Source organism: Brachypodium distachyon, chromosome 5 (genome assembly GCF_000005505.3).
Source record: "Brachypodium distachyon strain Bd21 chromosome 5, Brachypodium_distachyon_v3.0, whole genome shotgun sequence".
Classification (NCBI taxonomy): domain Eukaryota; kingdom Viridiplantae; phylum Streptophyta; class Magnoliopsida; order Poales; family Poaceae; genus Brachypodium; species Brachypodium distachyon.
The window spans coordinates 22,816,926-22,952,185 of NC_016135.3; the positions used below are offsets into that span (position 1 = coordinate 22,816,926).

The 135,260-nt window shown below is 46.9% G+C and overlaps 19 protein-coding genes, 1 long non-coding RNA gene, 1 other non-coding gene and 2 pseudogenes across 27 annotated transcripts in view; 16 read left to right on the plus strand and 7 right to left on the minus strand.

Moving 5' to 3' along the window:
- The first annotated feature begins 371 nt into the window (after positions 1 to 371).
- Positions 372 to 2,279, plus strand: LOC100831804 (probable purine permease 11). Its single transcript, XM_003580394.3, has 2 exons — positions 372 to 504; positions 1,010 to 2,279. Exons 1-2 carry the CDS (start codon positions 426 to 428, stop codon positions 2,071 to 2,073), a joined length of 1,143 nt encoding a protein of 380 aa, XP_003580442.1. The 5' UTR covers positions 372 to 425; the 3' UTR covers positions 2,074 to 2,279.
- Positions 2,280 to 3,989: 1,710 nt separating this feature from the next.
- LOC100826946 (probable purine permease 11) lies at positions 3,990 to 5,819 on the plus strand. The gene is made up of 2 exons (XM_010242023.3): positions 3,990 to 4,395; positions 4,525 to 5,819. The coding sequence occupies exons 1-2, from the start codon at positions 4,359 to 4,361 to the stop codon at positions 5,658 to 5,660; spliced, it is 1,173 nt and encodes a 390-aa protein (XP_010240325.1). The 5' UTR covers positions 3,990 to 4,358; the 3' UTR covers positions 5,661 to 5,819.
- A 2,527-nt stretch (positions 5,820 to 8,346) lies between these two features.
- On the plus strand, positions 8,347 to 10,795 carry LOC100827250 (probable purine permease 11). Of its 2 annotated transcripts, none has more exons than XM_010242024.3 (2): positions 8,347 to 8,743; positions 9,448 to 10,795. In XM_010242024.3, the coding sequence occupies exons 1-2, from the start codon at positions 8,602 to 8,604 to the stop codon at positions 10,626 to 10,628; spliced, it is 1,323 nt and encodes a 440-aa protein (XP_010240326.1). In that variant the 5' UTR covers positions 8,347 to 8,601; the 3' UTR covers positions 10,629 to 10,795. The 2 variants fall into 2 exon arrangements, with proteins under 2 accessions (XP_010240326.1, XP_003581578.2); XM_003581530.4 differs by having other exon boundaries at positions 8,348 to 8,737.
- A 5,538-nt stretch (positions 10,796 to 16,333) lies between these two features.
- On the minus strand, positions 16,334 to 17,705 carry LOC100846061. Its single transcript, XM_003580437.4, has one exon. It carries the CDS (start codon positions 17,484 to 17,486, stop codon positions 16,638 to 16,640), a length of 849 nt encoding a protein of 282 aa, XP_003580485.1. The 5' UTR covers positions 17,487 to 17,705; the 3' UTR covers positions 16,334 to 16,637.
- Positions 17,706 to 20,250: 2,545 nt separating this feature from the next.
- On the plus strand, positions 20,251 to 32,609 carry LOC100823226 (DNA replication ATP-dependent helicase/nuclease DNA2). 2 transcript variants are annotated; one of them, XM_014895596.2, is made up of 34 exons: positions 20,251 to 20,688; positions 20,781 to 20,915; positions 21,130 to 21,309; positions 21,417 to 21,482; positions 21,614 to 21,814; positions 21,907 to 21,960; positions 22,041 to 22,102; positions 22,339 to 22,471; positions 22,619 to 22,729; positions 22,845 to 22,941; positions 24,127 to 24,203; positions 24,948 to 25,013; positions 25,281 to 25,433; positions 26,566 to 26,621; positions 26,718 to 26,778; positions 26,847 to 26,957; positions 27,035 to 27,091; positions 27,237 to 27,371; positions 27,442 to 27,672; positions 28,187 to 28,261; positions 28,356 to 28,477; positions 28,585 to 28,657; positions 28,746 to 28,850; positions 28,930 to 29,097; positions 29,250 to 29,319; positions 29,397 to 29,548; positions 29,762 to 29,839; positions 29,922 to 30,014; positions 30,132 to 30,269; positions 30,416 to 30,455; positions 30,534 to 30,607; positions 31,152 to 31,286; positions 31,668 to 31,787; positions 32,136 to 32,609. In XM_014895596.2, the coding sequence occupies exons 1-34, from the start codon at positions 20,413 to 20,415 to the stop codon at positions 32,295 to 32,297; spliced, it is 3,867 nt and encodes a 1,288-aa protein (XP_014751082.1). In that variant the 5' UTR covers positions 20,251 to 20,412; the 3' UTR covers positions 32,298 to 32,609. The 2 variants fall into 2 exon arrangements, with proteins under 2 accessions (XP_014751082.1, XP_014751083.1); XM_014895597.2 differs by having other exon boundaries at positions 21,420 to 21,482.
- A 797-nt stretch (positions 32,610 to 33,406) lies between these two features.
- Positions 33,407 to 34,855, plus strand: LOC100827554 (nuclear poly(A) polymerase 2). The gene has a single exon (XM_003581531.2). It carries the CDS (start codon positions 33,422 to 33,424, stop codon positions 34,853 to 34,855), a length of 1,434 nt encoding a protein of 477 aa, XP_003581579.2. The 5' UTR covers positions 33,407 to 33,421.
- Positions 34,856 to 35,488: 633 nt separating this feature from the next.
- Positions 35,489 to 37,577, plus strand: LOC100824559 (chaperone protein DnaJ). Its single transcript, XM_003580451.4, has 4 exons — positions 35,489 to 35,698; positions 36,943 to 37,039; positions 37,137 to 37,191; positions 37,285 to 37,577. Exons 1-4 carry the CDS (start codon positions 35,564 to 35,566, stop codon positions 37,388 to 37,390), a joined length of 393 nt encoding a protein of 130 aa, XP_003580499.1. The 5' UTR covers positions 35,489 to 35,563; the 3' UTR covers positions 37,391 to 37,577.
- An 8,361-nt stretch (positions 37,578 to 45,938) lies between these two features.
- On the minus strand, positions 45,939 to 55,325 carry LOC104585413. 3 transcript variants are annotated; one of them, XM_024456248.1, is made up of 14 exons: positions 55,000 to 55,325; positions 54,780 to 54,866; positions 54,586 to 54,690; positions 54,334 to 54,490; positions 54,012 to 54,127; positions 53,748 to 53,918; positions 53,448 to 53,549; positions 49,721 to 49,885; positions 49,142 to 49,312; positions 48,783 to 48,971; positions 48,228 to 48,329; positions 47,872 to 48,060; positions 46,539 to 47,419; positions 45,939 to 46,439 (listed from the first exon to the last, which is right to left on the minus strand). In XM_024456248.1, exons 5-13 carry the CDS (start codon positions 54,102 to 54,104, stop codon positions 46,865 to 46,867), a joined length of 1,737 nt encoding a protein of 578 aa, XP_024312016.1. In that variant the 5' UTR covers positions 54,105 to 54,127; positions 54,334 to 54,490; positions 54,586 to 54,690; positions 54,780 to 54,866; positions 55,000 to 55,325; the 3' UTR covers positions 45,939 to 46,439; positions 46,539 to 46,864. The 3 variants fall into 3 exon arrangements, with proteins under 3 accessions (XP_024312016.1, XP_024312015.1, XP_010240334.1); XM_024456247.1 differs by having other exon boundaries at positions 53,991 to 54,127; XM_010242032.3 differs by lacking the exons at positions 53,448 to 53,549; positions 53,748 to 53,918; positions 54,012 to 54,127; ... (2 more) ...; positions 54,780 to 54,866; positions 55,000 to 55,325 and adding an exon at positions 50,082 to 50,818.
- Positions 54,148 to 54,254, minus strand: MIR9480B (microRNA MIR9480b). The gene has a single exon (NR_127081.1). It is a non-coding gene; the product is annotated as a microRNA MIR9480b (primary transcript).
- Positions 55,326 to 57,551: 2,226 nt separating the features above from the next.
- On the minus strand, positions 57,552 to 65,375 carry LOC100825682 (putative ABC transporter C family member 15). Its single transcript, XM_010242033.3, has 11 exons — positions 65,057 to 65,375; positions 61,830 to 64,192; positions 61,530 to 61,616; positions 60,768 to 61,433; positions 60,515 to 60,679; positions 60,037 to 60,331; positions 59,717 to 59,931; positions 58,848 to 59,153; positions 58,431 to 58,494; positions 58,102 to 58,341; positions 57,552 to 58,005 (listed from the first exon to the last, which is right to left on the minus strand). The coding sequence occupies exons 1-11, from the start codon at positions 65,334 to 65,336 to the stop codon at positions 57,902 to 57,904; spliced, it is 4,785 nt and encodes a 1,594-aa protein (XP_010240335.2). The 5' UTR covers positions 65,337 to 65,375; the 3' UTR covers positions 57,552 to 57,901.
- On the plus strand, positions 60,961 to 65,678 carry LOC106865612. The gene is made up of 3 exons (XR_001404789.2): positions 60,961 to 61,097; positions 64,028 to 64,172; positions 64,940 to 65,678. It is a non-coding gene; the product is annotated as an uncharacterized LOC106865612 (long non-coding RNA).
- A 6,120-nt stretch (positions 65,679 to 71,798) lies between these two features.
- Positions 71,799 to 77,130, minus strand: LOC100827858 (annotated as a pseudogene).
- A 6,865-nt stretch (positions 77,131 to 83,995) lies between these two features.
- On the minus strand, positions 83,996 to 86,365 carry LOC100828165 (annotated as a pseudogene).
- Positions 86,366 to 87,815: 1,450 nt separating this feature from the next.
- On the plus strand, positions 87,816 to 90,104 carry LOC100824255. The gene is made up of 2 exons (XM_003580450.4): positions 87,816 to 87,963; positions 89,669 to 90,104. Exon 2 carries the CDS (start codon positions 89,683 to 89,685, stop codon positions 89,953 to 89,955), a length of 273 nt encoding a protein of 90 aa, XP_003580498.1. The 5' UTR covers positions 87,816 to 87,963; positions 89,669 to 89,682; the 3' UTR covers positions 89,956 to 90,104.
- A 154-nt stretch (positions 90,105 to 90,258) lies between these two features.
- On the plus strand, positions 90,259 to 95,588 carry LOC106865635. The gene is made up of 8 exons (XM_014896137.2): positions 90,259 to 91,791; positions 91,889 to 91,964; positions 92,079 to 92,931; positions 93,031 to 94,610; positions 94,691 to 94,831; positions 94,912 to 94,992; positions 95,073 to 95,153; positions 95,232 to 95,588. Exons 4-8 carry the CDS (start codon positions 93,076 to 93,078, stop codon positions 95,344 to 95,346), a joined length of 1,953 nt encoding a protein of 650 aa, XP_014751623.2. The 5' UTR covers positions 90,259 to 91,791; positions 91,889 to 91,964; positions 92,079 to 92,931; positions 93,031 to 93,075; the 3' UTR covers positions 95,347 to 95,588.
- Positions 95,589 to 96,709: 1,121 nt separating this feature from the next.
- LOC100838439 (alpha-1,3/1,6-mannosyltransferase ALG2) lies at positions 96,710 to 99,896 on the plus strand. Its single transcript, XM_010242034.3, has 8 exons — positions 96,710 to 96,868; positions 97,530 to 97,646; positions 97,934 to 98,127; positions 98,202 to 98,307; positions 98,444 to 98,591; positions 98,840 to 98,976; positions 99,110 to 99,276; positions 99,359 to 99,896. Exons 1-8 carry the CDS (start codon positions 96,778 to 96,780, stop codon positions 99,650 to 99,652), a joined length of 1,254 nt encoding a protein of 417 aa, XP_010240336.2. The 5' UTR covers positions 96,710 to 96,777; the 3' UTR covers positions 99,653 to 99,896.
- Positions 99,897 to 104,002: 4,106 nt separating this feature from the next.
- Positions 104,003 to 105,639, plus strand: LOC100829060 (E3 ubiquitin-protein ligase PUB23). Its single transcript, XM_003580385.3, has one exon. It carries the CDS (start codon positions 104,148 to 104,150, stop codon positions 105,429 to 105,431), a length of 1,284 nt encoding a protein of 427 aa, XP_003580433.1. The 5' UTR covers positions 104,003 to 104,147; the 3' UTR covers positions 105,432 to 105,639.
- A 1,264-nt stretch (positions 105,640 to 106,903) lies between these two features.
- On the plus strand, positions 106,904 to 111,855 carry LOC104581319 (peroxidase 70). Of its 2 annotated transcripts, XM_024455465.1 has the most exons (8): positions 106,904 to 107,502; positions 107,624 to 107,663; positions 107,766 to 107,846; positions 107,954 to 108,069; positions 108,180 to 110,232; positions 110,361 to 110,498; positions 110,597 to 110,788; positions 110,948 to 111,855. In XM_024455465.1, exons 6-8 carry the CDS (start codon positions 110,451 to 110,453, stop codon positions 111,509 to 111,511), a joined length of 804 nt encoding a protein of 267 aa, XP_024311233.1. In that variant the 5' UTR covers positions 106,904 to 107,502; positions 107,624 to 107,663; positions 107,766 to 107,846; positions 107,954 to 108,069; positions 108,180 to 110,232; positions 110,361 to 110,450; the 3' UTR covers positions 111,512 to 111,855. The 2 variants fall into 2 exon arrangements, with proteins under 2 accessions (XP_024311233.1, XP_014751040.1); XM_014895554.2 differs by lacking the exons at positions 110,361 to 110,498; positions 110,597 to 110,788; positions 110,948 to 111,855 and having other exon boundaries at positions 106,920 to 107,502; positions 108,180 to 109,455.
- A 6,883-nt stretch (positions 111,856 to 118,738) lies between these two features.
- On the plus strand, positions 118,739 to 119,540 carry LOC100823024. Its single transcript, XM_003580446.3, has one exon. It carries the CDS (start codon positions 118,744 to 118,746, stop codon positions 119,341 to 119,343), a length of 600 nt encoding a protein of 199 aa, XP_003580494.2. The 5' UTR covers positions 118,739 to 118,743; the 3' UTR covers positions 119,344 to 119,540.
- Positions 119,541 to 122,369: 2,829 nt separating this feature from the next.
- LOC100829368 (late embryogenesis abundant protein 18) lies at positions 122,370 to 123,306 on the plus strand. The gene has a single exon (XM_003581535.3). It carries the CDS (start codon positions 122,696 to 122,698, stop codon positions 123,023 to 123,025), a length of 330 nt encoding a protein of 109 aa, XP_003581583.1. The 5' UTR covers positions 122,370 to 122,695; the 3' UTR covers positions 123,026 to 123,306.
- A 1,055-nt stretch (positions 123,307 to 124,361) lies between these two features.
- LOC100829678 lies at positions 124,362 to 125,303 on the plus strand. Its single transcript, XM_003581536.4, has 2 exons — positions 124,362 to 124,978; positions 125,076 to 125,303. Exons 1-2 carry the CDS (start codon positions 124,399 to 124,401, stop codon positions 125,123 to 125,125), a joined length of 630 nt encoding a protein of 209 aa, XP_003581584.2. The 5' UTR covers positions 124,362 to 124,398; the 3' UTR covers positions 125,126 to 125,303.
- Positions 125,304 to 125,399: 96 nt separating this feature from the next.
- On the minus strand, positions 125,400 to 129,323 carry LOC100838752 (AT-hook motif nuclear-localized protein 10). 2 transcript variants are annotated; one of them, XM_003580415.4, is made up of 6 exons: positions 129,233 to 129,323; positions 128,523 to 129,095; positions 127,817 to 127,869; positions 126,911 to 127,042; positions 126,172 to 126,333; positions 125,400 to 126,085 (listed from the first exon to the last, which is right to left on the minus strand). In XM_003580415.4, exons 2-6 carry the CDS (start codon positions 128,998 to 129,000, stop codon positions 125,789 to 125,791), a joined length of 1,122 nt encoding a protein of 373 aa, XP_003580463.1. In that variant the 5' UTR covers positions 129,001 to 129,095; positions 129,233 to 129,323; the 3' UTR covers positions 125,400 to 125,788. The 2 variants fall into 2 exon arrangements, with proteins under 2 accessions (XP_003580463.1, XP_014758897.1); XM_014903411.2 differs by lacking the exon at positions 129,233 to 129,323 and having other exon boundaries at positions 128,523 to 129,226.
- A 4,528-nt stretch (positions 129,324 to 133,851) lies between these two features.
- LOC100829987 (heavy metal-associated isoprenylated plant protein 4) overlaps positions 133,852 to 135,260 on the plus strand; it is a 1,481-nt gene continuing 72 nt past the window's right edge. The window contains exons 1-4 of the mRNA XM_014895799.2: positions 133,852 to 134,119; positions 134,223 to 134,389; positions 134,538 to 134,622; positions 134,712 to 135,260. The exon at positions 134,712 to 135,260 is cut by the window's right edge and continues 72 nt beyond it. Of these exons, the coding sequence (XP_014751285.1) occupies positions 134,005 to 134,119; positions 134,223 to 134,389; positions 134,538 to 134,622; positions 134,712 to 135,220 (876 nt within the window). The 5' untranslated portion in view covers positions 133,852 to 134,004 and the 3' untranslated portion in view covers positions 135,221 to 135,260. The remainder of the gene's footprint in view (positions 134,120 to 134,222; positions 134,390 to 134,537; positions 134,623 to 134,711) is intronic.

A 135,260-nucleotide genomic window follows, 5' to 3' on the forward strand; every position in this document is an offset into this window, starting at 1 on the left:
TTAGCGGCTTGCTCTTTCGGTCTCGTCTTGTGTATGCTCTTTGTCAAGGTTTTTCACACGGCTTTTCTGCAATAAGCCGTGCATTGTATCGGTTTTCCTTATAAACGGGACCAACTCTCTCTTCTAATCGAATCGCGGGGATCGACCGTTTGTGTCCTTAAAAAAAACAAGTACTCTTGGAACCCGTAAAACTCTGCATCCACATCTCACATCTGCATGCTCCTAGTCCTAGCAGCGAGACGACGAAAGCGGCAGAGAAATTAACGGGCGGACTCGGGCTCTTGTTGTTCCACTCCAGCTCACCACTGCATGCCCTCTTCTTCTCCCCACCGCGGAACCTCTTCACTCTCTTGTCCCCCCCGGCCATCGCACCCTCCTTCTCCTGCTGTCTTGGATCTCAACGGGGTCACGGTTTCTCGGATGAAATGGCCGACGCCAGCAGCGGCAACAACAATGCTGCGGGCAGCACGAGCAACGCCGAGGTCCAGATACAGATCCCTGCAGGTCAGCTTGCGAGTAGTACTAATTTGATCGCTGTTCAATCGTCGAATTTATGTTTGTTTTGGTCCATCAGTTACTTCATTGAAACTTGTTGGATAGATGGTTTGGGCAAATTGAATGTTCGCATTAATTCAGAAAGGTTGCGGCCCGATTAGGTGTTCTAAGGAGCAGATCAACATATGGACAATTGCACATTGTCACATTGATATGCGTATTCTTGGTCGCGTCGTGCATTCTGAACCTGAATCGTGTGTGCATTCTGAACCTGAATCGTGTCGTGCTTGGGACCAATGAGTTACAGGTCCACTGCACGTACATGGTAGTATTACCTAGTGTTGATGGAAGATCTCGTAGGAGTACTTTGTTATCCTAGAATAGAGTAGGAGAAGGAAATACCGTAGTGTTTACTGATCCACCTCTTTGTTGTTATTTCTTCAGAGAGCAGAGCAGAGCACTTCTCTGTTTATTGACATTACTGAATTTTACAGTTGTTCACTATAAACCACAGGGCCAGCCAAAGCCGAAGGTTCAGCAGCGCCGTCACAGAAATCGGGAACCAAGAACTGGCGATGGTGGCTGATGGTGTCAGTGGACGCGTTCTTCCTCGTCGCCGGCCAGACCTCGGCCACACTCCTCGGGAGGTACTACTACCACCAGGGCGGCAGCAGCAAGTGGGTGTCAGCATTCGTGCAGACGGCAGGCTTCCCCATCCTCTACCTCGCCCTCTTCTGCTTCCCTTCCAAGTCGCCCTCTTCCGGCGCCGGCCGCGGCGACGCCCCCGTGGCCAAGATCGGCGTGATATACGTCGTCCTGGGGCTCATCATCGCCGCCGACGACATGATGTACGCCAGCGGGCTCAAGTATCTCCCCGTCTCGACTTACTCGCTCGTCTGCGCCAGCCAGCTCGCCTTCAACGTCGTCTTCTCCTACGTGCTCAACTCCCAGAAGCTCACGGGCCTGATCATGAACTCAGTGGTGCTGCTCACGCTCTCCGACGCGCTCCTGGGAGTCAACCACGAGGAAACCGAGGATGTTAACGGGTTCTCGAGAGGGAAGTACCTGATGGGGTTCCTGCTGACGCTGGGGGCGTCGGGGACATACTCCCTGATCCTGTCCCTGATGCAGCTCACCTTCGAGAACGTGATCAAGAAGCACACATACTCGGCGGTGCTCAACATGCAGATCTACACGGCGCTGGTGGCCACCGTGGCGACGGTCTTCGGGCTGTTCGCCAGCGGCGAGTGGAGGAGCCTGAGAGGGGAGATGGACGCGTTCGAGTCGGGGCAGTTCTCCTACTTCATGACGCTGGTGTGGACGGCCGTGTCGTGGCAGGTGGCCTCCGTCGGGGTGGTCGGGCTCGTCTTCGAGGTCTCCTCGCTCTTCTCCAACGTCATCAGCACCGTGGCTCTCCCCGTGATCCCTCTCTTCGCAGTGCTCATCTTCCACGACAAGATGGACGGGATCAAGATCGTGTCCATGCTGCTCGCCCTCTGGGGCTTCGTTTCGTATCTGATGCAACACTTCATTGATGACAGGAAAGCTAGGAAGGCGGCAGCTAGTGGGGATTCATAGGTGACCAGATTTTTTTTTTTTTTTGCCTTTCTTGTGATAGGATATATATCTGCTCAGCTGCGAGGAACTAGGACTTCTATTTTGCAGGATTTTCTTCATAGGGTTTCCTTTAACCTCTTGTGAATTATGAAAGCATTTATGCTGTTGAATAAAACTAGAATATATACTTTCACATGTCTACTTTTAACCTCTAATTTGCGTTCAGAGTTGTCAGAAATCACATTTTCTTGCTCTTTTTTTACTTATTCATATGTCATCTCATATTTACACATTTACCTACACATTGGCCCACTTTTCAGTTGATTCAAAAACCATGTTGATTAGAAAAATGAAAAATAATTACATGGATTTTCTTTCAATCTTACATGAGTTATATCTCATCTCACTGGGTTTAATTAACTTCAAATGAGTGTCACTTGTTACAAAATATTGCAGAATGTAATGCAATATATGCCGCACTTTCTTGACATTTTAAATTTCCAGAACTGCATGTTTAGTTAAATTGAATATAATTTAAGGTAGTTTAAAATATTTAATAATTTGTGAGATCTTTAAAATTTCTAAGAATTAAATATTGTCTATAATTGGGTTCCAATTATAATTTAGAGTGTTTTTTCACCGATCTTATGGATGATAAAGGATCATAGTTTCAATTATAATGGATTTAAAATCAATTTAAACTCTCTTCGTTGTTCATACAGACCATACATTTAGATTATAAGCCTACACATCTTTGGCAAGTATTGCTCAATTTGATTTGCAATTGGTTATATGTCTATGATTTTAACAAATTCTTGCAATTTGTTGCTAATATCTATGACTTCTCAATGTGGCACTCGATTCAGCTGCCAGATGGGCCTAACAAGTGGGCCCGAATTATCTGAGGAAATTTCACAGAACCACACTTTTTGTGGCAGTGGTCTCACAAAACCACAGTTGTTGCTAACAGTCTCACAAAATCACAACTATTGGGGCAGAGAGTCTCAAAAAACCCTAATCTCGATGATTAGGTGGCTTGATGGTGTTTCTGACAACCCAGGACCACAACATGGCATTGGAGACAGGTCGGGGAGGCTGACGCGGCAACTGACTTGTGGGCCGTGGCATTGGAGACGGGTCGGGGAGGCTGACGCGGCAACTGACTTGTGGGCCGTGGCATTGGAGACGGGTCGGGGAGGCTGACGTGGCAACTGACTTGTGGACCCGGGTCGTCAGAAACACCATCAAACCGCCTAATCATCGAGATTAGGGTTTTTTGAGACTCACTGCCCCAAGAGTTGTGGTTTTGTAAGACTGTTTAGTAACAACTGTGGTTTTGTGAGACCACTGCCACAAAAAGTATGGTTCGGTGAAATTTACTCAAATTATCTAAACGAGATAAGATGTGAAATAATGCAACTTGGTGTAAAAGGAGAAAGAAAAAATTAATTCGGATAATGTATCAGTCAGCACAGTTAAGGAGTAAAAATTAGTGTTCTGGTATTGAAGTACCCTGTTGCTCTCATCTTGAGTTACTAATGTTATGGTAGTATTTATTTTCGTGAATATTCAGACTTCAAAATTACCCGGACAGACTACTGCTTCTCTAGGAGGGAACACTAAGGCGTCATTACTACTTATGCAATCACACTGGAGTACTTATGATGTGGAGCGTGCATATATTCAGCTTCACAAATAAAAATTTGGCCATTCATTTATTTCGTGTACGCAAGTCCTTGTCTTATGTCATGATCAGAGTCCTTGGATGCATACTGTTGTACACAGAGATCTTAACTAGATACCATATCTCCTAAACAAGCTTATAGGCAAAACATACCTTGATTTAAATTTGAGATGAAACAGACATCTCCTCCGAATCTTTGGTCCTGCTAAACAGACATACATATCCTACAACCGGGATTCCACCAAACAAACAACAGCCTCGTTGATCCCTTGGATTTATTATTATTTCTTGGTAACATGCACTGGTTTTTTTTTTCTCTCGAGAGGCCGGGAAAATTGACTCATGGGAGAAGTGTTGCTCAACGGTGTTTAGTCAAGGTAATGTTGGCAGCGAGTTCAGACCCTAGCGGCCGTTGTTGTTCACCTTATTATTTGATCGACGGCGACTCCGTTTTTCCACTGGAGGCGGACACGGCGAGAACGATACGGACAACGTATCCGTACTTCCGTCGGCAATAGGACCAGCTTGCTCTCGGTCTGCGCATCCTTTTTAGGTCCGCGGATTTTGCAGGACACAGAGATCGATCTCATTGCGTACCCTTCTTCTTGGAACATCGATCGATATGGGTGAAGCCGGTGAAATCCACCTGCAGATCGAAGGTCTTTCTCTCTCGCCTTCTCTGTATGCATCTTGATTCTGGAACTATTCGAGCAAACCGGAGGCGGGCAAATACAGTAGTAGAACAGTTGAATCTATCGATTAACGGAGCCAATTGGCGATCGATGCAGGTACCCGAAGCGAAGAAGCGGATAATCACAATGGCACGTCTCCTGCAACCGCGGCGCCGGCGTCACCGTCGATGTCAGAGCGCCTCCGATGGTGGGCGGTGGTGATCGTGAACATCGTGTTCGTCCTGGGCGGGCAGAGCGTGGCCACGCTCCTGGGACGGATCTACTACGACCAGGGCGGCAACAGCCTGTGGATGGCCACGCTGGTGCAGTCCTGCGGCACGCCGCTGGCCGTCCCGCTGCTGCTCTACCTCCGGCGCAAGTCAAAGCCCTCCGCCCGGACACGGCCGCCGGTGCTCAAGATGGCGGCCATCTACGCCGGCCTGGGCGTGCTCCTCGCGGGCGACAACCTCATGTACTCCTACGCGCTCCTCTACCTGCCGCTCTCCACATACTCGCTCATCTGCGCCACGCAGCTCTCCTTCAACGCCGTCTTCTCCTACTTCATCAACAAGGAGAAGTTCACCGCGCTGATTTTCAACTCCGTCGTGCTGCTCACCTTCTCGGCGGCCCTCGTCGGCGTGAGCCACGGTTCCGACAGCACCAACAGCACCGTGCCCGTGGGCAAGTTCCCCCTGGGGTTCGTGCTGACGCTATCGGCTTCGGCCGTCTTCTCCCTGATCCTGTCCCTGAACCAGCTGACGTTCGACAAGGTGCTCAAGAGCGACACCTTCTACGACGTCATGGAGATGCAGTTCTGGAGTAACACTGCGGCCGCGGCCGTGTCCGTGGCCGGGCTGTTCATCTCCGGGGAGTGGAGCACCCTGGGCGGGGAGATGGCCGCGTACAAGGCCGGCAAGGTGGCCTACGGGATGACGCTGGCCTGGACGGCCGTGTCGTGGCAGCTCACCACCATGGGCATGATGGGGCTCGTCGCCGCCGTGTCGTCGCTCTTCACCAATGTGATCAGCACCGTCGGGATGCCGCTGTCGCCCGTCGTCGCCGTCATCTTCCTCGGCGACTCCATGGACGGTGTCAAGGTGCTGGCCATGCTCATTGGCCTCTGGGGATTCTTCTCCTACATTTACCAGCACTACCTTGACGACGCCAAGGTTAAGAAGATACGTGCTGAGGGATTAAGCGTATCATCGGCCGACGACGACGAAAAACAGAGTGTAAAAGTCAGCACAGAATGAGTAGAGAAACTCTGCTCACTTGTGTTGGGCGTTTGTTTTACTGTACCGTGATCGGTTCCCACTGTCACGGTTTGGGATACTGTACATACTTCATACTTCCAGGTTTGCTATTTCGTAATCGCCTGGTATCTGATGAAATCAGAGTCGATGTTCACAGTTGCTTCTTCTATGCGTAGGCCCTCAAACAAGGAACTTTGCCAATAAGCTGTGCACAAACTGAAACATCCTATTAGATACTCCTGAAAAAAAGAGATGGCACAATAAACAGTTTTCCTGTCAATGACCACGGTAGAATAGATGGAAAACAAAATCCGTTAGTTTAAAGCTGCTTTGAATATAATACTAGTAGATTGCATCTTCCTCTTTTCCGGTTGTGAAGTGACACTTCCGGCACGTTGATTTTCAACGCAAGAGGCCATCGATCACATGCAGAACCTCTGCGTGTCCGTCTGTGCAATGCCATCAATGATAGATGCAGATTTGCTTACGGAGCCTCCGAGAAGATCTCATCTCAGCCACCAAGCTAAATATCTGGCCGCCTCCGTTGTTTTCTGCTGTCATATTAGTACCAGTCACTGACCAGACCAGTCTAGTCAAAACGCTCGCATGATTGGTCCAAGGTGCCCAGAATTCTGCATAAATCGCGGTGTGCCAGATAGCACCGCCCGGCTTGGAAACACCCTCACAGGCAGAAGCTTAACATACTTTTGGATCTTAGCTGAAATCTAATGAGAGAGAGAGAGAGAGAGAGAGTATACATGAATATGGAAAGCGCTGCAATCGATGGCTACTGCTATGAGAACAATTCGATGGACTTGCTGTGCAAAATCACGCTAGTCTTTGATTCCATCGTCACCACCATGCATGCTAGTGCTATGTGTCTAACTCAAGGAGGACTACTCTTTTTTGACTCATCGGGATTCTAGATTACGGAGTTTGTATCTATCCGCACATGCTGATGATCGAAGTGTATCTAGATGGGTACATAAAGAATTCATGATCTTAGCCTTCCAAACATGCTATCCAACCATGTTTTCCTTTCAATAAACATGGCCAGGAGCGCCTTGATTATATGATTGGAAATGAATCATGTGCGATACAGTTGAAACTGCAGTGTTAATGCCTCATCACAGGAATGCAATACTTTATAAGTACTGACTATTCCGGTTCGAAAAAACAATAAGTACTGACTACAGAATGGGCAGAGCTTAAAAAACTTCTACGTAATGGGCAGGATCGGGGACGGTGACCATACCCCGGAAGGGCGCAATGTCCTTTCTGCTTCCCCGCTCTGTAGTCTTCCTCCTCTTTCATGCTTCCACTACCGACCCCCCCCCCCCCCCCTTCCCCGTCCCCCCTCGATTCTTTTGGTACAACCTCTGTCACATATTAAGTGGCGAAATATTACACTAGACATATTTTAATATATAGATACGTCCGTTTTTAGACAAATTTGAATCACTTAATATGGCACGGAGAGAGTACTAAATTTAAACTTTGTACTAAGTCAAACTTAAGTTTTGATTGAGTCTATAGAAAAAAAATATCAACATTTAGAATATCAAGTAATTGTATTATAAAAATATATTCATGATGGATTTACAAAAAAACTAATTTAGGGTCTTGAATGTTGGTAGATTTTTCTATAAACTTGATCAACTTTCAAAAGTTTGACTTAGGAAAAATCTAGGATGTCTTACATTTAGGAACGGAAAGAGCATCTCGTAAATGATGCAAACTGGCAAGCCACAAGGCTTGTATAATACTACCTTTGTTCATGACTACAAAATGTTCTACTTCCTCCATCCAACAAAGTATGTCTCAACTTTGACTAAATTTGAATGCATCTATACACCAAGTCATGTCTATATACATCGAAATTTTGACAAACTTGAGTTATCTTTTGTTGGACGGAGGGAGTATGTTTGTACTAAGTCAGAATCATAAAGTTTGATCAGATTTATAGAAAATTCTATTAACATCTACAATATTAAATAAACATACTATGAAGGTATATATCGTGACGGAATTTAGTAAAACTAATTTAGAGTTCTAGATGTCGATAGATTTTTCTATAAGTTTAGTAAATTTGACTTAGAACAAAGTTATAACAACTTATACTTAGAAATTGAGGAATTATGTTAATACAAAGTGAGAATGCATGAGGTCCTTCACCGAAATGATGTTACTACATGTCACCTCATCAAGTCAAGCATTCTTTTTCTTAAATCCATGCATGCACTCATTTACATTCTTACATTAATCTATCAGTTGAAACAATGCCACCTCATCAATTCAATCATGTTTTCTGAAAAGTTTTTCTCTTTGTAAATCATTTTGTTACATACTTCTTGGATTTTATTGTTTTAAATGTCAAACAAGAACACTTTTAGACTTTCTCTTAGTTTTAACTAATTTATGTATTTCCTTTAACATGGTTCCGAAGCAGCACGCGGATCATCATCCAGTTTCTTTGTAAGGATTTAAACTCGCTAAAATAATACTCCATCCATCACATATTAAGTGTCGAAATATTACATGTATCTAGACGTATTTTAGTATATAGATATGTCAATATTTGAACAAATTTGAATCAATTAATATGGGACGGAGTGAGTACCATGCTGAATAAAACAGGAGCAAAACAATATTTTATTTTCTGTTATCTCAAAACATGGTACACATTTTAGCTCGTCAGTCTATTTAGATGTGCGATATTACAGGAGTTTTTGTATCCCACCAGACACGGTCTACATCATGTAGACTACATGGTGCATGAATGCATGACATGACAGGTTTGAGTGCAATGTGGGCCCATTAGTTCACAAACATGTAGACCAAAGTAGTTTATCCTGTTTGGGGTGGGGTCCTCGGCCAAGGAAAAAATTCACCCAATCATACTGAAAACAGATGTGTTCAAGTGGCGATCTGGTCAATATATATGCTGCTCGGCTGCGAAGAACAACAGGAGGAACTCCGAGTACAACCAGCCATCCTCACATTCTGCACTAAGAATTTTCAGTCAGACCTACACAGCAACATGGCACATGCTCAAGAACTTCAGCTCCAGATCAGAGGTACAGGTACCTCCACATCCTCTTTCTCCTTTTGTGTATGAACTGTTCAGATCAGTCTTGGTTGCGCAAACATTTTTTGTTTCCTTGATGTTTACCTCCTTCTGATCTTGGAAAGTTGGACCGTTATCGGTTTCTCTAAGATCATGTTACGGTGGCCGATAATCTCCATGCGTCTGCAAGTCCAGCTTGGACTGTTTTCTTGCTCTGGACCAGCAAACAAGCATCGAGATCATCTTTTCTTTCGATGTCAACTAGCTCTTCTTACGCCATAATTCCGCCGCCAGCCGCCTGGAGCGTTTAGTGAAAACTTCGCTACATCATGCATGTAGCTTTCTTGTTGAAGAAAAACGAATCATTGGGTAAAGAAATCAAATACAGAGTGTTGTGCAGTAATTGAATTCAGCAGGTGGAGTGAAAGCAAGGCAGGAACGGACAGGCTCGTGCATGTTTTTTTGTTTTGTTTTTGAGATGTCGTGCATGATGGTTGGTTAAGTATAGAACGAAAAAGAATCATGGCCTTAAAGAACTGCTGAAAAGGTGAAACTAAAGATCTCCACAAAGTAGTCTGAACTCTGAAGGGGGAAGGTCTGATGTTGCTGTTCTGCACCTCAACACACACGTACCTAACTGAAAAGAAAACGTCTTTTCTTCTGTTTTTGACTGAACATGATTGACGCACTTGCGAAATGATGACGGTACCTTTCCTGCAGGCATCCCGGAGCACGAACCCGGGCACGGTGAGAACGGCGCGGCAGCGCCGAAAGCCGCCGCCGCCGCCGAGGCCGAGCACCGACGGTCGGCGCGATGCAGCGTCCGGTGGTGGCTGACGGTGGCGGTGGACATGCTGGTGGTGCTGACGGCGCAGACCGTGGCCACCCTCCTGAACCGCCTCTACTACACCTCGGGCGGCAACAGCAAGTGGCTCTCCACGCTGACGCAGTCCGGCGGCTCGCCACTGCTCGCCATCCTCCTCTTCCTCACGCCTCCTAGTCCTTCTTCCCCCTCCGCCGAGCTCCATGAGCCGGAGCCGGCAGCGGCCAAGATGGCGGCCATCTACCTGGGCCTGGGCGTCCTCATCGGCTTCGACAACCTCATGTACTCCTACGCGCTGCAGTACCTCCCGGTCTCCACCTTCGCGCTCCTGGCCGCCACGCAGCTCGCCTTCAACGCCATCACCTCGCGCCTCATCAACGCGCAGCGCTTCACGGCGCTCATCGCCAACTCCGTCGTCGTGCTCACCTTCTCCGCCACGCTGCTCGGCGTCGGCTCCTCCTCCGACGGCACCGGCACCGGCTCCAGCAACAACAACCTCCCACGGGACAAGTACACGGCCGGATTCATCCTCACGCTGACGGCATCGGCCACGTTCGCGCTCATCCTGTCGCTCTTCGAGGCGACCTTCGAGAAGGTGGTGAAGCGCAGGACGTTCCGGTGGGTGCTCAAGGTGCAGCTGTGCACGAACCTGGTGGCGACCGCGGTGTCGTTGTGCGGGCTGTTGGCGTCCGGTGAGTGGCGGACGGTGCCGGGGGAGATGGCGGCGTTCCGGGACGGGAGGGCGCGGTACGTGGCCACGCTGGTCGGCACGGCTGTGTCCTGGCAGGCCATGTCGGTGGGCTCGCTCAGGCTGATCACCAGGGTGTCGTCGCTGTTCGCCAACGTGACGGGAACCGTGGCGCTGCCGCTCGTGCCGGTGTTCGCCGTGGTTCTGTTCGGGGACAGGATGACGGGGATCAAGGCCGTGGCCATGCTCATGGCCGTCTGGGGGTTCCTCTCGTACGTGTACCAGCACTACCTGGATGGCCGGCGCGCGGCCGAGGGGAGGAAGACGGGAGCGGCGGAGTGCGGCGTCTGCGCGGCGCGCGGCCGAGGCGAGGCCGTTTTGCACGCTTGAGAATTGCTCCCTAGACGAGCGAATATGAAATAGGAGTAGTACTAGGATGGATGCGTGTATGGAGGCCTCTGCGTTATGCATCGCTGCTCATGGACGCGCGTGCGGCAGGATGGGTTTATTACACTTCCAAGTTGCGAAACATTGCAAACAAATTCGTACGCGTGCAACTTCTCTATATACTTTTTGCGATGAAGTCGTGCGTATACATCGACGAATTGAAATTGCATGCGTTTTGTCTATGCCCAGCTTTCGCAAGCATAGGCTGGCCAATGGAAACTGTCACGCAGAACAACAAAATAAAGAGCGATCGCGTCTTTCATTTTAAGCCTTTTAGGTACGCGCAATGCAACACACAAGAATACCCTTCTCAGAAAGAAAATCACAGGAATACAGAGTACTATTGTCTTTTGTCACATTTTCAGATTTTCTTAATCGTGATATAAGAGACTTTCTCGATACCAATGTCCAATACCAGGTCCCAATACATACATCCAAACACAGTGCAAGAGTCACGTTCGTGCCAAAGGCTTAAAACCAGCTCCAAGGCCTGAATATTCTGGCCTGTCGCTTACTCCTTTATGGCCCATAAACTGGCTTCTTCATTTACTTTTGTCCTAGTGGACCGCTTTCGCTAAAAAAGAACTTGTCCCAGTGGGCCTAAACTTAGCAAGCAGCCGACCAGGCCCCTATGTTTGGACCCTTGCTCAGTCCCAGAGAGGCCCAGAACACACTTTCCTACAGTCAAGTCTATCAGCCATTCAGCCCTCATCCATGCAAGTATGCTGCAACCAAATAAGCAAATTGTTCTTTTGCGGAAACCAAGTAAGCAATCTGAATTGCTGGCCAAAAAAAAAAAATCTGAATCGTCTCTCAAATAACAAAGAAAGAAAGTCAATCTGAATGGGAGAAAGAAAGTAAGCAGTATGAATCCTCGCTAAAAAAAAGCAATCTGAATGCAGAAAAAGTAACCAAACTGAATATGCTCACAAGGTGATAAAAAATCGCACAAAAACTAACAAACGAGCAAAGAGATCTCGTTATATCTTCTGAAATCTGACCAAACAAGCACCGCCATATATGATATATGATTGTTAAAACCTGCGTCCAAATGCAGAAGGTGCCAATGCCGCATGCGGTCAGGGTCAGTCACCTTCCTACTCCTTGCCTAGTGGCTTTGAAAATGAGCAACGTGATCTTAACCTGCCGACAGGCCACAGAGCAACAGCTGACTGACACGCAACTCCTTCATCCAGTATGTAATCTTATCTTAACCCTGAGAAATCATTATTTATTGCCTGTTGCAGTCTGAACTAGATCAAGAACTAAACCGGGCACGCTGCAACACAATCTATTGTTGGGCCCACTGGCCAGAGAGACGTTAGGGAGGGGATCTGTTATAAACTGTAGTATTCCGTACAAGAGATTATGCCTGGGTTTGTAATGCAACCACGGCATGCGGACGGCGGACAGATACAACGCGATCAGCACCCCGTGCATCCACCACTCCCACCCATAATCAAGCCGCGACGGCCTTTCACAACTCATCACGATTCACAGGACCGCAACCTCCGCGGAGATCGAAGGACTACCGGCACCACCCCCGCACTAGCGGACCAGCTTTAAAATTAACCGAAAAGCCGGCGATCTTTTCCGGCCAAAGCGAAACCACCTGTCATGATCCGAGGCCTTTTTGCGACCCCGGGATTAATATAGCGCGCGAGCGAGTGCGCAGCGAACCTGTCAATTTCTGTCGAGACGCTCGGGCTACAGCAGAGCTCAGCTCAACTGCCCACCCGGGTGCAGGTACTGGTGGGTTCTAGCTAAGCAAAGCCCCATAATTGGGAGCTCTCGATCGAGCTTGTTCTTCAGATTCCCCAGTTATCTGCGGGGTTCGGAGGTTGACCTGTGAAAGCGCGAGTGAGGGAGGAGAGGGGGGTAGGAGTACACAGGTTGTCCGGTTGTTGACCTTTGCGCAGGTGCGCACCGGCCACCGATTTGCAAAGGACCCGCCATCTACTGCGTGAGAGATTGGAACGCCGTACTTTGTTAACTTTTTTTTTCCTACAATACACCGAAGCGGGTGTATAATCCATTAAAGAAGAAGACCGCGGACCAGTTTAGTACAGCCCTAAACGGGCAAATAACCGACAAGAATTAACCCACACTGGTCCACTCCACACCTACGCTATCCGGGTCCGGGAAAAAGCTAAATCTATCAAACAAGAGCCCCGCACTTTTCCAGGCAGCCCCTTCCACTTGAATCGCTCTCAGGATCTTATCAACGCTTGGAGTCTCCCCATCGAACACTATCACATTCCGGTGTTTCCAAATCATCCAAAAGACCAAAGTCGCTGCGGTGGCAAGGTTTTTCCTTGATCTACCTTGAAGACGAACGTTCTCCCACCACTCCGTCAAGGAAGATCTCTCATCCGGCAGCCACTGAATCGCGCTCCAAGCACACAGGATCTTCCACCAAACCTGCCTCGTGACCATGCATCCAATGAGCAGGTGATCAATTGTTTTTCGGCTCTTGATCACAGAGAGGGCAATTGTCCGGATGATCCAAACCACGCCGTTCAAGACGGTCCGTTGTCCGGCACCTTTTCCGACACGCTAGCCACAAGAAGAATTGGCAACGGGTTGGAGCGCGTGAGTCCCAGATTGATATGGACATGCTAACCATGGATACGACCATTAGAATTCTAATTGTTGGTGTATCTAATAGCAATTATAATCAAGTGAATTCAATTACAAAATGTTTTCAATATGTTACTTGCAAAGAGGCGGAGCTACTATCTTGTGTAATCTTATTATGTAGGCATCTTATTGAACTTTACAAGTCCAAAGTGAAAATGAAGTGTGATAGCCTGCAAAGGGAGATTCAAAGTGAAGCCTATCAAGTTTACTTTCCAACAAATCAAACGGCACATGATTCGGAGCTTGCTAGAGAAAGATATCACGAATTAAAGTTGAATTCGATTCGGATCCGAGCTGTCAGGAGACCCAAATTTATTTTAATCACCCAGGACGCATCCGGAGTCCAAATCAAGCAAACAAGTACTTGTTGAAAAGGTAATTACAAGATCTTTCCAACGGATCTGGCCCCATCAAGAGATTCGACTCGTGCTGACCGTGGCGGACAAATAAGCTGACGTATCTGTTTTTCTGTTTCCTAAAGAGTTGTAGTTTGTTAGGAAAGTTAGAGATAGAGTTGGATTTCGGCCTCCTTACTCAAGGTGGACGAAAATATCTCTCCCTCCTCTTTTATATACCCCATGAGCCCCCCTAAGCAGCCTGGGGTTTTGATTAGATAAAGTTTAGCCATCTTTGCTACTTTCGTGTAATCGCGTGTGTCGGTTAGACCACCTGTTTTACCGTCGTGAAGACTCCAACTTATCGTCTCGTTGAGACATTGGTTTGATATAGTATACTCGCAATTTTAGATTGCATCCGCTATTTATCTTGTTCTTACTTGTTCTTCGATTGCTTGCAGAAACAAAGACCTTCGTGGTCAGGTTGATCGTGCCCCCGCGTGATCAATAACCTTCTGGAGTTGGTGTATCGATTGCTAAGGCGTTGCCTCCCAGACCGTAGTCGGATCGTCAACGTCACCTCCCACAAATCAAGAGTTACCAATCTCATCGAAAGATCGGGCCAGATCCGTTGGAAAGGTCTTATAATTACCTTTCCAACAAGTACTTGTTTGCTTGATTTGGACTCCGGATGCGGCCTGAGTGATTAAAACAAATTCGGGTCTCCTGACAGCTCGGACCCGAATCGGATTCAACTTTAATTCGTGATATCTTTCTCTAGCAAGCTCCGAACCATGTGCCGTTTGATTTGTTGGAAAGTAGACTTGATAGGCTTCACTTTGAATCTCCCTTTGCAGGCTATCACACTTCATCTTCACTTTGGACTTATAAAGTTTAATAAGATGCCTACATAATAAGATTACACAAAATAGTAGCTCCGCCTCTTTGCAAGTAACATATTGAAAACATTTTGTAATTGAATTCACCTGATTATAATTGTTATTAGATACACCAACAATTAGGGTTCTAATGGTCGTATCCATGGTTAGCATGTCCATATCACAGATTAAATCCGAACCAGCCATCTCCACACTTCCTTCAAACAATGCCATATATGCCGATCTCACTGTGTATTCGCCGGTTCCGGACCACGACCAACGGAAACGATCTTCCTCCTCCCCTAGGATCACCGAGCGTATGGCATCACAAAGATGAAGGAATTCTTGAATACCCTCGTTGCTCAGATTAGGATTGATCCCATGTATCCACTCAGCGCCGTTCAGCCCCTCGGCCACACTCAACTGCCTTCTAGTGGCCTCAAAGACCCGTGGAGCAATATCCCTTGGCCGGCAACCATTAAGCCAAGGGTCAGTCTAGAAATCCGTGTCCTCGCCATTTCCCAAGACCACCTTGGTGGCTGCTTCAAATAGCTCCCAAGAGTCCTTTGAAACATGAATCCCCAAATCATGCCACGGTGATCCGAGATCAGTTTTTTGTAGCCAACACCAGCGAGCCCTAAGAGCTGTATTCATTAACCTCAAATTCGGGATCCCCAGGTCACCAAGTCTCTTTGGCAAGCAAACCGAATTCCAAGCGACGAGGCAATGTCCCCCATTCACCTCCTTCCTGCCCTTCCAAAGGAATCCACGGCAAATCTTCTCAATGGCGTCCACCGTCTTGGCCGGCAGATCCAGCGAAGTCATGGCATATATAGGAAGGGCACACAAAGTGGATTTCACCAAGATTAGCCTCCCTCCCGAGGATAAAAGTGGCGCCCTCCATCCCTGAAGTTTATTCCCGACCTTGTCCACCACCGGCTTCAGTTGAGTCGTGGACGGCTTCCTAATACATGCACGGAAAGCCCGAGATCGGACAATGCAGCCCATTCGCCACCACCTTTAGTTGATCATCAGTGCACCGGATGGGATGGGCTGAACTCTTGGACAAATTGGCATGTAATCCGGTCGCCACTCCAAAATCATGCAGAAGAGAGGTGCAAGCCTGTAGGTTAGTTTGAACCGGATTCAAAAACATCCCCACATCATCTGCAAATAAGGAGGTCCGACACCTCACTCCACAGTCCGAGAGAATTCCCACATCCGTCGCCTTGCTCAACACATCGTTGAGGATGTCAATAGCGATCACGAAGAGCATTGGGGAGAGAGGATCTCCTTGGTGAAGGCCTCGTGTGCTCTGAATTAATTGTCCCGGGCACCCATTCATTAATATCATGGTGGCAGCTGAGCTCAAAAGACCACAAATCCAAGATAGCCACCTGTCACCGAAACCTCTCTTCTTAAGCACTTCCACAAGGAAACTTTGTTAACTTAATCAGCGCCATTTGCTCGCTGTTTATGTACTGAATTTGTGCAAGCACACAAGTCAGGGGTTTGTGGTTCAGATGTCACGCGAGCCGTGCTAATTTGTAAGAATCAATCCCGCCACTGGAACCATGGGATATCCAGATAGAATCTACCATAAGCTATGCCTAGAACTTAATGGAGGCGTAATATCAAACATGATCATGTGAGTTCCCGCGTAGACATTGCCACTGATATTCTGCTCAGGAAGTTCAGATCTCCCGTCCATAACGGCTACATTAAATTCCACCCACATGACCTCTGCCCCCAACCAAACGCATCAGACAGCACCTGTTCGATTGATCGCAGAAGCTAAAACACATAAAGTTCTGACACATAAATAAATTATCCACAACACAATAAGCTTTTTTACAGTGCTGAAACATGTTCAGCTGACAGAGAGACACCTATACACGTGGAGATGGAAAATGTCGGTGCCCATATGTCAGTGCAACAGCTAGCCGCCCCTCGTGGGCACTCACTAATTCGTTTTCCAGTTTACACGTAAAGCTAAAGGGGAAAAGGGCGAATTCCCAAACAAAAAATGGCCGTCAGAAAATTTGGGAGAAATAACTGGAACGCGGGAAAAGAGAAGAAAATGAAGAGGAGGACGATGTTCACCGGAAGCGGCCGCCGTCGGCGAGCTTCCAGGAGCGGCAGTGGTGGAGCGAGGAGAGCCGGTGGTGGGGCGACGGCCGGAGCTCTCCGGACACGGCGGGGACGTCTGGCGGATTCACCCCCCGGTGGTGCCGGGCCGAGCTGGGCCGCACGAGCGGGCTGATGCACACCGAGACACCGGGCCCGGCGCCTCCGTGGAAGCGGCGGCAGGGAGCTTTCCGCATCGGCGACGGGGAAGGCCGCCACGGCGAATCCGCCGCCAGGGAGCTGCTCTCCCCGCTGCCTTCTTCGTCGGTGACAGAGCACCTCGCTGGCGAGAGCCCCCGGTAGTCGCTGACCGCGCGGGGCGGAGAGCGCCGATGCGGCGATGCGGTGCGTACCGGCGCCTTCTTCCGGCGACCACGTGGCATGATCCCCGCGAGCCAAGATCCGTGCCTCCGTTCCTCCCTGGCACCGCCCTTCGACCCTGGGCGGTGGCCGAAGAGCGCGGCGAGGGCGGAGAGCTTGCTACGGCGTGGCCGCGGCGGCTTGATCTGGAATCCTCCTATGTCGCCTTCCTCGAAGCCGGTTCCGACGCCATAGGAAGGCCCCACCTGGGGCGTCCGGAAGAAGAGGCGGCTCGGGTGCCTCTTCCACGACCCCGGGACCGAGGCGTCAGACTTCCGGCGGGACACGTACGGCGACACGGAGCGCGGGAAGAGCTGGACTGCAGGCTGATCCGGCGTTGGCGGCGCCGGCGGCAGGGAGGAAGCTTCGTTCTGCGCGGCGGCGAGCGCGAGGAGGCGGTCGCGGAGGCAGGACGCGCACACGCCGACCCCGCACTCGTACGGGTGCCTCTTGCACCTCATGGCCCTATAGCTGCTATCTCCTCGCTGCCGTCGCCATTTGCGCCACGCAGTTCTTTGGACCCCGTAGTGCGAGTGCGTGATCCGAAGACTAGGGAGAGCTCGGGGAGGAGCAGGGAGTTCTCGTTTATAGGCTGGCGCGGGGCTTCCCCTTCTTTTCTTTTCGTGGTTTCCATTTTCGTATTTTATTGACTGTAGAGTGTAGACAGATGCCTTCGCTTTGAATAATCACTCCGGTTTGTTAACTTGAACGAGCGTATCCAGTCCCGCAGCTTAGGTTTCTCCCCCTGAATATACTCCGTTTGATATAGGAGTACTCCGTATTAGAGTCGACTCTGGGCACAACAGCCCCGACGCATACAATAAAATCAAGCAGTCAATTCATGAATGAAGATTATAGTTTAACAGAAAACAACTATTAGATGATGGAGTGATATTTGCGTAGTACAGTTGAAGTTTGCAGACATGTAACAGACGTACTCTAGTGTTGCTATACTCATTGCATCCACATAGTTATCCCATATCTTTCCAAGTGCTCTTGTGTTTTGCGATTCCGGCTTTATCATAAGTGTGCGTGGTGATAAAACCCTTTCGGGAACCTTTTTTTGTACCTTGAACACCCACCCTCAAAATCATGTGCTCTACCCACTGTTGTTGGAGAAGTTCACTACGAGTAACGGTAAACTGACTTGAGGAGAAAAATGAAGCGAGACTCGTCCACAAAAATTGGAGTGTTACGGACTGATATTAGTTGTAACGTCCCAAGAATCCGAATAGTGTTCGGTTGTTGTTGTTGGTTTTCACCAAAAAAAATCTTCGACGCATCGATCGAAGTACTACGATATTTCCATATCCTTTCCAGATTCATTAATGTGCTCAACAGAGTGCGAGCAGCATTGGATTGGGAGGGTTTTCTGACGGTCCCGTGAGCCGATGTGACACACTTGTGCTGAAGTTTCTTTGCTTTTTGACAGGGCACACTTGCGCTGAAGTTAAAAGTGCTCTCGAAGGCCAGTCAGCCAATGTGTGAGCGTCCGAGTGACAACGGGGAGGCTCTAGGATTGGATAAAGGCTAGAGCTATAACACGTGAATCTCTTCAGTTATCGGATAGCCCCATTCCCCTTCCTCTGTAACGGGCGAGCGTGACAGTTGACGAAGAACAGCCAGCCAGGTCTTCTTCCAGTTCACGTGTCCTCTCGGGTTCCTGAAGCCGCTGCTCTGTTCGAGCTTCGAAGTGGCGCGTGCAGCGACGGCAGCGAGTAGATCGAGCTCGATGATCCACAGTGTCCTCAAGTCACGGGCACACGGGCACGCACCAAAAAAAAATTCACGTAACCGAGGGAAAATATTTTGCCGCCGTGGCGGTGTGGGCGAGGAGGACAGGAAGAAGCTGCAGTGGATTCCCGTTGCGCGTGTCAACAAACTGTCGGAGTATGCTCCTTTAAGCCCATCGAGGCATTGATCCTCGTCCTCCCCAACAACCAGTAGGAAATGTGGAGCCCGACAACACGTTGGTCTTCTCGACCGGCCGTTCTTGATCCCGCTGCAGGAACTTTGCTATTGCCGCTGCCCCGGCCCCCCTGGTTCAACGAAGCTTTGAAACGAGCAGCAACCTTGGACATGGACGTGCAGACATGCCCGGATCGAGCCCCGTACCGTCAGTGCACGCAGGCGATGAAATGGAAATGGTCCACTGGATTATTACATCAGTTGGTCGGTCATTCCATCGAGGTCAGCCTGACGCTGCAAATGCAGCGCTTCCTCCAAGTCCAACCCGGCTGTCTTTTTAATCGGCTCGATTTCTCGTGCTCTGGGCTGGCTACTTTTTTTTCGAACTCGATGATGTCTGTCTTCGAAACTGTAATGCGAGGTACCACTGGTCACTTCGCCTGCTTCCTGAATAAATACGGAGTAGAAGCTTACACTATACTTGATGAACAGAGAGAACAAACCTACCAAACGGTATTCTCTTATACAGAGGACTAGTTACATGCTCATGAGTTGCTACAAACTAACGAACGAACCATTGATATTTCTGTGAACGTACCTGTGGATCATGAAAAGACGACCTCATATGTCACTGATTTACCGGCAAGTACTCCATCTGTCCTGAGATGTCAATTTTTTTTTTAACGGAGAAAGTAGTAATTTTTTTTAAAGGGTCAAATGAACTATTCACTCCGTCCATGATGTACAAGAGACGTTTTAATTTTCTCACGGGTACAAAAAGCTGTCAGCAGACATGCAGCCATATAAATATTTTTTCTACCCCTGGCTGCACATCCATCTTGCAGATAGCACTACATGCAACCTTTGGGCCAACCATAGGTGCTGCCGGATAGGATAGAAAAATATTTGATATAGGCATATAGCCATGCATGGGGGGTTGATGGGAAAGAGCATGGCAAAAAATGCACGTGCCTGATATATGAGGACACCAGACTTTGAATAGTACGCCCAAAAAACTGGACGGAGAGAGTACTCCACTCTTTCCATTCCAAAATGTAAGGCCCAATGTTGGCAAAGGTCTTTACTTTGAAGGTCCAATCTTAGCCCACTCACAATTTGTCGATCAATTAAGAAATATTCTGCTATTTGGGCCTACCGCAACTACAATTCGGCCTGTACAAACTGCAGAGCGCCAACCCTTTCGCTTGCCCCAGACCCAACGGTTAATGGGCCGAAATAGCGCATTTACTCCGCCAAAATCTCTACGCGCGGGAATCCCAAATCCCAATTTCCCCGTCCCTCCAATCTCCGCAGACCGCAGCCCCCAATCCCAATTCCGCCCACTTCCCCTCTCAGGCCTCGATCCTCCTTCCCATTCCCGACCTTCCTTCCCCAAATCCGATTTCCCCATTTGGCCGCCGCCCGCCGCCTCCGAGCTCCGGCCTTCCTGCCTCGAACACCAAACCCGCACAACTCGCCATGGCTCCGCGGAAGCGCACGGCGGCGGCCTCCTCGAAGAAGCCGCCGCCCTCGCAGCCGTCGCAGCCCGCCAAGTTCGGCATCCTCCAGTTCTTTGAGCGCCAGTCTCAGGCCCCCTCTCAGGACGCCAAGCGTCAGAAGCCCGACGCTAAGCCCGAACCCATGCCGCCTCCGCCCCCGCCGCCTCCGCTGCCGGAGGAGGAGGAGCTGTCGGAGGTCTCGCCGGAGGCCACCAAGACTCTGGCGCCAAAGCGGGTCAAGTTTTCTCCCGGAATGGTGAGTCGTCGTCTTGTGATTCTATTTGATCTGTTCTAGTTGCAGTATGGACTGACTATTAGGACTTGTCATGGGTTCTTTGCGCGGTTCAGTTGATCCAGCAGAGCCAGGACGATGGGGGCGGGGAGGTCGTAAGTTGGAAGTTCTCGCCGGTGAACGATCGCCTGCGCACTATCACATCAAGGCAGATGCCTGGGATGGCACTTCGCCCGTGCTCAAATAGCGAGGTACAATGACCCTGAAGTTCCTTTCTGCACATGCGAGTTCATATATGCTTGCACACATGTGTCGGTTCAGCGCACCTACGAGCAAATATCTAGTCATGTGCACAATGAAGTTCCAACCTCTGGGATTGGTGCTAGTCACCTCTGGGTGTACACAATGAAGTTCATCGTTTGTGGGTTTCTAATCCATGGTCCTGGTGTGTTATTGTGGTAATAGAAACATTCATCACTCGAAGCTATGAAGAAGTGGCATTCATCTCCATTGGGCATGTCGAGGTGTACTGCTTCCGCACGCGATCCTAATCTGTGTGGTATTGGCCCAAGTGGTTGCGATGGCAAGCAGGATTTCCAGAGCCCATTTCGGACTCCACCATCACTGCCTTATAGCTGCTCTGAGGTATGTATGATTCTATGCTGAATTATTGTCTGTGTGGGTATGGGTAGCTAAACGTAATTGTCAGTTCTCAGTTGTTTTGTCGTGTAATCTTGTCATGCATCAAACAGCAGCTGAGTGCTGGTGTTACTTCCAATGGAGGACCTGACCAGCTGGGAGTAGGGCAGCACAAAAAGGTGAATTAAATGACTACACCAGGTTCTTTTGAGTTTTCACACAGCAATTGTTTTGTGTTCTCGGTACTTATAAGAGTTAATAAGTCGTCACTGAGTTGAACCGTAATCACGTCAACACATTCTCTTTCCAGGCACTACTGGATCTTCTAGATCAAGTCGAAGATGCAATTGCGGAAGAAGAATTGCCAGTAGATGCTGTGAACAAAGGAGATCAAGTCACAGGTGGGGATAGCACAGACAGAAATTTTTCCCCTATCATTAATAGCGATCCAAATCTCCAATCGAACAAGCCCCTTGATGCCCCATCTTTTGATAGTTATCTTGTGTTGGAGGTTTGCCTTTTTCACTTTCACCTGTTTGTTTCTGGTCGATGTCAAAGAGCTCTTCCAGTGACAAAAGATTTGGTTTTAACTTAATGTTTTAGGTGTCAGAAAATCACAAAGGTGATAGTTCATCATGTGATCGCTATCCTGTTAAGGTTTGTCCCTGTACCTGTATGGATGATTTATATGTGCAATGAACTTTAGTTATCCTGTGAAGTCACCTTTTTTTTGGCAGGTTCTGCGTCTGCTGAATGAGCACTGCGGGAAAGAATACACAGTGCATTTGCGCGATGAATGGTGAGTATACAGTATTACTCTGCCAAACTGGTTTTCTCTAACCTAGTTGGAGATTAGATCATCTATTTCTGTAATGTCTATGACATTTTGGGGGGTAGCTTTAATTCCACAACCTTTGGGCTTCTTCAACGTAGCATACATGCACCTATAGATAGGCCATCCACCTGCGTTTAGTTGTGTACGATACAGTATTCAACTAACCAATATTTTTATATCCACCTTTCATACTACTGCAGGTTCCGTACTACTGTTGGGCCAGGCGACACAGTAAGTGTCATTGGAGAATTCGGTGACCAAGGAAAATGTATCATTGATCATGATAGCAATCTTGTTATTATCCATCCAGAGTTGCTCATTTCTGGAACACGGGTGAGTACTACTTGTTATTAAATGACATCATAGATTCATCTGAACAGCTTACTACCACATCCTATTAGAAATTCTTAAAACTTATATGTAATTGTAAGTATGCCTCTTATTTTCCTACAACATATTTTGACAACTAGTTAATTTTAGGTTGCTTCCAGTTTCCATTGTCCAAGAAGATCTGTTCTTGATGACAGAATAAAAAGCACAGAACATTCAACAAGTGCTTTGATGGGTACTCTGCTTCATCAAATCTTTCAGGTTCCCTAATGCAAGACTACTTGGCAGCTTTGGTTACTGCCCACTGCTGTGTTTGGTCAGCTGATACACAATTGAGACAGCTAAGTTTTTTTTTGTTTTTTGGCTTGTGCCTTAGGCTGGGTTACTTGAGGATGTTCCTTCAAGGCAGTTTTTGGAACAACAGGCAAAAGAAGTCCTTTTGAAAAACATGGAGAGCTTATATGCATGTGGAGGTAATATCCAAGACAAAATTCCAACTTTATCAGAAAACACACTAGACAGAATATCGTGGGACTGTTTATGTGAGTAGATTACAGTTTTACCGGTTTCTGATTAGCAGGGGTGAAAATGGAACAGTTTTTTTTTCTGTTTGAAGCAAAAATGGGAACATGCAACAAAGTTTTTTCAAAACAGAACAATAGGGAAGTAGGGAATATAAATGGAAACATTACTTAATATCATAACAAATTGGAAATTTTACCCAGAAATGGAAATGAAACAGCAGTTTCTGGCAAAAATGCAAGTGGAAACAGAATTTCCGTATAGGTAGTACGGAAAGTTTTCCATTTTCCATATGCGTTGGCCCATAGACATCTATTGTCGTCCAAGTCCTATCCACCATAGTCCTTAGTGCTTTTTTTTTTGTCTATCTCGGTATCTTACAACCCCCTACTCAGACCACCACATCATCCTGGTCTCATGACTCAGCGCCAGGGTCAACCAGAGTGCCGCCTTACTGGTACTGGTGCTGGCAGTGTCCGTTCTCTGCCAGTCATTTGCGATTCTTTCCTCTGCCAGTTGGTTTGATTAAGTTTTCCGTGGCAGCTCACAGGGGTTTTGTGGCCTGGAAAAAATTCGCTTTAATATCCATGTTTTTCTCATATTCACTCTGAATTTTGCTTTCAGCACTACCCACTTCTGTATTCGTTTCCATATAAAAAAATGATAGCAATAATTTTGTCTGTTTTCGTCCCAGTTTCACCCCTACTGATCAGCGATGCACTGATGTTTCCTTATTTTATATTTATTATATATTAATTACTATATAACTGACTGTTTGATGAAATTTCATTAATATTCTTTGTATGTGGTATTGAACTTGATTAATTTATACCAATCTTTTTTGTCGCTTATAGTAAATCTTTCCGATTAAAATCTCTATTATACTAATGTATGCACTGGAAAACATTGAAGGAAGTCCTAAAAAACCTGCAAGTCCATGGCACTCTCTTGACAAATGTCAGCAATTTCGATTGCAAGCATAAAATTGCTATGTGGATAAGCTATATCTGGATTAAGTCATGCTTGATCCGAGTGTTGCCCTTGAGAGTGAAAGCGATAGAGAGGGTGTGAGGTTCTACCTACTGTTACTTGTGCTGTGCATTCATGTTACTAACTTTTAACAATATTTTATGCAGCTAGTGAAAGCAACACATATTCGATTCTTATTGAAGGAATCCCTAAAATGTTGAATTGGTTCAAGTGCTTTATGAAGGTATATAAACACGCGTACTTGCTTTCAGATATTTATTTTTGGTGTACCCTACATAGTCACAAAATATCTGAACTCTATAGCATTGCCATGATCTTAAATAAAGGCAAGTGAACATGGACCGAGTTTAGAGTTCATCACTTCAGTCTAATGCCGGTTTTAGTTGTATTTTTCTTTGATTTTATTATATTGAATTCTGCACCAATATGGAAAGCCAAGTAGGCAACTCAGCTTCACAGCCAAGTTTATCCACGTGGAAGATACACGAGAGCAAAACCAACCTGGTTTGCTCAGGGGGATAAGTTAGACTGTTTCGGAAGTTAAGGGGGTCTATTCCTACCTGTTTTAGACCAAAGGGTTGAATTTTCAATTTCGCCCTTAGTTCAGGCCTTCAGGGGGGCAATATGCACCTGTCTTTCTTAAATACTCGTGCTTAATTTTTGTTAATATTAAACCTGCTGCCATATTCCATTCGTTCGGAAGTTCCAGACAAAGGCGTAGCTTTATCTCTAAGCCATTTAGTGTTAATACGTGTGGGAATTGAATGAGTTTTTCATAGAAGTATGGAATTAGTATTTTCTGTATTTAGTATGTATAGTTCATCGAATGTGCTGTCTTTTCTCTTTGCCTCTTTGGCTTGCTTCATAATTGTCTAACGAAAAATTATGTGCTGCATTTTCAGGTTTCAAAATTCTGTTTGGCTTGGTTCATAATTGTCTAACAAGAAATTACGTGCCGCATTTTCAGGGTTCAAAATGTACCAATGTTGATTTTGGACATACTGAAGGACGGAAGACTGTTGGAGTAGCTGAGGTAGGCAAAACACTGAGCTCTTGACAATTTGTAATAGGTCCTTCTTATTTTATATAGGGTATACATAATACTTATTTGATCTTTGAAGGGACCAATTGCAAGTCCAATTTCATGGTGGCACACTCTTGTATTCCTTAGGTTCCTAATCTTGAAATTATGCTAACACAAAATTTGCATCCCCCCTATATTTGTTCTTTAAAAAAAAACTGAGCACTTCATATGTTCATTATAAGCAGCTTTATTGAAATGAAACTTTCATGGCCTTAGGTGATGGATATTGAGGAGATGGCATGGGCCCCAAGATATGGTTTGAAAGGGATTGTTGATGCTTCTGTTAGATCAAGGGTTACATGCAGTGGTGATTCATATGACAGAGTAATGCCATTGGAGTTTAAAACTGGTAAAGGGACTAGTGGTCAGGTAAGCATAGCATATATTTACTGGATTATGAATATCAAATGAAGAGGCACAAAGTATATCTTTCCTTGGCATGATGTGGTGTTTGAATGTTTGTACTAGAGTTGTGGAAATTACAGTCATAGCAAATGATTGCAATAAGCCGTACTGGTTTGGGGCTGGTACCCAGCAATACTGACCTGAATTTATAACTTTGATTTAGCCAAATAAGTTTTCTTGTAGAAAAGTTAGACTGACTTTTTATTTCACATCATTTCTTACTAATCATATTTCTGTATATTCTTAAGAACTGATACTGGACGAGTATAATGTGATTTGTATGGAGGACTCCAGCAATGGTTGGTCCATTTTTGAATGCTTTCCAGCCGATCCTGTTGCTTGTAGTATAAGTGTTTACATGCACATCTTCTTTCATAGTACATGCCAGTACCACACTGGCTCACTGGCTGTCATCAGTACTTGGTTGTGAATCTCTGCAAGACATTGTTGCACAAGTCTCTTGGAACGACCTATAACCAAATACTCCATTCTTTCCAAAATATAAGACATATTTTGTTTCCTTTCACCAAGGTTTTGACCAAGAATTTTGACTGAAAACTGTACGAAAGATTCTGACAGTACATATTGCCAAAAAACGTAGTTACAAGAGCCAGTGTGGTACTAAGTGCTTTTGAATACTACTACAATGATATCAATTTTATATCACATAAGTTATATATTAATGGACTAATTATTGGTCAAAGGAAACAAAACATGCCTTATGTTTTGGAACAGAGGGAGTAAAACAGAACCAAACAACAATTCCATTGGGTGAAAAACAAACCCACCAATAATTCCAGGCTTAGCCTTGCTTCTAGATTTCTACTTTCCCAAGGTCAATATTTATCCATAGCGTCTGTTTGCCAAATCTTTTACATTGTAATATTTTTTATACGTGTTCTGAGGTGTTAGCTTTATTCTTCGTTTCTTAAACATGATATTTTGTTATATATATGTTACCTTTGCCATATGTTCTAACTTATACGTAACAATCTGTTTGCAAACAGCAGTTTGGTCCCCCTCCTGTAATTAAAAAATGGATTCAATACTTCCTCCTAGTCCTATGTTGCCTCTCATAGAGTTTGTATATTTACAGACAGCTATGGAACACTCTGCCCAGGTGATACTGTACACACTATTGATGACTGAGAGGTATAGTCTATTTATTCCTTTTGACGCACTATCCTGTCACCCTTGTTTGTTCACTAGTCTTTACATTAGTCACATGTCTTTTCATGTATTTTTCAGATACTTGAACAAGGATATTGACTCAGGTCTTCTGTATTATCTTCACACGGACCAGACATTGGTAATCTTGCAAGATACTCAAAATGTATCATGTGCCCTGCTCTTACACATTTTCATTAATTTCTTAAGGGTATCAAAGTTAAGAGGTCTGATTTAATTGGGCTAATAATGCGTCGGAACGATCTTGCCTCCGAGATCCTGAAGGCATCAATTTCACAGAGTTTTCCTCCAATGATACAGGTAGAACTAGAAACTTGTATATCATGATTCCTTTGTGAAATAACTGAGAACTCAACTGAATTCCTGTTCTTTTTCAGATCCCATCATCATGTAATGGATGCAGACACCTGACTTCATGCACAATATATCACAAGGTTTGCTAACTAAGCTTTTTTCTTTCGTTTTTCTCAGTACTTGTCCTCGTCAAGGGAAAAAAAATATTTTTTTTATCTAGTGCAAAACATGCATGTGAGTATGTGACGGCTAATCTTTATGAGTACTTCCATTTTGATGCAACAGGCGCATGGAGGCACCGCTGCAACTAGTGGGCTGGGGGATCTATTTGATAACCTTGTGAATCACTTAACAGTTGCCCATCACAACTTTCTTAAACATTGGGATAGATTGATTGATCTTGAAGCTAGAATTTCTCAGGTATCTCTTTAGTTTTTGAAATTACTCGAGAACTTGTTTTTCTCTTAATCTCAGTTTATGCAAAATTCAGGTCAAGAAAAAGGAAATTTTCCTTCCTCATCATTCAAATACCGAGAGCAAGAATTCTGCCCCATGCTATTTCGTTCTTGATGTAAAAAATGAACACTCAATAGATTCATCTGGAAAAAGTAAAAGATACATATATAATTTTGTGCGTCAGAAGATGCAGCCTGAAACAGCTGGCCAGCCAGAACCGCAAGTTGAGAGCCTAGATTTCACCCTGAAATCCGGGGATTGTGTGGTAAGCCTTGTAGACTTTCTGTATTTGATGATATTAGTCACTTCAAGTTTCTTCAAAATGTTCGCTCATGGTGTCATTGTTTTTATGCTTATACCTGTGTACACTGTACACTGTGCAGTATACATGCTACCGTCCCAATCATTTTGAATTGTAGGATGATTTTTCTGCACCATTCAGTAGGTTGACAGGTTACAGGTGTATGTTCTATAGAACAAGTTCAGCCAATGTATGTATAAGCAACAACAAATACAATACCTGTCGGGAACTTCTGCAGCTATTGCAAATAATTAATTAGGCAACTGGACAGATGAATACCGGATTGGTGGAGTGTCATTTTGCTACGTTTTAGTTCAGGTCAAATTTTGTTTGCTTGCTTTAATGCTATAGGTATAGCTATGAAGATGCAATATCTTGTCTTAAATACTAACACTGGTAGATTGGTGCATGAATGTTTTCTGTTGGTTTATTTGTCTCGTCATGAAATTTTCTCATGTCTTCTGCCACTCTGCATTAGGTACTTAGCACTCAATCTGGGCGGATAGCAGTTGCAACTGGATCTATAAGAGACATCAGCCGTTCCCATATAACGGTATTACTTGACCATTACGGAGCTGCTAATCTGTCGATCTTTTGGGTTAAATCACAGAGCCGCTAATCTGTCCATCAAATGAAATGTACTGTAGGTCTCTTTGTCACGTCGTCTGAGACTTCCAGGTAGTAGTTCCTTGTTAGAGCAAGGAGATCTCCAACGAGAGCTTTGGCGGATAGACAAGGATGAGTTTAGTTCTTCATTTGCAACCATGAGGTTGCCATTTCTTTTCATTTATTGATATTCATGTTGTGACTTTGGATGGGTACTTCAGAAATGTCCTTTTCTTTTCTAACTGATGTTTGTATTTGATCTATTGCCAGACTCAACCTTATCCAACTATTTGCTCAGAATCCACAGAACTCTAAAATACGGAAGTTAGTTGTTGATCTCGAGGTTTGTTCGCACACTAGCACGTTTTTGTTATAGTATGTTTACGATACCGTATTTGTTGTCCGGAAGTTCCTAATTTGAACGATGATAGGCTCCCAGGTTTGACAGTGGAGGATTGCTTAGCCAAGATCCGGCATTATCATACTTAAGATCACTGACGAGTTTGAACGACGACCAACAGAGATCACTGCAGAAAGTAAATCTTTGTTCTTTTAGTTTATGATTTCTTTCTGGACAAGGTTACGGTATAAAACTAACTCATATGCTGCTCTCAGATTCTAGCAGCAAAAGATTATGCTCTTATTCTAGGAATGCCTGGAACGGGCAAAACATACACAATGGTGCATGCTGTGAAGTCCTTTTTGAGGAGAGGAGAATCTATTTTGCTTACTTCATATACTAATTCAGCTATTGATAATTTGCTTATGAAGTTGAAGTCCGAGGTTTGTGTTCAGAAGCTTCATTAGTGTAGCACTATTCCATTATGACTCCCTCATTTGTTCCAGTGCGCAAAGTTTTTGTTGCTGCCTTGAGCATTTGGGTTTAAATAAGCGAAACATGAGCATGCTTTACTCTGATTAATGTATTGTTGCAGGGTGTAGATTTTATTAGAATCGGGAGGCATGAAGCTGTACATCCCGATGTCAGAGCCCACTGCTTATCAAGTCAGAACCTATCATTTATTAATGTATTTACATTTCTTTTAGAAAGTATGTTCTGATATTTTTTTTGTGTAGCACAGCAACAGAGGTACATTCAGTAGATGCCATTAAAACAAGAATGGAGCAAGTGCAGGTTGTTGGAGTTACTTGTTTGGGAGTATATCATCCCTTACTAGCACATAAGAAGTTCGACACATGTATCATGGATGAAGCTGGGCAAATCACATTACCGGTAGGTCCAAAACTAGGGATGCTTGGTAATTTAATCTTCAACGAAACCACACAAAAGCACTCAACAATGATCATGTAACTTCATTACTGTATTGTAAACTATATATTGGTCAGTCAAGCTGCTAAACCAGAATGTTCTGTAAAAATAATTACCAAAGAGTTTTTTATCCTTCTCGATTTATAATCTTTCTCTCTATTTTATGTTACTTGCTAGGTATCATTGGGACCTCTGATGCTGGCAACAAAGTTTGTTCTAGTAGGAGACCATTATCAACTCCCTCCACTTGTTCAGGTTACTAGTCCTTCAGTGTTCCTTTTTTCGTAATGCTTTTTTTATAGCATTCTTTCTTTCTGTTAACTACTTGTGTATACAGAGCTTGGAAGCTCGAGAGAATGGGATGGGTGTTAGCTTATTTTGGAGGTTGTCAGAAGCACATCCTCAAGCAATTTCAGCACTACGATGCCAGGTTGGTCTGTTCAAACTCCTGCCTTTTATTATCATCTCACCAGGTCCCCTATTTTGCATTTAGTCGTAAGTCCCCTTTGACCAGTAAAACTCATGATCAGAAATTACCTTCCTGCAGTACCGAATGTCATCTGGTATTATGGAGCTCTCGAATTCGTTGATTTATGGCAATAGGTTATCCTGTGGTTCACTGGAAATTGCAAATTCCAAGCTCAAGTTTTCTGGCAAAGGACCAGTTCACTTAAAGTTGAAGGAGGTAGCACTGCCGTTTTGGTTTAACTTTCCCATCCTTCTCAATGTAGAAATATCTTGGATCTACTTACCCTAGTACATTTTACTGCCATGCATTTTGTCTTTCAGCAACCTCCTTTTAATTGGTTTGCTCAATTCGTTTTATTGCAGATCTTGAACCCTGACAGGGCTGTCATCTTTGCCAACACAGGTTTTTTTATTAATGTAATTAGTTGTATCCTGCTGATAGTCTGCCCTTCAATGCTAACTTTGTGACCAAATCACTCAGATCAAGTACCAGCGCTTGAGGCCAAGGAACATAGAATCGTGAACAACCCTACAGAAGCATACATTGTTTCATGGGTATGTGTTCATTTGTCTGTGGTTCCTACGGACCATATTTCATGCCTTTCTATGATGTTTTAGGCTTATAGCAACCATTTAACATCTCTGGCTCCTGATTAAGATGTTGGCCCTCTATGTACATCTGCAGACATACTAACACTCCTGCTGTCTGGCTGTGTGCTTCTGCACTTATCATAGCATGTGCTACGTTGTATAGTTAGTAATACCCACTTCTTTACCTTGCGCAAGTGCTCGACTTTTCAAAATGGATCTGCAAGCTCGTATATATTTAGTTAAGAATATTTTAAGCTAGGAGATATGTACAGATGCAATTGCTCTGGTCCAACAAACTTCAGCTTTTGGCTTAGTGCCGTAGATGGCCCAACAATCGAGTTCAACATGGTTGACTACCGATACATTTGGTGGCATCAAGCTATGTTCATGTAACTGTTGGCCATAGATACATTACTAGCCAGTTATCCAGCCTGCTGATACAGAAGTCACTACTTCAGTTTTTTACTCACAATTTGGTCCAGTGAATATTTACTCTCTTTTTTTGCAGATCACTAAACAATTGCTAAAGAGAGGTGTCTCACAAGATGAAATTGGTATAATAACCCCATATAATGCCCAAGCAAATCTCATTCGGCAACACGTAGACTCTCTGGTTGAGGTTCATACCATCGACAAATACCAGGTACAATTAATGTTTTACTTAATAAGCGGAGAATGATTTCCTTGCTCTTCTGTCAAATCACCGACTCATGCAGCCATGCTGATCTTTCAATGATCAATTTTCTTACGGTGGCAATGTCCTCTGTGTGCCTTTTTAGCTCTTTCTTTCGTATAGCATTTCCAAGTAATCAGCTGGATACTTACTGATATAGTGTTAAAGATCCTTATTTATGTCCTGGACAATGGTTTCTTCATTGCAGTTTGCTTTATCTTCACTAATGCAAAACTGCTGAGAGTTGGCACCAACCATATATTGTTTCTGCTGTGTTAGTTCTGTTTGGGACTTGTTCTGGCAGCGTCTATATGGAAGTCGTTTAATGGTGAACAAATCTACCTTTTTCAGGGGAGGGATAAAGAATGTATCATCGTATCTTTTGTGCGATCTAGTGGGGATTCAAGGGCGAGTGGTTCTTCTTTGCTTGGTGATTGGCACAGGATCAATGTTGTCTTGACACGTGCAAAGGTTAGCCACAGTGAATGAACTTCTGCTTTCGACCATACCTCAGAATAAAGTATTTTTAGAACTATTATTTTGGGACTTCAGTGATTGTCGACATTATTACCTGGGCTATAATGATCTTGAATGACCATTCAAAAAATGTAATGATCTTAAATGGACTTTTGTAGAGATGATACAGAGAAACATGTGGGCATACCTTGTTATAATCTACCTAGATGATTGCCATTAGCAAAAACAGATCAATTGAAAATGTAACGCCAACTGCCTTTTTGATAAACCCAGATATCATGTTTCTAGGATTCCATTTCTGCTTGTTATATTTATGAACTTGTTCTGGTGATCATAATGCAGAAAAAACTCATTATGGTTGGATCAGCTGGAACTCTTTCGTCAATCCCTTTGCTGAGGCTTCTAGTTGAACAGGTAGCCAAGTGTGGCGGTCTATTAGATCTGACAAATAAGGATGTACATTCTATCCCAGAGCTGAGGAGTTCCCGACTGAATGTACAGTAATAGGTTATGTCATGGATGTAGTTTCTGAGTTTTGATCCCAAAGCCGTATATATGTTGTATATATTAGCTTTGGAATGTTCGCGGCCAAGCTGTAATTAGGGTGCTCTAGAGCCTATTAGTGTTCGCGGCCAACTTGGGAACATCTGAACCTGGTATATTCCAGATTCTATTGATCCAAGATGAGGTGAATGGAGTTTCTCACCTTTTCTTGTTACGATAAGAAATGCCGAGTGCTATAGTTAGTACATGTATATCTGGGTCCGCGATCTGGCAGAGATGAAAACTTAGGCTAATGTTTGGTTTGAGCCCGAATTTGTTCTTCCAAATATTTAACTAGCCGTAGCAATTGGTTATGGTTTTGCTGACTCACCAGTTGGTCAATTTTGGACAAAAAGTTACAGTTACTTAAGGGACATTGGCTTGCCTAATACAGACTACGCAGTAGTTAGCAACCATCTAAACAAATACTACCGTACATTAGTGGATGACTGAAAAATTGGCACGGTACATTTTGGGATCAAACCAAACACACCCGTAAGGCAGACGCTTCGGGCCGCAGGCTCCTCGTTCGCCTCGTGCGTCCGATGCGATTGGTGCAAAACTGCAAACCCGTACGTGACGGGCAGGCCTAATGACGGGCTGGCCCATGAGGCTTCCATCCCTCATGGGCCAGCCCGTCATTAGGCCTGCTTCCATCCCACGCCGCAGTCGTTCCACTCGTTCCCGCCCACCTCCGCATTTCCGACTTCGAGTACAACTCGGTCGGTTCTTTTGGAAATTCTTTTGTCCGAGTACGAGTTCGACTCTGAGTCTGATATCTGAATCTGATCATAAATAGGCAGCATCGGCAGGGAATATGGCAGTACAATTCAATTCGCTAATCGCCGGCGCAATTCGCGATGGAGTCCTCCCGGCCGCTGCAGCAGCAACAACCCATCTCCCTGCTTGGCCCGACGCCGGCCGATCTCGAGAGCACTTCCCGGCTGGAGAAGCATCTGCGCGACGCCGGCCTGTATGAGTCCCCGGAGGAACTTGCCGCGCGCGAGGACGTGCTGTGCGAGCTCCGGGCGATCGTGGACCGCTGGGTGAAGCGTCTCACCGCGCAGCGCGGGTACCCCGACGGCATGGTCTCCCAGGCCACGGCCCCGGTGCTCCCCTTCGGCTCGTACCGCCTCGGCGTCCACGGCCGCGGCTCCGACATCGACGCCCTCGTCGTCGGCCCTTCCTACGTCGACCGCGACCACGACTTCTTCGGCGTCCTGGGCGGCGTGCTGTCCGAGATGACTGACGACGCCGTGACGGAGCTGCAGCCGGTCCCCGGCGCGCACGTGCCCGTCATCAAGATGCGGTTCCGCGGCGTGCAGGTGGACCTCCTCTTCGCCAGCGTGTGCCTGGCCGTGGTGCCCGAGGACCTGGACCTGCGCGACCGCTCCGTGCTCCGTGGCATGGACCTGGCCACGGTGCGCAGCGTCAACGGCGTGCGCGTGGCCGACGAGATCCTGCGGCTCGTCCCGGACGCGGGCGCCTTCCGCACCACGCTGCGCTGCGTCAAGCTCTGGGCCAAGGCGCGAGGCGTCTACTCCAACGTCATGGGGTTCCCCGGCGGCGTGGCGTGGGCGATCCTCGTGGCGTTCGTCTGCCAGCTCTACCCCAACGCCGCGCCCAGCGTGCTGGTGTCTCGCTTCTTCAAGGTCCTGGCTCCGTGGAAGTGGCCCAACCCCGTCAAGCTCCGGGACATCGAGCACGACGACGACGATCTCCGGCTCCTGGTGTGGGACCCGCGGAGGAACCCACGCGACCGGACCCACCTGATGCCCGTCGTCACCCCAGCCTACCCCTGCATGAACTCGTGTTACAACGTCTCGCACGCCACGCTGCGCACCATCACGCAGCAGCTCCAGATCGGCAATGCCGTCTGCCAGAAGATCGTCGCGTCCGGCGCCGGGTGGGGCGCGCTGTTCGAGCCGTTCCACTTCTTCAAGGAGTACAAGAGCTACCTGCGCGTGGACGTGAAGGTCGCCGGGGGCGGCGGGGAGGGCGATCTACGGGAGTGGAAGGGGTGGGTGGAGTCGCGGCTCAGGCAGCTGGTGATGAGGGTCGAGACGGCCACGGCCGGCATGCTGCTCTGTCATCCCAACCCGCAAGCCTACGCCGCCAAGCCAACTGATCTTCAGCGCACGACCTCCTTCTTCGTCGGCCTGTCCAAGCCACAGCCACAGCCACAGGAGAAGGAGCAGCAGCAGCCCCAGGTACCGTTCGACCTACGAGAGACGGCGGAGGAGTTCAAGCGCAAGGTGTACATGTACGTGTCCTGGAGGCCCGGCATGGAGGTGGAAGTCTCGCACAACAGAAGGAAGGACCTGCCGTCCTACGTGCTGGAGCAGATCCTCCCAGCCGGCCATCTCAAGAGGAAACGACCACAAGACGATGATCCTTCTCCGTCGTCGTCGCCTGCTTCCGATGACTCCGAGTCGAGCAGCCGGCACACCAAGAGGGTGGAGGCAGCAAGCACAACCGGATCGCTCTCTGATGGCACTATTGAACAGCGCCTTGTCTGACAAAACATGATCATTCTGACTTCTTATCCTATGGAGAGATGCAGACCATAGCTATGTCGATCGATTGCATGGTTCCGGCCTGGCTGTCCAGACGGTGAATTGCATGCTTTCTCTTGCTCCCAGCCTCCCCCCACCCACGCTCCCAGTCCGTGACCAGTAGATAATCGTTCATCTCCCAGCCGCCGATTGCTTTGGATAAAGAAACTAGAAGCACTAGCTCAAAGCCTCAAACTCAAAAGAGTGCATTTGATAGATATGTTTTAAATAATTTTAATTTTTTACTGATAACCAAATTTTAGGGCCTCATTTCAGATTTAGCACAGGGGCCTCAAAATTCCGGGTACAGCCCTGGGTAGAAGAGCACACGCTGCACGGGCGAGCTTGGAGCCACATCGCGTCTAGGTAGGTGAGCGGCAGGGAGCGCTCGTGGAGGTCGTCCTCGGGCCCGGCAGGCGATGGCGCGACGAGGGAGGTGTGCTGGACGCGAGCCATTTTTTTTTTGAGCGAAGGGGTTGCAGTGGACGTCGACGTCATAGGCCGCGTGGCAGCACGGGGGGCGGCACGGGGCATACTCATACAAAGCCCAAAACATATCTGATGCCCAGCCCAACTAACAAGAGCCCAATCGCCAGTGGATAACGCACCCTGAAAACGTTTCGACATTTGAGAGGCTTCTAGAATCCATCGTGGAGTAGGGGGTAGCCACCGATGCCTGCGACGCCGGCGGCCGGCCCCGGTTGCGCAGGGTTGCCGGCGCACGCTCCAGTGAGTTCACTCTCCGGAGTTCAAGGCCCCTCTCGGAGGCTAGGCGTTTCTAGGCCTTCATGGATCGTTCGCACCGAGGTGACCTAGATCTTTTCCTTTATCTCATTCCTTCTGTTCCCTTGTGTGCAATTCGTCAAACACTTGATAGGCGGGAGGCGTCATAGTTAACCTTTAGTAGCAGTATCCCCTATTCTCGCCGGTATAGCTTTTGGGGCGAAGGTATCTGTCAATTGTTCATCTGGTTGATTAAGGTAGTTTGGGCAGCGTTTCGTTAAGGGGAGGTTCAGAAGAAAGGGTGGAAATTACACAGGACAGAGAATTAGGTGCAGGGCCTTACGGAAATTTCGTATCTTGCTCTTGCAACTTTATAGAACCCTCGCTAAAAATAAAAGTAAATATAGAACATTGAGGTAGATAGAAGTCTTCTAAGCGCATTTGCTAAGCATTAAAGTTATCCCAAGTCTATGAAACATGCTCAAATTGATGTTGCACATGTTACCCGAGCCAGATCTAGTTGGTGGGGTTTTTCAGCTGATTCATTCATGCATTCCAACAGCCCAGTTTTGGGTGTCCAACTTTAGTTGCTTCAGATTCCTTTTTACAGCAAGAATAAACAAAGTTGCATGTCCATCCTTCAATTATTAGTTTTGTGATTCTTCTAACTGAACCACAGAAGACAGAACATAGTCATGGTTGGGTTTACACTCGGTAAGTTAACCGAACTAAGTACAATGGAGGAAGAGAAAGTACATGAAATTGGATCATTGAAAGAGAAGCATGAGGAGAAAAGAGGGATGGAGTCCATGCAGCACCAGGAAGATGAAAGAATGGGAGTGTACAGCTACTGTGTTTAGACAATTACTGCTGTAATCCAAGGTTTACTTTTAGTAAGTTCTATATAATACAGGTGATGTTCAGGTGATCAGTCCCTTACTGAATTCTGCACTAGTCTTGTGGAATTGGAACAGCATCTGAAGTTTAGCTTGCAGAGTAATATGCAATGTATACCAAATAGTAGTCTCTGCATTTAGGGCACAACTCTTTCCGTTCTTGCCAAATAATCTGGACAAGGCGAAGATCCAAGTACCCATGCTCCTTGTGTATCAATGTGATGATGCTATTATCTTGCCATCTCCCTTGTGATCCTCCACCAAGTTTGGGGAAAAGGAGGTATTCACGTTGCGGGGGGAAATGAGATAGTCAGATAGGATACCAACATGTCAGAATAAATATACATTAGGTGATACGAACGAGTGAACATTTTCATTCTTTCACTTGTTAGCTGGTTAGTTTTTGATGTCTTAATTGTAACCATGATGCAGTCAAATGTTAGGAGAGAAAGACCAAAACGACCTGATCCTCCATGCACCATCTGCAAAGGCACAGGGACAGTAGATTGCCGCAACTGTTTTGGTAGAGGTCTCTATTTTGCTCCCATGCTATCTTCTCTTGCTTATATCGATCTGTACCACCAGTTCTCAATTTCTCATATGAAACTTGGGCCCCAAATTTGCAGGAAGAATAAATCACGTCAATCTTTTCATACTCCCCAAGGGCGAATGGCCACAATGGTGAGGACATCCTAATCATATTGACCTCCAGCACACTGACACTGGTGGCACTGAGTACCAATACACCTCGCTGACATGACTTCCATTTGCCAGGTGCCGAATATGCGCGGGTAGCGGCCTAGATTACTGCCACCGGTGCCATGGAACAGGTGAATATCGAGAACCCATGGGCTTTCACTTCACTGTCAATAGGAAATGAACTTCACATAGGCAGTGTTGATAGGCATTTATGTTGAACAGTTGTGCGAAAAAAGCAAGCCCCCCTGAGGCTATACAATGTACATTTGATTGAGCTGTGAGAAGTTGTAGCCCGATACTTGAATGAAAACTCTAATGTTGCAGAATATTTTTGACAACAAAGAAAAATAGTATGCAGCTTATGGTCAGGGCAAGGATCTTCAGTTTAGTCAACCGGCTTAATTTGCATAACTATATCAACAAATAAGGGTTTCCTGCCATATTGTTATACGTTCCCGAGCTCCTGACTTGACAAGAGTGCATCTCGAATCTTGTTTAGTGGAAGATGTCGATTTACTACATCTGAACACACGCTCCATATTAACTGCCCATTGTATCATAACCAATCCTTCAAATATGTCTAGGGCACCCAATAATATGGTTTTTTGGATGCTGAGTATTAGTGATGAAGTTTTATGAAACATCTTTGGTGTCAGCTAGAAGAGGATTTGTCGATTGCTATGTTTGGATCTGAAAATGCAATACAAGTTTTTGAGTAAATACCATGTTTGGATATTTTCATATCATAATTTCTAACGCACAACCGCCTGAAGAAACTTAGTTTCATTCAACCGTCTCATATTTCATATTTGCTTTGAAATTAGAGAGAAAGAAAGGTCATGCTACGGGGATCTAAGGATTATGGTAGAAACTGATTGGAGCACAAGAAAATTTCAGCTACATGTACATTAGACACTGAAAAACAGAATTGCTCTCAGAGGTCAGAGCTTCAGGTACCCATGTCCCCCCAACCACCTGTGACCAGTCCCTCCATCTGGTACCCACAGTCCATCCAACGACTCAACTGTTCGTCTCGCATGTAATTGTCGAGATCGATGAAGAAATGGCGGACCACAACGCCGTCGTTGATCGAGTAATAGTAGCAGTCGTCATTGGTAGAGCCGTAGAGGTCTCCATTTTGCTCCGGACCTGGTACACGGATGGGTCATTGGTGACAAAAATATCGAGGCACAGTTCCAACTTTGAACTTTCTCAGTTTCCCTGTTTGAACTTATAAAAATCCGGGAGTGCTCGACGTAGTGTGGTTGGCAACTCGGCCAAATCAGTTTCCTGCATTAGCTCCGGTAGAGCGATTTCGCGACATGCTCTGCTCGCACACTTGGGCAGTAAAGATCGTCCTCGGCCTAGCGTTTCATCGGCATGCTCGGAATGGTTGCAGCCTTCATGGTGAACTGAGGGAGCGACGTGGCTGGGAATTTCGTCCTCTTGTATGGCGTAAACCCACGAGGAGCCGTGCTTGTGCATCATCCCTTCATCTCTTCCGCCCTGGCATTCTTTTTTTTTTTTTTTGAGGAAAAGACGGTCGTCTTCCGCCCTGGCATTCTTGATGACGAGCGAGAGCGTTCATCTAGCTTGACAAGGAATACGTCCTGATCCTTGTTCAAGCATGTTTCCCATGGGAATGGGAGGATGTCGGACGCACACTTGGAGATGTTAAACGCAACAGCGACACGCTCGTGCGTAGGCTCGCTCATCCAGCAGAGTGCCCCATTGACATGAGCCAGTGGCATGTCGATCACCGATTCGCCGGCCTCGGCGGTTTGCCGGTGCAGCTCCACCACTTTTTCGCTGCTCGTCTTGATTATGCACGCCAAAGAACCGCAGATGTGGCCTATCTTGACGATTGACCGTCATATGCTCCCTCGTTCACCGGTCGAAACCGAACTCAATGTTTCAATATTGTTTTAAAAAATATTTTTTGTTCTTTAACTTGTTCAAAAAAATGTGAATGGTCATTATGTTTTCGTCCATCAAATGTTGAAACCGGTCACCAATTTGATTTTTTTTTTTTGAAAGGAAAAAATTTACCAATTTGATTTCGTTGCCAACATCTCATGTTTTTTACCTCCTCCTGTCATGTTGGCATTTGCTGCGGCACCGGCGGCCGAGCCATCGTCAGAGGTGGTTGTAGTCCCGGCGGGCGGCCGTGGTCCCTGCGGAAGCGGCAGGGGGCACCTCGAGGCGGCGGGGCGCCAGTGAGGAGGCGGCGGGTAGGGAGGACTCGGCGGCTGGTGCTGCGACACGGACGAGAGGAGTTGACGGCGCGCGCGGCTGGTGCTGCGCTGCAGGGAGTAGGCGGCGGCTGGTGTTACGCTGCGGGGAGTCAGCTGCGGCGCGGCCTGCAGGAGTCGGATCCCGATCCCAGGAGGTGGCGTTGGATTGTTCCCTTCGATGGAAGGAAAGCCTGCGAAATCACGGGATTTGTGCCTACGGCTACGACGGTTGTGTTGTGTGAATCGCTGGATTTTTTTTAGAGAGCTCTGATTTAGCACAAGTGTATCTGCGTTGCCACGGCCTCTTGATTTTTTTTTCAACCACATAATCTGATTCAATTGAACCAGAATTTGACAAATTAAAATTCATTTTCTATGCTCGAGCGCATTCGAAAAGGCACCTTCGTGCGGCCGCCGTGGCCGCTAGGGGCGACCACTCGCCGCTGGACCCATGCACTTGGATCTCGGCCTTCCGGCACTAACGAGCATGGGCTCGCCATGGCGCCCGTCGACTGCTACACCAGCAGCAGCATCGACGGGAACGGAGGCAGCGGTGGGCCGATCATCACGCGACTCATCTTTGTGGGATCCTCGCGCAGCTCCTCCTTGCCCTGGTTCCGACCGGCGGCGCGCCCAAATCCCGCCACCAGTTGCACGATGGCGCGTAGAGGAGGGTGATGGGGCGGCATGACTTGGGGAATCCTGAACAACGGCGCGTAGAGGAGGGGGACGGGGCGGTGGCAGCAGGTGCACGCGCGGGGAGAGAGGGACGTGTGTGCGAGGATGAGAGGGGGCGAGGAAGAGAGATTGGGGAGAGACGGATCGGGAGGAGTGGCCTATGCGAGGAGGAGGTGGACCCCGGATCAGCGCAGGGGTGCAGGGAAGAGTTCAGAGAGGAGGGGAGTTCGATCGGGCAGAGGACGCGAGAACCTATCGGTGGAGAAGGGCGGACAACGTACGGCGGCGACACCGTACCATCGCCACCAACTCCAATTTAATATATTAACTAGCAGAGTGTCCGTGCATTGCTACGGAATAATTTTTCTCGTGCGGGAAACCCGTTTCGTGTGGGGACTGAGGAGGACGGGAGCTTGCACTCGTGTCGTGCGGGAGATCGAGAGGAGGGGGATTGCGCTGAGGATGGACGAAGACGGACGGCTTCAGGACCTGGGGTATTAGGTGGCATATTGGACGTAATTTTGGTGACGTGACGTACCGCGACGCTCGTACCATCACCACCAACTCCAATTTAATATATTGGTATAGATTTTAACTTTTCAATTGGTTCAGTTCAGCACACCGGTCTGGCGTTCTCCCTCCCATATTCTCCTCGTTACCCAATTTCCCCATACCCGTGGCTTACCTGAAACTCCGTAACTCCCATTGGCCGCTGGTTCCTCCTCAAGTGGCCGCCTCCTCCTCCTCCAGCGGACTCCGCCACCGCCACCTCCTTTCCCGCAGACCCGTCGCCGCCTCTTTCTATGGCCAACGGCGGCGCCGCCTTATGCAGGGGTCGCCGCCGCAGATTGCTGCTCTTCCCATGGATGCCATCGCCACCGCTGACTCCTCTTCTAGTAACATTTGGTTTTGAGACACATTGGTATTTTTTGTCGGGCTAGCTAGTAACGGCCTGCTCGTCGTGCTCGGGACGCGAGACTGGAGGAGGCGGACTGGGCGTAACGGGAGGGGCACCGGAAGAAGGGCCGCAGGAGGGAGCGCCGCCGCAGTGGGAAGGGGTGGGATGGGGATGTCGCGATGTAGAGAAGTCGCCGCGTTGTGCCGTGGGGACCGGGTAGCTCGTCCGCGCCGCCGCGTGGGGAGGGATCGATAGGCATGTCGCGTTGTAGGAAATGGAGGTAAGTCGTCGGCGCTGTGCCACGGGGAGCTCGTTCGTGCCGCCGCGTGCGGAGGGATGGGCATGTCGCGTTGCAGGGAGCTAGGGACGTCGCCGGTGCTGTGCCACGGGGAGCTCATCATCGCGACTGGGAGAGACACTGCCGCGAGGGTGCCGCGGACGGTTCGGATGTGGGAGGACTTCTTTTTGCAGGGATTGACAACAACTAAGCGAAACGTTTTTCTTTCGTGGCATATCCCTCGTAATTTTGATAAAAAGACATATCGCGACGTCCGTACCATCGATACCAATTCCAATTTAATATATTGGTATAGATATAGATTTGGGCGCCCTTTTAATATTACTAGTAGATAAGATATTGAGATAGAGATAACTACGGGTGACGACGATAATTAGCGGTGATATATGCATAGGTGCGTCAATCCGTCAACATGACTTTTCGACGCCACACCACAGAGATTGGATCCGTCGAAGGTCCAAAGATCACATGCACCATACCAAATGGAGCAGGACGCGTTTCCAGGTTGCTGGCTGTTTCGTGTTCGGACTGGGGATTCGAGGGCGCACCAGAACGGAGCACTCTGATACCAAGCCGGACGTCCAATTGGGCTTCGAATCGGACAAGGACAACACCTGCCTCTGCCTACATATATATCAAGCAAAGGTCTGCAAATCTTCGCTCGTTCAATCTCAGGCCTAGTAGGCACTACAACGAGAGACATGGCGCTGGAGTACACCTCGAGGGCGTCGAAGAGAAGGATTACCGCGCTGTGCAGCGAGGCCAATCTGCCGGAGGAGATCATGTCCGAGATCTTGCTGCTGCTCCCGGCCAGATCCGTCCTCCGGTGCCGCGCTGTCTGCCGTTCCTGGGCCGCCCTGCTCTGCTCCCGAGGCTTCTTGGACGCCTACGCCGTCAAGGCCGACACCCGCTCCCGCCGCATGGACAAGTTTGTCTTGTTCGCGCCGTCGGCCGCGTTGCCGAACCGCTCCACGGCCGTCTACTCGTTCGCTCGGGGCGCCGTCGGGGCCCCACTCTTCACCGTCGACCGCGTGCGCGCCGACTTCCTGTGCTTGTCGAGCAGGCCATGCCACGGCGTCATGCTCTTTTCGGACACCCGCAGTGGCACCTACTGGGTGTGTAACCCCAGCACCGGGGAGCGCAGCCCCCTGCCGAAGCAGCACCGCGGCCTGACGGAATCAAGCGCCGGCTTGGTCTACGAGGACCGGACCAAAGAGTGCAAGGTGGTTCATCTCTTCAAGGATGCCCGCATGATCGGGTGCGAGATTTACACGCTCTGTGACCCCAGCCGGCAGTGGAGGCCGGCAAACCAAGACGTAGGGCTGCTGGGGACAGAAAACATGGTTGTAAAACTCATGAACGCCCTGCAAACTGAGGACTTGGTGACCAAGGCACCTCCGGTGTTTGCAAATGGATGCCTGCATTGGCTACTCTACCCCAACAGTATGGACATGCAGGCGGAGCCAGCAGGCCGGGACGCCCTTCTTTGCTTCTCCGTCGCCACGGAAACCTTCACACTGCTCAACGCGCCTGCAAGCGTACTCGTGGCAGAGTACAGAGAATTGGACGACAGCTTCCCGGCGGTTCCGGTGCACCTAGCAGAGCTAGAAGGCTACTTGTGCCTGGTCCATGACCTCCGCCGTCGAGGGCAAGGTAGAAACTGCTGGCTGGATGTATGGATGCTCAGAGATCACGGTGCCAGCGAGTGGTCACTGGATTACCGCATCGCTCTTCACACACACGATGTGCATATCCCCCGGTTCATCACCGTCCTCGGCTGCTGCAGTGGCGTTGGCCAAGAGGGGAATTTTCGTGAAACAAGGAAAAAGTTACTGATTGCTTCGTCACAACACCAGGTTCATACTTACGATCCGGACACAGGGGATGTCCAACTAGTCGTCTCTGTTCCTGATACTGATATCCGTATTGGCCAGAAGGAGGCACCTGCCGCGCTTTGGTTTGGTCTCTACGAGGACAGCTTAGTCCGGATTGGGAGCGAAAGCCATCAGGAGAAGCAAGAGCTATCGGCACTGACGGAGATCCTGGTGCGCCTTCCGGTCAAGTCAATCGCACAATCCATGCTGGTATGCAGGCGATGGTGCTCGTTGATCGAGAGCGAGAGCTTTGTTGCAGCACACATGTCGGTGAAGAGGCCGAAGAGGATCTTGATGGCCAACAATGGCCGTGCTCGGCGAGCACTCTTCGACTTTGCCCCGGTGAAGAACTGGCTTCAAGCTGCAGGTCCCGCTATCGCCAAGGACAAGATCATCTGCTCCAAGCCATGCAACGGGCTCAGCCTAATAAGCACCGGCAATGATGACTTCCTATGCAACGTATGCACTGGCGCCATCCAGTGTCTTGGAAGACGTGGCAAATCACACTTTAGCCCGACTGGCAATCATCGCCGGCATGCCTTCTCGGTCGGCAGAAACATCGGATTCGGTTTCGACCGGTCAACGGGAGAACATGTGGCCGCTGAGATAGGCCATATCTCTGGTACTCTGGCGTGCATGATCAAGACAAGCAGCGAAAAGCAATGGAGCTGTGTCGGCAAGCCGCCGAGGCCGGTGAGCGACATGCCGCCGGCGCACGTCGATGGGACAATCTACTGGATGAGCAAGCCTATGCATGAGGAAGCGCGCGCCGTTGTTGCGTTTGAGATCTCCACCCGAGCGTTCCGCGTCCTCCCATGTGAACCATGCTTGAACAATGACCACGATGATGCATTTGTTGTCGAGCTAACGGCCGGAACACTCTCCGTCGTTGTCGTGAACGCCGAGGCGGAAGAGATGGATATATGGGTGATGCACAAGCACAGCTCCTCGTGGGTTTACGCATACAAGATACAGCTCGGCCAACACGCCGACTATTCTCTCAGGAGGGGTCAGGTGGTGGTGCCCATGGACGAAGAAGACGGTAACGATGGAAGGATCCTGCTCAACACAGGACGAGCTTTAGGCTACTACGACACCAAAACAGGGGCGCTAGACCACCTCTACTCGCTGGACAAACTGAAGCTTCCTCGGAGCAATTTGGCCTTTCCTATCTTGTGCCAGGAGAGCCTGATTCGCATCCAAGACGACGAACTTCCCAGCCGCGTCGCTCACCCAGTCCGCGACCAAGGATGCAAGCGCTGCGACCATCCCGAGCACGCCGACGCATCGCCAGCTGGGCGAGGACGAGCTTTACTGCTACCGTGTGAGGGCGGTGCATGTCGTGACATTGGTGTTGTCTACCGGAGCTGCTGCAGGAGACTGTTTTGTGGGGCATGCCAACGCCGCTGCCTCGAGCATTCCCAGACACATGCACTGCGCGGCGATCCTGTGCTCCCAGCTTACGGTTTTGACGCGACCATGGTAAGCCCGGACAGTGTCTTGCCCTTTTGCCATCCATCCGTCCCAGGTCCGGAGTACTGCTACTATAACTCGATCGAGGATGGCGACGTGGTGCGACATGTTTTCATCTCCCTCAAGGATTACATGCGAGGCGAGCAATCGTGTCGTTGGACGGAGTGTGGGTACAGGATGGAGGGACAGGTAGTTAAGGAGATATGGGTTCGGAGATACCTCAAGTTGTGACTTGTGAGACATGGGTTCCGGCTATAGAAAGTCGTTGCAGAGTGGTGTTTAACTGGTACTCCTCCGATTTTAAATTGTTGTCGACATATGAAATGTATTTAGACGTTTTTTAAGAATAGATACATCCATATTTGAGCAAATTTGAATCAAGAATTTAGAATGGATTACATTAATTACCAGTGTCGTTGCTACGGATTAAAGAATAAGATACATATTTAAATTTAATTACACTGGTAGTCGAATTAAATCATCTAATTAAACGCTTTCTCATTCATGATCTACCTAGAGGCACGTCAATCTAAAGTTGACAACAACTGCCATTGGCATCGATCAAGAGGTTTATTTTGCAGCTAGGCTTGAGTAGTTGAGTTCGTCTAGTTTCACCGCACTTGGTCCCCTTCGTGGAACCGTGGTGCCCTACCTCTTTCTCCTAATCATGTTTCATGCTAAACCCTCACGTCAATGAGAGGATATGACATTCTTACCCTCCTTCATACTTAACCACCCGCATATTTGGTTCTGCCACTCAATCTACCTGCTTCTCCAACTCAGAAAACTGACCAAACAATTCTCTAACAAAGGCCATCCCCTTGCAATCCAATATAAATGACCATCCTAGCAAACACTTTCTCTTGTGAATAAAGCATAAAGTTTCTCATGGCATTTTGTAACTTGAACCAGTTGGAGATTTGTTCACCTTTTGCAAATCAAAGACACACTAATTCCCTTTCCTAATACGAAAATGCTCTACTTAGTGCAACTTGTTATGTCCATGTTTATTTAGCTTATCAGGAAGTTCTTTCCATCATCAAAAGCTTAAAAGGTAAATTACCATCCACTCCTCACTACTGTCTCTAGTTCATTCATCCCAATTTTGGACATGAAAAGTAAAGTGAAATCGTTCATCCAGGTAAATACTACAGCCCAGGGACAACCAGTTGCAGGCTTCCGCCTTCTAATTTCCACCAGTTCTCTACGCGACGAATTTTTTTTTCAGTTGAGCAACAACTCCAAAGAGAACAAACATTTTCTGAGCCATGCACTGGATTGAGTACTTGAATCAACTATTCATTGCAGAGTATATATCAATAGTCTATCCTCTTGGCAATAAATTCGTCAAATTTTTTTGTTATGAAACAACAAAACTGGGGCTTCATTTGCTCATGCATTTATCAGAATTCAGAACTAATGACTATGATCAGCTAGACTATGTTCCATCTCAAAGCACAGACAATCGAGCGTAGATATAGTTTCTTCAAGGTACGTCACTTCTCCGGTCTCCATGTTGAGGCAGCCAATTATAACGAAACACTCAATCATCAGGAGTCCGCTCTGTTCGGCGAATCCAACTAAGCAACAACTGTATAGCTTTTCTGGTAGCAACCATTTCCATCTTCTTGTCCAATGATTACCATCCAACATGAATATAGATATGTGCGTTCGGTCCAGAATTGCCCAGCAAACGTTGCCGCATCTTGTTCTTCCAAGGATGTTATTCTTCACAGTAAGTTTACTGGGACATGCTGGAGGCAAAGGAACCGTACCTACAATTTAAAGCACTATGTCAGAACGATACCAAAGGCATACTATAGAAAACATGAGAATCAGACGGTTCCCCTTCAAAAAAAAAAGAATCAGTTTACCTAACACATTTTTGTCAGTGCTGAAATGCAAAATCCTTTTGTTGTGGGCATCAACTAGGTACAAGCTATCAGATGCAAAGACTGCATGGGATCTCAATGATGAAAGATTTGATGTGTCTATAGAGCAACTAGCACGCCTTTGTATCCAGAAACCTTCATCTGAGCGGAATATTCTCCAGGTTACTGAGTCAATAGATCCGGAAATCATGATGACAGAAAAGTGCTCCTCCCAGGGAAGTATTACAGCAGCAATCAACGTCTCCTGATCTGATAGTGAAACTGCGGGGAGTGTTTGAGCCACCATTGTATGAAATGGCCTCATCACATCAAGTTGCACTGATGTTGAATGCCTCGATACAAGAATATGCCTTTTCTGCAGTCCAGGATTTTGTACCATCTACGGCTCCTGTAGGCCACGGCAATATACCTCTGCAGCATTCGGCTTGCGGGTTCCAACAGTCGGCGAGACATCCTTGAGGCGACAATAACACGAGGGCAGTGGGCTGAACAATTGCTGCGAGGAATGAGCTATGTTTGATAAAGGCGCCACAATGGCATGGCGACATGCTCACTCTTAGGAAAAAATAGGATGATGAAACAGCTCGACACAAGTCTGGATACATCAGATTCTCCAAGATTTTCTCTACCCATGGCTTTGGAAGATTCATTATTGTAGCTCTTCTTCTTGAATACTTCATTGCACTTCTGAGTGCAGGAACCAGATTTTCTAGAGATTCATTTAGTCTTATTTGCTCCAGGCAGGCTCCAAGGCCTTGATGATACCGAGATAGCAATAGTTTCCCTCCAGGTTGCTCACTGGTAGCATTCTTGACTATGGACTTGAACGGTTTCTTTTCTACCTCCTTGCTCAGTAGACCAACCTGAACCGAGGAAGCACTGGTAAGTTTTCCAGGCAAAAGTAATTCTACTCTAAATTCATTTAAGGCAGGATGCCTAACTGATAATAATTCTTAAATTGCTAAGAAGTTAAGCGAAATTGTTTCTAAGGTAAAATCCATAACCATTAACCAACACATACACTTGGCACATAAGCTGATGAAAACAACAATTCCTAATTTCTCAGTAGTACATCTACACAGTAAAGGAATGAGGGTCGATAGGCAGATTTGAAATAAAAGGGAATAGCACATATGGAAAGTCAATGAAATTCAAGATACGAGTAAGAAGCGATGTTCCAAAATATTCAGAGTGAAGACTTTGTAGTTTGTACCATACCATCAGGTTCATCTATGAAGACAATTGGATTCAGTTGCTTTTCTACCATAACATCAGAGCCCTAGCAAAATAGCTATCACAATTCGAGGTGGCTCACCTCCTCTTTCTCTTCTTCGTCCTCTTGGCCGTAGCTCTTTTGATGTTCCATTGATGGTTGCTTTCCAGGTTCTCGGCCTGCCCCTGCACCTTGCAAGTTCTTAGTTCTAAGGGTGTCACTGATGTGGAGGTCTCCCCCATCTACCGGCGTATGTTTTACCGTTATGCTGCTTCCTCCAGGGCCACTCACCTGCAGGCGCAAGAAGAAAACAAAAATCAGCATACAAGAGCATTCATAATGAAGAAAGACTTACTACCATAGCATCAGGTTCCTATGAACACAATTGGATTAGTTTGCCTTTCTACCATAAGTCCATAACATGAGAGTCCAAGAAAAATAGCTATGACATGGCTCACCTCCTTGACTATGGACTTGAACAGTTTCTTTGCTCCCACTTCATTTACCAACTTTACTTTATCTTCTTTCCAGCAAGATCCCTCCTTGCTCAGTGGGCCAACCTGAATCGAGGAACTACTGCTAAGTTTTCCAGGCAAAAGTAATTCTACTCTAAATCGATTTAAGGCAAGATGCCTAACTGATAATAATTCTTAAATTGCTAAGAAGTTAAGCGAAATTGTTTCTAAGGTAAAGTCCATAACCATTAACCAACACATACACTTGGCCCATAAGCTGATGAAAACAACAATTCCTAATTTCTCAGCAGTACATCTACACAGTAAAGGAAGAATGAGGGTCGATGGGCAGATTGAAATAAAAGGGAATAGCACATACGGAAAGTCGATGAAATTCAAGATACAGTAAGAAGCGATATTCCAAAACATTCAGAGTGAAGACTTTGTAGTTTGTACCATACCATCAGGTTCATCTATGAAGACAATTGGATTCGGTTGCCTTTCTACCATAACATCAGAGCCCTAGCAAAATAGCTATCACAATTCGAGGTGGCTCACCTCCTCTTTCTCTTCTTCGTCCTCTTGGCCGTAGCTCTTTTGATGTTCCATTGATGGTTGCTTTCCAGGTTCTCGGCCTGCCCCTGCACCTTGCAAGTTCTTAGTTCTAAGGGTGTCACTGATGTGGAGGTCTCCCCCATCTACCGGCGTATGTTTTACCGTTATGCTGCTTCCTCCAGGGCCACTCACCTGCAGGCGCAAGAAGAAAACAAAAATCAGCTTACAAGAGCATTCATAATGAAGAAAGACTTACTACCATAGCATCAGGTTCCTACGAACACAATTGGATTAGTTTGCCTTTCTACCATAAGTCCATAACATGAGAGTCCAAGAAAAATAGCTATGAGATGGCTGCTCACCTCCTTCTCCTCCTCCACTTCGCCCTCTTGGCCGCAGCTCCTTTTCTGTTCTCCTGCTCCTGGTTTCGTTTCATGGCCTTTGTCTGTGTCTGCGCCCGCCTGCCCTCTCCACGCCCCTGTGGCAACATTGATGCCTCCCCCATCTCCCCGCGTGCGCTTTACCGCAAGACACTGCAGGCCCAAGAAAAACAAGAATCGCATAAAAGAGAGGCAACTCGGAATCGCAATAAGAAAACAAAGAATCGGGCAAAATTGAACTCGGAAACCGCAATCAGAAGAGAATCGCCAAAATTGAACTCGGAAATCGCAATAAGAACACAATTGGATTTATTTGCCTTTCTATGAGAGTCCGAGAAACTATCAGGTGCTCACCTCCTCCACTTGGCCGCAAGACACTGCAGGCCCAAGAAAAACAAGAATCGCATAAAAGAGAGGCAACTCGGGAATCGCACCAAGAAAACAGAGAATCGGGCAAAATTGAACTCAGAAACAGCAATCAGAAGAGAATCGCCAAAATTGAACTCGGAAATCGCAATAAGAACACAATTGGATTTGTTTGCCTTTCTATCAGGTGCTCACCTCCTCCTCCTCCTCCTCCTCCACTTGGCCGCAACTCTCTTTGCGTTCTCTTGCTCGTAGTTTCCGTCCCGCTCCTTCCTCTATGTCTGCACCCACCTGGTTTCCCGTCCCCAAGGCGCCATTGAGGCCCCCCCATTCTCCCCGCGTGCGCTTTACCGCATGACCCTGAAGGCGCAAGAAAAACAAGAATCGCATAAAATAGACTAGAGAGGCAAAACTGAACTCGGAAATCGCAACAAGAAAAGCAAGAATCGGCAAAAAAGAACTCGGAAATCGCAATAATAAAACCAAGAATCGCCAATATCGAACTCGAAATCGAATTGAAAGAAACTCGGAAATCGAATTGAAAGGATGATCTCACAGTCACGGGCTCTTGCTCCGCGTGGAGCGGGCGGATGGAGGCGCCCCGCTCGTCCTCGACCTGCCCCATTGCGTCTCCGAGGAGGAGGGCGGTCGGAGGGAGGGGACGGGAGGGGGCGTGGCGGAGAGGTGTTCTTGGAGCAGAGGCCTTGTTTTGTTGGCAGTGCGTTCAGCGGAAGAAGAGAAGCAGGAAAGAGGAGGGGCGCGTAGCGGGAGGGAGAAGGGAGTTTATGTTGAGGTGCGCTCAGGGGAAGCAGAGACGTAGGAGAGAAGAGCAGCTCGTTGGGCGTTTCGGCGCTAAGCCTGGTGTTTAAAATAACCCCACCGTGCTGGTTGGTGCCGTGGGTTTGTGGCAGGGAAAATGTACAGCCAAGACTGCTGAGGTGATCCGGTGAGACGAGCGCTGGCACATATGTGGGGATTCGGTTTTATTTAGGCAGAAAGCTTGGAGATTGCAAGAGCTGTCCACTGGCTTCCCTACTAAAAAGCCAATCTACCCCCGGCCGGCCCAAAGCCTTTGGAGCCTCCCCTGTCATTGAGAAGAAGGAACAGCCATGCCCTGAAAAAAAGAAGAAGAAAAAAGAAGGAATAGCCATTGCCAGCAGCTCTCTGTTTTTGCGTTGTTGGGAAGACGAAGACGAGAGAGATGGACTCGCTTGCTGAAAGAGTAAATTATAGAAAACCATCACATTAGAGGTTAGGATTTCACATAGGTACCAGTTTTCGTTTTGGTGACTAAAAACCACCGAATTTGCTTAAACTCTCGGTCACTAGCGAATAAGTGTGTTTCTGATAGGTATGGCCCACTGTTAGGCCACAGCTTGGCCTGCCAGGGTGCTCTCCCTCTGTTCTCTCCTTCTCCCCATCGAGCTGGCCTGGTCCTTCTCCGGCGAGGAGGCAGCGAGGATGCAACGAGCAGGGCACGCGCAGGACGCGCGGCGGCGAGCGCAGAGCAGGCGCGACCGCGAGCAGGGCGCTGGGCGGGCGGCGCGAGCAGAGCGGCGCGGCGGTGGCGAGCGGCGGCCGCGAGCCGGGCGCGCAGAGCAGGCGTAGGACGCGGCAGGGAGCGGCGGCCGTGAGCGGTGCGCCGGGCTGGCGGCGCGAGCAGAGCGGCGCGGCGGTGGCGAGCGGCGGCCGCGAGCCGGGCGCGCAGAGCAGGCGTAGGACGCGGCAGGGAGCGGCGGCCGTGAGCGGGGCGCGCGGTGTGAGCAGGGCAGTGCGCGCGGCGGCGAGCGACAGCGCGAGCAGAGCAGGCGCAGGACACGGCAGCGAGCAGGGCAGGGCGCGCAGTGGCACGAGCAGAGCAGCGCGCATAGGGGGCACAACGATGTTGATCTGTTCAATCCATGGCCACGCTGGCACGCCACGTCGGTCTGACTAGTGGACCCGCTCCGTCAGAAATGGGCTTATCCGCTAGTGATCAAGAGGTTAAGCAAATCCGGTGGTTTTTAGTCACCAAAACGAAAACTGGTACCTACGTGAAACCCTAATCTCTAATTTGGGTGGTTTTCTGTAATTTACTCTCGCTGAAATTGCGGAGTGGGCTTTAGCCCTGCTCTTCGGCTAAGTCGCATACGTCCCAGCCCACGACGAAGCCCAGCAAACATTAGTGAATAGCACCAGTAGTGCCTTACGCCCGGCCCTTAATACCCGCGGGCCGCAGGGCATCTCGTCTGCCACATGCCCACGACGAAGCCCAGTAAACATTAGTGAAGAGGCGCAGGGTTCAGAGAAGATCTACCACAATGTTGACTATACGAGGAATATCCCTGTAATGCTGTCAAAAGGAATATCCTTGTAACTACCGCCATAGATCCGCTCAAAAAAGAAAAATTACCGCCATAGTTCCTGAAGTCACGTGAAAGTCTCTTTTACCGGCTCCGGCATATGCAGGTAACGGATCCACCGTTCAAGCACCCCCACGATTCCCGCCTGAGGACGCAGTAATTCCTGTTCACCCTGGCATTGAATGAAATTCCGAATCCCGACGTGAAGTCACTAAACTCCGAACGGACTTCCTTCTCATGTCCTGAAGGCTTCATGACATCAAATCGACCCAGCTAACAAACTATGCAGCACAAAGAGGTCACAAGGCTGGTGGCAAGCATGCCGGAAGGAGGGCGTTTATGCATCGGATACAACTTGGCCCCTCTAATGGTGAGAAAACGTTCCCATTTCAATTTAAGAGGAAGAGATTCCTGGTGAGGCCCAGCTTCATCATGACAACTATTAAGGCAATGCAATTTTAATTAGTGGCTGTTGTCTAAAAAAAGACAATTAGCGGCTAGATGTTTTACAGTTTTAATTTTTCTTTGTTTCGCCGCCTTGTTCTTTTATCTCTAATTTATCTTGCGTGATTATATGATTATCCATTAATTTATCTTGCCCAAGGTCGACGCAACTACGGGCCAAGCGATTCGGGATACCATTCGTCTGTTCGCTATGCCATATGACTTATGGTGAGCACATGATCATGTCACGTCAAATTATACTCCCTCCATCCCACAACAGCTGACTCAAATTTGTCAAAATATGAATGTATCTATACACAAAAATGTCTAGATACATGTAATATTTTGTCACTTAATATGGAACAGAGGAGTAAATTCTAAAATTATAATCGACATTCGTCACACGCGGAAGCTTGATTGGTCGTCACTAGACGCCAAATGTGAGATCGGCAAATGGTGAAATTGTTTTAAGAGGATAATTATCAGTCTAAATATCACTGTTGCGGCCATAAATAAATTTATAAAGACCGTACCGACGCGCGTCCAACAGGACGCTTAGCTAGTAATAAACAAAATTTAAGTTTTCCATAACAGTTCTAAGAATAATTCAATAACTTGTTTGCAGAGGCTTTTGTCATGCTTAACTAGTTAAATTAGAAGAGTACCCACCCCTAAATCTGTGTTCTGTGTTCATTTCGATAATATCAGGGACAGCTGGACGTACTGTAAATAATTTAATATTCAGTGATTCTGCAGGAACAGACCAATATATAGATATACAAAATCACTGGTGGCCATGGAGCTAAGATTATAGTTTAGTGGAGCTAATGCCTATTTGTAAAGCACCCTCTTTTTTACCGTAATTTTTTAAGCAACCTAATATGACAGCAAATAAAATGGTACCAGAGGGAAATTCATATGTCAGAAATGGTTGAAGTGACCCTCTAGTGTGTGAGCTCAAAGAAGTATGTGTCTGTAACAACCTAGGGATTACAGACATCCCTAATCACTACGACAATCAGGCATCTATAATTTGTAGGCCCAGATCATTGTGAACTGCAATAATATTCAGCTTGCGATTGTGTGGATGTAGTTGGCAACGTGCAGAACCAATGACTGATCAGTGAGATACTTACCGATATAACAGATTCTTCCTGTTTGCCCTGGTAGTAAACATAGATGAAAAGGTGATGATCCAGTTTTGTCACGCAATCGATGTCGAGATTAACAAGACGGAGCTGACATAAAGAAACATTGGGATAAGGTGATGATCACAATGCAGGTTCTGCTAAAGCACCCTAACACCACTAATCAAAATAAAATGGTACCAGGAGAAGGAAATGGCAGAGCTGACCCTATTTCTTATCAGCACAGGTTTTTCTTCTAAGACCATAAGGTTATGATGCTCTTTTCAATGGAAGGATGCTACCACCTACCTTGCTCATTTCTATCGCTGTCTCTCTTTTTTCCACCAGATGATACAGGAAGTTATCAAGGAACATCCAGTGATGTGACTTGCCATGCCTGCTCGCCATTGACTTGACCACTGTTAAGCAACTCCACTGGATGATAGTTAGCGAAATCAACATGAATGGGGAAGGTGGTGCCTACAGAGCAGTTAGCCTGCACATTCAGTTTTGCTGTGGAACAACCAGGATTCTGAGAAATGTAGTATTTACCATCACCAATGGAATGTTCACCTCTATAAGAGGTATCTGTTTAGCAGAAACCGAGCTGAGATTTCTCCTACACCAATAGTTTAATTCTTCTGATGGTTTCCCTGGAGAGTTCATTGCTGCGGTGTCGATGCTATGTGCTGGATGTTTTGATCAGAAACTTGTTAAGGGTATGTTAGGGTGGTACCCGAATGTGTGAGGGTGACACCCGTCGTGTGAGGATTGCACCCAAACACATTCAGTTACCACCCTCACATACCCTTAACAAAACTGTCATAAAAAGGTTTCATAGTTGTGTAGCTCACTGTAGAAAGTAGGTTTGGGTGGTGATTTTGGAGCTGTTTACCTAGGCGTCAGGTAGCGGTCCTGCGCGTCCTGGCCCTGTCACGCTCATGGGTCTTAATTGGGAGGGGGTAATCTAAAATGAAACTGAGAGTGGGCTTCTCCATTCAAAGAAACAATCAGAACATTCGGGGCAAATCAGCAAAGCTCTGCGGCATCCACTGGTCGACCAGAAACACAATGATAATCAGTTTCAGAACATTGAGGTGAAATTACAAGCACGCTGAAACAAGCATCTCCTGAACTTTTCGGTCACCTTCTTAAGAACATTCTCGTAGCTTGCGCTGTTGTTGAGGGAGAAGACCAGCACGAATATGTCAGCCTGCTATAGTCTCCTTGCCCTGAACGAAAGAACAGAACACTACCGGCAGTAGCAGCAAAATCTCAGCTATGGGAAGCAAGAGGGGTCAAATAGTAGAGATCTCCAAATAGTAGTAGACTTGTAGGTACCAGCGGTGTCCCATAGGCCCAGGTTGACGATGTTGCCGTCCACGAAGACATTAGCGCTGAAGTTGTCGAACACCGTGGGGATGTAATCTGCCCACCGGAGCAAAGAAACAAAGCACCGCCGTCAGTCAGTCAGTGTCAGACACTTCTCCGAGAAACCGCAGATCGGAAACTGGACGAGGTAGAAGAACAAGAGCTCGAGACGAGGTAGGAAGAAACTTACGCGTTGCACAGAAAGGGGGAGCCAGTGCAGACGCTTTGGATTCGGTCGCCGCAGAATCTCACGACGTCGACATGTGGATCCAGCACTCCCTTACACCGCCGCCTCTGCAATCGCCCGCTCCATCAGTCTCGGTGCCGCGCGAAGAGGGATGGAGGGAACTGAGGAAGGGACTGGGGGGGAGGGCAAACCGAGCCCGCCGGCGGCGACGACAGACGACTCCGCCCGCGGCAACCCAACCGGACCCATTGACTCCCCCGTTCTATCTTCGTCTCAGCAGAAACGGGTCTCCGACCAGAAAGACAGATACAACGGACATGGAGATATGTGATGTCGGCCGGTAAGAAAAGTGACCATTCACGAATCATAAAACAGCTGGCTAACAATTAGCAATAGTGTTTTTCCTCAGATGCGGTGGGCTGTACTAAAACTTAAACGCCCTTAGCAGGATTTCAAAATACAGTAATATAGGAAAAACATAGAATTTGTGTCGTGGCATGTTGAATCTCATGAAAATTCAAAATACAAGAATGTATAGTACAAGTTGTTTACTTGCACCACAAGAGAAATGTAGAATTTGTTTAAAGGATTATATGCTACTCACTGTTGTCATAGACACAAAAGAATTTTTCCATGAGGTTGGATCTCATGGAAATTTTCCTTTGGAATTGCATGCAAACTAGTCCATAGGAAATGTTCCTGGTTTCAAATCCTGCAAATCAAACGAGCTATAAGGAAAAATCCCTTAACAATAGAATCCTCCAAATTTCCTATGAAATTCCTTTGAATCAAAGGGGCCCTAAAAACTTGTATCGCTTTCTTGTTTGATTTTAGGATTAATTTTAGCGAGTTCTCTCTTTCGCGGTGACGTGTCCTACCCTTATCTTATCTCTCACTCTCTCGTCCCCCCTCTTCCAAAGATCCAGGCGACCAAGCCCCTCTCCTCACGGCATGTTCGCCTTACCTCGCGCCGCCAACATCCCTCTTCCTCGCGTTGATGTCGTCGACTATATCCGTTAGATCTAAACTTGGTGGTCTGAGATCTGACAAATTCACGACGGATCTTCTCGACACTACGCCGTCGCGGTGGCTTCCTGGGGCAACCGTGCTTCTTCGCCGATGAGGCAGGGCGCTGCCGATTGACGAGCCGATAGGAGGCTGCCGCAAGGGCCGGGAGGTGAGTCTCCTCTTTGTGTGTTTTTAATTTGAATTTTTAAAAGCTAACAAAATAAAAAGTTGATAAAAGCAAAGTGTAAAGGGATTTGAAAACTAAAAGTTGAGAAAACAAAACGTTGTTAAAGCAAATATTGAAAATTTTAATACTTGACAAAAGCAAAAGTTCAAATATTGAAAATAAAAAGTATACGGAAAAAAGGCAAAACAAATCTATTCCATCAAAAAAATGGACTATCGAAAACGACCGTCGTACTTTCTCCCGGCGGAGCTCCGATATATGGATGTAATCTAAAATTTCATAAAATGACATCTATAGCCAACCTTAGTTCCTCCCTCTCTCAAATACATCAATCCTTTGAATTTGTTTATCATTCTACATATCCATGTGGTAGACAAACATGATTTTGAACTAGCAATTCAAATCCAACCAAATAAAATCCTATCAAAGATTGAGTTTTTAAATTTATAATAATTTGTCCTTTATTTCTGTTTTATAAAATCGTATCATGTGGTAGACAATGCCAATATCAGGTGAAACAATCAATTTTGTTTTGTTTTATACTGCCTCCGTCCCATATTAAGTGACTTTCTATTACATGTATCTAGATGATTTTTAGGCATAGATATATCCATATTTGAACAAATTTGAGTTACTTAATATGAGACGGGGCGAGTAATTTTACAGCGAAATAAGGCTTTGTTGCCTTGAAACAACGATTACAACATTCACCAAATGCGATGAAGGGAACCATGATGAAATTGTTAAATGCTTTTCCATCTCGGCTAAGGGCATGTATAATGGGGCTGATTTAGGTGTCTACGAGAGATAGTTTTGCTGAGGTGGAGGAAAGAGATTGAGAAAAGACAGCATTCTATCTGTAGTTCTACAGTCAATTTAATAGACAACCTACATTAATTACCATTGTATGTCTGCTGTCTATAATTTTAGTAGAGATTTTTTAGACAGCGTATAGACAGACTATTGTATATATTATTTTTAAAATTGTCTGTAAATCACATAAAAAACACGGTAGATGGCACGGTGTCTGTAACTTTGTACATGCCCTGACTCATACTCCGCTTCGTGAGTCGGCGCGGTTTCGGACCTTCGGTGCGAGCCAGTAGCAAAGGTCATCTACCACCACCCAACTGCGACGACAACCGACGGCGGTCCAAATACCAAATCAACGGCCGTCGCCGCTACTGTACATATGGCTGTGGTACGATGCCCTCGCCCAGATCAGTCTGCGGTCTCGCAGGTCCCGTTGCCCAGCCCCCTTGGGCACTGGGCAGGGCTCGGCGCGCCACCTGCTCGACGGAATGCCTGACCCTGTACGCCGCAGGCAAGTTCCTCTCTACACACCTCATTCAGGAAGTTCTTTAACTCTAGAAATTGCTCATGGTTTCCTCTCTTGATGTTTCCACAGAAAATTTGCGAATAGCTGCTCTTACATGAGTTAATTTTTCTAACACCAGAAAGCAGCTTACAGAGTACATGGCTTAATAATATTCCTGAATTGCCTGAATCTAAGAGCTAGCCATGCAGTAAATCATATAGTCTCTATCTGCATGGTTTTTGTGCGTGCTTGTTATGTTGAGAGAGACCGTGTGGTGTGTGTGTATGATCCTTCTACCGAGTTCTGCAGTGCGCCTAGTTGGCCTTGGCGACGAACCTAGCTAGTTGGCTTCATGTTGGCCCTGTGTCACCGTTCAATTTTTTGTTCTGCTACTAAAAGCCCTTGGATCTCTGCGAGTACTCTTTAATGAGCCTGGAGAATTCAGAGTTCTTGTTTTCCAGTAATCTCGACGGCGTGTCATATTCTATAATTCTTCCTGCTCATCACAAAAGAGTGCAGATTTTAGCAATGTGGCGGCTAGGTACAATAAAATGTAGATAAATGTTTTGTGTTCGTCAATAATGTTGCTTACCTTCACTGAAGACAAGAATCAGATCGCTGTCAATAACCGTGTGAATTCTATGTGCTACTGTCAGCACCGTGCAGTCCCCAAACTCCTCCCGGAGTGTTTGCTGGATAATTGCATCAGTAGATGAGTCAACCGAAGCAGTTGCCTCGTCGAGGACAAGAACATTGCTTCGCTTTAGTAAAACCCTTCCCAGACAAAACAACTGCCTCTGTCCGACACTCCAATTTTCCCCATTTTCGACAACTGCAGGAGAAGAGAAATCTCATTTGATCATCTCTTTCTTAGCCAAGCTAGCCTATGTTTTCGATTGTACAGAAAAACAATGCTATTACCTGTTGAGTCCAGTTTCTTTGGGCTTTGACGAACTATGTCCCCAAGCTGGCATTTGTCCAATGTCTGACGAAAAGAAATGTACTTTAGCTATCAAGTAGAGGAACTACATCATCCAGTTGTTTTGATCATTACTCTTTTTTTTGTAAGTTATCCTTTTGCTTTTATTCATTGTAGATATGTTTGAGGAATGAATTTGATCATGTTTTAATCTATATAAAACATTACATCACCTTCAGTACCTCAAAAGGTTTTCATTATCCAGAACTATTTGTTTTGGTTTTTCAGAAGAACTATTTGTTTTGCAATATGGACTATTGGCCATAATGAGTAATGATACAAGGTGTTGGATTCTCTTTTGCACATGCTAAGTTACTGGTTCACTTATCATTGGGACATGCATAATTGATTTTTTTTACCTCCCATACACGTTCATCTGAATATTCATTCAGTGGATCAAGATTTCCTCTGACTGTGCCCTCAAACATTGTTGGGTCTTGTGGGATGATGCTAAGTCTTCCTCGTAAATCATGCAGCCCTAGTTTGCTGAGATCAACATTGTCGATTTCAATTGTTCCTTCTCTTGGTTCAACAATCCGGAAAAGTGCTTGAATCAAAGTTGACTTTCCACTGCCAGTACGTCCAACAATCCCCAGCTTCTTCCGCCCTGGAATTGTGCATGATATATTTCTTAAAACAGATGGGAGATGCTCTGCATATCGAACCTGTAAAAGCAAATAGCCACGTTAGATGACTTCTTTTGAGCATGCACACATTTTATGAGAAATTCAAGAATAAAAGAGATCAGAATTTTCTAAAAAAAAGTGAGAACTTCCCTTTCAATTGTACAGAATATCAAATGCTACATATATGTCAGTATGATTCTTTTACAAAACAAAGATGCTACTTTTGTTGTTTATGTTTTCTTTGTGTTGAATAATCTGTACTTTATTTTTCTCAACATACAATTTAGTCTTGTTCCAGAGAAGACATAACTAGCCTGTCCCTAATTATGTACACATTTTCCTTTCTGGTAGAACATATACTATGGAGTATAAACACTAACTATGATCTTTTCTTGTTTTGCTCTGGAATATATTTGCAAGCCAGTTTCCTCTGTTTTGGAGCATAGTTTATCCAGTTTTAAACGTAGTCAACGAGTCATACGGAGTATTTCTAGGCTAACACACCCCAGCAATAGAATTTATGCTATATTGTACAATTTTCACATGCATAGTTGTACTTATGTAGGGTTGTTGGTCGTAAGTGATAATTCGCATGTGCATACCTCCAAGTTTCTTATATTTATAGTGCCATCCTTTGGCCAGCTGTTTGGGGGACGGTGATCATCAATTGTTAGAGGGGCCTCACTAGGGATCCTTGAGTACTGCATTATTCTTTCAACCGAAATCATTTTATTCTCTGCGTTGCAAATGTTCCAGGTTATAGCTGACAACTGTCCATTAAGGTTCAGCGCATAAGTCACTGCAAGTCCAGCAATGCCTGTACATATAATTATGTCAGTTTGGCGGCCACCAAAACTTGGTGATCAGAGTTTAGAACTGCAAAAACCAAATCACTTATAACTTGTGTGCATACAGAACTTACTTGGATTTATAAAACCTTCAGGAAGACTCACTAGCAGAGTCAAAGAAAAGGCAAAGACAAAGTTAGATAGCATGTTTAGCCTGAAGCAAAGCCACTCAATTGCTGAGATGTTATGGAACCATGGCCGTGAATGGTTGTTAATAAGACTGATATTGCCTTTGCTGAAACGTTCTTTCTGCCCATATGCCCTAATACTTGCTGCTCCTGTAAGCGATTCAGCAAAATGGTGGAGGATTGGAGCCCTTTGAATTTGTGACAGACGAGCCAGCTCTCTTGCTGTTGGTATGTAGTACCGCTGCATGTCATAGGGAAAATATTGGATTCAGTTCTTCGTGAAACAAGATCATTTATCAGCTAGGAAATTTGCACTTACAGCATCCTGGAATTCATTGTGCACAGAACAGAAGTAACTTGGTGCGTACATTGTAATAGGACAAGTCAACTCTAGTGCAAAAATAAGATTGTGAAGAGCTCTTACTTGAAACACATAACAGATTGCTGTCACTGGAATAAAGATGGCAAAAACTGGCCAAGCAACCTGGGACATAACACCAATGGTTCCCAGAATTTGTATAACTGAAAATGCGCACCAACCAAGCTTGTTTGCCATTTCAAGATCTAGAACACTTTGGTCATTGGAGACCTGTTACAAAGCATAGTACACAATTATAAGTTTAAGGTGTGTGGGTACAAGGCAGCACAAAATATGTGAGGAGTAACCTAACACCAACCCTGTTTAAGATCCTGCCAGTAGGTGTGGAATCAAAGAAGGACATTGGAGCACGGAGGATGCAGTGGAGCATATTCTTGAAGAACTTCTCTGCTGTTAGTAGACCAACAAGTGACACAAGCATAGACCGAGAAAGAACACACAGTGCACTTCCTATCGACAGTGCTATATATACGAAGAAAAGAAGGCCTAATCCAACCCTTGGGGTGGTTGCAGATGTTGGAGGACACGCCCATGCCATCCAATAGTTGCTTGCTACCTGGAATATTTGGAAGAATGACTGTGATGCAACTATTACCGGTGCTAATGCACCACCATGAACAGCTGTCAGGTATGCCCAGTAGACCTTCTTGCCAATTCCTCCCTTTTCTCGTTCTTCATCCTGTGTTAGCCTCCCCTTTTCATTGATGTCTTGCGAGACATCATGCGCAGACTCTTGCTTAACTATACCCTGAAGTTGGTCATCGGTGTCATTTTCTTTCTCAAACTCATCTTCACTATCTGCTAAATTTTGGTTGTCTGTTGACAAAACTCTGCTGGAGCTCTCGGCATTTATGACGGACTCGAGAGCCTGGCTATGGGCTCCTACTATGGCTTCAAACCCTATGTTCTGTTGAAGGAGATCATCAAATTTTCCTTTCTGCACAATCTTCCCATCCTGCATCACCTATTATTTTGTATACCGTTGGTTACATACATATTCTTAGCAATACTAACATACATCACCTATCATTTGCTAACGGAATTTATTTTTGATACTTACTAGTATCAGATCTGCGGCTGGAAGAAATTCGACTTGATGGGTCACATACAATATTGTTTTGTCTTTAAGTATCCCCATTAGGCAATCCTGTGGAATAATATAGAAATAATATATTAGTTCTTTCTATCAGCATTTATGCAGACCAATGTCGCAAAACCATAGAAAATTCTGGAAAAGTGATGACATTTATCCTATTGGAATCATATGCAGCTAAATCTTGGAAAGATAAATTACCAAGTTAATGTCATAGGAACATAGATAAACGTATTTTATGGTTTTGTGGACACTAACTAAACGAACCTTGAAAAGTTGGCCTCCAGTGTGAGCATCTACTGCACTGAAAGGATCATCAAAGAGGTATATATCGGCATCCTCGTACACTGACCTTGCAATCTGAATCCGCTGCTTCTGTCCACCGCTCATATTAATTCCTCTTTCTCCTATCTCTGTCAAATCACCATTTGCAAATAGCTCAAGATCTTTAGTCAAAGCACAAGATTGTATTATCTTTTCATACTTTTCCTTGTCATATGGGTTTCCAAAAAGAATGTTGTCCCTGATATTCCCGGACAGGATCCAGGCGGTCTGAGGAACATATGCTTTGCTCCCACTGACCCTCACAGTCCCAGCTAGCTTTGGCATCTCCCCAAGAATGCATGATAATAAACTGGATTTCCCAGAGCCAACCATTCCACAGATTGCTACTTTCATCCCTCTCTTTACTTTTAAATCTACATCTGTTATAGTTGGAGATGCAGTCTCAAGTTCCCAGCTGAATGCTCCATGATCAATCTCGACAGCATAGTCTGTGGCATTCCTTGGTACTTCTGTAATTGCGTCACATTTCAATTCTTCTTCCTGGAGGTATTGTGCTACTCGATCAGCTGAAACTTTTCCCTGAGCAAACACCGATAGTAAGTCGGGAAGTGTGAAGATTGGATCTTGCAGCATCCGGAACGTTGCAAGAGCAGACAAAACAGTACCAGCGGTTAAAGGAATCCCCATCAATATACATGTACCAAATGTTATGGAGGATATGAATGCAGGGGACCCCCAGAATATGAATGTCGTTAAAGCTGTCAGCCTCACAGATTTCCACAACCAATTGTGCTCCTCCCTTCGTAAATCTTCTAGCCTTTCAAGGTACTTTGTATCCCATGCTTGAAGTTTCAGTATCTTCATGCTTCTAAGCACTTCCGTTGTTGCCTTCATTCTATTATCTTTAGCAGCCATGATCTTTGATTGCAGCCTTTTCTGCAGTCTTGTTAGAGGAATATTGCAAGTCATTATAGCCAGTGTTGCTGCTAAACCAGCCCATGCTCCAGCCCCTAGGTTTTGATGAAGAACATAGACTGCTAGAGAAAGCTGTATGGGTAACATCCAAATGTAGTTTGTGTACCATATAACATCAGTTATCCTTTGTATATCTACACTCATGTAGTTTATGATCTCTCCACTTGTATGCTTCTGCCGTGAACTGCAGGATAACCGGAGCCCCTTTTGATAGATGTGGGATATCAAAGCAGCCCGTAGTCGCATCCCCAGCCGCCGAGCTCCAAAAATCCACTGCCTCTGAGCTACCGTCTCCACAACTTTGGCACTCAAAAAAGCAGCAGCTAGAACATAACCTTTTTTCAGTCCATATTTCCTCTCTCCACCAAGGAATTTCACCAAGTCATTAATCAATGATGGTCCGACATAGGATGCACATGCACATAAAATTGCAAATACTGCATTGATTGCTGCTCTTCTTCTAATAAATATGAACATTGCTCTATATATCGACAAAGTACTTAAACCATGCCTGGATTCAACATCTGCTATGATCCTTCCAAATGAACCAGAGAGTAAATCGGCATAGTCCCTTCCATCAATATCTGGCACATCATTCTTATCTAGAGGTTTCTTGTATCCGATAGCAAAGAGAGGGCTCATCCAGGAGAATGTGACAAGGTCCAGAAAACTTGCTCTACCATACATACACGCCCTTTTGGTTTCTGTCTGCTGTCCTGCAGCTGGACTCAGTAGTGGCTCTGTTATGCTGCTATTTATTAAGGTGATTCCTGTTTTTCCCCTGGCGGAAATTACAGACAGATAAGTGCAGATAACAAGTGTGAACAGGTCAATCAATTCTGTGAACCCTATATATCCGTGATCTGATGAAATGGACCTAAGATCAAATACCACACTGATTATTGATTGCAGAAAATTAAATATCCACCATGCCCGTATTGTGAGTGGATGCTTTGCAGATTTTGTCTTCTGTAGACTGAATACTGCTAGTGATAATATTATCCAGGATAGCACCTGTAAACCTTCACCCAGAACAAAAGGTGGGTACTTACAGTCACTTATCCTTCTTTGCAACTGGAAAAATAATATCCTCAGAACATGACTGGCTAATATAAGCAGGCAACAAACTTTGCTTGCTTGATATGAGACACCCAGTTTTATGTCAGCATGCTTTTGTTCCTGATAAGAATGCTTATTGCTTTCAGGAGTTGCAGTCTTGAGTCTCTGCTTGCACCATCTGATTCTCTTGAACATAAACTGAGCCACGATACTTGTGATAAATACCAGCTGTATCAATGCAAAAGTGCTTGTCCAGAAGCAAGGTGAATATATTTCTGGCCATTTTCGCAGGTATTGCAATATAATGGAACCTGCAATGTTTGTATAACAAATTTTTGTGTCAAACAGCAGAATAAGATGTCCAATTTTCATTTATCTTCTGAATGTAACATAGGAGCTTCCTCTATGTCATCATTGCCTAAAAAAATACAAACATGTTTTTATGAAATTTGGAATACCCTGATTTAGTCTTTCAACAACAAAATAATAGATTCTTTTTTTCTCCAAACTAGTTCTACAAGCAACACAAGCTAAAGACATACATTCTCCTAGTATTCCATGTTTTGACAGGAATATTCCTTGTTACTAACGGCACCTTAAATGTTATGTTAATAGGCTGATACTTGCAGGGGGGAATTGAAAAGAAAAAGATCCTTGGTTTCTTTCTTGGAGTTGCATAGGAGTGTTCTTGTTAGTTTGATGGATAATTTTTTTTCCTTTGGCGGAAAGAGGGAAGATTGAAAGCTGATCATTGCGTAAAACCAGACTGTCGTCATCCCAGTTTTCTAGATTTCCTTCATGAAAATGTTTGAAACCATTCCTCGAAAGTGAATTTGAACCTTGTGGGGTATTAGTTTTATGAATAAACACATTCCACAAAACCACTTGGTGCAAACTGAAGTCCGGGCCACATATCGGTCCTGGGATGCAAATGCTTCCTTTTTTTCCTATGCACATTCTGCTGTAAGTTCTGCTCCATGTCGGAATGCAAAAACCCTTGTTAGAGAAGATTTCAAATTTCTCACCAAATTCCATTCGGTTTGCAAACATTGTTGCAGGAGGAGAAAATCAATACAGGAAGAACAGCCGGCAGAGGAAGAAAGCCATGCAGTGCAGGGGAAGGGATCAGACGTACGCATGTACCTATCGGGGGATTAAAATTGAGCGAGCCTTACCTGACGAATCATCGAGCAAGCCCGCGTGGAGGAACATCTCCTGCACCCTCCTGGGAATCCTGGCGAGAACGGATGAGTAGTGCAGGCTCCTCCCTCCTTCCATGGCAAGAGTGAGGCCAATGCGAGTGCGAGACAGAGGGGAAGGAGAAGAGGGAGAGGTGGCGATATATTGGAGGTGGAGAGACCCGACCGAGCCCCTGATGGTTACAGCTTTGGCGTGTAATAGAGAGCAGAGTGGCACTGTGGCAGAGGCTCCAGTGGAAAAAACAGTATTTTTCATCCGGCAGGTCACAGGCCAACACCGCCCGTTGAAAAATTTGGCTACTCAAGCCTCATAGATCTGTATGGTATGGTTATGCATGTCCTATTGATCGATCTGGTGCTTAATAAGCCATTTGCTACTAAGATGTTTGGGGTGCACCGATCCAACAGAGGTCTTTTTTTTTATGTTAGTGTCTGGTGAAATAATATCATGTGTATTCCTCTCGGGAACTCATTTTATACTAGTGATATTATTCATTTCCCTGTCTCTTTTGAGCAAAGTGAAGGCAGGCCATCTGTGCGTGAATACTCATCCGTGAAATTATAACCTGCATCAAACGGTGCTAGTTGTATGATCGAATCAAGTTTTTGTAGTGCATTACTTAAATTCCCGTGTATATACATAAAGTAGTTTGTCCGCTAGTAGCAGATTCTCTTAAACATCTTTTTGGTGCGTACATTGCCGTGATTGGTCTGAATTTCGACGGAATTGATCCAAAACAAAAAGAAATTTGAAAAATGGACTTCTGGCAAAACTATTTCACAAAACTGACCCTTCGTTGTAGCGCCTGCATACCGGGCGTTAGACCTGCATTATAACGCCCTGTGACCGGGCGTTACACCGGTGCCAGCGTGGCGTGCTTGTCCAGCGTGGCCATGCCGGGGACCCACGGCAAGCCATTATAGCGCCTCGTCCACGGGCGCTATAGTGGTAGTTTAGCGCCTTCACACGAGGCGCTATACCCCCCGCACTAAAGCGGCCGAACCGCTTGGGCCAGAGGCTCACGCACAGAAGGGTTCCCCTCCCGTTAGAACACGGCGGCGGCGGCGGCGGCGGTTCCCCTCCAAATCTCTCCCCCGATTCGTCCCAATCTCCGTGGGTTCCGGTGGCATTTGCCCCTTCTAGGTATTCTCCTCCGATCCCCTCTGTTTCCTCCGCATTTTGCCCTAGAAATTTGTGTGCATTGAGGGTTCGAGTTGGATTTAGAGCAAACCCTAGTTTATGTAATTGCTCAAGAATGTTTGGTCCGAATTATGAAATGGTATTTAGGGTGTCTAGTATTTGGATATGTAGCACTTTCTTGTTGGATATATTTGGGGCAAATCCTAGTATATGTACTTGGCCCAAAAATGTTTGGCAGGTAATTATGGAATGGTATTTAGGGTGTCTAGTATTTGAATGCTATGAATTTTTTTGGTTGGATATTAGTCAATCTCAGGGACGTTGATGGATGTTTTTCATTCTAATTATATTCTAGATGGCAAGAATTGTTCATGTTCATCACGTGGACAAAGAGGCATTTTTGGGAGGCAATGTAAAGGCGGACACGGAGGAGCGAGACTTGGTGTTCGATTTTAGTCCAACCTATGCCGAGCTATTGGAGGAATTGAGGCTTGAGTTGAAACGGATGGACCCAAGTGACGTGGTAGAGTTGGAGGGAAGACACAATGTTGGGTATGGAGTGCACGTTCGTTGGAAGACAATGTGCATATCTTCTAAGCAACGTTGGCAGGCATACAAAGAGACGGTGGCCCAATCACAAGACAAAACTCTAGAGATATTTGCTACAAGAAAGGCTGTTCCAGATTCTCACATTCACCTGAACCATAGTGCGGCTTCCCCTTCTTGCGCAAGAAGTCATATCCGAACTGAGCCGAATGTTGAGGCCGATGTTGGCAACACTACGATGAGCCGGCCTGAACCTGAAGAGACACAACATGAAGAGGCGCAACCATCGAGCTTGATGACAGACGAACAACCTGAACCGTGGCTAGAGGAGGACGATGATATGCATGACAATAATGTAGGTGATTTGGAGGCATATTGTGAGCAAGAGGATATGGACCGTGAAATCCCATTTAACCGAGTATTTGCATCGGATTCGGATGAAGATGGTCCAGTGGAAGAAGTTGATGAGGATGGGTTGATAGCCAAAGAAGCTAACACTTTCAAGGTTGTAACTGGCCGGGATCCGAGTATACCATTTTTCCATGATGTTAGCCTGGCGGATCAGGCCGTGGTTGACGGTGGCGAAGGGTTCGTGCTTGGACCTAAGCCAAGTTCCCATTGGGATGTGACACAAAGACGGTATGGCATTAAGGCTGGTTTGAGGTTCCGAACATTGCTGGAATTTAAGATGTGGATAAAGGAGTTCTCCGTCAAGCACCATCGACCGTACAAGGTTGTCCACTCTAACAACAAGATTCGATACACGGTTAAGTGTACCGAAGATCGTTGTCCATGGATTGTCCGTGCAAGGCCACGTAAACTAGGGTCTGAATGGTACATCGTGAGTTGTCGTGCTACTCACTTGTGCGATGGCAAGAACATAGATGAACCTATGGTGAAGAACGATCATAGACAGCTGACCTCACAATTCATCGCTTATAGGCTTTCTAATTCCATCAAGTCACTTCCAATAATGCCCATTAAGTCGGTCATGGAGCTTGTCTATACTCTCTTCCATTACCGGGTGAAGTATGGGAAGGCATGGAAGGCGAAGCAAGCCGCATTCAAGATGTTGTATGGTGACTGGGAGGAAGCCTACAACCGTCTCCCAAGGTTGTTGGGTGCTATGGCGCATACAAACTCGGGCATGGTTCATGTGGTTGAGCCTTTTGGCTAACGAACAAGGACTTACAAAGGTGCAACCGTGCGGATTTTTGGCCGTGCTTTCTGGGCTTTTGAACAGTGCATACAGGCTTTCCAGCACCGCGGGCCGGTGATATCCGTGGATGGCACCTTCTTGACCGGCCAATTCAAGGGCGCAATGTTGGTGGCAATAAGTTGTGCTGCGAACAGTCGGTTGTTGCCTTTAGCTTTTGCATTGGTTTCAGCAGAGAACAACGATAATTGGGCATGGTTCATGGGTCTGCTTAGATCGAAAGTTATACCGCCGCAAAGGGAAGTATGTGTCATATCCGATCGCCATCAAGGAATTTTGAACGCGGTGGAGGTTGACATTCCTGGCCATGCTTGATTGCACCATCGATGGTGCATGCGGCATTTTTGTGCCAACTTCTTTAGAGCATGTAGGAACAAGGAATAGACGGACCTTCTTCAAGAATCTTGCAAGGCTTACTCTGATCGGCGTTTCTCAAACTTGATAAACGCACTGTTGGCTTCACGGGACCTTAGCGCAGGGGGGCATGAATTCCTGATTAGGCACCTCGGTGATCAATCAAAGTGGGCACGTGCTTTTGATGAAGGGGGCCGCCGGTACAGTCAAATGACAAGTAACACGGCGGAATGCTTCAATAACGTGCTGAAGGGGGTCCGTGCATTGCCCGTTACGGCAATTGCTCAATACACTTTCGATAAGCTGAACGAGTACTTTCTGAAATATTCAGACGAAACCGCCAAGCAGATTCTAGGTACATGGAAGAAGCGTAACAGGCCTCTCAAATACCCACCTAAGGTTGATCATTGGTTGACATATCAGTCACGGAAGATGCACAGTTTAAAGCTTGTATGCTTTGACAACGATCAAATGATTTACCAAATAAACGAGCCTGGAGGCACCACAAGCGATGGTGTGCAACATGGAGGCAGGAGTTTCGAGGTCTCGTTAACGAAATCTGAGTGCTCATGCATGAGACCATCGTTGCTACATCTTGCGTGCTCACATTTGCAGGTGGCGGCACGACTTAGAAATGTCAATGTTAACAATCCGCTGACCGTGAGGGAGTCCGAGTACTCGATCGATACCACGAGGAAGACGTGGGAAAGTAGATTTCACCCATACTTTGACCAATCGCAGTGGCCTGAGTATCATGGAATTCAAATGTGGCCCGATCTAGAGTTGAAGGTGGTTTCACGAGGTAGACGGAAAACCAAGCATCTTAGGGGTGACATGGACGGATGGGGTGGTGGCGGCCGCCGAGAAATGGGCAACAATATATTCGAGGAGCCTTCTGAAAGATCAAGGTGTGGAGATTGCAACTTGGAGGGACACAACACTAGAGGTTGCAGCAGCCAGCAATCTAGAAAACGATCGAAGAGGAACGCGGCAAGCACAAGCCAACATGGTGGCAGCCAACAAGGTACTGCCCAGCAAGCTCCAAGCCAACTTGGTGGCAGCCAACAAGGAAGTACACGAGATGGTTCTAGCCAACAAGGTCCTAACCAAGGAGTTAGCCAACAAGAAAGTACACGAGATGGTTCTAGCCAACAAGGTCCTAGCCAAGGAGTTAGGCAATAAGAAAGTACACGAGATGGTTCTAGCCAACCAGGACGCACCCGAGGGAGAGGTCGCCAATGAGGTACTGGTAGCCAACAAAGAGGGACACGAGGGAGACATACATTTCAAGCTCCCAGGCAACAAGCAGTCAACCGGGGTGGTGGTATGATTGGATACCTATTAGGACCGTTTCCGTAAGAATTTCTTTATTCCATTCCATATTTGTTTCCGTAAGAATTTCTTTATTCCACTACATATTTGTTTCCGCAAGAATTTCTTTATTCCACTACATATTTGTTTCCGTAATATATACATTATGATGCTACATTACCAAAACTAACATATACGTTGCACATTTTGTAGGTATGGCCGGTACTCAACCTCCGAAGGCGCCACCTAAGTGGGACGATGAAGAGGAGGGGGACAAGGGTGAGAGGCCAGGGTGGTGGAAGGCAGCTGAGATGAAGGTGAAAGAGTAGGAAGCAAGGGAGAGGGAGAAGGAAAGAATTAGGAAGCACAGTGAGGAAGTTCAAGAGGATTCTCGAATGAGATTTGAGGTGCACATGTACAGTTGGAGCCGGGAAACTTGGTTGAAGCAACAAGCTGAGCTTAGGAAGAAAGAACAAGTAAGGAAATTAACTGAGTCATGGGAAAGGGCTGAGAAAGAAGCCGCCAAGAAGAGGGAGAGGAAGGAGAAGGAATGGAAGGAGAAGCTGGTTCGTGAGGCTAGTCGCGCAACGGCACTCGACGACGAAGCAGAGCTGAAGGAGAGGGAGATGAAGGGAAAGGGTCCTTGTTCGACCCAATAGACTCTTGTCCGTGCAGTTTACTCCTTTTTTCTGAATCAACATTTGTAATATGTATTGAACTATGAACTACGAATTAGAATTTGTAATCTGCATTGAACTATGAGTTGTGATGCACCATTTGATTCAGGACATTTTAGATTCCGAGTGTGAACATTTTATATGTGCTGTTATGTATATCAATCTGTCTGTTGCATCACAGCTGTTTGTTTGAATTTGCAACAGCTGTTTGTATTCCAACAGCTGTTTGTTGGAATTTGCCCAGGTAAGTGTGTAGCGCCAAGAGAGCGGGCGCTACAAATCCATGTTAGCGCCTGGAGCCTGGGCGCTATACCTATTAATTTGAGGCAATAGAAGGGTCCAGTGCCGTTTTGGGGCCGAAATTTCTCCAAGTCAGTTTGTAGCGTCAAGGTAGCGGGCGCTACAGCTCCATGATAGCGCCTGGAGGCTAGGCGCTATACCTATTAATTTTAGGCAACAGAAGGGTCCAGTGCCGTTTTGGGGCCGAAATTTCTCCAAGTCAGTGTGTAGCGCCAAGGTAGCGGGCGCTACAGATCCATGATAGCGCTTAGAGCCTGGGCGCTATACGCATTAATTTTAGGCAACAGAAGGCTCCAGTAGCGTTTTGGGGCCGAAATTTTTCCAAGTCAGTTTGTAGCGCCAAAGGAGCGGGCGCTACACCTCCATGTTAGCGCCTTGGGGCTGGGCGCTATACTTATTAATTTTAGGCAACAGAAGGGTCCAGTACCGTTTTGGAACCGAAATTTCTCCAAGTCAGTGTGTAGCGCCAAGGTAGCGGGCGCTACAGATCCATGATAGCGCCTGGGGCCTGGGCGCTATACGTATTAATTTTAGGCAACAGAAAGCTCCAAGTCAGTTTGTAGCGCCCAGGGCTTTGGCGCTACAGCTCCCTGTTAGCGCCCGGTGCTTAGACGCTATACCTATTAATTTTACACAGAATAGTTCTAGCATAACAGTTCTAATAGCTGAAATACACAGTCCACATTAACATCTGTAATACACAGTTCATAGTTCACATAACAGCTGTAATACACAGTTCATCGTTCACATGCACAGTTCTACTAGCTTAGCACCAGAGCAACAAAAGTAGACTCATATTCAACTAGTCTGAGAGCACACGAAATAGAGTTATAATAGTTCAACAAGTAGCACCAACGAGAAGCATGACAGTTCTATAAAAACACATCTACTTCCTAGACCCTCTTCCTCTCTTCGAAGCCAACTTCTTCCTCTGTCGGGGTGGTTCCGCGTCTTCATCATCTTCATGTACCTCTTCCTCTTCCTCTCCTTCTTGCTCTTCTTTGGAGATGCCCCTCATCCGTCTCCTTGAGCTGAAAGTAGCTTCCTCATCTTCACTGTCGGAATGAACGGCCACCTTCTTCTTTTTCATCGAATAATCCGATGGTGTAAATCTGTGGGGTCCCATTCCCTTGTTTCCACGCTGCCGCTTAGGGATTGAACGTTGATAATCACCTAATGTGGTGTCGTCATCCACAGATCGTCCTTCCTGCATTCGAATGCCATGATAATTGCATAAATGTAAGCACAATGTGAGCACAACTGCATTAATGTAAGCAAAATTCAAACTCAATTGCATTAATGTAAGCACAATTCAAACCTCATTGGACAAGTCATCTTGAACATCTTCCTCAGCATCGGTGGGTGAAGACGAACTAGAGAGTGCTGACGATGACATCTCGCGGTCACGGCAACCTCCTATCAGGTTGGCTAACCGCCGTAGCCTATTGCCTTGCCGCTGTATTGTTCAGAAATGAAAAATTGATTTCTCGGTTCACATATATGCAAATACAAAAGACTAGAGAAGCACGCACCTTCATAAACTTCCTTAGTGCACTCTCCCCCTTTTTCCCGTGAGGAGTTTCATCGAGAACTATCTCTGTTCTGTCGGTGTCCTTCCTGATCTCATCACGCTGAAATGAGAAAAATATTAATGTGTAACAACAGAATATTGGAAATACACAAAAGACTAGAGAAACATAACACCGTTACCACAAAGTGCAAGACATTCGCATATGATGTTTGCCTCCCATCCTTTACAAGCCTGTTGTACTCCGCGTTTGCAGCCTCGTCGTATAGGTTGTCCTCTTCCAAAATCTCATGGCTGTACGTGGGCCGGCAAATCTCCGCTCTGGTGTTCTCAAGATACCAACGAAGGTAGTTGTTAAATGCATCAGGATTTGCCGGCCGTTGGGGCGTTCCTTCACCATTCTCCATCTTGGCCAAGCACCTTTTGAACTTGTCCACATGCACCCTATGTTCCTTAGGCCAGTTTTGTTTGCTCTTCTGTTTTTTCCTATCAAGTCTACAAATATTTGGAAGGCACCATATTATAGCGGTAAAAAGGTAACACCGGAAAGCTTAATGAGAACAACAAAAACTTACTCATGCAGCTGTATGTTTGTGTCCTTCCACTTTGGGGGATTCGTCTGGAACAACCCAAACTGTTGCATCACACGTTGTGGTTGATGAAGTTCAACCGCCCACAAGCATATCATTGGACATCGCATCAACCACAGATGTCTTTCTTCCATGCACTTCGGGTTTAGCTCATAATCGAATGGGACTCCGAAATCGTCCCCACTACCATATGGCTGCCATTCCACCTTAAACATATAACAAGCATCGCAATGTTCAGTTAGCATAGAGCACGGAAATCATAATAATTTTCTGCAATAACAATATTTACCTGCTCAGGGGTTAAAGTGTCGAACTCGTTCGTGTACTGCCTGTACAGAAATTTGGTGTCGTTCCAGTTTTCTCTCATACGGTCCCACCTGTAAGCCCAAGTGGGTCTCCGCAGCGGGTCTTCTTCATCGTCCCAATCGTTGAATGCCAACGTTTCCGGGCGTCCAACAGGGAAGCGTTCCTAGATCCCGACAGACAATAGAAGCAATGGACCACCTATGCCGCTGTCTGGTTTGCTCCTACGGCAAGCATCGTCCAACTAAAACAAGAGGCAATCAGGAAATAAATTAAGACATGTCATCAAAGGTCATTGCACAATGAAATATTAATTACCTGTTGGTAAAGGTAGGCAAGTGCAGCTGTGCCCCAGCTCCAATTGGAGTCTCATACGGTCAAGGCCTTCAGCCAATGCCATTGAGCTGTCCTGCCACCCCCGTCAGCAAAGAGAGTGCGTGTGATGACATACCACACGTATACTCGTGCGTACTGCTCAACCACCTCGATGGCAGCATCCTCGGGGCACTCGGAGAAGTTCTCAACTATCCAAGTGTACGTTGCTCCCGCTGGCACTCTGTCGTTAGCGGGGTCCTCAGGGGCCTCTGGTGCCCAACCAATAAGATCCGCCATCTGCTGGCGCCATCCCAAAGAGGCCGTGTTAATACACACTGGTTCCCCGCCGATGGGGAGTGCCAGGATCATGGACATGTCCTGAAGAGTGACAGTCATCTCACCGGTCCGAAGGTGAAAAGTGTGGGTCTCAGGCCTTCACCGGTCGAAAAGTGCGGTGATTGCACAAGTCATGGTTGGTGTCGACCGGGTCACCATATGGATGAACGGAAGGAGCCCTTTCCTCAAGATGAACAGTGTGTACCGCTCATCGTAAGACATGGCGCCTGAGGAGGCACCGTGAGACCGAAGCTTGAGGGATCCAAGATCCTACAAAACAAGTACAGAAGCAATTAAAGTTACGATCGTCTCACTTACACATTTGGAACATGAACGGTGACAAAAAAAAGAAACATGTAAATGCTCATTACCATTTCTTCATCCCGTAGCAAACGCCCACAGTGAGCCATGTCGTAGTGATCCATTAGGAGCGCCATCCTACATGTTCCAATTAAGGCATATCATGAATTGAAGACAACCATCCAAGGAACAATCCAAACCAGCCATGCCTAAGAAATAGTTATAACAATTAACACAAAATTATTGATTATAACAGCCATCCCACATGCATGGAAAAGAGCATACTTTCTGAGGTCTTGTCATCCTAAATAATACAACTTCGTATAACATATCAAGATATTTGAGCAATAAGTTTTTTCTTCATACAAAACAAGCAACTACCGGCCGGCCACATTCCCAAAAAACCTAGCTTTGTTGTCAAAAATATTGGCATTATGACATTGCATGCAACAGTAGCAAATTGTGATGCACATACACATGTTACAACACATTTTTCATGGCATTATGACATTGCATGCAACAGTAGCAAATTACTGAAATTGCAGCGCTAAGTTACCAAATTCCCACAAGCAAGTAGCTAAATTAGGTGTTATGGTCTAATCGTGCACTCTTATGATCAAGAACACATAACGCGCTCTACAACCGTGTTCTAATCAGTTGCGCAAAGAAGAAGGAAAATCGATGTTCTAATCAGTGTCTAATCGTGCACTCTTACGAAGTTGTTCTAATCAGGAACCCTAAATGTAGAGCGAATCAGGGGACAAAATGCGGAGGAAACAGAGGGGATCGGAGGAGAATACCTGGGGGGGGGGGGGGCAAATGCCACCGGAATCCACGGAGATTGGGACGAATCGGGGGAGAGATTTGGAGGGGAACCGCCGCCGCCGCCGTGTTCTAACGGGAAGGGAACCCTTCTGTGCGTGAGCCTCTGGCCCGAGCGGTTCGGCCGCTTTAGTGCGGGGGGTATAGCGCCTCGTGTGAAGGCGCTAAACTACCACTATAGCGCCCGTGGACGAGGCGCTATAATGGCTTGCCGTGGGTCCTCGGCGTGGCCACGCTGGACAAGCACGCCACGCTGGCACCGGTGTAACGCCCGGTCACAGGGCGTTATAGTGCAGGTCTAATGCCCGGTATGCGGGCGCTACAGCGAAAGGTCATCTTTGTGAAATAGTTTCGCCAGGAATCCATTTTTCAAATTTCTTTGTGTTTTGGGTCAATTCTGTCGAAATCGAGGTGATTGGTCAGTACTCCAATTTCCATGGAGTGCATTTCTTATCAGTAAAAAAAAACATTTTTTGGTGTGTGGTAGAAACAGTGGCACAATTTTCAACAGAATATCCAACCATGACGTGCAGGAGGTAAAGCAACGGCTCATAGAGCTCAGTACTCCTAGCTCACAAACATTTCTGGAGGTACAGATTCAGAGCAACTTCAACCGGTGCAGCTAGCCGCTTTTAGCGCACAGACAAGAGTGCCAAGAGCCAAAGACGCAGCACGTCAGTAGTCGATTGATTAGTTTATCCCGACATACGTACATAGGCATAACACCAAGTCTCCTTAATTCGAAATAAGGAACACAAACCAATATATTCCCCATCACAGCTCCGATCGATAATGTCGATCCGACAAAGATCGCATCATCGCATCGACACACAAAACACCAAGCGCAGCAGGATACCTGAGCACGTAAGCATATTTACAGTTGGCGGCAGAGAAGGTAGCGCGCGGCGCCGCTGGTCGATTCAGAGAGTGAAACAAAACTCGAGCAAGGAAAAAGGAAATTCCAGTTCCATATCATCAAAAGCAATCCAAGCACGTGCCGTGCCGTTCACAAATCACCTTCACCTAACGCGAAGTACGAACAGGGCAGTGAAATATGGCGAGGTCTTGGTCGTGATTTCGGATAAAAACTAAGCAAGGGGGGCTTTGCTTTGCTAGATGCCGGCCGGACGTACCAGACAAGCGGAAGACCGGGGTTCGGTGAGACTAAAATGAACGTGATTGATACCCCGGAGTATGCAAGATGGAGACGCCGCATCCTAAAAGTTTTATACTGAAAGCGTTACGCCGTCTTTTGTTTGTCTGTACGGTCATTCGCGGTGTAGCTAGCTGCTGGGTGGTCACGTCTGCTGCAAAGTACAAAGTCGCTGCGGCCAAAGGAGATGCACCCGAGATGAGACACGGGCGAGTGGTTGTGGGGAAAAGCTAGCTAGCGCGCACGACGGCACGAGGGAAAAGGAATTGATGCTAAAGCCATAAGCCATTCGATCGGGGCGCAGAAATCGAGACCCGGTTGATGAGCTAGATATACGTATGGAAGAATTCAGAGGACATTAGCAGAGCAGCTCGATCCACATGCATGCTAGTGTAGCAACCAATGGAGCTCGGAGACGCAGGCGAGCCGGGTGATATATGATTAAACCGGCTAGCTGCTACAAGCCTACTACCTGCTAATCTCGTGTGAGATCGATAAGCAAAGATTTTCACCGCATGGCGGGAGGGGGATGCAATTGCAGGCCCGTGTTATTATGTACAGTACTCCGGTACGTAATGATGTGTCACTGCTTAGTTCCGTTTTCTTTGTCGTGCACCAGCACGTGTACGCCCAGCCACGGACTATAGCTAGCCCCATGCATCCACGGTCAGCCTCACGATCGAGAGCACGCTGACGCTGGTCGCGCTCCAGGTCGGCCTGTCACGGCACGCGAACTTCCTTAAAATTACAACAAATATATTACTTCTCGTTATTTTTTTTTTCCGTCTTATTCACGATTCCTCCTCCTCCACCTTATGACTGACGCCACCACGCCCGCGTGAGCCCATGCCCGAGCCTCCCCCTTCACCCCCAGCCCGATTTCTCCTCTTCCGTCTTACAACCGATGCCAACCGACGCCACAGCACTCCGAGCAAAGCCGTCACGTCGCCGCCCGCTTCACCCGTTCTCCCACCACCTCCACCGCCGCCAGCCGCTGGACTCGTGGGAGACGGCCGACCTTGACGGCGCCATGAGTTGCTTGCTCCATTCTGCCCGCCGCGTCAACTCTTCACTAGACCTCGCAACCCAGTGCAGCCGCATGACTGCATCCCCCAACGTTCTAAGCGTCCCGACCTTCTCAGCCTTCGCCAACCACATGTGCACCCCCTTGCAGCTAATTCCAGCCACCGGGTTCCGTAGCAACGCACGGACAGAGCTGCTAGTCTAATTAAAGTAACAGAAATTCTACGGTCCAGATTTAACCGAAGTTATCGTAGGGTCCAAATTTGTCATAGCTATGCTTGAAGACCAAATCAAGCTGATCTAATCGGTCTGCATGTATACATGGATTGGAAATTGAATTCACGTCTGTACGGAATAGAAACCAATCAGGACTAATAACCAATCTGTAAAGACCGGAACCACAGAGGCCGGCGGCTGGCTGACGCACGAGAAAAAACAAGGACCCCGATAAGACATAAGTGAGGCCCTGATTCTCAAGAGGAACAATCGATAAAGGACGAAATCGCAGAGGCCGGCGGCTGGCACTGCAAGGCCGCACGAGGAAATAACAAGGACAAAATCGATCGAGCAATCCTTTGGCTGGCCGTGCTCGATCCCGATCGGCCAAACCCGATTCTCAAGGAGGAACAATTTCTGCTGCTTTTTGTTGGTGGCTTCATCAATCGCTCGGACCCAACACGCACGCAAAATTTTTCCTCCAAACGCCCGGTTTACGTACCACACCAGGAGCCACCACCACGTACGGCCGGCGCTCGAGGTCGGCACGCAGTACGGACGCGCGCGCACGCCCCGTCCACTGGCCAGCAGTCTTACCCGGACGCTCGATGGGACCTTGGGCCGGCATGGATACGAGCTTCTCAGGTCAGTTGCAGATTTTATTTTTTGAAAATAAGCGACTCCAGCCCATTCACCGGTAGCAGTAATCTCTCACTAAAACGCCAGCCGTAAGCCGATCTGCCCCAGGCCAGGCGCACCCAAATTCAGGACAGCAACCACAAACCTAAAGTTGAACGAAACGCCAGTCGCGGGAAGCAACAACAACGCATAAACGACACAACGGAAAATGGAGATTTCGTGTGGAATGTCAGCTAAAGAAAATCGGAAAAGTCGTACGTACCAATGGATGATGGGTCTAATGGATATAAATTGGGCCATATAAGAAGAAATGGTCACTACATCACCCTAAAAAATAATTCCCTCTATTCCTAAATATAAGGTATTATAGCTTTGTCCTAATAGAACTTCTTAAAAATTAAAAGAACTTCGTAAAAATTGATAAGGTTTATAAAAAGCATACTGACATTTGCAACTTCAAAAAGTTTTGTTGAACCCGTCATGATATCTTTAGAGTATACTAACTTGACATTGTAGATATTAGTACTCCTTCCGATTCATAATAAGTGTCTCAGGTTTTGTACTAACTGTAGTACAAAACCCGAGACACTTATTATGGATTGGACAGAGTACATTTTTTAAAAAACTTGGTCAAACTTAAATGCAAGAAAAACAAATAAGTTTCCTACACGAGCTAAACACACTTTGGTATTTGCGGCAATTTTAATAAAATACAACTCTCTTGCTAAATCATGTAAATTACCTAATATATAATGTGACTTGTTATGAATTTAAGCTAAACTGATTATTCAGAACATTTGGTCTTATCATGTAGAAGAACTATATCACCAAAAACAAGTAAAATGCTACTCCCTCTGATCCTAAATTCTTGACTCAAATTTGCACAAATATGGATTTATCTATTCTTAAAAAATGTCTAGATACATGTAATATTTCGACAACAATTTAGAATCAGAGGAAGTACTATATATCCTGCTTAGGTAAAAATATATAACAAACTAAATATTTCAAAAAATATTACTCCCTCCGTCCAACAAAAGATGTCTCAAGTTTGTCAAAATTTAGATGTATCTAGACATTACTTAATGTATAGATGCATTTAAATTTGATCAAAGTTGAGATATCCTTTGTTGGCCGGAGGGAGTAATAAATATAAATTCCATACAAATAGAATACATTGCATACAAAGTAAATCTACGCGTGGCAACGCGCTAGCTGATTACTAATTGATTATAGTGCGTGCGGCTATGGGCGCAATCAGCTCAACTAATAATTGCTATCGCCCTTTGCGGCCGGCCTCTACGCAGTACCAATTCCAGATATAGTTTCCAATCCCACTAGCACGTTGCACCTACGGAGAGCACATACGAGGCTTTCTAAAAACTAGCTCTTGCGTACCCCAGTCGACAGCCGCGAACGTCGTCTTGCTTCGGCTTAATTAAGTCAAGTCTCTCACTTTCGGCAAGTATCGGCGTGGGCGAGATATTACTTGACATTGACCTGACGCTGCATCCATTGACCAGATGACCACCGGGCGTGGGAATTTTATATAGCACGGCGCATATGCGACAACAGATCGAGCTGCGCGCAGCACTGCAGGAGTAGCTAGCTAGCCTGCGTACGTATATACGGAGTATAATGTACTTGTGTACACACGTGAACGAGCTTTCTTCTAGCTCTCGACACATGAGGTCCTGACTGATCGACATCTCACAGAAATGACATCTCGTCTGCACAGAGTTGGAGGACAGCTATTGCACTTGGAATATTCCCAAAGAATTTGGTCGGCGCCTACTGATCGAGATCAGTTTGGAGCGCGGATCCTTAAGACGGAGGTGATTTCACTTTCAAAACAGCTCCACGACCGCTGATAGGACACGGGAGTTAAGCCTGGCCAGTGGTGTACTGGCGTGCATTGCTCATATGTGATGGATCAAGATATCGGAAAGCGCACATTAATTGATTCCTGTTTGCTTTCGTCTGTGTGTGGTGGTCGAAGCATGCCATAGTTGGGTGACCGAGATCCACACTTTGTACCAAGACAGCGATCGACTCGACTGCAATTTGTACCAAAACAGAGATCCTTTCCCGGCTGACTGCAATTATTGGGCAGTCATGTCATCACCGGAGCTACATATATATATAGTAGTGGCCACGTAAGGAGATTGCACTAACGGAACAAAAGGACAGTGTTTTGTACATTGTCGCAAGCACTGGCAGCTTAATTAGTTTCTCCCTTACGGAGCTCCTACTTTTGGCCATTCATTCAACCAGTGGGCAGTACGTGCTCACTTTATACTCGTGTCGCTTTCACTCTTGCGTCCATACGTACACTACAAACAAGGCGGTACGTAATTCTACATCTGAAGTAGTGGTAACTAAATAAGGAATCCGATATCTGCAGCATACTCCATATGGTGAGTGCATGATCACCTTGTCAGCCACGGAATCAGTAATTAGAACCGGCCAACCAAGTCGGTACACGAGACAAGTCGACGGAAGTTGGAAACTCGTGCGCCCCAAGCTAGTTGGGCTGATGAAATTGACATTTGTAGTACGGCGTAATATACCACCGCATGCTAGTCAAGCAAAGTCTTCGTAAATGATTCTACAATAATTCTTCGTCGTTATCGTGTGGGTGCATGCCGACGGCGATGTTAGTGCCAATGCATGTTGTTATCTACTCTTTCTCTTCTTTTCTTTTGTTTGAATATTTGTACGTGGCTTCTCTTTCTTTTTCTTTTGAGAGAGGACCTTTTTTTTTCTGTTTACTGCAGGGGGTAAACAGTGGGCTAGAGGGATATGCTGAATGGCCCAGTCTTTTTTCTTTTTTTGAGAGAATCGAATGCATGCTGGCCCAGTCAGGATAACAGTTCCGGACTGCTGGCTCGCTAGGCGCAAATTTTACTGATTTGGTCCAACCAAAAGGGTGCGGGCCTTAAAAGGCATGGGCTGCAACTGTTCAACATTCAGCCCATGGGCTGGCTCTCTCTCCATCTTGACGATTAGAGTAAATTAAAACAATCCACCACATTATGGGGTAGGGTTTCAATTCGGTATCAGTCTACGTTTTTTTTACTAAAAACCACCTGATTGCACTAAATGGCTGACTGTTAGCGAATAACCCTGAAATTAACAGCGAGGGCTCACGGTCAGGCCAGCGTGGCTGAGTGTGCCTTCTTGAGTAAATTTCACAAAACCACTAAGAGTTAGGATTTCACGGAGCCACACACTTCAGGAGCTTGCATCAGTTTGCCACTATTCTAGGGGCAATAACTATCTGTTTGCTCAAATCTCGCGGATTAGTGCATTTGACAGCAGAACTGACTTGTTGGGGCCACTTGTAAGGTCCTAGGTGGCATCCATTTATTCATTTAGCCCCCTATTATTTCCATTAATTCTTTTCTCCCCTTCTTCTTCCACTACTCCGGCTGCCTGCATCTCGTCTGAGCATCTTGTCGGAGTCCGCGGTGGTTTCAGGACGCGCCCGTACCCGTGGAGTGACCCGCCGGACGCTATGGACTCCTGCGTGCACACCGTTGAGTTCGATTAACAGGCTCGCGTAGCTTAATTATTCCAAGTTAGCAGCATGGTTTGCGTCGTGCCTCCACGCTCTGCTTTGTGACAGGAAACTACTCCCTCTGATTTTAAATTCTTGACTCAAATTTGCTCAAATATGGATGTATCTATTCTTAAAAAACGTCTAGATACATGTAATATTTCGACAATAATTTAAGATCAAAGGAAGTAATTAAGAGGAGGGTGGAGCAGCTGTTGCACGTGCTCAGCGTGCCAGAGGACATGAGCGAGAGGGAGAGAGCCAAGGAGAGCAGCGAGTCCAGTTCCCGATCCCCAATCTTTCCCCAGCGGCGGACGTGGTGCCGGCATAGGATGACCCGGCGGCGGCCCAAGTTTGATTAAGTCCGTTCCGTATCGCCCCCGGTCTCCCTTTTTCTAAAATTTTCAGCAAGCGTGGAGGAGGAGGAAGATTGCTTTTATTTGTTTCAAGCTTCAATCCATGGTTCTTGTCTGCTCGTCGTGTCCTCCTCCTGAGCATCAGGCTTTGGTTTTTCCAGATCCCTTCTGTTCTTACTTGGGATTGGGGTCAAGCTGATGCTGCGGGCGCAAGATCTCTCCTTTTGATTTGATTCCCAGTTCACCCACCTCCACTCCTCGGACCGGATCAAACATGGTGGGGCAGACCGTCGCTTCTTGGGTTGGAGGAGCCGCCCTCCTCTGCCGACGGATTCGCACATGGGGGTGATGGGGGCGGCGCTCCGGCGTCATGGCGGCGGCATCACGGCCGGCGGCCGTCAAATCCGTTCCTTCTAGCGGCCATAGTGTCGGTCCAGCAGGGGATGGCGTCAGCGGCCGGAGCAGGAGAAGAAGGGGCAGAAGAGGATAGGAGAAAGGGAAAATAAATCGAGGGGGCTAGGTGAAAAATGAAAAGAACAAAAGTTGTCTTACACGTGGGCCCGCCTTGTCAATTTTGCTGTCAAAAGCACTAATCGGCAAGATTTGGACAAGCTGATAGTTATTGTCCCTAAAGTAGTGACAAACTGATGCAAGTTTCTGAAGTGGTAGCTGCGTGAAATGAAACCCAAACCCTTAGAGCAGCGGTGGTTTTGTGAAATTTACTCCACCTTCTTCCTCCTTCTTGGACGCCGCATGCCGTAGCTTTCTTCTCCAAATCCGGACAACGTGAGGTTGCAGCTATTCATGTTGAGCCGGACGAGGCTGCCCAGCGCGCCGAACTCGGGAGGCACCCCGCCGTCGTACTTGTTGAAGTAGCCGAGGTAGAGCTCCTCGAGCTCGGTGAGTCCTGCGAGCTCCGAGGGGACGCGCCCGGAGAGGTTGATATGGAGACAAGCGGGCGGTGGTTGGGTCGCAGGTGACGCCGGAGAAGGTGCAGTGGGCTGGGAAGGCCGCGGTTGGGGACGACCGGACGAGCGCCAGCTGTTGGGAGGAGGAGGTGGCGTTGGGGATGCATCGGGCGAGGTTGGGGACGGCGGCGGAAAATGGCCAAGCAAGAAGCAGGGGGCAGGGAAATCGCTTCTATCGAATTAACGAACAAAGCTCGATCCTGATCGATCACAGTACCACCTAATCGAAAGGAAGAAATGAAATACCTCACAGCTACAACTACTCCGTTTGGGATCGACGCTCGAATTTAAAACGAGCACAGGAGTGCGTCAGAGCAGAGATGTATGTGGCATCAATGCGCATCCCATCCTCCACTGTGCCGAGCATTCAATCGCCTTTGCCAGAACGCCATGCCTGCAGAATTGGTGCAGTAGCTCTCGTCCGCACCTGGACGGCGCCGGCCTCGTCAGTTTTGAGGTTATCACCGGCAACCGAACACTTAATATAATCCAGTGATTTTTAGTGAAAAAAAAGTGTGGATGTGGGCTCACCTTGTCAGTTTTGGGGTTATCACTAGCAACCGAACACTTAGTGTAATCCGGTAATTTTTAGTAAAAAAAATGTAGACTGATACCGAATTGAAAACCTAGCCCGTAATGTGGTGGTTTTCTGTAATTTACTCTGACGAATATCATATCACCAAGAGAAGAATTCTAAAAAAAACCGCCAAGAGAAGAATATTCACTCGAAAAGAAAAAAGAAGCGTTCTTTCCCTCTTCGAAACACAGTTCCTCCCTTATCAGTTTGACCCTAATTTGCATGCTGATATGGAAGAATTAGATCCTATTTTAGATTATACGGATGTTGCATGAGAACAACAAAACGTTCTTTCGATCAAACATTTTTTGTCAGGCAGATTACGGCTCTTTTTGAAGCCCGAGAACTTCAGGGTGCGATGCAGAGTTGTTATGAGGGCTGACATGGAGAATAACAGAGAAGCTAGTGGGATAACCCAATGGTAAAATTCTTGTCTTTTTCATGTTTCATTCAATCTGTTTATAGATTGTTTTGACATTAACATTTTGAAGATTCTGCCAGAGGAGTTGATATCAATTAGGTGATGGGCAGGAATGTGGAGAATACGAAGCACCATCACTAATATCGAACTGCTGCAAAATCTTGCTTCACTGACCAGACCTGGTATTTTTTGGCCGATCATATCACAAGGCCAGACGGACTATATAAGTAATTTATTTTATTCAATAATAGCACAACCCTGATATACTTTACATGACAGACTTTATACTCTTTGGCAGGAGATCTTTCTTAACAGAAGACTTGCAGCGAAGGCATTAAGCAAGCACATAAACTTACACGATAAAAGTTTCTATTGCCAACTGTATGAGTACATAGTCGCTAAAGAATGTAACTTGCAAACATGTATCTATTACTGATGATCATACAAAAATTCCCCTTTTACAAAGGCAAGCAATGTAAATCTTTGTGCACGATGTCCGCTGGCCGCTCGTACTCTCTCAGCATCCCACTTAAAATGTTCATCTTTTGTCAGACAACGCGCTGTTCAGTAGTGCTCTCAGATAGCGATCCGGTAGTGCCTGCTGCCCCTGCCTCCACCCTCTTGGCGTACCTGCTGCTCGACTCAGTCATCAGAAGCAGGCGACGACGACGGAGAAGGTTCATCGTCTTCTTGCGGCCGTTTCCTCTTGAGATGGCCGGCTGGGAGGATCTGTTCCAGCACGTAGGACGGCAGGTCCTTCCTTCTGTTGTGCGAGACTTCCACCTCCATGCCGGGCCTCCAGGACACGTACATGTACACCTCGCGCTTGAACTCCTCCGCCGTCTCTCGTAGGTCGAACTGCACCTGGGGCTGCTGCTGCTCCTTCTCCTGTGGCTGTGGCTTGGACAGGTCCACGAAGAAGGAGGTCGTGTGCTGCAGCTCAGTTGGCTTGGCGGCGTAGGCTTGCGGGTTGGGATGACAGAGCAGCATGCCGGCCGTGGCCGTCTCGACCCTCATCACGAGCAGCCTGAGCCGCGACTCCACCCACCCCTTCCACTCCCGGAGATCGCCCTCCCCGCCGCCGCCCGCGACCTTCACGTCCACCCGAAGAAGTGGAACGGCTCGAACAGCGCGCCCCACTCGCCGCCGGACGCGACGATCTTCTGGCAGACGGCATTGCCGATCTGGAGCTGCTGCGTGATGGTGCGCAGCGTGGCGTGCGAGACGTTGTAGCACGAGTTCATGCAGGGGTAAGCCGGGGTGACGACGGGCATCAGGTGGGTCCGATCGCGCGGGTTCCTCCGCGGGTCCCACACCGGGAGCCGGAGCTCGTCGTCGTCGTGCTCGATGTCCCGGAGCTTCACGGGGTTGGGCCACTTCCACGGCGCCAGGACCTTGAAGAAGCGAGACACCAGCACGCTGGGCGCGGCATTGTGGTAGAGCTGGCAGACGAACGCCACGAGGATCGCCCACGCCACGCCGCCGGGGAAGCCCATGACGTTGGAGTAGACGCCCCGCGCCTTTGCCCAGAGCTTGACGCACCGCAGCGTGGTGCGGAAGGCGCCCGCGTCCGGGACGAGCCGCAGGATCTCGTCGGCCACGCGCACGCCGTTGACGCTGCGCACGGTGGCCAGGTCCATGCCCCGGAGCACGGAGCGGTCGCGCAGGTCCAGGTCCCTGGGCACCACGGCGAGGCACACGCTGGCGTAGAGGAGGTCCACCTGGACGCCGCGGAACCGCATCTTGATGACGGGCACGTGTGCGCCGGGGACCGGCTGCAGCTCCGTCACGGCGTCGTCAGTCATCTCGGACAGCACGCCGCCCAGGACGCCGAAGAAGTCGTGGTCGCGGTCGACGTAGGAAGGGCCGACGACGAGGGCGTCGATGTCGGAGCCGCGGCCGTGGAAGCCGAGGCGGTACGAGCCGAAGGGGAGCACCAGGGCCGTGGCCTGGGAGACCATGCCGTCGGGGTACCCGCGCTGGGCGGTGAGACGCTTCACCCAGCGGTCGACGATACCCCGGAGATCGCGCAGAACGTCCTCGCGGGCGGCCAGCTCCTCCGGAGATTCATACAGACCGGCATCGCGCAGGTGCTTCTCCATCCGGGAAGTGCTCTCGAGATCGGCCGGCGTCGGGCCAAGCAGGGAGATGGGCTGGTTCTGCTGCGGCGGCGGGGGCAGAGGCCGGGACTCCATCGCTAATTGCGCAGGCGATTACTCCCTGAATTGATTGATACTGCCATATTCCCTGCCGATTAGTGCCCATTTGTAATCAAATTCAGATATCAGACTCAGAGTCGAACTCGTACTCGGACAAAAGAATTACCAAAGAGAAAGAACCGACAGACTTGAAGTCGAAGACGCAGCTGGCCGCGGTACGCGGGATCGAGTGCGGTTTGGTGCGGCGTTGGAAACGTGCCCGAGATGGAGGCGGGGGCGAATGATGGGCTGGCCCATTAGTGAAATTTAACTTTTTCCTCATACATTATATTGTTTGAACGGAAATTCTATATTCCTTCGAATTTTTACCACTGGGTGTGACGGACGCTTGTTGCCTTGTTATGAGGCCCGGAAGATGTGTCAACTGACAGATCCATTGTGCTTTTTAGTTCACAGTATTCAACGAGCAGCATTGAAGAGCTTGTATTGATGGAAGAATATGGCATTTGCAAGTCAAAATAGAAATGGAGAACCCTCGTTTATTGAAGAAAGAGTCTCCGACTGGAAAAAATTGATAGGAGGAAGCTTGAACTCACCCTATGAAAAAAATACTATAGTAACGAAATTGTGGCCGAGATTCCTAAAAAAACAGAAATTGGCCGAAGTTTTCTGCTTTTCCAGTGTTCTTGGTTTTGTGCGGCAATTGCAGAGCTAGCGGCGATCCTGAGCCTCACCATGATACCGTGGGTATGTTTGGATTCCACCCCAACACACGATTTGGTGGATGATTTTGCCACCCCCGTCTCGCCCGCGCATGGGCGCAAAAAACAACTAACGCGGGTGCATTTGCTGGACGTTGCGCATGCACCGAACAAAACGGTGGCCCTCAAAGCGTGTGCGCACCTAATATTGGCAAACCATGCATGGGAGCAAAAACAAACATGCCGTGTGTTCTTGGTTGAGTACAGTATCTGTCCAATTTGTATTGCTTCATTCAATCTGTTGATAGGTCGCTAGGTATGAATCTAATTCTCATGGCGTGCAACTTTAATAACTTAAACATATTAATGTAATTGAAAAAGTATCCGTCCAATTCCCTATATCTTCGAACTAGTAATCTTAAACGTGCACCACGTGGCAAATGTGGTTAGCAATTAAAAATGCAATAAAAAAATAATTTTAAACGTCCTATCAACTAGCGCATGAAAAAGTTTGATAAGGAAAAAAATATCCAATGAATACAATATTTTTTAATTGATATGATTAATTTATAATAACTAACTAATAATTTCCATAATTGATTGAAATATTTCTCTAATATTGATTTGTAACTAATTAAATTTCGATAAATGAGTAACTGTTTTTCCGTAAGTAACTAAAACATGTTGTATAATATACATCATTAAAATGACATGTGAGATTTAGCGATTTGGATAATAGTAGATAGATATAGAATATAGATAATCACGTGTAACTCAACTTGATCAACCTAGAAATAAAATAAGTATACAATTAATAATAGAAATTTCTTCGCGTCCTAAGATAAGAAAAATCCGATGTAAAAAAGTGCAAGTTGTAATGTGCTTCCCGGCATCGGTATGCGCTGGTTCCACGTCGGAGAGAGACCCTGGAGCCCACCAGGATTTGTCACGGCTCGCCGCAGGGCATGTACGGGACGCAGATGCCGAGTGAATTCCAGCACCTCCCGGTCACTGACCACAGGGCCCGTCGCCGCAACTTGCCCCGGTGAAGGCTCCATCTCGTATATTCGGCTCCAGCTCATGTCCAACTGGGCACTGGCTCCCGCGAACACCCAAACACACGGTCCACAACACCGAGCCGATCTCGTGCCGTCCGCTGAGCATCGTGCGGCTCATTCCGCAGCGGTCCACGGGGGGCTCGCCCACCCGCCCCCCCAGGGGGTGAAAAACGTTTCGGCTATAAAAGAAAGTGGCCGCGCCCCGTCAGCTCATCCGGTTGGTCTCCCTTCCTATCGTCCTCTTCGTTGGGCCAAAAGCTTCCCCTGTTCCCTTGTCCTCCTCCGTCTCCCAGCCTCAGCTCAGCTCCGGCAAGGTAAGCGCCCGCGAATCATACATACGCCTTTCTGTTTGCTGTCAGCTGGATTTTCGTGTGTTGTGCGTGTCTGTGGTCTGGGTTGAGTTTGTTGCTTGTAATTCCTTGGATCTGTGTGGATCGATCCTGCTGGAAGCCTGGAACCTTATGCGCGTGGTTCCTGAATCCTGATTACCTGCCATGGAAGAAGATTTTGTAGTTCATGGCGTATAGGGGAGGAGCTGTTTATGGGCTGGAAAGTAGGATAAGATGCGTGTAGCTTTTGGTCGAATCTGTCAGTCCAAGCTACAAGTCACTTCTGTTAAGCTTCTATTGCTATAAAGTTGTTGTTGGAGGTATGGAGAGAAATAAAAAAAAAGTTCCACGCCTGTATCTTTCGCGGTATAGATCATCTTATAATGTCCTACTGAATCCAGAGAAGGGAGTTGTTACTGAAATGCTCATGATACTGTTCTTTTGTGATGAAACTCTTAAGAGTCCTGGGGTACCTCTTAATTCACTAATATTTCTGTTTAGCGGCGACTTTAGCGAATGCTTGAGTTAAATTTTCAGGATTCATGAGATGCATTTCTGTTACTGAAATTTGCAAGTCTTATGATGGATGTCCGATGTGATGCTTTGAAATGATATGTTGAGCGTTAGACTCGAAAGTTTGTACCTTCAATAGTTGGATTTGATCATCAGTAAAACATCCCCTGTTTCGTCTAAAAAATCTTTAGAAACAGTATGAAACTACTACTCATCTTGGGTGTTGCTACGCGGACGAGGCCAACTCTCCTCATTGCGGGTTGTCATTCTTCTCTCGTGTCGCTTGTCATGTCGAGGACGAGGCCCATCTTGGCTTCCCTCTCTTCGACGGTGTTGGCTGGCCGAAGTGAGGGAGTTGTCGCTGTGCGGAGCGACATTTGTCCGTAGCTTTAGTTGGGTGGCGTGTGTGGTCGCTAGAATGACTCTGGCACTACATTATACTTGTGTGTATTTCTTTCTCATGCTTTATCAATGAATCAGACAAAGCTCCTTGAAAAAAAGTATGGAGTACTACTCGTTGGACACATCGAGACGTGTTATTGTCTGGCCAATATCAGATTTTGTACCCCAAGTCTGCGTCTAGTTTGAGTCCAGGTGGCTTTTCTCCTGAAACTTTAAATTTTCCTGGTGCAAATTATGCAAAGATCGAGAGTTAATTTTTACTCCGATAAATAACTCAGTTGGTGATGGTGGCCGTCACATTTAGACTTTCCCCTATTGATCGGACAAAACTCATATTTGTGTGCATAGATTATTTGATCTAGACAATACACTTCTTTGAACATATATCCTACTCCCTCCGTTCTTACATGTTTGTCGCTGTTTTAACAGTAGCAAAACCACAGGTATTGCGGTAGTACGATAAAAATGGCTAAACGGAAAAGTGACAGCAATTATGCACCGATTTTCTTTCTTTCTTACAGATACGGAGTACTCAACTCAATCAGAGCCTGAGGGCATTCATTTCTAGTTAAACACGAAATTTCCCTTTCCATATCAGACTATGCCTTGATGGAATGCACAGCATGCATTCTCCGTTCTGCAAAATTTGTGAAAAGCACACAGCTTGCCCTGTACCTGTCAACAGCCTAATTTTGGTGACTGTTGTCTGCCAAGTGCTAACCCATGTGGAATAATTAACCGTCTCACCAACCTCTGTAATGGATTTCTCTTGCAGCTATCGGAAATCGGATGGCCTCACCTGCGACGCCGACAGAGCCCACCGGCACCCAGGAGGAAGCTGACGCGCGCCAGTCTCTCATGGGGATCTCCCGGTCCGTCCCGGAGGCAGGGGCGGCCCTGAGCGGCAAGCTGCCCCACAACGGCCGCGTGGGAAACGGGCAGGACGACGGCGGGGCCGCGGACAAGTACAGGTCGATGCTCATGTCCATCTCCAACCAGTCGCCGGACGCCCGCCAGCCTTCGCCGACGCCGTGCCCTCCTCACAGCAACGGCGCCGCTTAAGCTTTTGCTCTGTAAACTGTAATAGTAGTGGTATGGATCTGTCCTGCTGCAACTGTGGATGTTGCGGACCCTTTTGTGGCCTTAATAATCGCCGTGGCTGTGGATGTGTTGGGTGATGAAATACAGAGCGGGATTCTTACATACTTGCATGATGGTCTGGTGTTTTTCTTAGTGGACTGAAATCTTATCGTGTGCGATTGTAGTGAACAGGCCCCAGTAGGCCACGGCCAGAGCCTCCGGAGATCTGCAGTTTGCAGATGAGGGTCATTGACGTCGTACCGCAACTGTTATCCGTTGTGGGTTGTCGCAGTTTGATCCGCGTTCGGAGTGAAATTTTACTGCACTACGTGTTCACGTGACATGTTTGCCCCATCCTTCTCGCAGTTCCGAGCGGCATGGATTCTCAAACTTCACGGAATTGGAACGGAGCTCATTCCCCCCTCCTCTGTTCCAGTGTTCCTTCCCTCGTCTCCCTTTTGCTACAGCTTAGAGCTCCGTCGCCTCCTTCTCTCCCCTTTCTCTCCGGCGGCCTTGCTGCCTGGAGAGGAAGGGGAGGGGAGGCTTGGCCAGCCTTCTTCCTTGCTATGTACATTACCTTAGTTGCCTTAAAGGCTTGCTGCTGTGGATCTTTGCCGCCGGAGATGAGGCCCCGGTGGTCTCGTCGAAGAATTTTTCTTGCCGTTGTTGCCATTGCTGGGATACCTAGTAATGACTACAACGGTTCCATTTCTTCCTCAGATCCCCTCCTAAATAACAGACTCCCCATGGATCTGGTTGCTTCATCTCCTTTGTATTTCTTGTTTGCTTGCGCCAGATCTGTGTCCCCTTTTGTATCCAAAAAAGTCCCATGTATTGCCCGGCCGAATTTGTTATCCAAAATATTCTCCTTCCGGCGATCTTGCTCTGATCTATTTGATGTAATCACCCTGGATTTCATGCGGGCCGGTTGGAAGCGGAGGCACGAAATCTTCCCCAATCTTTTGGTCTCCACTTCTCTCTGCTCTGGTGAGATTTTCCCTTCCTATTTCTTGCACCAGAGTGGGACTCGTCTTCGCCGTCACACTCGTTCTATAGATGTTGCTTGTCCCTCTCAACCTCCAAATCGGAGGCCCGCCAGGCGGTTATGGGACGAGCCTCTATGGCTCGATGTTGGGGGCATTGCCTGGAACTCCGTTCGGTGGTTGCTGCCCGTCTCAGGGGTTGTGCTTCTCGCCCTGCCTTGGGACTTCTTGAGGCTGCCGATGCTGAAGATCATCCAAATTTGCTGGCTTCGACGGCTTTCTCTTCCTCTGGGTTTCGCAGAGGTTGTCTGTGCTGGTGGATTTCCCGTCTGCTGGTGGCGGCTGATGGCGTGCTCTCGTCGACGGCGAGGTGTGTCTTGGTCGGCAACGGGGTAGAAACCAGGACACGTGTTTCCCCGACTTGGTGTTCTTCGACGCGTGTTCCTGCTCAGCCTGTGAGGAGAAATTTGACAAACGCAACGCCTTTCTTTGTACTTCGTCCCAAAAGCACATATTTTCTCATGTTAGACAAAATAGCACAATTTTCATTGGAACATTGACAAAATAGTATTTTCTGGTTTTTTAAACATTTTTCCGACCTGGGCCCACATGACAGTTTTTTGGACGAATCTACCCCTGCCCCTTCATGTACCAATTGATTGACAATCTTCCAGATTGATCGATCTTCTTGTACCTGGACGCCGAGACGCCGGTAGAAGGGCGCCGCCCGCGTCCTCCCATCCACCGCCCAGCCCTCCGCGATCGCTGCTGTCTTACCAGACGAGGCCACCGCCGGCTTGGGACGCCATCCGCTGCTGCCGTGCTCTATGTCCAGGTTTGTCCCGTGGCTTATGTGCTCTTCCTTTTTGTTTAGGCTTCCTACTGCTCTATCTCTAATCGTAAATGGTGGATGTTGGATAATGCTGGAGTAGGACAAGCTTGAGGAGGAGTTGCATCAGGGATGGCATCGTGCACCATGGAGGCAGGGGCAGAAGGTCCTCCTAATGTGTTAGTATTTCAACCTAATTATTTTTGTGAGATTTTTGTTGAACCGAACCTTGATGATTAATTAGGTACTTAGTTCTAACACTCAATTATTTGGAAACTCCCTAATTGCTCCAGGGAAGATGTCGCGGAGTTGCGAGTCACAATTTATAAATTGACTATTAGAGTTCGTCGGTTTGTTGCGAAGCTTGACGATGGCAGCAAGCGTCCTTTCGAGAACCAGGATTTGGAGTTTCAGATTAACATCAGAAGATTTTCGGTTGAAAATTTGATAGAACTGCTTTGGTCTAAAATAGTTTGGGGTGGTCGACAGGAGGTACAAATTTTTTGTTTGGACAAACACTTTGGAACATTAGAGAGGTTAAATACGTACTGGAAAATGCTAACGGCGATTCATGATAGATGGCAAGAAAAAAAATACTTGTTTTAGCTGAAGTCGTTGACATTGCAAAGGATGCAAACTTATCATGTTTTGAAAACATGCCCTCTAGTGTGATTGATTGCTCAATTTCTAAACCTAAGCAATCAAATAACAATATTGGTGATAGATTGGTCAACATTTGAGATAACTCCTATCGGAGATGACGCGGTAGCTCCTGTGGAAGAGGAGAATATGTGTGTGATACTTCGAATTGAGGATGATGATGTACAAACACTAAATGACCCCGCTCCAGCCGCTTCATGTATTTTTTATGCCGAGTTACTTGTTGAAGGAGCTATACCAGTTGATGAGCATATTCCCGAGGAGATGGAAATTTTTTATGATAGGGATCATCCAACGGTAAATTTAAAATCAATCTTTCCAACAATGAAAGATTGTAGGAGGGCCGTAAAGCAATGGGAAATGAATGAAGAATTTAACCTTGCAACTGACACAGCTGACACGACTAGGTGGATGGCATATTGTAAGGCAAGAGGGATGCCCATGGAAGATAACATGTCGTTTGATGGCTGATAAGACAAAGACCAGGTACTAACACAGCTTTATAGCATATTTTTATTTTTCTTCCTTATTGTTTTCTATGGTTGTACCTCCACAGATAACATTTTCTTCTTGGTACGTATGCAGGTTACCCAAATAGGACCGACGCACACATGCTATTCAAGTAGCAGGATGACTTCAGCAATAGCCTCACGAGATTGGGTTGCGGAAAGGTCTAAGGCGATATTGAAGAAGGATACTCCAAATATTGGTTGCATGGAACTACAAGAGAAGTTGCAGACAGAATATAATGTAACCACTAGGTATCATGCAGTATGGAAGGGGAGAGAGAGAGCAATGAATGAGATTTATGGCACATGGGCTAGTAGCTTTCGGCATTTGTTCAGTTTCAAAGCAGAGATGGAAAAGAGATCTCCAGGCAGCATTGTTGAGGTTGATACACATATAAAGGATGGTAAAGTGTACTTTCACAGATTTTTTATGGCACTTAAGCCCTGTGTAGATGGATTCCTTGATGGTTGTAGACCTTATCTTAGCATAGATTCAACTGCATTAAATGGGAAGTGGAATGGGCATTTAGCTGCATGCACTGCTTTAGATGGACTTAATTGGATGTATCCAGTTGCATTTGGTTTCATTGAGGTCGAAAATGAGGATAATTGGAGATGGTTTATGAGACAAGTTTATAAAGCAATAGGACCAATTCCAAAGCTTGTTGTGAGTACTGATGCATGTAAGGGGTTAGAAAATGCAGTCAAGAAAGTTTTCCCTCAAGCAGTTTTCCCTCAAGCAGAACAGAGGGAGTGTTTTAGGCATTTGATGCAGAATTTTTCTAAAAAATATCATGGTGATATGATTGGGCGAATGTGGGCACCAGCTAGGACATATAGACCTGAAATGTTTGAGTACCATTTTTGCAAGGTTCTAGAAGCAAACCCCACCGTGGGAACATATTTGAGTGTGTACCACAATTTGAAATGGATGAGGTCTAGCTTCGACACTGAAATCAAATGTGATTACATCCATAACAACCTTGCTGAGTGTTTTAACAACTGGATAAGAGGCATAAAAGATCTACCTGTAGATGAGCTAGCTGACACACTTAGAGGGAAGATAATGAAATTGTTTGACACAAGGAGAAAGATTGGAAACAAACTCCGAGGATGGATGCTTCCTGCGGTTGTACAGCAAGTCAACAATAGGACTAGAGGTCTTGGACACTTGAAGGTTACCAGATCTAGTAATTGGAAATGTGAGGTTAGGAACATCGAAAAAGACAACTTGAGGCATGTGGTAGATATTGAACAAAATGAGTGCACCTGTCTTGAGTGGCAGCACACTGGTAAACCTTGTGAACATGCACTTGTTTTTTTGATTGGAAGAAGAAATGTCCAGATGGAAAAATATCTACATGAATACTTCTCTGTGAAAAGGTTCAAGGCTGCTTATATGGGAGGTATTGAGCTTCTTACAGATAGATCTCAGTGGCCTAATGTTAAATTAGACTTTGTATTGCACGCTCCACTTCCCAAAAGGTCTGCAGGAAGGTCTAGAAAGTTACGATTGAAAAGTTGCCTTGAAAAGGGGGGGAGTAGCTCTAAGAAAAACCCACCAAAAGGTCAATTAGGAAGTCAAAACAGATGCAAAAAGTGTGATCAATTGGGCCATAGAGAAGCTGGATGCCCAACTAATGGAGTAAAGAAAAGGTAACCTCGGTTAGTTTTGTTCTACTATCACATTTTCTATTATGTTATCAATTACTAACCTCATGTTATTTTCTTGGCAGGGTGAGGAAATCTAGAAAGAAATCTGTAAACACTGAAGTTGATGTTGAATGTAGATTTGAAGGAGATGCCCAAACCAGCCCCCCTGGAGACATAACTTCAATGGCTGCCCTACAAAGAAGCCCTGGTCCGATGACAAGGAGGTAATAAATGATGCTTATGTTCTCTTCATCTTAAAATGTGTGAAGCATTGTTCCATAGAAAACATTGTTAAATTCTGCAGTCAAGTTGCTCGTGGAACATCTGTTCGAGGCACAACTTCATTGGCTATTCTACAAAGCAGCCCTGGTCCTGTCACAAGGAGGTAAAAGATTGATGGTTTTGTTCACTTTCTTTTGATACGTGAGGTATTATTTTCATACAAAACATTATTGTATTATGCAGTCAAGTTGCTCTAGGGACTCCTGTTCGAGGCACATCTCCACTGGCCGTCCTACAAAACAGCCCTGGTCCTATCACAAGAAGGTACATAATAATTTTATTATTTAATTTCTTCTATTTAATTTGCTCTATTGGTATGCATAACGTTGGTGTATTGTGCAGGCAACTTGCTCTTGCAATGGCATCAGAAAGAACATTGGGAAGCCCTATTTCTCCATCGAGGCCTCTTGTGACGGCTGCAAAGAAGATTACTCCGAAGAGGAAGAAAAGAGCATGATGCAGCGTGCACTGGAGAATGATGCTTATTTTCGTGCTCATGCAATGGCTTAGTCTGTTGTAGTGAGATGTGGACTCACTTTTACTTTAGGACATATTGAGGTCTTCTATTTAGGATAGATATTGAACTCTATGGAAGCTATGCAATGAAGAGATCTCTACAACGAACATGTCTCTTCTCTTATATTTGTTGTCATCAGCTATACATTATTTATGTGGAGAAACATTCTAAAAAAATGAAGAAAAGATGTGTCAATTTTTTTGGTGAAATTGCTGGCATTTCAAAGCCTAAAACTGACGAAAGGCCTTTCCAAATCATAATTGCTGCCATTTGAAGTCACAGTCAGATTCGACATCTTGAATTGTATCCCTGACATTTCATATGAGTGTACAATCTACAGGCTACAAACAGTAGCAACAAGATACAGCAAGCAGCAAAGTAGCGCCCGCTTCTCGCCCAGCTGCTCCTCGGCGACGCCCGCGATGGCAACCTCGTCTATGGTGGCGGCCGCGACCTCGTTCGATGGCAGCGGCGTCCGACGACGGTGGCCGGGGAGGGCGTGGGCAGCAGCGGCTTCGCAGGTGGATGGGAGGTCGTGGGCGGCAGCGGCGTCTCCGGCCCCTCGCCTCCCTTTGTCGCCTCTGTGATACCGACTCTGTTCTTCCTCTGTTCTTGAGATGAAGGGGCAGGACAGATTCGTCCAAAAAAAACTGTCATGTGGGCCCAGGTCAGAAAAATGTTTAAAAAACCAGAAAATGTTATTTTGTCAATGTTCCAATGAAAAGTGTGCTATTTTGTCTAACACAAGAAAATGTGTGCTTTTAGAGAAAAGTACAAATAAAGGCGTGGTTTTGTCAAATTTCTCGCATGTGAGCCGGACGTGTGTCTCATGACCTAGATGTAATTTTCTTATTTCTTTTGTGTCCTTTATTTATGTCGGGTTGTACTTCATGGGTTCCTGGACCTACCTGGTTTAATATAATGTACTTTACAAAACAAATTTCTCAAACTTCACCTGCTTTAGTGTTTCTGACATGTGAGTCCACAGATGGTTGGTCCACCTGTCAGCCATGCAAATATAGGTGACGCAAGTTCGACAATCTCTACCGAGTTCTTTTTTTTTTCTTTTCAGAATCTCCGCCGAGCTCTTCCGAGCCCCTGCCCTCTCTGTATTGGGCTGAATTCAGCCCCGCGCCGCCCACCAGCCCGCTTACCCCTTCGGTAGCTCTCGAAAAAACACAAAGGGAGTTGCTCGACGGCGGCGCAGGTGAGACCCCTCTCGCCCGGCCTCATCCTCTGTCTCTTGTCTCTCCGGCCATCCTCCGCCCTTCGTGTGCGGTGAGTCCATCCCACCCCCCCCCCCCCCCCCCCGGCGAGCGACAGCGGCGCAGGTCTCTGCCGCCCCTCTTCCTCTTTCTCTCTTCGGAATCAATGGCGGCGGCGGCAGAGGTCGCTGGTGAGTCATCGGGAACGAAGACGAAGAACCTTAAAATCGCCGTCATCCACCCCGATCTCGGGATCGGTAAGTTTGTCTCGCCCTCCTCCTCTCCCCTTATCCAATCGCTCTGTTGAGTCGTCATCTTAGTCTAACGCGTGGTAGGATATCGTGGAATTGGGAGAATCGGTTAGATCTTGTGTGACTTCGTAAACTTTCCCAGGTAGAAACTTGAGTCCCTGATCTGATACTATCGATAGATCAAGCAAGGAGGATGCCTCTCTGGGCATCCCAATTTTGTACTCCCTCCTATCCAATTTAATTGTCGCAGCTTTAGGCAATTAGGCGCAATTAGAATATTTGCGGGTGTGCTGATTTTTTATCTTCATGCCGAATTGGTATTTCTCGTAGACTCGTAACGTCTTATTATCAGCTTATTCTAGGAGGCTAGGAAGCAATTCCATGACCTCAACTTGGGAAAAAACTTGAGCAATATGACACTGCAGGAGTATCAATTAGAAATATATTCATAGAAGCACCGCAGCAGGCGTGGTATAGATTATGGTCAAAGTATAATACTCCCTCCCATCCATATTAATTGTCTCAAATTTGTACAAATATGAATGTATCTATGCCTAAAATGCGTCTAGATACATGTAATATTTCGACAACTAATATGGATCGGAGGGAGTAGCATTTCCAACAAAAATAATCCAAATTATTCTAAAGAAGTGCACTTCTGATTTAGGTGGTGCTGAGAGATTGATAGTTGATGCGGCATGTCAGCTTGCTGCTCATGGACATGATGTTCACATTTTCACATCGCACCATGACAAGAATCGGTGCTTCGAAGAAACTGTGTCCGGTAAATCTCTAAATTATATCTATGTAAATGTTGCTGGCAGCTCGGTACACTCATTTCTTTAATTGTTAATATCCGAGTTACATTATATTTCTGTTTCGCATTGATGGTTCGTAAGTATCCGTGCTAGGTTTGATCTGGATTAAATGTTCTATGTTACCCACATGCTGATTTAATAACTGCAAAATATATTACAAATTGTTTTTTGTGTGCTCTGCAATGAGTATGGAAATAGTGCTTATGTTTTGTCAATTCAAGTTTTACTGGACATTTCTCTGGCTGTTTCCCAGGTTCATTCCCAGTTACTGTATATGGAGATTTCCTTCCCCGCCATGTGTTTTACCGCTTCCATGCTGTTTGTGCTTATCTTCGCTGCATTTTTGTTGCGCTCTGCATGCTACTTTGGTGGCCCTCCTTTGATGTCATATTGGTAGACCAGGTTTCTGTTGTGATTCCACTACTTAAACTAAAGGCATCATCCAAGGTAGATCTTTTAATTGAAGTACTTGTTGTGCTACAACTGCAGCTATTTGCTGACAGATTTTTTGTGGATTTCAGATAGTGTTTTACTGTCATTTTCCTGATCTGTTGCTTGCACAACATACAACTATCCTTCGGAGGTTATATCGCAAGCCAATTGACATGATCGAGGAAGCAACAACCGGTATAGTCTTGAGTATCTAGAACAATATGTGATATATGTTTAGCCTTTCTTTTGTTTTTCTACATGTCTAGACTCTAGACTCTAGACATCTAACAGGCATCCTAATTGCAGCGGCTATTGTTTTTGTATACATTAGGTATGGCAGATTTGATCCTAGTCAACAGTAAGTTCACTGCAGCAACTTTCGCCAGGACTTTTTGTGGCCTTAATGCTAGAGGAATCAATCCAGGTGTTCTATATCCAGCAGTCTCCGTTCAGCAGTTTTATGAACCACATGCTTATAAGTAACTGCATTCTTGTATATTTCGTTGTGATTCACTTAGATTTCTTTGTTTAATTTGAGTATACTACTCCCTCCGATCCATATTAATTGTCTCAAATTTGTACAAATATGGATGTATCGATGCCTAAAAAGCGTCTAGATACATGTAATATTTCGACAACTAATATGGATCGGAGGGAGTATAATTTTTCTTCCTCCACTTTGTCCTCATTCAGGTGTGGCTAAACTGAACTATCATCTTTCTGCCAGGTTGAATTTCCTTTCAATTAACCGGTTTGAGAGAAAAAAGAATCTTGGTCTTGCCATTTCAGCATTTGCCTTGCTCCGTTCTGTTGTTTCTAAGCAACATGGTGATGCTCTGCAGGAAGCAAGCTTAACAGTGGCAGGTGATGTCTGTTTACGTATTTCCCCCCTTTTACGACAAGTTCAGTCTTACTACATCTTAGCTTATTAAACAATATCAAATTATTAAGATTAATAACTGCTGTCCTCTGTGTTCTTACCATTCTCATGATTCAGGTGGGTATGATAAGCGTCTCAAGGAAAACGTTGAATACCTTGAGGAACTCAAAAGATTGGCAGCCTTTGAAGGTGTGTCTGAACATGTTAAATTCGTGACATCTTGTTCTTCATCTGAAAGAAACGATCTTCTCTCCAACTGCCTTTGTGTGTTATACACGCCAAAGGTAAATCTTTAGCATGTGCATATGACTTTCATCAATCTATGCAGCCTATTCTAATTAAGCCTATGTATGACACTATATCCAGGACGAACATTTTGGAATTGTTCCTCTTGAAGCTATGGCGGCACATAAGCCTGTAATTGCATGCAACAGTGGTGGTCCAGTGGAAACTGTAATGAATGAAGTGACAGGATTTCTCTGTGACCCCTCCCCCATTGAATTTTCGAAAGCCATGCTGAAGTTTGTGAATGATCATGATCTAGCAGTTCAGATGGGTAAAAAAGCACGGGACCATGTGGTGCAGAAATTCTCGACCAAGACATTTGGTGACCTCCTGAACAGCTATGTCCTGAATGTCTATCATCAGAGGATTGAGTGATCTAAGCCTGTGTCGGCAATGCCACATTGAAACATTTTGATAGCACACTAACATCATTGTCTTCTTATCTTTGTTACTTCTGACTTCGATGCACACACTTGGAAGAGTTAGCATGGTATTGCTACTTGTATGGTGATAGTGACGTCGCATTAGTGCTCTGTTGTAAACTTGAGTAAACTCTACTTGTCGATCTGTTTATTCTCTTGGATATACATGCGACCAAGTCCATCTTGATTTTTCCTTCTGTAGGGCAGGTTTTTTGGCCACTCTGGTTATGGAGCCGTAGCTTATGGTCATCTTCATTATTATTTTTGCCAGGAATAATCAATCAGTTCTACAGAACTTGTCAAAAACAACAATTATATGTCGGGTCAAATCTGAACTGTCGGGATCATTTCTCACTTGCAAGTGGCAATATACGAAGGACAGTGTTTGAACAGGATCAAGTAGGTCAGCTGTGCCAATTACTTACGTATGCATCATCGAATCACAATATTTCCACAACCTGCAGTCGTACGTTCGGAAAATGTCAGCCTGAACAATTCCGACATGGATGTGAAAACAAGCGATCTGATACAATGTCAAAATCCTGTGTGCTGAACCGAAAGTTAAAACTACGACTATGAGATACATTCTCGAGAAGAAGCTTCGAAGTCCAAATTGGCAGGTAAACTAATCGATGTGCAATACATTGTCAATGCGGTTTTACCAGCAGGAGAATGTTGCTTCCATTCAGAGGAAACAGAGGTTTAAGGTTAACAACTGTTTAAAGCAACTTAACAAGGTCCTCGAAACCAAGTACAAAGTCTCAGTACCACCAGCTGCAACTCAACCGTGGACAAAATCCCGAATCTCCGACAATATTATAACTCCATTAGTCGTTGGCAGTTCTTACAAGAATGCGTTTTTAATCTTCCAGATCGGCTTAATTAGTCAGCGGTTTTAGCAGCTTCTTGATGATCCCGAGCAGCTGTACGTACTGATTTGCAGTATCTGTAAACAAAAAGTAATAATATGCACGGCGGTCAAACCGATCAGGACGTGTTCGTTGGGCGATACGCCTGATCCTGTCAAGAACATGTGGGGTTGGCAAATGCATAAAGTCGTCGGGCGATGGGCAGGAACAAGGGGTAGCATATCAGGGCGCGTGGCACGTCAGTGCTGCAAGTTGCTGTTAATTATACGTGCTGTTGGGTTAATGCAAGTATATTTTGTGAACACGGAATGCGTGTAAGTTTTATACTCCTACTCACGAACTGAAATTTGCAGATTTCCCTAAGTGGGTGTGCACTAATGGACAGCTTAAGGCCAACCAATTTTGGATTGCCTTTGCAGAATAAACAAAGCAAAGCTTTGGCCTAGCCAACTCTTTATATTTATGTTTTCCTTGCCAAATTAAGACAAGCCGATGACAAGCTACTAGTACTTGCTAGTTAACTGCACATTGCACAAGCGACAGATTCCCAGTGATGATACAGATCTTCACCACTGATCGACGCATGAGCGCAGCATGCATCTGCCAGCCAGTGTTTTGGTTGAGACTGTACTCCACAGGCCTTATTTTTGGTTGCAGTTGTTCAGTTTCAACTTTCAAGAGTGGGCAAACAGTGCATGACAAGGAAAGATACCGTCACGAACATCGAACCCCTACCTAAACCACGAGAAACGTAAGAGAAATCATAAGATGATGACTTGTAATACGTATCTTCACTATATCGGCATGCATATTGCATAATGGTCTTCACCATATGCCTGACGACAGCCTGAGAGATTTATTCGAGCGGAGTTTAGCGTCAGCAATATGGATAACGTTTTACCTTGGGAAACCACTGAACCATTTGTGAGTGGACATACGCATATTGCAAGAGGTTGGAATTTTTCAATAAATGGCCTGTATTATATGGTATATTCTACTTGCCATGAGGGAATTTCGCCAAGAAGGGTTGAGAATCCGGCAGGAATTTTGGGTAGAAAATGCAGCCCAGTCGTAGTCAAAAGGAAACACGCTCCTCAACCGCTCTCAACTGAACTGTACAGAAAATTAAACAATCAAGTAAACAACAGACGAAGAAGTGGAACGGGATTGGGATAAAACAATACGAAATCTGTTGTCATCGTCGGCCAGCTCCCTTCCTAGCTCTATTTAACAACTCCAAGATGCATTTGACGCTAGAAAAATAATCCCTTTCTCTGTCTTAAAAAAAACTCTTCTACGCTACACTGAAATTAATTAGAACTTTTTATTTTATTTGATCTAACGGTTCAGATGAATTGGTGCTTGCTGATACTCCGTTTTGGGTCCGCAGAGGAACGGGTGAAAACGAGGCGGAGTATCCTCGGACGGGGGTAAAAAAGTTAAAAAGTAAACACAGATCGTCAGTTCCCCTTTGCCGTCGCTCCTCTTCCCTTCCCCCTTGTCTCCCCGTTGATTCACCTCGCCGAGCCGCCTTTCTCCGCCGACGCCGCACACGAGCTCTACTCTCTCCGCCGCCGCATACTCTCTCCCGAGCTCCCTTTGCCTCCGCGTCTGGTGCTGCGGCCTTCCCTCGTGCGCGCGTTCGAGACCGCGGCCACCGAGCAGGTGCGGCACCGACAGCGACGCTGATAAGCAGCTGCCCGGGCTCCATCGTCGTTGCCCGCCGCGCTCTGCAACGCCGTTGCCGCCTGCTCTGAGGGCCGCCGCGTGGTGAGCCGCGGTCCTGGTCCTCATCGATGTGCTCAACTAGTCCGCTGATGAGAAGACAGCGTCGGGAGCATCGCGACCACGCGGCCGCCGTCCGCTGCCGACCCGCCCCTATCAAGTAAAGATAGGATGCAATTTCCCTACCTTCTAGCATACTCAAACACTCCCCTCATCTGGTTTTCTTTGCAAAGAAAACGCATTCAAGTCCATGGATAGTGGCCGTACAAAATAAGCAATGTCAGGATGAAGTTTGGCTGGATGCCTTTTCCCATTGCAGAGTATACACAGCCAGGGGCAAGAGATGGTGATGGAAGTGAACTTGAAGAAACATCTTCACATCCTGTTGTGGGGCCAACGAGCGTAACTCTTCCACAGGAGCGCGCAAGAGTTGGGATACTGAAGGAAAAGACGATTTCTGAACTTGTATGGGCGGCGGCGCGGGCCGAGTGGAGGGTGCCGGCGCCGCGATGGCGCGGAAGGCGGCGGTGGCGCGCTGGAGGAGGTCGCCGGCACGGGCTGGGTGGAGGTCGCCGGCGGCGCACTAGGAGGCAACGGCGCCGGCGCAGAGAGAGAAACGAGAGAAAACATGGCCTACCGGGGTCACGAGTTTACTGGAGGAGGATTTTTTTTTTCTTTTAATGTGAAAAGTCTATTATGCTCTTCCTGGATACTTCATCTAGACTCTACGGACCATTGGGTACTGTAGAAAACGTCTTAAAAAAATTACAGAAAACGAAAAAGGGAGAGAAGAAACCACGCGAATCTCTGCTCTTCCTTTCGTTTCTGGCAACTCGGCAAGCAGCATCGACCACAATTCACACCAAGTTCGGCCACCTCTTGGCGATGAATTTGCATAGCACAGGGCATATACATATACACGTATTTTTTTTTAGTATGATTCCATTTATTCATGGTCTCTGTCAATGCTAGCGTGTCTTTTCTAGAAGCCTGCGTGTGTCATTCTTGTGATTGTTAAAAGGGAAGGAAAGGTAAAAAAAATCACACCAAGTCGTTGGTTACTGCAAGTAAATTTCCTGGTCCTGAATCGACTTGCGAACAGACACCTCGCTAGCTCTGCCTCTTACCGACGGATTTGTTTGGTTGCTTGAGTCGACGCCCATCGAATCCATGCAGCTAAAGTCTCGTCAAACTGTCGAAGTGTCAGCTCTAGGTTAGAGACAGAGTCGCTGGTTATTACAGATCACGGCACCAATCCATATCGTCGCGGCATATTAATTTGCCAACCTTGCACTCAATGTATGTAAGCATTGCTTACCATTCCGGCCCTTTGACTCTTGGCTAGAGTATTGTTATACTTTATACACACATATACGGATCAAATGGAAATCAAACAGATAAGGTATACTGCATGCTGTAATCCTTTTTAAAGTTGCTGCCTAGAGTGCTCTGGGAGAAGTATTAAGTTGTTTAAATACCTGTAATGATGCAGTACAAATATATGTTTTGTACAGTTTGGGCTGTGGTTTTCATTTAGTCTCATAAAAAAATGCATGTCTCACGTAAATTCAGCGATTAATTTTTTAGCCTTGGCCACATTCTTACTTGATCAAATTTAACTTGTTGATTCTACCCCGTTTTAATTCTTTTTCTACTACGACTTAGCTAGCATGACTTCTGCATTACGCATGCACAAGTGTTGCAGGTATAAAACCAGCATCCCCTGTTTCAAGACAAGCTACATTTAATTGTTCTCTGCTCAACCTGAATTTGAGCCGCTTGATCATTGGCTGATTGCAACTGCTTGGTTCGGCGGTACCTATCGAAGATCCATTCTAGCTAGGCGATCGATCGATGGCCATGGAGCCTCCCCAGCTGTTCCTGTGTCCAATCTCCATGGAGCTAATGGAGGACCCCGTGACGGTGTCCACCGGCGTCACCTACGACCGCCGCAGCATCGAGCGGTGGTTCTTCAAGTACGGCAAGACGACATGCCCGGCCACCATGCAGCACCTGGCTTCCTTCGACCTCACCCCCAACCACACCCTCAGCCGCCTCATCTCCTCCTGGCACGACCGCGCCTCTTCCTCTTCTTCTTCTTCCTCGTCTCCGCCAATGGCGCGGGAGAAGCTCCCGTCGTTGCTCGCAAGCATCGAATCGACGCCGTTCAAGGTGACCGCGCTGAAGAGCCTGAGGTCGTGCATGGCGGGCGACGAGGCCGAGACCGAGGCGGCGCGGGCCGACTTCCTGGCCCGCGACGGCATCCAGGTGCTGGGCCGCGTCATGGCCCAGGCGCTGGCGGAGAGCAGCGGCGCGGACTTCTCGGCGTTCCGGACGTGCGAGGAAGCCGCTGCCGTTCTCGCCGCGCTCCCGCTGGCCGACGACGCGTCCGTGGACATGATGCTGGACCCAGCGCTCATGAGGCCCGTGGCCGCGCTCGTGCAGCGTGGGAGCGCCGAGGCGCGAATGCACGCAATGGCCATCCTCTCCAAGGTCTCCAGAACGGCCTCCTCCAAGGACTGGACTGCCGACGTCGACGTCGACGACATGGTCAAGTCGCTCCTCGACCTTCTCTCCGACGACGGCGGCGCGTCCTCGAAGCTCAGCTCGCGCGCGCTCGACGTGCTCCTCGACGTCACGTCCCGCTCCCGCTCCCGCTCGCGCTCGCGCTCCCGGAACGGGAACGGCAACGGCAACAACAAGGCGTTCGCGGAGGTGACGCTGGCGGTGCGGGTGCTCGTGGAGCTGCTGCCGGAGGCCGACAGGCACGTGGCGGAGCGCGCGCTGCTGCTGCTGAAGCGGCTGTGCAAGTGCCCCGAGGGCCGGGCGGCGTTCGCGGAGCACGCGCTGGGCGTGCCGGCCGTGGCGCGCACCGTGATGCGGGTGTCCGGGATGGCCACCAGGACGGCCGTGAACGTGCTGTGGCTGGCGTCGTGCGCGAGCCGGCCCGAGGAGAAGGTGCTGGACGACATGGTGGCCAGCGGCGCCGTGGCCAAGCTGCTGGCGCTGCTGCAGGTGGAGAGCTCGCCGTCGACAAAGGAGAAGGCGGCCAGGATGCTCCGGGTGCACGGCGCGTTCTGGAGGCGGTACCCTTGCTTCCCCGCCGATCTCAGGGACTACCTCAAGTTTCTCAACTGAGTGAACCGCGCCTACCCTGCGTTGAGCATGTGCATGTTTCTTGTGTGTACACTGTACAGATTAAAACGTTAACATGGATGGAGGTTTTTGATTCGTCCATGATTCGATTGCTCATCGGTTCGAGACTTGCAGCACATCCATGATTTCTATGCGGTTGTATGGATCAAAAGGGATAAATGGCTTCCATTCCCGGAAGTTTTACTCGGAACCTGGATCGCCCCATGCCCATGGTTCTGGTAATCTGGCGGCATCTTCTTTTTTCTTTCTTTCTTTTCGCAAACTCGTGATCGTTCTGATCAGATTATATGGTTCTGTTTCTCGAGGAGATGACAAAAGGACACAACTTTTTTAATAAAAAAAAACTCGTCTGTGGTTTCTTTACAATCTTTTCATGAAATAAATCAACCGTGTAGCCAGGCAAAAAGAATCGACATTTAGTGTGTTACAAAAGAGAAGTAAGACACTTGTTAATTATCTTATCTTGTTAATTATCTTATCTTATGTAGACACTGGTCTTTTTTTCATAAAAAGTAAACGACGCATAAAACACTTGATATTTATACGTGTAATTGTTTTGACTTATAAAACTTTTGAAATAGGTTTTTTGAAGTGCACTTTTTTTGCGAATGTTATTTTCAAGACCAGGAATACAAGCTGTCACGCCCGTCAAAAAAATACAAGCTGTCACATTTGATTAAGCACCTTGTTGAGAAAATATCAACACGGAACGTTACATTTGGTCTTAGGAAAAACAAAAAACTTGATGTTGTCGATGTTGCTGTGCGAGAGTAGGAAGAAGGGGAAGGGAGAAGGGGATATTGGTTGGCGGCTTCGATGAAGACAACACAATCCCCAGGCTAACTGATGGGTACGGGCGGCTAACACCGAGCCCCTCAGACTTAAATGGAGCACCTGGCGAGGGGGTGTCAACGTCTATACTTGAGGCCACCGATGATGGTGTCTCATGCGAGAAAGAGGGAAACACGACGACACGAGGGCTAGCAAGTTGTGGCATTGTGAGGAAGAAGACATCTAGCTGCAGAAGCATTTGTCTACATGTTGTGGTTCTTTCTTTTTTGGGAGAAACTCAAAAAGAAGCATTCCATGTTTGGTTCGGTAGAACGAACTTCTTAATTCAGTTGATCAAGGCAAGCGAAATGAGTAAGAACATGAAGGGAGAGAAAGAGGAGGGGTGTCTAACTGGCTACGTTAGTGACCGATGAAGACAACAACAACCAAGATCACCTCCGCATTGCGAGATGCTAATGAGTACTAGATGGGAGGGTGGGGGATCCTATAAGACCCAAAGCAAAAAAGACTCGGCGTTGGACCATTGCTACATCGTTAGATCTCTTGATGCAACGCAAATCGTGAGGCCAACTTCCATTGCTTGTCTGCCAAGAGATCCGGTGATGGAGCATTTTTTTCTGAGTAATAGCAACGAAGTAATCGGTCCAGATCAACAGATATGTGGCGGTGCCCCGTGTGAGAAGAAGGGTGGCATGCTCGGTGGAGAACAGCGGCGAGAGACATTTATTTTTAGGGGTTCTTTTGTGTCGATTTTTGTTTTTTAGTACAAGTTTTTTTTTTAAACTAGTATTTTCTTTTGAGAGGGAAAACTAGTACTCGTCGAGGTAGCAGAAGTTTTTCTTTTTTTTTGAGGCGGAGAACTAGATTTTTTTTATTTTTTTTTTGAGTTGAGAAAGAACGGGGAGTAGATAGCACGATCCATTGTCTTAGTGAAGCCCAAGTAGCTACTATCTACACTTCCACAGCCTGCTGATATTTTCCCCGGCGGCCCATTTAACGCTAGCCTTCCAGTTCCAGGCCATCGCGGGTTAACGCAAAAACGAAAATCTTCCGCTCGCTCATCGCGCGGGTACTTTCTTTTTGCCAAACCTCTTTCCCGCATTCTCGGGCACTTCGAATTTTGACTCTAGGTAAAACCAAATCAGAGCTAGCTTCTTCCTCGCGCAGCCGCCCGTCGCTCGCCTACCCCACTCGAGGCTCGACACCGACCTCCTCCGCTCCCATGGCCGGCATCCCCGACGAATCCGCCGGTCAAAGCCAGGTACCCTTCGTATCTCTACCGTTTTCCTATTCTCAGGCCTTTACCGGCGTTCCGTCGCACACCCCTTGCCGGCGCAATCAGCCCTTCGGGACACCCTCACCCGAGTTCGCTGTCCTTGCAGGCGCGCAGATGCAGCTCGTACATCCATTCGTTCCCATCCGGTGGGTTTCCCCTCTATCGTCCTGATGTATCTTAGCCTCTGCTGTTCCGCCTATTTTAGATCTCTGACGCGTGCTGATGTCGTTTTCGGTGTGTTTCGTCAGAGCCGCCGGACATCAGGAACTGGTTCTCGAGTTACGAATACGAGTCGCCGGAGGATACGGAGCTGTCTGCGTTCCCTTCCCGTGGGTTTCCCCCCTCCACAACCCTGATGAATTTTTAGCCTCTATGCTGTTCCGTCGACTTTAGATCTCTGCCATCTGCTCATGTCGTTTTCGGTGTGTTTCGTCAGAGCCGCCGGACATCAGGAACTGGTTCTCGAGTTACGAATACGAGTCGCCGGAGGATTCGGAGCTGGTTGCTGATCCTGGCGACGGCAACGGCAGCGAGACCCAAGACCCATTGGAGGTGAGAAATCGCAGATTTATATTTACCAGATCGTACTCAAATTGCTTATTATCTTGCTTCCTAGTAACTTTTTACAATTAAATTGCTTGATTATGTTTGGTGGCATCCAGTACCGGGTGCCTGGGCATTCATTGCCGAAACACTCCCGTCAGGATGGCGGCACTGCTTTGAGCGGGGACTGTTCTGTGGCTCAGTCTGAGCATGAAGTTTCTGCCGCAAGAGATTTCCTTCCGATTAGTAGGAGCATGGTGGAACGCGGCGCAAAAAGGAAACAAAGTCCGAGGGAGTTGCTTGGAGCTAGTTTTCTTGACGACCATGACAAAGCTACTGAATCTGAAACTCTGACGGTGTCAAATGTGCATATTAATGCAGTGGAGCATCTGTCAAATTGCAATGCTGTAAGTGAACGAAGCCATGAAGGTGCAGTCGGGTACACCGAGCTGCCAGCAGAATGCGATGGCATCAGTTCAGCTGAAACTCAAGAAAACCCTCCAGGAGGTCAGGAGACCAAGCACATCAGACTTCCAGTTAATTGTGGCAGTACAAGCTTAGCTGCAGATACTGAAGAAGGCTTCCTAGAAGATGTCACTGAACAAACTGAAGTGCCAGCTAATTCTAATTGCAATGTCCTAGATGATACTGAGAAAACCGGCATCAAACACCGCATACCGCCTGTTAAATCTAATGGCATTGTTTCAGTTGTCACCAAAGAAAGCTCTCCTGTGGATGGTATCAACTGTGGCAAGCCTACATTGGTGCACCAGAAAGCAGAAGAAACAGCTTCAGGCAATGGTTTTATTACCATTAGGAAAAAGGTGGAGCTGGCAGAGCGATGCAGGGCAGCCAAAATTCCTAAGTCCTCAAAGGAAAATGAGGCGGCAACTTTGCAAGAGAACCACTGCCACATTTTGGGACAGAATGTTTCGGCCCGAGATCGCACCAGAAATCCCTTATCAGACAGGACCAATGTTTCAGAAGTTGCAGGAGCTCCAGCACTCGAGCCCTCGGGGAGATGGAAGTGCCCTCGCAGAGGCAAGCCCTATGTTGGCCCTCCGTTGAAACAGCTTCGGTTGGAACAGTGGGTGCGCCGAATGAACTGACGCTGCATCATGGAATATTTGCCAGCTTGTTAAAGAGTGTTTGCATCAGGTCGTACTTGAGTTTTTGCTTGAGAATTTGGTGCGACGTTTCAGCTTTCGTGTTTGCGCCTAGCCTGTCGTAGTAAGTGTTTTCTCTGAAGGTCACTCAACATGGCGGTTAAGTGTCCCATACTTTTCATCATATATCCATAAGATCAGCGATTTACCAACCGTCGGCACCTCATTTCCTCCATCAAAGTAAACAACTTACACTTTTCTGCACATTTAACTTATGGGTTTTAATTCAGTCTGAAAATAGAAAAACCTTCTCTAGCACATTGGTCCTCCCATTTTGACCTTAATTATTGACCTCTGTTTTCTATCTTTTTTTTCTTCTCTGGTCGTGTTGGCCATTCTGCTCCATGGTGGCATACTTTTCATCATATATCCATAAGATTTTCGACCATCCTTACAGAGTGACCCACATGTCAGGCCGGCATATGTGGCCTGTTACGCTTTTGATCAGGGTTCAAAATTTTGGCAACCCTAAATTTTTAATGGTCATCGAAATTTTGTGGCCTGAAACTCAATAGCGAGGGAGAAAGGAGTGGGAAAGGAGATGGCGGCTAGGGTTTGGTCACCCTTGGTAGAGCGACGGGAGGTAGGGTCCAACGGTATCAATATCAGTGACCTTACAAAATTTAGTTTATGAGCAAAGACATTAGGGAAGAAGCATGGAACATGAAACGACATATAATTCCAATTAGCTGGCCGAATAATATCTTCACCCGTAAATTAAGAACGATAACCACACAGGATGAAATGAATGCTCGTTGCCTGTGAGCAATATATAAAGAGGGAAGAGTTTTTGGCGTCTACGGAAAGATGCCTTTGCATTGTCAACCAGGGAAGAAAATCTCGTGTTACTCGTGGATCTTGTCCTTAATCCATACTTATCGCCGCCTAACTCTGATCATTGCGCCGCATGCAATGGAATGAGCACGGGTATAAATAGGAGGCTAATGGCACCTACAATGAAGCAACAAGCTAGTACCACTGAGCAAGCTATCGCACAGTGAAGAAGGTAACACGCTTGGTTTACGTAGATAGATTAAGTTGTGATCAGCTTAGCTAGCTGGCATCGCTTCCAGCTGCAGGATCTGGCATTGCCTGCTTGCCCTCTTCCTCATCTCCTCCGCCGCATATGGGCAGCTCTCGCCGACATTCTATGCCGCAAGCTGCCCGGGGCTGCAGTTGGTCGTGAGCAGCACCGTGAACTCGGCCATCCTCGCTGAGCGCCGCATGGGCGCCTCCCTCCTCAGGCTCCACTTTCATGACTGCTTCGTCCAAGTAATATTTGAGCCATTAGTTCTTAACAAAACATACCTATTTTTATTGGTAATGAAGCCAGGATTGATGATGAACATCATATGTTTATTGTTACGTAGGGCTGTGACGGATCCATTCTTCTGGACGACGTGGGGAGCTTCGTCGGTGAGAAGACCGCTGGCCCGAACAAGAACTCTGTGCGCGGCTACGACGTCATTGACCGGATTAAGCAGACCCTGGAGCAAATGTGCCCTGGCGTCGTCTCCTGCGCCGACATCGTCGCCCTTGCTGCACGGGACAGCACATTTCTGGTACATACATACCTTGAACATGTGTTTATTGTATGGTTTTTCCGAAAAGGAGGAGAATTCGAAAACCTCTCGACCTCTTCATGCACTGTTTACTGTAAATACTAGATATTCCAATACTGGCAACCCTGAGTTCGTACATATTCGATTGGTCGTTTGCAGCTCGGCGGGCCCACTTGGGAGGTCTTGCTCGGCCGACGCGACTCGACGACAACGAGCTTGGCCGACGCGAACACCGACCTCCCAGCACCGACGTCGAACCTCGACGTGCTCATCAGCGCGTTCGCCAAGAAGAACCTGAGCCCGCGGGACCTGACGGCGCTCTCCGGCGCGCACACCGTCGGCTTCTCGCAGTGCTCCAACTTCCGCGACCACATCTACAACGACACCAACATCGACACCGCCTTCGCCGCGCTGCGCAAGACCGATTGCCCGGCCGCAGCCCCCGCCGGCAACACGAACCTCTCTCCGCTCGACGTAGAGACGCAGGCCGACGTCTTCGACAACGCCTACTACCGCAACCTGGTGGCCCGGCGCGGACTGCTGCACTCGGACCAGGAGCTCTTCAACGGCGCCTCCCAGGACGCGCTGGTGCGGCAGTACGGCAACAACCCGGCATTGTTCGCCTCTGACTTCGTCACGGCGATGATCAAAATGGGGAGCATAAGCCCGCTCACCGGAGCCACGGGCGAGATCAGGCTCAACTGCAGGGTCGTCAACGGCTGATCAGCCGTGGTCTAACTATCCAATATCCCTGCATCATACTTCACAGCACGTTAAGTGTGTGCAAACGTATCCATCAGCATGCAGGTGACAGAGGTGTGCATAGTTTGGTTGGTTACAAAGGTAATTAAGGGGCGTGGCTATTTCTAAGTCGTCCGATAATTAAGAAATGAGCATTAAATATCAATCGACGTTTTCGAACCGTTGGATTAAGATCTGAGGGTCATTCACATTTCCTCATCTCTCACTTGCTATCGTTGGATTAAAATCCAGTGACTAACATATCGATTGATCTCTAACTAAAAAACAGACGACCGTTCACTAGCAAAACCGTTATGGTAACCATCATGCACCTTAATTGCATGGATGGAGAAATAAGAGCCGTATGTTTGGTTCAAAATATGTTGTAAGATTCCATTGTTCTTGATCACATCTATATGTACACATTGCAATGGAAACCAAGCAGTCTTATTGCATTTTCTTGCCTACCCTAATTAGGGTCGTTTCCAAAAACACAGGAACATGAAAGATATGGGATTACACGTTATAACGGCAGCACCAACACGTGCATGTCCTAGTCCTTAAAAAAAAAAACACGTGCATGTCCTAGAGAGAAATACACTAGACCTAGCTAGAGTAAAAATTGCTCAGACAAATTCATCCCACGAACCGTGGGACAAACTGTTTACCGTTGCACATACATTTTCGAAGGTTGGACACGGCGCGCTCGATCACGACTCACTTTGTGTCGATGATGTCATTGGGCTGAGAGCGATACTTTGGACCATTCGTTGGCCCATATTCTATTCCCAAAAGAAAGAAGTCCATATTTCATCCTGAAATGTATCTCTGTAGCCGCATATCCCCCGAAGTGGAAAACGGTCTAATTTAGATCCTGAAATCTCTGATACCAGATATTAGAGCTGATATGACACATTTAAAGCGGTTTAGGGTGTGACTAGGACTGTTTGACTTCTTTTTTTTACTGATGACGTGGTCAGGTGGGTCGCATGGCCAGTAACTCAAAGATGAAGATAAAAGAAAAGGAGTGTCTATTTCTCAGTCGCAATAGTTATTTCTCAGTCAACAATCGTAGCCATCCAATCAAGATTTTCTTATCCATCGGGTCTACAATAATCTTACACGAATCTCAGTGATTGAATCAAAAGGTTGTTATTATCGATGGAGAAAGTTATTTCTCAGTCGCATAGGAAATACCAAAACCGTAAAAGAAAAGGAAGAGACGGGGACAGAGAAAATGGAGGCGACGGCGTCCTCACCGACGGCGAGAGGCGAGTCGGTGGTGATAGGGAGGACGGCGAGAGGCGAGTCGGTGGTGATAGGAGCTGGTCCAGGACGTCAATAGGAGCCTGCTAGGGCTCTGCCTAGATGCGGTGGAGGAGCGGAGCGGCCACGGCAGTGGGACAGAGAGGTCACAGCGGGAGCAGCGACGCAGGCTCGCCGGCGGCGAAGGAGGGCACGGCGAGGACTGGAGAGGCGCGGATAAGACTCAGGAGCTCCTTGAGGTTCAGTTGGCGTAGCTCCTGTGCCGCGTGGTGCTCCCGGCGGTGGTGGTCGTCGACGGTGGCGGAGGACAGAGGAAGTTGACGGTGCGGGCTTGACGGCGAGCTCCTTAGCTGCAACATAGAGAGGGAGGAGATGCGTGAGGTCGAGTTGATGTTCTGGACAGGAGTAATTTAGAAGATCCGTCGGGATTGACAAGGTATTGGCGACGGCTCACCTCGCCGGAGCCGAGGAAGAAGGCCTCGTCTGGACTAGCTACTGTCTGCAGCCTGCCCGCAGCCGGCCCTCGCTCGCCGGCCGCCCCTGCCCGCGCCCCTCCTGCCTGCTTCGTGCACGCCCCTGGCCGAGCTCGAGTTCGCCCTTGTCAAATCTGCTGGGAACAGTGCGGCAACGGAGCAGAGCAGCCAGCGATGTACGAGTTGGAAGCTTAAATTAGCAGCATGGCTGGAAGCTTAAATTAGCGTATACAAATAGGAGTATTGTATCAGCACACCACGCAGCACCAGATGTGGATCCCCTGCACAGTTTGCTCGTGTTCCGCATCTGACCGCTGTCTCCTTCCTTCGTCTTCTTCCTCCGGAGTCCCGATCCGATCTCCAATTTTTTTTTCCGCCTGGAGCTTGGTTACTATTCTGGTCTCCGAGAAGGACACTTAGCAGCAGTAGAAAATAGATTGGGACTGCCTGCTATCCCCGGTCCGAGAGCACAGCATCCGCCGAACACCATTCGAGGCCATAGAGAGGGAGGAGTAAGGGAAGAGAAGACAAAATCTATAACGCCACGTCAGCAGGTCAAAAGAAAGGTCAAAAATCCTAATCAGCAACTAAACCACCCTAAAATGGTCACATGAGCATGAAAACCGCATAATGGGCTGATTTGTCTGGTTTTGTAAATTGCAACGTTAAAATTTAGGGTATGTCTATATGCTAGGCGTCTGTTTTTTGTTTCCTAAACAAGCGCCTGTTTTTTGAGTTAAAACCAGTCACCTGGTATTTAAGCTAAAACCAGACACATGAAGATTAGTTGATTTGTGTTTTGTGCGTCTGTTTTCTGCTCTAGGCCGGCCACAAACACATTCAACCATTCAATGTGCTGCTGCAACTAGGGTTTTTTTTTTTTGAATTGCACATTTGAAACCGCTGCAATCAAGGGCTATAGGGAGTGCAATTTGAAAAAAAAAGAAAACTAAAATTGCAACATAGTTGACCCATACTATGATTGCGAAGCCAAGGAACACATAATTTAGGCTAGGAGTCTAGACAAAATAGATTTAACTATCAACTGCGTCTATTAGGAAATCTTGGAATTACAACTGGTCAACTGCAACTAATTGTTAAAAGGGTAGTGCAAAATGAAGCTGTAATCACTGGATGTTTAGTTATAAATTGCACCTATTAAGGCATTGAATTGCAGAAAATTAGAGGCTGATGATATGCAATAGGCAATGTAATTATAGAAGCTAATGCATGTAAGGTCATGACATGATATTTATGTGCATAAGAATGTTTTACTGCATTTACAATACACTGTTAAATCAAATGAAAATATGCATTCCTTGTTTGCGGCTAAGAATTAGACATCAGTGAAGCAAATGGAAATATGCATTCCTTGTTTGCAGCCAAGAATCAGATAGAAGTGAAGAGAGGGAATTGGACTGAAGAATCTGAACAAGATAAGATAGCTAAGAATCAGACATCAATGAAGAGAGGGCATTTGATTGAAGAATCTGAAGAAGATAAGAGAACACAAGTTTTCAAGTAGAAGAGGAAGTAGCACAGTTCAGTCGTATTTCACTGGAAAAATGTTCAAAATGAAATTGGGCCACCAAAAAGAACGGACCTCAGCACAAATCTCCCAACGAGATCAGACTGCACACAAAACCATTGATTTGAAATCCTATGGCCCGAGAAAATTGTAGTTGTTTTCTTTGATAGGCTTCTTTTCCGAGCCTAAAAATGGACTGGACCGGGTCTAACATGGCCTAACCTGTAGTGGTCACAAGCCTTTGTTGTAGCAGTATCCATCTTAGCGTAATTGAAAGAAAAGTTCCATCTAGTGATGAATTTAAACAAAAAAGCAGCTTCTGGGCAGAATTCAAAATAGACCAGATTTACACTACAGAGAGGAAAAGAATACTGACGTGCGATTCCAATAAAAATCAATTGCAATTGCGTTTGAAGAGACCTTTAATTGCAAATAATAAACTGCATGCAATTGAGTAAATGAAGGGTAAATTTGGTGTTCATAAAAAAATCTGGAACACTACCATTCTACCTATGTTCCGGGAACACCTGGTTCATGACACAACCCCTGGTGTCAAAAATTAAAACAAGGCCTGTAACATCTTGTACTGTTGGAACAAAATCCATCTTATAGTTAAATAACGAAAGAATAACACACACAGAAAACTGCTTTTCGACAGAATTCAAAATTACAACAAAAGGAAGAGATTAACAGCTAACTGGGGGTGGAATTCCAACAAATATCAAGTGCAATTGCGGTTTGGATGGCAAAAAATAAACTGCATGCAATTCAATTTGAAAGAAGTGCAAAATTCATGTTCATCCGAAAATCTGGGGCACTACTGCTACCCTAGAACACCTGAAGTTCAAAGTCAATCAAAAGAAATTTGGTGTGCATGATACAACACCAACTGCTGCATCTACAAAATAAAACTGTAATTGCAATTACAGACACTATGAATTGCAGAGCTTGCAGTATTGCTCCTAATTTAGGAGGGAAGTGCAAAACTTGAAAATTGTGAATCAAAGTTGCAAATTCTGAATCTAAAACTAAATTGAGAAAGTTGGTACACTTGGAATTGCAAAAACTTAAAGTGGGGCAATTAAATATAAATGGCAGTGCAATTTGCCATGATGAAAAAAGCTACAAAACCTAAACATTGCAATTGCAAGTTGGTACACTTGGAATTGCAAAAAGTTAAACTAGTGCAATCAAATTTAAAGTGCAGTGCAGATTGGTCACGATGGAAGAAAAACACATGAATGAAAGAAAATTCCAAGCTGCAAGATTGCAATTACAGTACCAAGCAACAAGATATGGACTCATTAATCGGATAGTGTACTCCCTACAACGCTGATTCAAAATCTAGCTTCACAAAAGGTTAGTCAGGCAACAAAAATCCTAGTGCAACAAACCAAATGACAGTTTATTGGGGTTCATTGCACCTGGTTCCTAGCATCAGTTAGTTGCAGTTTCTTAACACTATCTGCAAGACTTAAACAAACTGAAGCTTGGTGAAAAAACAGTAAACTGAATCTAAGACATTTATAAACTATTCCATACACTGACACCACGTCAGTTCATTTAGTCTCATCTATATCTACAGACTATGTAATGTCCCATGTATATTTTGAAGAAAGGAAGCACCTGGACAAATCAAGAACTGAAGAACGGAAGCACCTGGACAAATCAAAAACTCCCCATGGGTTTCTAGTCATATGTAATGTCCCATGTATATTTTGATCCAAGAAAATTTATGATTCAGCTATATAGCTACAGACTACAGTACTGCCAACAGAAAATTATTGATATAAAGAGTGAATTAAATTAGTTTCATTTGATTCATCTGTGATCTAGAAAACATGAAAATTATGCAATGGGTACATAACCAGGGGCAGATCTAGATCACATAATCTACACACATGACCACCAAGAATCAGAAAACGACAGCAACCGAATCATAATTTTGTAAGCAATCAACTCTAATTTTGATCTGAAACACATAACCTAGCCCGACATTCAACCCACGGCAACTACAAGTCTACAACTACCAGTACATCATAAACAACCACGCACAGAACAGATCAAAAGCCCGCTAATCCCCCTAGGCTAAAACACCCATTTGGCACGGGCGCATAACCGAACATCCGCACGAAGCACTCACCGGATGGTGCCCGAGCAGATCCCTACATCGAAGAGAAGAGCGCTTCACCTCTACTTCCTTTTCATAGCCACATCCACCCCAAACAATCATTTCGCGGAGCAAAAAATCAAACAAATTAAACACCGAGTTAAAGAACAAGCGCAGCGCAAGCATTCCACTGGCATCAACTCACGGCACGAGCGAAGCGAGATCTCAACGCTGACAGGTGGAGATGCCCTTTGGCCTTGCTGAACCTAGCAACACCTGCCGAAAAAAATCAGAAACAAAAATCAGCAGCAAAATACGAGCAAAACGAACCATGGATCCACATAAACAGCAGGGAGTGGGGTAGGGATTTACCGGAAGGGAGTGAGGGAACTCCGCCGTAGGCTGCGTTTTCATCGAATCATCAGCCCAAAAATTCTGAGCAGAAGTCGGCGAGAGCAGAGCAGGAGGGCTGCGTAGGGGAGACTGAGGAGTTGTCCACAGAAGTTGGCGACGGATCAGGGGATACGGAGCGTGCCGGAGCAACGCCGCGAACGCCGGTGCTCCACGGGCCTGCCCTCCTCGCTGACGCTCATGGGCACGTTCCCCTCAGGCACCGCACGACGCCGCTGCGCGCCGGAGAAGGATGCAGCAGCGGCGCAGGCGAGCGGCCCTGGTGCATCATGCTGCTCTCCTAGCTGCTTGGGTGGGCACGGGGGGAGGTTGTGGGTGGGAATGGTCAATGCCTCAATGGAGACAGTGGAGGCTTGGAGACAGAGGACACAAAGAAGCGGCCTGACGCAAGATTAAAAATAAATCATAGAAAAATTACACACATCGTGACGCACGATCGAACGGTGTTGCAATCGCCCGTTTTCCAAAGAAAAAGCAGGCGCCTGGTGTATAGCAAAAACGTAAAATTTAACGGTTTTTGACTTTAGGGGTTATGCGTCTCGGGAGATACATTTGGGGGTGAAATATGGACTTTTTTTTCGGAACGGCCTTGCTTGGTCAGCCCATTGCACATCCCATCGTTTTTGCATGGGCTGGGCCATGGGCATATCGCACCCAGACGCTCCATTTGTTCTAGAGAAGATGCTACTCACCGAAATTTCCAGCGCTTCCACTCGTCTCTAACTGCCGTTTCGGCGTTGAGAGATGGGGGAACCACAGATCAACGTCTGGCATCAATTTTGCAGTTTCCTGATTAGGTTTGTGTGTTCTTCGTAGTGGCATCTTGATGGTGGAAATGATGTCGTCTAGAAAATTTATGTCCTGACTCCGTCCCCGTCCTGGCGTAGGCGTCGCGTCCTATTCCATGGAGTCAGTGGTTCTCGTAGTTTTGATTTTTTGGTGTTTTTGCTTTTTTTTCTTGTCAATTCATGAACGGAGAAGAAGTTTCACAGCTTGCCTTGTAAGGGATATGTCCCCGGCCATGGTGCGTTCAACGATCTTAGGTTCCCATTGTTTGAGGTGGACGACTCAAGCGGATTTTTAAAACCTATAAGGTTAGTCCAGCTTGTGCAAGCATGATGTTCTGCAATTCCGTTATCGGTTACATGGAAAAACGTCCAGACGAGGAAGATGGATCTAGAGATGTTGATTTTAGAAGACCGTGATGGAGCTTTTAGTTTTATAGTGCATCTCTGTTAATTATGTTCGTTTAGCTTGTTTGGATTCTTTTATGAATCAATAAAATCAGAGGGTTGTTCTATAAAAAGAAAGATGCTACTCACCGTTACTATATTCGGGCACAAGGACGCCACGCATCGTTGTCTTCCACAAGGTGCACACGGCAGGTCTCCAGGCCGCCACGCATCGTTACGCGCCTTCCAGGCCCATGCACGCTCCGCGCTACCTCACGCCGCTACGTGCAACTTCCCGGTGCTCTCGAACCGCCGCCATTGTTGCCACGCACCACTCCAAAACGCCGGCGCCACCATTCAAAACCCAACCCCGTATCCCATCCCCGCCTATATATAAATCGGCCGCAAGACCGACAAACGATATTCACAACAGCAAGACACCCAAAAAATCCACGCACAGGAACAGAAAACTCCAACTCGCATCGCACGTTACGAGAAGAAGAAAGATGCAGACGGCGAAGGTGAAGGTGAAGGACATGGTGAGCTCGGCCAAGGAGAAGACGAAGGAGGGCACGGCCAGCGCGCAGGGCAAGACGGGGAAGGCCACTGCGGCGACGCACGGGGAGAAGAAGATGGCCAAGGAAGAAGAGCGCGCACACAAGGCCCAGGCCAACGCCGACAAGCACATGGAGAAAGCCGGGCACCGCGCCGAGGCCGACGCCGCGCGCCACGGCATGACGCGCGTTCCCTTGACAGGGCCGCACGGCCACAACGGCGCCCCGGCCCCCGCCGCGGGCGTCGACCCCGCGTACCCGACCACCGGCGCCAACCCGGCGGCGGAGAAGTACATCTAGATGATGACCATGGGTCTGGGCGTCTGGCACTCTTGCTGTCGCTCGAGTGCCTCTGTTGTTTGTAGCCAGTTATTCTCGCTGTCGTTCGAGTTACTAAGTAGCGGACTAGCGGTGCGTGCGTGTGTGCTGTGTTCAGGTCATGTACCGGAATAAAATGTATACTACCATCTTTATCAGTTGTAAAAGAGTTTGTAAAATGAAGCTGGAATGCTGGATGTGCCTGGATGTCGTGTGCAGTGCAGATCATGTATGAAGTTCCATGTGTGATGCTAGCTGTTTTTCCCTCTGCTTTCACTTTTTTGTGCGTGAGAACAGCGCCTGGGGTTTCAAGATCGACGATTCTGTGGCTCTCAAGATCGATTGCCCCCTCTTGCCTCTGAGAGATGCTTGGTCCATTAAAAAAATTCATGAAAAGAGATGCTTGGTCCATTAAAAAATTTCATGAAATGTAACAGGATTTGGTCCCGCACGGCGAGAAGATGGCCAAGGAGGAGGACCGCCCACAATGCCCAGGCCCAGGCGAAAGCAGGATTTTTTTTATTCGTTTTCTTTCACTCTGTACTAGATTCGGGTGGCTGACGGGTGGCCCCCCGGCCCCACGTGTCAGCCACGGCACCATACGTCAGGGATCCTCCTCCCGATTTCATGACACCTGTCCCCTGCAGCCTGCGTGCCCCTCCAGCGTCAACCTGCCTTTCGGTATATGGTTTACATCCAGAGTGCCAGTCCAGGAGATATGGTCCATATGGATCACGAAGACGGCAACGAAACCACGGCAATTCAATCTCGTACTTCCCCGTCTCGTTGCCCATAATTTTGGTCTCAAATTTGAAAAAATGAATGTATCTATTTGTAAGAAATTATAGATACACGTAATATTTCAACAAGATTAACGAGACAGAAAGAATTCATGCTAATACTAAACGCAATACAATTTCGAGCATAGTAAAAAACCGTACGGTCAACACATGTTATCAGGGACAGGGACGGAGCTAGAAAATCAAAACAACGAGGTCATCTTCTTTGCAATGGGTTCACCGATCATAAATAAACTTTTTTTTTTAGATGATCAGGGGCAACAACTCCCGGCCCCAAATTTCATTGAGACCTAGGTTCGGCCAAAGTTTAATCCATACATTCAGTCTGAGTGTCTCAAAACGAACGGGCAAAGCACCAGAAACAAAAGCGTACAACTGGCAATTTATGCTCAGCGAGTCACGCAGGGCGCATCCTGGAGAGATGCAGTTTTGGATTTCTTCAGTGGAGAAGCCCGCGGCGAGTAGGTGCCATACTCCAGGGGCGTGTTGGGACTCAGGAGCGCAGGAAGCTTCAGGCCAGAAGTTGTGTCAGAGATCTTGAGGCGAGTGTAGTCGCCCAGGATGGAAGCCTCCGGTCCTGACAGCAACGGCATGACTCTACCGCCAGTAGAGCCGAAGGCCATCAGTGCCAGGCCAAGGAAGGTGGTGCCTGCAGCACCAGATGCATGTGGGAGTAGAAAACCTCGACCACCTCCATCATTTCCTGTTTGAAGATAATTTTCCATTTCTAGAGAGATTGGAAGATTAGCCACCAGATTCGTTTACAACTAATCCAAACAACATTATTAAAGATGATATTATTCCTAGTTTTCCAAATGCACCATAAAACCGTAGCACCGATGGAATTAAGGCCAGCGTGCCTTTTACTGGAAAGCCAGAACTTGGCAATGGATTCGTAATTGGCACCTAGCTGTTTGTGGAAGAAATCAGAAATAGGTGCCCAGATTACTTTAGCAACTACACAGTCAAAGAATAAATGGGAGACGGATTCATTTTCAAGACAGAAAGCACATTCCTTTGGTTTTTGCATGTTCCTTTTTTTCAAGTTGTCTCTAGTCATTATCTTATTATGAGAGAGTAACCAGAGAAAAACCTGAATTTTAGGAGGGACAATGATGGACCAAATGACAGGAATGAAAATCTGTTTGACCCCTCTAAAATTAATAATGATGTACATGAAACTGGTGGAGTATTAGCCTGAAACAGTATATTGCCATATTAGAGAGTCCATTTCAATACTTAAAGAGATACTAGAGGCAATCTGCTCCGGTTCATACCAAGGTTCCATCATGGCATTATCAAAAGATCTAAAGGTTAACATCAGTGTTTCGCAATCCCACACTTCAACAACAGTTGCATTTTGTTCATTGCATATAACATACAGGGGCCAGAACTGGACTGCAAGGGGGGAGGTACCAAACCAAGTATTTTCCCTAAATTTTACTTTGGTTCCATCCCCCAACACCCACCTATAACCAAATTTGACTGTTTTGACTGCCCACATAACTCCAGCCCAGAATCTGGACACACCTACAGTGTTGCTGGAAAAAATGTTGGGGGAGCAGGTATGATATTTATTGTCTACTATGGTTTTCCAGCTCTTGTCACCAGCAGATATGTATCTTTTGATACAAGAAGCAAGGAGGCAAAGGTTAATGTCTTCCAGATTAGGGACACCAAGCCCACCAAATTTTTTTTTCATACAGATTAGGGGCCAGTTAGCTAGATGCAACTTCCTGTGTCTTTCAAAATCATTCCACGGGCAATGAGCCATTTAAGTGTTAATGTGGTGTAGGGTCCATTTGAGGAATTTTCAAAGAAGGAGAGGAGGTAGATAGGTATGCTTGCTATGCAAGCTTTGATAAGAGTCAGTCTCCCAGCATATGAGAGCAATTTGCCTCTCCATCCTGCTATTCTCTTTAAAATTTTATCCACTAATGGTTGTATATTTTCTTTGTTGAGCTTATCATAATGAAGGGAAATACCTAAGTATTTAACGGGGAAAGCACCTTCGGTGCACCCAAAAATACTTAAGAGAGGGGAAAGCTGGAGGAGGTTAAATCCAATGGGGATTAATTGACTTTTTGAATAGTTAATTTTCAATCCAGACACTTCCTCCGCTTCTCCCTCCATAACACAGCTCCAGAAGTCAGGTTGCATAAAAGCTTGCGAAATTAAGCAGACACGAGATAGGAGTAGATTGCTTGCCATCCTTCACGGGGTTCGCAGGTGCACGCAGGGGCACACGGCAGCACAGCAGTGCGCCACGCAGCCTACGCGCCCTAAACCCCTGCCCAAACGCCAACTCACGCCGTGACGTGCAGCTCCCGCCGCTCGCGAACAACCCGCATGCCTGCCACCTGCCTCCCCAAAACGCCACCGCCGCCGCGCCGCTCAAGCCCAACCCATCATCCGCGCCTATAAATCCACCGCGAACACCCAAATTCAAGGATCCACACAAGAACACGACATATACTCGAACACGTAGCACGTCCGCAAGAAGCATTCGAAGAGTAGCCAACGACGAGGAGAAGATGCAGACGGCGAAGGTGAAGGTGAAGGACATGGTGAGCTCGGCCAAGGAGAAGGCGAAGGAAGCAACGGCCAGCGCGCAGGGCGAGGCGGGGGAAGCCACGGCGGCCACGCACGGCGAGAAGGAGATGGCCAAGGAGGAAGAGCGCGCCCGCAAGGCCCAGGCCAGCGCCGACAAGCACCAGGAGAAGGCCGAGCACCGCGCCGACGCCGCCGCTGCCGGACGCCACGGCACGACGCGCGTGCCCTTGTCGGGGCCGCACGGCCACCACGGCGCCCCCGCCGCCGATTCCGCCTACCCGGCGACGGAGAAACATCCCGCGTACATCTAGATGATGATCCTATGGCTATGGGCCGGGTCTGGCTAGGAAAGCAGGCAAGCAGCGCTAGTGTTTGTTTTTGTTTGTAGCGAAAATGATCGTGGACGTCGAGTGTCTTTGTTGTTTGTAGCAAGAGTGATCCTAGCCGTCGTTTGGAGTTAGTAGCGGTGCGTGGGTGTATGCTGTGTGCAGATGCATGCGCCGGAGGAATAGTACTCGTACCACTTATATCAGTTGTAAAATGAAGCTGGGTGTCGTCTCCCATCTATGAAGTTCGTTCCATATTTGCCTCTCGGGGATGTTTGGTCCTTCGTGAAACGAAGCAGGCTCTGGTCCTGCGGAGATCAAGGCCCTCAGTGTGCTTTTTGAGACAACCGCCTGAGCAATTAGCCTTTTTTTTAGCCGAATGCCCAAATATCGGTATATGCAGAGACCATATTAAGGGCCTGGGCCTGAATAGAGACATGCAAGTATAGTCTGGTCTCTTCTAAGCCTAAGAGCAAATGGGCCCAATACGAAAGCATACACCAGCCAGCCCAATACGAAAGCACATGCACACCAGCCAGCCCAATACGAAAGCATTCACCAGCCAATATATCTACATCCTCTAAAAAAAATGCTATATATATGTACATGTGACAAGTTTTTTCTATATTTTTGCATTTTACCCGTATAAAGACCTCAATCGACGGTGGCGATCCGTCACCTTCAGCACACATGTTATCAGATAGAAAACATTTTTTTTTGAGGAATAATAGAAAACATTAAGATGTGAGTGGATATGGAATTGCTGACCGGTACAGATATATAGTACTCCGTCCGCTCCGTCCGGAAAATATTTGTATAGATTTTGTCCGTTCCGTCCGGAAACAAGTAAGAAACAAGTAACAACTCACATAGATTTTTATACAAAATCATCCGGAAACAGATTTTTATACAAATCATCCTAAAAATCATTCGGAAACAGATTTTTATACAAATCATCCGGAAACAAGTGACGTGAATTTATATAGATTATTCATCCAAAAATAAATGACGTTGATTTATGTGGATTTTTATAAAATTCACATTCTTGTATAAATTCACGTCACTTATTTCAGAACGGAGGGAGTATATACGATGAATTGGTGGTGAATCATTGTTTAAGCTTCATCATTTAGTGGGTATCTTGTAATATCTTAATCAATTATCTTAATACGTGTTCGCACGGGATTGTCCGCTTGTCATGTTAATTGCATTTTGTGTCATATGCCTGGGCTGTGCATTTATTTTGTGTTTTTCTTCTCATGTCGTACTTATTGTCTTTGTGCTGTCGATTCCCGGCACGCTAAAAAAGAATCTAGTTCGGGTGGTGAAGGAAGAAGAGGAGGAAGTAATCTATCGAGATGTGGATGAGGAGGAGAAACCTACGCAGACGGGGAGGAAGGACGCGAAGAAAGACCGGGGAAGAAGACGATAGGAAGGGGACGCGGATGTGGCACGACGCCAGCCCAGACGGGGCCGGGGCGATCTTCCCGAGCGGGCTACGGCCGGGTACTATACAACCTGACCCAGCATATTTGTTTGATGTTATTATACGACGACTCTCCACTGCTACACAAACCCGGCCAGCATCGTCGCACAAACTTACAGTTAAAGCACAAATTAAGAAGATGGCCTGCGTAGCCGTCCTCCGGTTCCTGGTGCTGGTGCTCGCCTGGACCCTCGCCGCGTTCGCGGTTTCCGGGGAGCAGGACTGCTACGACGACAGGGACTGGATCATGGAGATCTGCTACGAGAGCATCAAGAAGGAAGGCCCCTACGCGCTCCCGAACGTGACGTGCCGCCGCGAGGTGAGGAAGGTGGACATGCCCTGCATCTGCCGCGTCCTCACGGCCGCCGACGAGCGGGTGATCAGCGCCGAGAAGCTCGTCCGCTGCGCGCGCGACTCCGGCGTCAACCTGCCCTTCGGGACCAAATGCGGGAGTGAGTATGCATTGCGAGCTCATCGATCCAACGGGGATTTCAGATCCATTTTCCCCGTTGTTTTACTTTGCGTGGACTCACTTCTCTTTTTTTGCAGGCTATCCTATTGTGGTGCCGCCACCGCCGCCTCCATTCCCACGGCCCTGAGGTGTTTCGTTCCGTTGTCCGGGAGGAAGGTGAATGAATGGGAGATTTGATAGGTCGTGGAAGAATAACTGCTGGAGAAGCACTCTGAAATCTGAAGTAGCCTTCCGTCGTTTCTCTGAAACAACTGCAAATTCCGTCCAACGGGTTTCTCTGAATAACGATATTGAATTTTTGCGTTGCCCCTGTTATTGCCCAAGTATCTCTCTTTGGCAATGTCGTAAGCTTGTTCCAGACCATTCAGAGTTTATCTAAGCTAGTCTAGGAAGCAGCGATCTGAATTATGTAAACACGGCAATATGCAATATGGCATTCCAAACTCTTACATGCTGATACTAGAGGGCAGAGAGAAATACAAATCCATGAATAATAAAAACCATACTATGACATAACTCCAGAAGACAGACTGCTTATGCTACTTACTGACTAGGAAAGCGGATAGGAGATACAAACAGTAAAAGCTTCTGACTAGTACAATAACAGGGCAAGGCCTGAGGCGCCCTGAGGTTACTTATTGCTCCTGAGCTCTAAACTCGGGCTCTCCGATTACTGCTAGGACACCGGATTATTGGCCGACAATGACGCTGGCGCCGGTGCAGGAACTCCTGAACCCTATAACACTCAATTATGTCAAGTACTAAAAAGAATGCTGCGAATTGGGAGCCATCAGTCTGTCATTATCTTCAGGTCTGGATCATAGCGGCCTTGATTCCCAGGAAGCGACCAGCCCGCTGGAGCATATGAAGCTTGCATGGGATGGCCTGCGTTGTTGAACGTGCTGCCATTAGGTCCCATGGGGCTCCCCGGGTCATCAGAGTGATCGCTTGATGTTCCATCGGATGGAGGACTGGCAGCTGAGGGTGCACCAAAGCCAGCAGTGTGCATTGGCGCAGAACTTGGCTCGCGTTTCTGTTGTTCTTCCTTGGGCTTTTTACCTTCAGCAATGAAACTGCCCACCACAACCTGAAACACAAGATGGCTATGTCACCAAGGGCCTCTTGTGAGATGCCAGTTGAAAATAAAGTACAAAGAACAGATGAATGAAGAACCTGGACAGGCGTCGCAGCCATTAGCATTCCAGCAACACAACCTCCTACAATACGTCCATCACTTCCAGAGAGTGCCACACTCAAACCACCTGTCCTACTACGAGTGTCACCATCCTCCGCAAGAAGAAATGAGCCCGACAGGGAGAGAATATCAAAGTGGCCCTGTGATACATAACAGAACAGGAAATCATATATTTTGCATATCGGCTTCATATGATAGAAAACTGTCATGGTCAATCTAATAAATATCATGAAAACTGACTCCAAAACTTGGGACCTTTAACATTACAGTTAGTCATTTGCACTGGATCGGAGAGAAGATCAGATTAATTTTTTATATTTTTCACTATTTTGATGTAACATGCCAAGCTGCGATGTAAACTTCAAACCACATAATCCATTTCTGCTCTACTGTCAGAGATTATGTTGTCAAGAACAGACTGCAAGGTGAACAGACTCCATACTGGGCCCACTAAGAAGGAAGCAGCAATCAGGGAAGGTTACTGGTAAAACAAGGAAGCAGCACGAAGAAAATAACCGAAGTAGAATGAAATGGAAATATGAACACTGAGTAAATCACTGGTAATAGTTTTTTTTAGTATATTTGTTACAACGACATAATAAGCAAACAGCATTAATATTTGTTTTTATTTGTTCCTACATATTTTATCTGTGCATTAATATTTCAAAGAAATAATGAGAAGCAAAAATCTTTGCCCCAGTTAGGTCTGAAATGTACCTCATATGTCACGATGCCACCAGAGGTTGCTGGTTGACGGAGTGTTGCTGTGCACAGCGCACCGTTTGCTGAGAGTATACATGTAGTACGTGGACCTTGTTGAGAAAAAGACATTATCTTTGAAGCAACATCCTGCAAATAAGATGAAATTGATGCATAAGTGCCCATTGTTAGATAGTAAGTACTCCAGGAATTCTAAAAAAAAGATAGTAAGTACTCCAGGGATAAGCAAAGAATAGGCTGAAGAAATAATTATCGAGGGAGGTAATAGTTTTGGTATTGCAAGTCTGCAACTGTAAAAATATACGAGGGATGCAAGAGATTGGAAGTTAACATCATAAGACTAAGATAATCCACAATTATTTATTCATATGAATGAACAGTCTCCTAATTTCATAAGAATATCATTTAAACATTCGTCATCCATCCTACGGATCAGCAGTAAGGTGGATACAGCCTACAGTATAATAAATATGCATTGATGGCATGGAGAACATGGGAAGACCAAGAACAGTTAGACTTGGTAGCAAGGGGAAAAGAGTCAAGAGGATAAAAGCCCAAAAGATGCTGAAAGGACCACTCAGTGCTACATTTAGTTCGCTGTTTGTTCTAGGAGGCACATGATATACAACTCTGTTCTTGGTTCTCCCATGGAAGTGATTGTCATCACATAGAACCCCGTCAGGCATCCATCACCTGACGATTTGCAATCCAAGAATTTCAACATTATGCGGTATGTTCCAGAATATCTAGTTTTGTTCTCAACCAAGACCAGTAAGGAAGTTTACTCAGTCCTGACTACAAAAATATTTTTCAAGTGCAGCTTAGGAACAACCAGACCACAGAAGCACATATATTATGGACAAGCAAACAGGCACCACAGAGGAGGGAGCATTTTCCAAGTACCTCATTAGGCTTCACGGTTATTATGTGAGGAGTAAATGATGTCCCTGAAGAACCTGAAAATAATCACATGAAAGACCACAGTGAGCATTTCAGTCGCCACAATAAAATTGCTCCAAAGGTGATCTAGTTAAATCCATATACTTAATTCTAGTTTAGATAGATAAACACGAAACAGTCTTAGAATAAGTGATGAATGACTTTGTGATCAACATGGTTGTGTCGTGTATGGAAAAGGAAAAAATAATTAATTGATATATCAAATATTTATGACCCTGTTATGCTGCAAAATGCAAACTTCAACTTATCTTGAGGCATGATACAAATATGAGAAAAATAATACAGTATGTACATTCATTGAAATATCATTTGAAATAAAAATAAAGCAACAGACGAGATGCCTAATATTCAAAGACTAGGCTCATGTTCGAATCACACTTCTAATATTTATAAGCTGCCATGTGGACAACTGAGATAAAGCATATCTGTACTTTCCACATTATTTAAATGACTGCACTATTCCGTCCTATTTAATTCCTTAACAATTCCTTATAATGTTAAGAGATCGTTACAAAATTAGTCCACACATACCCTTTAAACATATAAAAAAACAAAGGCATGCCTTTATTCAGCAAACTGCTGCTCAGTAAAGTAAACACTAATATTTGAGAATTCAGACAGAAAGCAACGCAGAGGCAGCCAAAATTACCTAAAGCGGCCAATTGTTTCTTTTTCCCGGAACCAGGCGGGCGCCCTCTGCGCTTCCCGTCAGGGTTCGAGTTCGAACCAGCACCGGCTTCAGAGGTCGCTCCGGCGACAGGTTTCGGCACGTAACCGATGCTTCCGTCCGGCCCATACTTCCTCGGCCTCCCCCTCTTTTTTTTCACGAGCTCCCCACCGCCGCTGCCGCTGACCACGATGGCACCGGCGCCACTGGTCTGCTGCATGCCCGGCGGGGCAGAATCAGGCCGGTACATGGCCCCCGGCATCTCCGCTGGCTTCATGGACGACGAGGCTCCTGGCGAAGACATGGGGTTGAAGCCCAGCGGCATCCCGTGCATAACATTAGCGGAACCCGGTGGCATCGCCGGCGCGGCACCGTAGGCGTGCTGCGGCATCATGACGCCGCCAGCCGCCGGCGGCGAGCTCACGCGTGCCTGCTGCTGCTGCTGTTCCCGGCCGTCCATCTCGCGAGGGCGAAACCCTAGCCCCCGAATCCGACGCGCTCCTCCCCTGCCCTGCGCCGAACAGCCCGACGCGCGCGGTTGTACGTGAGAGCTCTCTGCACTCAAAAATTATTCCAGAAGAAATCGAATAAAATACAGAGGAAATGGAGAAAGCGGAGGCGAATTTGCGCTGGGGAAGAATTCTTTTTTATCGGAGAGTAAATAGGAAGATGGGGGAGGTGGGAGGAGTTACCTTGCCTGAAGGGTCGGATCAGATCTGTAGGCCAGGAGAAATCGCGAAATATCGAGCAATGAATCAGAGCCCCCTCGCTCCTCGCGTGCTGTTTCGGCTGGACAGAAATACCCCCCCCCCCCGTTTCCTTTTATACTGCTCCCTACCAGGTAATTTGCTTAAGGGCTACGGTAAATATAATACTTACCTTAAAAACAACATAGGGTGCAAATAACCGCGTTTTTTTAATCTTCCATTAAAGAAAAAACTACGAGGCTCTATCAACAACACGTGCCTCCAGTTTATCTCGACCTGGCTCCACTGCGGATTGTGACGTTGAGCATCCCGTATTAACATTTGCAACCGGTTCATGCACTGTTTTGATTTTTATTGATCAGCGCTGCACACCAGCATTTAGTGTAGAACATGAATTGCTTGTCATGTCGACTACCATAGATATGATACACTAAAAATATTAGGGCGTGAACAATGGGTATTTTCTTAAACTCTTTCCATCTAAAAAACAGAACTTACTGCACGGCTCTATCACCGACTGTGCCTCCAGTTTACCTCGCCGTTCATGCCTTTCGGATTCTGACATTTCCTTTCTCCCATATCGAGACAGTCTCGAACAATCACGTTTTGGCGGGAATTGCCAAAACTTGTGGTCCCATTTGCATTCGGTTCACGCACTGCTTTGAAGTCAGTCTCGAGAACTCTTGTTTTGAACCGAACTGGCAAAACTTGTGGTCCCATTTGCATTCGGTTCACGCACTGCTTTGAAGGCAGTCTCGAGAACTCATGTTTTGAACCGAATTGGCAGACTCGAGAACTCTTGTTTTGAACCGAACTGGCAAAACTTGTGGTCCCATTTGCATTCGATTCACGCACTGCTTTGAAGGCAGTCTCGAGAACTCATGTTTTGAACCGAATTGGCAGACTCGAGAACTCATGTTTTGAATGGAACTGCCAAAACTTGTGGTCCCATTTGCATTCGGTTCACGCACTGCTTTGAAGGCTGTGTACTCAAGTTTTGGACGGAACTGCCTGAGCTTGCAGTCCCTTTTGCATTAGGTTCACGCACTTCTTTGAAGCCAGTGTACTCACGGTTTGGACGGAACTGCCTGAGCTTGCGGTCCCATTTGCGTTCAATTCACGCACTGCTTTGAAGCCAGTCTACTCACGTTTTGGATGGAACTGCGAGAGCTTGCGGTCCCATTTGCATTCGGTTCACGCATTGCTTTGAAGCCAGTCTGTTCACATTTTGGACGGAACAGTCAGAGCTTGCGGTCTCATTTGCATTTGGTCCACGCACTGCTTTGAAGCCAGTTTACTCACGTTTTAGACGGAATTGCCTGAGCTTGCGGTCCCCTTTGCATTCGGTTCACGCACTGCTTTGAAGGCAGTCTACCCATGTTTTGGACGGAACTGCCAGAGCTTGCGGTCCAATTTGCATTCGGTTCAAGCACCGCTTTGAAGGCAGTCTACTCATGTTTTGGATGGAACTGCCAGAGCTTGCGGTCCCATTTGCATTCGGTTCACGCACTGCTTTGAAGGCAGTCTACTCACGTTTTGGACAGAACTCGTTTTTTACGGAACTGCCAAAGCTTGTGGTCCCAATTGCATTCGATTCACGCACTGCTTTGAAGGTAGTCTAGAGCACTCACGCTTTGGACGGAACTCGTTTTCGATGGAACTGCCAGAGCTTGTGTGGTCCCATTTGCATTCGATTCACGCACTACTTTGAAGGCAGTCTCGAGCACTCACTCTTTGGACGGAGCTGCCAGAGCTTGTGGTCTCATTTGCATTCGGTTCATGTACATCTTTGATTTTCAATGATCAGCACCGCACACTAGCATTTAGTGCAGAACAAGGTTTGCTTAACCTATGGGCTAGGGTAAATACGATACCCTAAAAACATTGAGATGTGAATAATCATTTTTTCCCTTAAACTCTTTCTATCCAAAAAGAGGCTTCGATTGCACGGCTCTATCATTAACGGTGCCAACAGTTTGCCTCACCGTCCATGCATTGCGCATTGTGATGTTTTTTTTCTCCCATACCAAGGTAGTCTCGAGAACTCACGCTTTGCACGGATCTGCCCTGAGCTTGTGGTCCCATTTGCATTCCATTCACGCACTAGTTTGATTTTTATTTATCGATGCTGCACGGTAGCTTTTAATGCGGAACAATAATTGCTTTACCTATGGGCTGTGGTAAATATGATACAACTAAATACATTAGAGTGTGAATCGTCGTGTTTTCCCTTAAACTCTTTCCATCTACAAAAGAGGCTTCTACGTACTGCACAACTCTATCACCGGCGGTGCCATCAAATTACCTTGCCATTCATGCATCACGCATTGTGACGTTTTTTATCCCATACTAAGACAGTCTCGAACACTCACGTTTTGGACGGAACTGCCCTAAGGTTGTAGTCCCATTTGCATTCGGTTCACGCACTTCTTTGATTTTATTGATCATCACAGCATACCAACACTTAATGCGGAACAAGAATATATACGTAGGCGTGCGAGATGCAAAACAACAAAACGCCCGGTATAGATGGACTCGGATGTAGAAATAAGATGCCTAGTAAAAGAGAACAGAGGGAGTAGTTTTTAGCTCAAGTTTGGTGTCCTAGTTGAAGGGATGGACACTTCTTTCCAGTTGGCATTTCTTTGTGTGTCGGCATGGGAGCTAATGCGGATTTTGTCACATGATCTGATGTTCTAGATCTAGTTCAAGGTGTAGTTCTTTTGGGCCACAGCCCATGCAGACAGAGCTAAAGTATGAACCAAGAAAGGGGCAAGATGGCTGCATGGTGCGTGGTTTATGGGTTTTCTCATTTGTGGGTATGATAACTAATAGAAATTTAATAGTTGATCTTCTGGCCGAGCATCATTGATGGGTTGTGCTAAGTACACGTAGCACCAAGCCGGCTCCACCATGGTTTTTTGCTTCTTCTGATGGTGAGGTCCAGCTTATGGAAGGTTTTGGAGCTATGTGTAACTTCTCTGTATTTTCCGTTGTGCTATTGTCATAATGTCATTTGGTTTTGTTCCTTAATTTGCGCTTCATATATATGATGGTTGCATAGCTACATATATACGCTTTACAGAGGGATGGTGGAGCAAGGCAAAGCCCCTCCTCCCCTTTTCTTTGACCGACGAGACCGGCGGAAAAGAGGGGGGAGAAGGCGGTGAAGAAAAAACATGGGATGCACAATTAGAAGAGATAAATTAATGTGAGGAAAAAAATTGGTGTTTGTTTGGATGGTGACTAGCTACTTGGCAAGCCAATGCTCCATAGCAAACTGCGGTCGATCAATTTTTTTGTCAAAGTCGGACCACTCATGGGCTAGTAAAACCATAATAACAATTTATTATTTGGTAACCAAATTTTTGACGAGACAACTTTAAGCTCGGACAAAACGTACCCTGATCAATCTTGGACTATTGGTATTTCTGTAATTCACATGAACTGAAGCCGCTGGGCATTTCAGGTATTTTATGTTGGCGGTACATCTGAGACAGCAACATCAGAAGTCACATCGGACACCTGCGAGCCACCGTGCGCGTTGGCCACAGGCCAGGCAGGGCCCAGTCCTATCACGTCGCCCGGGCACGAGAGTACTTCCGGCTTGAAGTTGACGTGGGACGCAAACGCCTACAAAACACACGCCAGGGGCGTGGCCCAACGGCTCCAGCGTCCGGACAGGGATCCGGCGAATCGGCATTTTACGCCGGCCGGCCGTACGCGGGCGGCAACATACCGGATCGGAATCCAAATCCGTCAGCGGATTTTGATTTCGAGGGAGTGGACAAGGCGGGGAACGGGGGCCAAGGGATTCTGGGATTGTACCTCCGTGGCCATGTGATCCGTGCTATGGCCTTTGGGGGTTCACGAGCGCGCGACGCACGGCGCACGCGACGCGTCTTTCCTTTCTTTGACAAACGCATGACACGATGCGGTTGCTGGCCGTGTGGGCGCGTTGTTTCTTGCCGATTGGGCCGCTGAGACACCGGCGGGCGCATCCGTAGGCCGTAGAGCGTGGGGGGTTCTAAAAGAAGACCTGGGCTCAGGCCCATCTTACGCGGCCTTCGTGACAAAAACTTATTGGGCTGCGCGAAGCTTTTTTTTTTGTAGCTGGGCTGCGCGAAGCTTTCGTACGCGATCAGTTTCCTCTGCTTTTCCGCTTCGCGTTTTCTACCCGCGTCGGATCGGATGATGCATGAAACTTGCTTTGCTTTCTGATGAAAACTGAACATAGTGCTGACCGTAGAGTTGACTTAGAAACAGTCAATTTTTTTCGCCTGTGAAGATGAATTGGCACGCAGGCTGCACACACATCCATCTCCTTCTCTATAAGTTGACCCACCCAATGGTCAAGCTAGCATAACAAGTCAACAACCCAACCACTTCAGGAAACATTCTCGAGCGAACCATGGGTTTGGATTGACAAAACTCCCCGGCATGTCGTCACCCGAGCCTTCCCAAACGAACACCTCCGCGAAGTGGATCGAACCTCTGGCTCTGGAGCCGGTTTTTTCTCACCCATCAACAAGCGAACCACCTCCAACAATTTCCCAACAAACAACCCCCTCTGAACCTGCATCAGCAGTCTGCTGCACACACCTGAATTAGCTTACATGTACATAGTACATCAACCCCGGCCATATATGCATATCATAGCACCCACTTATTATTTCGATCCACAGCACTTGGTAGCTACTACACCAGCGTGTGGAGCAAGCAGTGAGGGCGTGGCCTAGCAGAACCGATCGGCCGTCATGGGGGGAGAGACCAAGGTGGAGATCTTTGAGGAGAAGACGGCCGTGTACAAGGTGCACGTCCACTGCGGGCAATGCGCGCGCGACATCGAGACGCAATTCACTGAGTTCCACGGTGCGTGCTCGACCAACTTGTTTATGATCATTCCACTGCGTTTTTGTAGCGTCGCGTGGCACACTCACTGACACTGGCTGGGGGTGTTGGCGTGCTGCTGCAGGGGTTCAGGAGGTGAAGCTGGACGCCGGGTCAGGGAAGGTGACGGTGAGGGGCGTCGGCTTCGACGTCGAGAAGCTCAGGGTCAAAGTGTCCAACGGCTGCCGGAAGCACGTTGAGTACATACCTCCCCGCGAAGACATAATCACCGAGATCAAGACCAAAGAGGAGGTATATGCTCTGAACCTGAAACTCACCTGAATTTGAAGTCTGAACACCAAGATATCACAATGCATATGCAGTCCTATTTTTTTGTTGGCATTCCATTAATTTTGCACGGTTAATTTCAACAATTCTGTCCCGCTCGTTCATAACGCAGGAGCTGACGATCATAACCGTGAAGGTTCACTTGCATTGCCCTGACTGCGCAGTCAGGGTCAGAGAGATTCTACTCGAGCACAAGCGTAATTAATTTCTCTCCGACAGTTGCCCCCCTTCTCTAAATCCTAGCTAGCACTGATCATATGTTTGCACATGCTAACTGGTAATACAGATATCTACGCGGCCAAGACAGACTTCGGCAAGAACCAGTGCGTCGTGGAGGGGGTCATCGAGGAGACGAAGCTCACCGAGTACATCTACCAGAGGACGCGGAAGCAGTGCACCATCGTGAAGGTGGAGAAGAAGATCCGCATCGTGGAGGTGAAGAAGAAGAAGAAAGAAGAGGAGGTTGTTAAGGTGGCCGAACAGGTCGCCGAGGCCGTCGAGGAGGCGGTCAAGGAGGTCGTCGCCCCGTACTTCATCCCCTGCACGCACCCGCACTTCGTCGACTACTCGCACCCGCGGCGCCGCGGCGGGTGCTCGCCGTGCGGTGGTGGGTATGGCGGCTACGGTGGTGGATACGGCGACGGCTTCGGCGGTGGTGGCTGCGGTGGCGGTGGTGGCTATGGATCGTACACGCACTCTGAGCTCAGAGGGTACCAGGACACGTCGTTCCTGCATTGCTCGCACCCCGTTGAGTTCCTCAGTTATGAGGACCCGAATGCCTGCTCCGTGATGTAGAGTACTGATTCGTAATCAACTTTATATCTTTGCCCCTATG

What these genes read in the sequence shown, in the direction of transcription:
- LOC100838752 (XM_003580415.4), bottom strand. Translation starts at nt 129,000, where the DNA reads ATGGACGGCCGGGAACAGCAGCAGCAGCAGGCACGCGTGAGCTCGCCG. An exon ending in GTGGCATCGTGACATATGAG is followed by an intron (nt 126,334 to 126,910) that starts GTACATTTCAGA and finishes TATGTATCACAG; the next exon opens with GGCCACTTTGATATTCTCTC. An exon ending in TGGCTGCGACGCCTGTCCAG is followed by an intron (nt 126,086 to 126,171) that starts GTTCTTCATTCA and finishes CTTGTGTTTCAG; the next exon opens with GTTGTGGTGGGCAGTTTCAT.
- LOC100846061 (XM_003580437.4), bottom strand. Translation starts at nt 17,486, where the DNA reads ATGAGGTGCAAGAGGCACCCGTACGAGTGCGGGGTCGGCGTGTGCGCG.
- LOC100826946 (XM_010242023.3), top strand. Translation starts at nt 4,359, where the DNA reads ATGGGTGAAGCCGGTGAAATCCACCTGCAGATCGAAG. An exon ending in AATCCACCTGCAGATCGAAG is followed by an intron (nt 4,396 to 4,524) that starts GTCTTTCTCTCT and finishes CGATCGATGCAG; the next exon opens with GTACCCGAAGCGAAGAAGCG.
- LOC106865635 (XM_014896137.2), top strand. Translation starts at nt 93,076, where the DNA reads ATGACTTCAGCAATAGCCTCACGAGATTGGGTTGCGGAAAGGTCTAAG. An exon ending in ACTAATGGAGTAAAGAAAAG is followed by an intron (nt 94,611 to 94,690) that starts GTAACCTCGGTT and finishes TTTTCTTGGCAG; the next exon opens with GGTGAGGAAATCTAGAAAGA. An exon ending in CCTGGTCCTGTCACAAGGAG is followed by an intron (nt 94,993 to 95,072) that starts GTAAAAGATTGA and finishes TGTATTATGCAG; the next exon opens with TCAAGTTGCTCTAGGGACTC.
- LOC100831804 (XM_003580394.3), top strand. Translation starts at nt 426, where the DNA reads ATGGCCGACGCCAGCAGCGGCAACAACAATGCTGCGGGCAGCACGAGC. An exon ending in CCAGATACAGATCCCTGCAG is followed by an intron (nt 505 to 1,009) that starts GTCAGCTTGCGA and finishes TATAAACCACAG; the next exon opens with GGCCAGCCAAAGCCGAAGGT.
- LOC100824559 (XM_003580451.4), top strand. Translation starts at nt 35,564, where the DNA reads ATGCCTGCGACGCCGGCGGCCGGCCCCGGTTGCGCAGGGTTGCCGGCG. An exon ending in CCGCAACTGTTTTGGTAGAG is followed by an intron (nt 37,040 to 37,136) that starts GTCTCTATTTTG and finishes CCAAATTTGCAG; the next exon opens with GAAGAATAAATCACGTCAAT. An exon ending in AAGGGCGAATGGCCACAATG is followed by an intron (nt 37,192 to 37,284) that starts GTGAGGACATCC and finishes TCCATTTGCCAG; the next exon opens with GTGCCGAATATGCGCGGGTA.
- LOC100823024 (XM_003580446.3), top strand. Translation starts at nt 118,744, where the DNA reads ATGCACGCTCCGCGCTACCTCACGCCGCTACGTGCAACTTCCCGGTGC.
- LOC100829678 (XM_003581536.4), top strand. Translation starts at nt 124,399, where the DNA reads ATGTGGATGAGGAGGAGAAACCTACGCAGACGGGGAGGAAGGACGCGA. An exon ending in CTTCGGGACCAAATGCGGGA is followed by an intron (nt 124,979 to 125,075) that starts GTGAGTATGCAT and finishes CTTTTTTTGCAG; the next exon opens with GCTATCCTATTGTGGTGCCG.
- LOC100823226 (XM_014895596.2), top strand. Translation starts at nt 20,413, where the DNA reads ATGGCTCCGCGGAAGCGCACGGCGGCGGCCTCCTCGAAGAAGCCGCCG. An exon ending in TGCTCATTTCTGGAACACGG is followed by an intron (nt 22,472 to 22,618) that starts GTGAGTACTACT and finishes AGTTAATTTTAG; the next exon opens with GTTGCTTCCAGTTTCCATTG. An exon ending in ATACCATCGACAAATACCAG is followed by an intron (nt 31,287 to 31,667) that starts GTACAATTAATG and finishes TACCTTTTTCAG; the next exon opens with GGGAGGGATAAAGAATGTAT.
- LOC104581319 (XM_014895554.2), top strand. Translation starts at nt 107,464, where the DNA reads ATGGCCGGCATCCCCGACGAATCCGCCGGTCAAAGCCAG. An exon ending in GCTGTCTGCGTTCCCTTCCC is followed by an intron (nt 107,847 to 107,953) that starts GTGGGTTTCCCC and finishes GTGTTTCGTCAG; the next exon opens with AGCCGCCGGACATCAGGAAC. An exon ending in AGACCCAAGACCCATTGGAG is followed by an intron (nt 108,070 to 108,179) that starts GTGAGAAATCGC and finishes GGTGGCATCCAG; the next exon opens with TACCGGGTGCCTGGGCATTC.
- LOC100838439 (XM_010242034.3), top strand. Translation starts at nt 96,778, where the DNA reads ATGGCGGCGGCGGCAGAGGTCGCTGGTGAGTCATCGGGAACGAAGACG. An exon ending in CCACCCCGATCTCGGGATCG is followed by an intron (nt 96,869 to 97,529) that starts GTAAGTTTGTCT and finishes CTTCTGATTTAG; the next exon opens with GTGGTGCTGAGAGATTGATA. An exon ending in GATCGAGGAAGCAACAACCG is followed by an intron (nt 98,308 to 98,443) that starts GTATAGTCTTGA and finishes TGTATACATTAG; the next exon opens with GTATGGCAGATTTGATCCTA.
- LOC100829060 (XM_003580385.3), top strand. Translation starts at nt 104,148, where the DNA reads ATGGCCATGGAGCCTCCCCAGCTGTTCCTGTGTCCAATCTCCATGGAG.
- LOC100825682 (XM_010242033.3), bottom strand. Translation starts at nt 65,336, where the DNA reads ATGAAAAATACTGTTTTTTCCACTGGAGCCTCTGCCACAGTGCCACTC. An exon ending in CTTGCTCGATGATTCGTCAG is followed by an intron (nt 64,193 to 65,056) that starts GTAAGGCTCGCT and finishes CAAACATTGCAG; the next exon opens with GTTCCATTATATTGCAATAC. An exon ending in CTGGCAGGATCTTAAACAGG is followed by an intron (nt 60,680 to 60,767) that starts GTTGGTGTTAGG and finishes GCTTTGTAACAG; the next exon opens with GTCTCCAATGACCAAAGTGT.
- LOC104585413 (XM_024456247.1), bottom strand. Translation starts at nt 54,104, where the DNA reads ATGAACTCTCCAGGGAAACCATCAGAAGAATTAAACTATTGGTGTAGG. An exon ending in AAGTGGAGGAGGAGAAGGAG is followed by an intron (nt 48,972 to 49,141) that starts GTGAGCAGCCAT and finishes TTGCGCCTGCAG; the next exon opens with GTGAGTGGCCCTGGAGGAAG. An exon ending in ACGAAGAAGAGAAAGAGGAG is followed by an intron (nt 47,420 to 47,871) that starts GTGAGCCACCTC and finishes TCCTCGGTTCAG; the next exon opens with GTTGGTCTACTGAGCAAGGA.
- LOC100827250 (XM_010242024.3), top strand. Translation starts at nt 8,602, where the DNA reads ATGCTGCTCGGCTGCGAAGAACAACAGGAGGAACTCCGAGTACAACCA. An exon ending in GCTCCAGATCAGAGGTACAG is followed by an intron (nt 8,744 to 9,447) that starts GTACCTCCACAT and finishes CCTTTCCTGCAG; the next exon opens with GCATCCCGGAGCACGAACCC.
- LOC100824255 (XM_003580450.4), top strand. Translation starts at nt 89,683, where the DNA reads ATGGCCTCACCTGCGACGCCGACAGAGCCCACCGGCACCCAGGAGGAA.
- LOC100827554 (XM_003581531.2), top strand. Translation starts at nt 33,422, where the DNA reads ATGGTCTCCCAGGCCACGGCCCCGGTGCTCCCCTTCGGCTCGTACCGC.
- LOC100829368 (XM_003581535.3), top strand. Translation starts at nt 122,696, where the DNA reads ATGCAGACGGCGAAGGTGAAGGTGAAGGACATGGTGAGCTCGGCCAAG.